This window comes from Desmodus rotundus, chromosome 5, assembly GCF_022682495.2.
Source record: "Desmodus rotundus isolate HL8 chromosome 5, HLdesRot8A.1, whole genome shotgun sequence".
Lineage (NCBI taxonomy): Eukaryota > Metazoa > Chordata > Mammalia > Chiroptera > Phyllostomidae > Desmodus > Desmodus rotundus.
Window position 1 is genome coordinate 125,912,588 of NC_071391.1, and position 126,334 is coordinate 126,038,921.

Consider the following 126,334-nt stretch of genomic DNA (forward strand, 5'->3'; position numbering starts at 1 on the left):
TAAATATTAAATACATGCTGCATGAAAGAAGCTTTACAGAAAAAGTTTACACATGGTTTCATTCTACTTATATGCAAGTTCTAGTAGGACCAGCTACGTAATTCCTAGGGCCTAGTGCAAAATGAAAATGTAGGCCCCTGGTTAAAATATTAAGAATTTCAAAATTATTATAGCAGGCCATTATACCAAGCGTGAGGCTCTTCTAAGCATTTGGTCCTGTGCGACTGCACAGGTTGTGTGACCCTGAATTTGGCCTTGAGTGTCAGAAGAGGCAAACTAATTTATGGTGGGAAAAAAAAATCAGGGCTCCGGCCAGATAGCTCAGTTGGTTAGAGCATCCGCCCAGTACACCAAGGTTGCGGGTTCCATCCCTGATCAGGGCGCATACAAGAAGCAACCAATGAGTGCATAAATAAGTTGAACAACAAATCTGTTTCTCTCTTTCTTCCTTCCTCTCTCTCTTTAAAAATTAATTAAAAAAAATTAGAATTAGGATTGCATCTGAAGGTAATAGGGATTGAATGGAAAGGGAAAAACAAAATTTTCTGAAAATGGGGGTCATATTTATCTTGGTAAGAGTCTAGGTCATAGATGTATGCATACTAATCTCATTTAGTGCTACAGATTAAAATTTTTTTCTGTTTATTGTTTTACTGCAAAAGGAAAAAAAACTCTAAAAAGCATGATCTCTAGTTAATGATATACATACTGAAGTAGTTAGAGAAAAATGTGTACCGAGATCTGCAATGGGCTTGGAAATTCATCAAAATGGGTAACAGATGAACAGTATGTAATAAAGCCAAGTATTGTAAAACATTAATGGTATAATATAGGTGGTAGGCATACAGGTAGGCGTCCACTGTAAAATTCTTTTAATTTTTCCATATGTTTGAACATTTTCACAATATAATGTTGAAAATTAAATGTGTGGACATCTAATAACAGCTTCAAAATACATGAGACAAAAACGGACAAAACTGAAAGGATGGGTTTGTTCTCGATAGATTTGTCCGTAGTATTTACAATACAATTGTGGCTGAGTATTTCAACCTACTTCTCTTGATAATTGACAGAAGAGATGAGAGGGGGTTGAGGGACTGCATAAAATAAAGAAGGGATTAAGTACAAATTGGCAGTTAGAAAATAGTCAAGGGGTGTACAGTACAGCACAGGGAATACAGGCAATAGTATTATAATAATTATGTATGGGCGCTAGACTTGTTGGGGGACCGCTTCATAAGGTGTAGAAATGTCTCACTAGTATGCTGTACACCCAAAACTAAAAGAATATTGAATGTCAACAGTAATTTTTAAAAATGTTTAAAAAAAAATTTTTTAAAGGCACAAAATCAGAAGGAATATACAGGACCTGAACAACACTATCAACTAAATAAACACTCCACCTAACAATGTACTTATCCCTCTCAAGTGCACGTGGAAGCTTCGCCAAGTTACACCTTGTGCTGGCTCATAAAACAAGTGTTAATGAAGTTAGAACTGGAGTCACCCAGTTTTTTCCCTGACCCCACTGCAATTAAAAATTAACAACAAAAAGATATCTGGAAAATCCATACGTACTTGGAAATTAAACAGCACACAGCTCAATAACCTACGAGTCAATGACAAGCACACGGGAAACTGGAAGTCATTTTTGAATGAATGATGTTTACAGCACAACAAACAAAGATTTGTGGGCTGCAGCTGAAGTTGTGCTGAGAGGGGATGTTATAGGTGTAAATGCTTATGCAGTAAGAAAAGAAAGGTTTAAAACCATTGTTTCAAGCTTTCAACTTAGGAAGTAAAAAAAAAATGGAGAGCATATTAAATCCAAAATAAATAGAAAAAAAGAAACATTAAAAATAAGAGAGAAAACCCAAGAAAATAGAAAAAAACGAGCAATAGAAGAGAATCAGAAAACCAAAAATTAGTTCTTTAAAAAAAGGACAATTTATAAATCTCTAAGTTGATAATTTAAAAAAAGAAATGAAGATACAAATTATCCATAATAAGGATAAAAGAAAAGATATCTACATATTCTACAAATACTAAAAAGGTATAAGGGGGTGGGTGGGACAGGGGAGAGCAATGGGAAGAAATCGGGACAACTGCAATAGAACAACAAAAAAAGATGTAAGGGAATATTATAAACAACTTTACACCAATAAATTGGAAAATTTCAATGAAATGGAAAAAATATTTTAAAAGACACAAATATTAAAATAGAGACAAAAAGAAACAAAAAACCTGAACTGCCTTTCATTTTTTAAAACACTGACTTAATAATTAAAAATCTTCTTACAAAGAACTTCCAGGCCCAGAGGGTTTCCTTGGTGAATGCTAATAAACATTCAAGACATATAGAAAAAGAGAACAGACTTGTTATTAGAAGTGGGGACTGGAGTGGAGTGGGATAGGGTAGAGGGATTGGAAAAAGTTGGTGCAAGCCACCAGGTATAAGTAAGCGCTGTCTAACCACTATGCTGTACACCTCGGAGTAATACAAAATAATTTTGAATGTAAACTACAATTGAAAAAATAAAAAAAACTTTTTAAAAGGATAAATCAGTACTAGGGATGTGATGTCCAGCACGATGATGAGCGTTACCCCTGGTGTGTGAAGGGTGCTAAGAGAGTGAGAGCCCTAAGAGCTCTCATTATAAAAAGAAACATTTCTTTTCCATTTCTTTTTATTGTAAATATACGCAATGATGGGTGTTACCAAACTTATTCTGGTAATAATTTCACAACATGTAAAACAAACCTGTTTTTCATATTAATGAAGTCTAAATTTATTTCCTGAGTTCTCAAGGTAATTCCAAAATGTTTCATGGTAGCCCATACCTAATGTCATTTATGAGCACTGTCTAAAGCCGACTGTTTTAAAAAAATATATTTTTATTTTTAAAAAATGTATTGGAGTGACATTGGTTAATAAAATTATATAGGTTCAGGAATATAATTCTCTAACACATTATATGTATATTTTATCATGTAACTGAAACACAGGTCCAACCGCCTGCCGCTACAAAAGCCAACACTTGAGAGGCAGGTGCTGATGTAAAGCAAAGTGGTTTATTTTCAGGTTCTGACCACCTGGAAGGTGGGGGACTCATGTCACCAAGGCAATCTCCTGGAAAGATGCGGGACTCACATCTTAAAGCCCATCTGCCCCTCTCAGTGGAGGCAGAGATTTTTATAAGGATGGAGGGGGGAACAGAACAGAAAGATCAAGGAAGGGTCTGAAAGTTCTCTGTGTGCAGACGAGCGCACTCCGTGCGGATAAGGTAAGTGATGGTCCGGTGTGCATCATGCATCATCCTGGTTTAGTCATCCTGGCTTCAGGGTTGAAGGTCAGCATATTTCTTGGAGCTGGGATGCCTGAAGGTTGAGTCTGTATTTTCTGAAGTTAGTTTGTAAGATTCTTATACAAACATGCTGTTCATCTACAAGCTACACATTAGTCAGAGTTAGCACTTACAGAAACAAAAGGATGGTGGAGTGAGTTACAATTCCCCACGATTACAATTTTCCACTGTTACAGGTTCCCCACCCCAAGTCAACTCTCCTTCCGTTACCATTTATTTCCCCTTTACCTTATTCTCCCTTCCCTATAAACCAAACCTTTTTGCTGTACATCATACAGGAATGTGTGTCAATTATATCTCAATAAAACCAGAGAAAATATTTTTTTAAAGAAAGAATGCACAATCTACAAAATCTCAAAAATTAGATGAGAGAACACTTTCCAACTCATTTTATGAGATCAGCATTACCCAGACAAAGTGATTACAGTTAAGAAACTATAAATAGCCCTGGCTGGGTGGCTCGGTTGGAGCATTGTCCCGTGCACCAAAAGATTGTGGATTCAATCCCCGGTCAGGGCACATACCTAGGCAGCCAGTTCAATCCCCCGGTCAGGGCGTGTATGAGAAGCAACGGATCATGTTTCTCTCTCACATCGATGTTTTACCCCCCCCTTTCTTTCATCAATAAACAGATCCTTGCGTGGGGGGAAAGTTTAAAAAAGAAAGTAGAAGTAAATACAGTTGCAAAACTCTTTAACAAAATATGAACAATGTAATTCACCATATAAATAGAATAAAGGAGAAAAACAATATGATTATCTCAAAAGAGGTAGAAAAAGCATTTGACAAAATTGAACACCCATTTTTGATTTAAAAAAATAAAAACCTCAGAAAACTAGAAGTAGAAAATTTTTTTTGACCTCATAAAGAGCATTCACAGTAAAGACTGCAGCTACCATAATATTTGATAGTAAACAACAGAATATTTTCTCCCTGAGACCAGAATAGGGCAAGGGTATCTTCTTCCATCACTTCTATTCAATATTATACTGGAGGTCCTAGTCAATGCAATAAGTAAGATTTAAGAGAAAGAAGGAAAACTTTCTTTGAAGACATGATTGTGAACAAATCAGATCCTAATGAATTTACTCCCCCAAAAAGCTACTAGAATATAAATTTAGCAAAGCTACAGGACATAAAACCAATATATAAAAATAAATTGTATTTATACTAGTAATGCACTATTGAAAAATAAATGTGCAATAACATTAAAAGACATAAAACATTTATGATTAAATTTAACAAAGTATGTGTAAGATATTGACACTGAAAATCACAAACCATTTTGAGAGAAATTAAAGTGAGATCTAAATAAATAGAGAAATAGACTATGAACACAAACTAGAAAACTCAGTATTACTAAAATGTCAATTCTCCCTAAGTTGATATATAGATTTAGTGTGATCCCATCCCAATTAAATCTCAGCAGGCTTTTTTTTTTTTTTTTTGGTAGAAATTAGCAAGCCTATTGTAAAATGTATATGTAAATAGCCCTGACTGGTATGGATGGCTCAGTGGGTTGGGTGTCTTCCTGCACACTGAAAGGTTGCTTGTTTGATTCCTGGTTAGGGCATGTGCCTGGGTGGCAGGCCAGGTTCCCAGTTGGGGGTGGGTAAGAGGCAACTGATTGATGTTTCTCTCCCTCCCATCCCTTCTCTAAATAAGTAAATAAATAATTTTTTTAAGTAAAAAATATATATATAAATACAAAGGGCCAACAATAACCAAAACAACTTTGAAAGAATCCACAATATTGCAGGACTACCTGATTGCAAGACTACTGGACAAAGAGAATGTCACGTGATGACAAGGAATGGTTGAGTGATGCATCTATAAGCCAAGAAACACCACGGATTGCTGGCGAACACCAGAAGCAGAACAGGAAGGACCTTCCCCTAGAGCCTTCAGAGTGAGCATGGCCCTGCTGACAGCTGGATCTTGAACTTCTAGCCTATAAAACTGTCTGCTGGGAAGGCAGATCAATAAACTGTGAGCATCGAAGAAGTACTACACTGAAACCATGAGTTGAACTTTCATTCTGTACTACAATTTCTGTGGCTTTATTGCTTTATATACTTGTAAACATAATACCTGATCATTGTAAAAACCTAAGATTGAGAAAAATCACACCCTGGCTGGTGTGGCTCAGTGGATTGAGCACTGGCCTGCAAACCAAATGTTAGTTCGATTCCCGATCAGAGCACATGCTGGGTTGCAGGCCAGGTTCCCAGTTGGGGGGTGCAAGAGGCAACTAATTGATATTTCTCTCCCTCTCTTTCTCCCTCCCTCCCCTCTCTAAAATAAATAAATAAATAAATAAATAAATAAATAAATAAAATCAATCTTTTAAAAATTAAAAAAAAGAAAAATCACAGAAAAAGTAATATAGAATGTTTATGATCATACCCCACAGGAAGCACTGTTAACATTTTGGTTATATTTTTCTGGATGTTTTCCTATACATATACATGCTGTATTTTTCATTTTGGCTTATTTTCTTCATTTTTTTTCCCCTAGACAGAACTTTACTTTTTATTTTAACAGTATTGGTTGTGGATATCTTTCTATCCCAATAGTAAAAAACACATAACATCATTTTAAATAATTGTATAATGTAACCGTATCCTATGATTATTAATTTAACCAGGGTCTTTTCCATGGACATGTAGGTCGTTAATCATTTTTCATATTATAAACAACGCTCTTATGACCTTCTTTCTCTGTCTCTGACTCTCGCTCTCTCTTTGTATCTATCTATCTATCAACACCCAATCAGAACAGCAAAAAGAAAAAAGTACTTTAAGAAATGAAGATAATTTAAGGGGCCTCTGGGACATCAAGGGTACCAATATTCGCCTCATGGGGGTGCAGGAAGAAGAGAGAGAGCAAGGAATTGAAAACCTATGTGAAAAAATAATGATAGAAAACTTCCCTAAGCTGGTGAAAGAAATAGAGGCCCACACCAAGATGTATGATAATTAAAATGGCAAAGGTTAAAGACAAAGAGAATCTTAAAAGCAGCAAGAGAAAAGCAGTTACCTGCAAGTATTTCCCATAAGATTGTTAGCTGACTTTTCTATAGAAATTTGGCAAGCCAGAAGGGATTGGCAAGAAATATTCAAAGTGATAATAAGCAAGGGCCTACAACCAAGACTACTGTACCCAGCAAAGCTATCATTTAGAATCGAGAGATAAAGAGATTTCCAGACAAGAAAAAGCTAAAGGAGTTCATTACTGCCACACCAGTATTATAAGAAATGCTAAAGGGTTTTATTTAAAAAAAAAAAAAAAGGATTTTACTTATGAATTTTTAAAGAGAGGGGAAGGGAGGAAGAAAGAAAGGGAGAGAAACATCAATGTGAGAGAGAAACATTGATTGGTTGCCTCTTGAATGCACTCTGACTGGGAACTGAACCCACAACCCAAGCATGTGCCCTGACCAGGAATCAAACCAGCAACACTTCGCTTTGTGAGACGATGCCCAACCAACTGAGCCACACTGGTCAGAGCTAAAGGGGAAGAAGAAGAAGGAGAAGGGAGAAGAAGGGAGGAGAAGGGAGAAGGAGGGAGAAGGAGGGAGAAGGCGAAGAAGAAGAAGAAGAAGAAGAAGAAGAAGAAGAAGAAGAAGAAGAAGAAGAAGAAGAAGAAGAAGAAGAAGAAGAAGAAAAAGAAAAAACCCTGGCTGGTGTAGCTTGGTGGATTGAGTGCTGGCCTGTGAACCAAAGGGATGCCGGTTCGATTCCCAGTCAGGGCACATGCCTGGGTTGTGGGGCTAGGTTCCCAGTGTGGGGCACACAAGAAGCAACTACACACTGATGTTTGTCTCCCTCTCTTTCGCCCTCCCTTCTCCTTTCTCTAAAAATAAATAAATAAGATATGAATAATAGGAAGTGGGAATGAGAAGTGGGAAGTGGGGCTGGTCACAGTAACGAAGCTGAGAGGCTGTTCGTAGAGCAAGCTGAAGTTGAATACCAGGGGACTTGGATCTTAGCTAGAACAGTATTCCAGTTACTAAACTTTCAACAAGTGGAAACTTCCACAGCAAGTGGACATTCTGAAAGTCATAATCTTCTTTGAACAACTCGACCAAGATAAAAATGAATTTTTCCACACTGAGAAACACCCAAAATCTGTTAGCACCACTAAAATTGCAAATGGAATTCAAGGCAGTGCAGCAGGTCCAGCATCTTCCATTTCTTTCAAGCTGCAGCCTTTCACTGGATATTTTGAGGACTAATGATGAGACTATTGGATTTCAAGATATTCTTAGTGAACCATAACAAAGTGGAATAATGGGAAAATCACACCTGATAGGGAAATGTAAACTTGGTTTCCTGTGATGCAGTATGCTGTTCATGGAAACGGTGGGGGTACATCTTGTTTATAGCCATCTTTTTACTAGAATTTTATGTACACAATATTAAAAGCACTGACATGCACTTATGGATGTGGCTCAGTTGATTGGGCATCGTCCTGAAGAGCAAAGGTTTGCTAGTTCAATTCCTGGTCAGGGCACAACAAGGGTTCGTTGTGGCAATTCCTGGGTTGTGGGTTTGGTGCCCAGTCAGGGTGTGTATGAGAGTCAGCTAATTAATGTTTCTCTCTCACATCAATGTTCTCTCCCTCTTTTTCCCCCTCCCTTCCCCTTTCTCTAATAATACATAAATAAAATCTTTTAAAAATAAAAAAAATGTAATGATGCATGAGAACTGTTGCCTAAAGAATATCTGATCATTTGAAATTATTTGGGTCTTTGGTTTATGGTCACTTGACAGTTGAAAGCACTAGAGATGATTTTAAAACTCCTGATTTGCATTAAAACAATAACTTTCTACATCTTTAAAAAATTGTATTAATGAATATTATAAAACTGACAACTTGGTTCCAATTCAACCTATTTCTCGGTATTCCATAAATTCAGTTTTGAATAACCATTATCAGAATTTGAGTCTGCAGTCTTCATAGTAGCCTCTTGCAGAGTAAACCATCTGTAACTGATCGCAGTGGTAAAACTTTAAATGAAGTACAAAATCAGATATTTATATTTACCTTGTTTCAATATAGTTCATTAGTGCTCATGAGAATAATATTTGCTTTATTGAAGGTGTTTTAAAATTATAGCTATTCTTTGATTCTTTCAGATTGAAGTATAAAGTTCAGTAGTTTTTATTTTAGTCTTGTCTTTGAAGTGAAAAACTAAATAAAGTAACCAGCTCATGTTAATTTTAAAATATGAATAATAAGCCCTGGCTGGCTAGCTCAGTTGGTTAGAGCATCATCCCCATATACCAAGGTTGCAGGTTTGATCCTGGTCAAGGCATATGCAAGAAACAGCCAATGAATGCATGAATAGGTGAACAACAATTCATTGTTTCTCCCTCTCTCTCTCTAAAAAATATGAATAATAAGATGGCAATAAATACATATCTATCAACAATTGCTATAAATGCAAATGGGTTAAATGCTCCTATCAAAAGACAAAATTTTTTTTTGAGGGTCTTGTTTTCATACCTATTTCTCTCTCTCCCTTCTTCTCTCTCTCCATGTCCTTTGATAAGAGCATTTAGTCCATGCACATTTGTTATGTTGAATTGTAGTTTCCATTTTTACTGAAATGTGAATTCACATTTATAAATGATGAGATAGTTTAAAGAACTTAAAATGAGGCTTAAATAGTATTGAGCACTGTCTTGCTACAGTTAACTGTATCTACATTCTAGGAAAAATAAATGATACTGGAAGTTGAAGAAAAACCAAAACAACACTCTTATAATTGCTGTCTACAAAACTTAATTCAGATTGAAAGACACACACAGACTAAAAGTAAAGGGTTGAAAAGAAGATATTTCAAAAAATAAAAACAAATAAACAAGAAGCTGGGTTAACAATACTTATATCAGACAAGATAGACTTTAAAATAAAGGCTATAACAAGAGACAAAGGACTGTTCCACCTCTGGCTATTTATCCGAAGAAATCCAAAACACTAAATTGAAGACGCACATCCGTGTGTTCACTGTAGCATTATTTACAATAGCCGTGATGGAAGCAACCTAAGTGGAAGCAACCTAAATGCCCATCGGTAGATGGATGGGTAGAGAAGAGTGGTGCATATGATACTGGTGTCCAAGGTTCTTAGAAACTCCCAAGATGGAAATCAAGAGAGTTCACTTAAAAATAGCACTCAGGTGAGAGGTTTATTAAAAAGCCCATGCGTGCGTGGGAAACAGCATCCAAAGGGAGAGAGAAATGGCTGCTTCTCCCTGAACAAAGGCAGGGGAACAGTTTTAAAGGTAGCCTTGGCCGGGTAGTTCAGTTGGTTAAAGTGTTGTCCCAATATGCCAAGGTTGCAGGTTCAAGGACCAGTTAGGAGATATACGAGAATCAACCAATGAATGCATAAATAAGTGGAACAACAAGCTGATGTTTCTCTCTCTCCCTTCTTCTCTCTCTCTAAAATCAATCAATAAAAATTAAAAAATAACAGAAGTAGAGGCAGGAAAGATGATGTCTGAGTGTGATGTCTAAGTATGTAGAGGCAGGAACTCGTTGAGGCTTGCACAGTGGAATTACATACTTCTTCATGCATCACATGGCTCATTAGCATGTTAGCTCTCCACCCTGGGGAGTGTTTTTACTATTATAATGAGGGTAAGGTTCTGAAACAGTCATTCTGGGGCTAACCCGAGCGTTCATTAGCATCCTGGAAGTCTCTTTGCCTGATAAGGTGGTGCATTGCAATTACTGGGGCCGTTCTGTCTGGCCACTGATTGGGTGCAGGGTTGGAGGGTCAACGGATGAAAATCTAATCTTATCTAGAAGAGGCTCAGCCTGTCTCATATAAACACAATAGAATATGACTCAGCCATAAAAAAGAACAAATTCTTGCCATTTGCAACAACATGGATGGACCTTGAGCAACGATTTTCAGCCATTTTGATCTTATGGCACACGAAAACTAATTATTAAAATTCTGTGGCATACCAAAAATATATTAGATTTTTTGCCGATCTGACAAAAAATAGGTATAATTCTGACTGTTTTACAAAAAAATAATAGTAATTACCTACCCTTTTTGCTCCAAAGTGACTTTTTTAAAAAATCAGGTGTCTATACTTGTATATAAGGATTTCTGGTACCAAGAATTAACTAATTAGATGCAACCTTATTATGACACGTGACCAATAAGATGCAACACTATTATATGACCTATATATTTATGGTTCAATACAGGGCATTCACACCGGACAGCTATTGTTATGTTGGCTGTTGTCATTTTTTTATTTGACAACCTAAGGGAAACGAGGTCAGTGTCCCTGAGTAAAGTCAGGTATTGCATGTTTTAAAAATTCTTGGAGCATACAGGTGTGCCATAGCACACCGGCTAAAAACTGCTTGCTGAATGGAATATGCCAGTCAGAGAAAGACAAATGCCATATGATTCCACTTATATATGGAATCTAAACAATAAATAAACAAGCAGAACAGAAACAGACTCAGATACAGAGAACATTTTGACAGTTGCCAGATTGGGGGGAAGGTGAGGGGATGGGTGAAAAGGTGAAGGGATTAAGTACCAATTGGTAGTCATGGGAATGTAAAGTACAGTATAGGAAATATAGTCGATAACATTGTAACAACTGTGTATGGTATCAGGTGGATACTAAAATTCATAATTTATATAAATTATAATTCATAAATTATATAAATGGCTGTGCTGGCTGGTGTATTGATATAGTTTTTAATCTTGCCATATTTCTTTCTTAGTTAAATATCATATCAAACCAACTATTATCAAAATTAAAAGCCAACATCTATAAAAGTTAATAGTAATTTTAGGAATATACTTGGGTATGTGTGGCTCAGTTGGTTGGGCGTTGTTCTGCAAAGTGAAGGCTCGCGGGTGGATTCCTGGTCAGGGCACATGCCTGAGTTGCAAGTTCAATTCCCGGTGTGGGATGGGGTGGGAGCCGTATGAGAGGCAACCACTCAATGTTTCTCACATTGATGTTTCTCTCTCCCTCTTTCTCTCTTCCTTACCCTCTCTCTAAAAGTCAATAAATAAAATCTTAAAAAAAAAGAAATAATCTTAAATATAGCACTGGAACTACACAAGATTCACAAGCATAGCATAAAATAAGAGTAATTTTGAGCAGTATATGATAAATTGAGGTGTTAAAGAGCTATAAAAATAAATATCTTGGATGTATATTCAGATATTATGAGTCAGAGCTTAGTGTGATATTTTGTAATTTATTTAATATCATGTTTACTCAATTCATTTTACTGCAATGAACAATTTAATAAAAAGCTGCTGACTTTATAAGATGAGGTGCTTCTTGATTAAGTAACAGATTAAGATCTTGCAATGGAACATTTTGCAAGTAAAGCCAAAATAACCGGTTAGATTATTCTTATTAAAAGTATGTGTATATTGGATATATCTCCCTAGGCAAGGGAAAGAAAAGAAAAAATAATGAAATGGTACTACATCAGACTAAAAAGTTTTTGCACAGCAAAGGAAATCATCAACAAAATAAAAAAGACAAAATAAAAAAGACAACCTACAGAACGGGTGACAATATGCACTGATACATCTGATAAGGCGTTAATATCTAAAACTTGTACTTACAAAACTCAACACCAAAAAAGCAAACAACCCAATTAAAAAATGGGCAAAAGACCTGCCTGAATAGACACTTTTTCAAGGAGGACATACAGATGGCCAATAGACATAAGAAAAAATGCTCTATGTCACTAATCATCAGAGAAATGCAAATTACAACCACAATGAGATACCACCTCACACCTGTCAGCATGGCTAGTATCAATAAATCAACAAACAAGTGCTGACAAGGATTTGGAGAAAGGGAAGCTTTTGCACTGTTGTTGGAAGTATAGATTGTTGCAAACACTGTGGAAAGCAGTATGGCATTACCTCAAAAAATTAAAAATACATCTGCCTTTTGACTGAGCGATCCCACTTCTGGGAATATATCTGAAGGAACCCATATATTCAAAAGAACATAAGCACCCCTATGTTCACTGCAGCATTATTTACAATCGCCAAGCGATGGAAGGAGCTTCAGTGTCCATCAGCAGATGAGTAGATAAAACTACTATGGGACATTTACACAATGGAATACTACTAGGCCATAAAAAAGAAAACTTTGGGACAGTATGGATGGACCTGGAGGACATTATGCTAAGTGAAATAAGCCAGTCAGAGAAAGACAAATACTGTATGATTTCACTCATATGTGGAATCTAATGAACAAACTGAACTAACAGGGGAAATGGGGACAGACTCAGAGATGGAGAGCAGGATGACAGCTAGTGGGGGAGAAGGTTAGGGGGTGGAGGGATTGAGCACAAAGGAAAAGGGACTCATGGACATGGACAACAGTATGGTGATTGCTGGGGGGATGTGGGTATAAGGGGACTGAATGATAATGGAAAAAAATACAATAAAGATTTTTTTTTAAAGGATGTGTAGTTTGGAAGCTGGCTGTGTGTAACTTCCTGAAAGCATCCAAAATGCAGAAGACAACAAAAATCTGGTTAACTTATTCCTACTTTCACATTACTTTTCACTTCAAGTTGCTGAACAGATCACAAAGTTCCAAAACTAGGTCTAGCAACTGAGGTTTACAGATTTAAAACAGTGATAGGATGTCCTTAAGACTTCAGTAACCAAGTGAATAGCTTATTTAATGTCCAAGTGAATTATACAGCTATTTACTGTAACAACGTGACTATTTACATTAATCAACTTTCAACAGGAGAGTACAACACACTTAAATGAATTATGCTCAATAAAAGCATAATTTTTTACTGACTATATATTAATATAGTTGAATGTTAAAATTGCTTTTTCACCTTTCCTCTTTTGAATTCTTACTCCAACAGTTTCTTAAGCAGAAAAAAAAGCCTTTTAAAAACAGATTAGGGAGCATTTGACATCTTGCTTCCTGGCAAATGTTGTCAGTTTGGGCTCAAATAAACTCTCATAAAGATTAAAAAAATAGCCCTGGCTGGTGTGGCTCAGTGGATTGAGCCTGGCTTGTAGACTAAAAGGTTAGCAGTTTGATTCCCCACCAGGGCACATGCCTGGGTTGTGGGCCAGGTCTCCAGTTGGGGGTGTTCAAGAGGCAGCTGATCGATGTTTCTCTCCCTTTCTTTCTCCCTCCTTTCCTCTCTAAAAATAAATAAATATTTTTTTAAAGATTCAAATAAATAAAAAAGTATAATATTACACCTAACCAAAATTTAAAGACATATAATATATTGTTATTGAATGCTTCAAGTCATTACAATTATTTTAAGAGTAATAATAGTGTTGTAATTTGAATTCATTTTCACTAAAGTAAATTATTGACTGTCATTTCTACTTCCCTATATTTAAAAAAAACTCATATTGTTCTCTAACATTTATCAAAACAGGAGTAATCTGTTTCTAGCACTTGGCTCTTGGGAACAACTTTTCTTACATCTCCAAGGGCTAAAAAGCGGGGGGAAATGATTGAGAACATAGAAATTTGTCATCTCCCAGGAGCCAAGGAGATTTTTTTTTTTTTTACTGGTTTCAAAGGAGTACAATTAAACTGCTAGGTAAAGCTCAAAGGTCTTTTTTATATTATGGTTCGACGGTTCTCCGCTTCTCTTTGTATTCCTTTTAGCTTCCACATTCTTCCTAGACGCTTCATTCTCTCTTCCAGGTCCCATTTCTTCAAGGTTTCAGAGTCGTGCTCTCTCGGATAAAAGAAGTCCCAGGATTTTTAAACCTCTGTGGCCAGCAAGGGTCCCCTACTGGCTGTCACAGCCGCAGCTTTTTACCTTTTCTACTCCCACCGGCCTCCGCGGGAGGAAGCAGCTGGTGGCTTCGTGGGGCGGGGTGCACACCTTGAGAGGGGTGGTGCCCCAACGCCCGCGCAGTGGGTGGGGGAGGGGAACCTACTCGCTTTCCCGCCTCCACCCTGGGAAGGTGACTCATCGCGGCGACGGCTCCGACGGAGGTGAGCAGCCCCCGACTGGCGCCGGGAGGCGGGGCCGCCAGGTCGGGCAGGTCCGCTGCGCTCCGCCCTGCGCCCATAGTTCGCTGTCCTTCGGGGAGCTTGCTTCTCACTTCTGGCCCCGGGGAGCATCGTGCGGCGGTCTTCTGCACGCTTGCGCGCCCCACGCCCCAGCCCTCCGGTGGGCTCCCGTCCGCGGGCTCCCACCCGCTCGCCCCGGCCGCCTAGCGCCCGCCTGCTCGGCTCGCGCGCAGCATGGCGCTGCCCCAGGTCCTCGCGTTCGGGCTCCTGCTCGCTGCGGCGACGGCGGTGGCCGCGGCGCAGAACGGTAGGGAGCGGAATTACGGGATGGCCTGGGCCTGGGAAGGGGTGTGTTAGCCCTCGGCCCCTGAGACGGAGATTGTGGGGAAGGGGAGGGCTGCAGCACTTTCCCGTCTGGAGAGCCTACCACGCGGTGCAGGCGGTGGGAAGGCGCCCACTTGGCGCGGGCCGGAGGGAGCAGCCTCCCTTGGCCGCTTTGCACTCCTCTGTAGGGAAGTGGTCCGCGGCAAGGACAGAGGGGCGGGCAGGGAACGGGGCGGCTGCGTCCGGGGGCTTCTAGGACTGTGTGTGCAACGAGGGTGCGGGAGCACTGGGGTTGTGGAGTGGCGGAAACCAGATCGGGCCGGGAGGGGAGGCTGAGCAGACGACCTGCCTGTCCGCCCCTCCCGGAGCACCTGCGGCGGGCCCCGGATGTCAGTAACCGGAGGGAGCAGGTGGTTGCCGGGAGGCCGTCGGGGCCACTCCTCACCTGCGCGCGGGAGAAAGTCCGCCTGGACCTTGACTACCAGGCGTGTAGGTGGTTTCCTTTTTCTAAGCAGCGTATGAGTAATGCTAGGTTTATTACAGAGGAACCAGAACTATCGATAACCCTGAAGGATAAAACCCCCCAAATCCCGCCGCTTTAAGAGAATCTGATAATTAACAACAGGGTTTAAAAAAAAAAAACAAAAAAAAACCGTTGCTCTAAACGTTGCCCTAAATCTAAACACATAGTTTTGAATCTTGATTTTTTTTTCCCCTCCACATTACGTCCAGAGTTTTCCATTTTCTTTGGTCTTGAGAAACACGATTTAAATGGTGACATAACAGTCTATATCGTGGAAGGTCACACCACTATGCAAATGTCGGACGTGTAGTTTGATTCCAGTGTTTTTTTTTTTTAATAAATTATTTATTTTTAAAGGGGAAGGAAGAGAGAAAGAGAGGGAGAGAAACATCAATGTGTGGTGCAATTAAACAGTTTAATCAAGTCCTGGTTTTCTAGATTACTTCTGGGGTTAAATTTAAACCTTAAATTGCTTTAAAGTGATGATAGTGGCTATAGACCTATGTTCAGAAAGTTTGTAACTATTTGTCTGTTTTAAATTTGCCATTGCTTGGACACGAAAAATGTACTTTGAGCAGGTATAGTGCTGTGTCAGATTTTAACTCCTTGAGGAGGACCACAGTACTTCATTTGTGACCCTGAAATTGTGTTTGGTGCTGGTCAGATCGGGTAGGTGGTTAATATCAATTAAAACTTAAACAGGAAAAAATGAAAGCCAACTAGGGACATGAAGGATCAATATTAAAATTCTTTGGTTTCCCCTAGCTGGTGTGGCTCAGTGGATTGAGTGTCAGCCTGCGAGTTCGATTCCCACTCTGGGGCACAGGCCTGGGTTGTGAGCCGGGTCCCCAGTAGGGGGAGCAATTGCATGAGAAGCAATTGCACATTGGTGTTTCTCTTCCTCTCTTCCCCTCTCTAAGATAAATAAATAAAATCTTTAAAAAAAATAAAAATAAAATTATTTGGTTTGTCATACTATTTTTTTGTTTTTAATGATTGTACTCTCTTAGACAAGAAATTAGGTGGGCTTGCCAATTTGAAGTTAAAATTTACTTTTGAGATAGTCAAGGATATAACTATTAAACTGACTTCAATACTCAGGATGCGCAGCAAAGTTGGGTACCAGGGTTTAATTTAGTTAGGAAGCCCACATACTGAGGTGCTACCAACTTCAATTGAAAGTATAATTTTTCTAAGGTGTAGTTATAGTCCAGGGCTGAATATGTTCCCATTAAGCCCCAAAGCAAAGAGGGAGGAAGGGTATGGAATTGTTGATTTTTGAAGAAGAGTTGGTACCTGACAGGCAAAGGTTTATCTTAGCACGATGGGAAAGAGGGGAGAGCCAACACTGGGAGTATCATAAAGGCCAAGCTGAATGTGATGTTGGAGGGCTGTATTCTTGTTTAAAAAAATATCAAAATGGGAATGCGTGCAAGTTAGGCTGAATACCTATATAACACATACAAATTATGTCAGCCACGCTAATGACAGCTGAAAAATAAAACATTCAGAATCACCCTTTAAGGCTTTGTGTCCCTGTAACTTAGGTACTATTGTCAGAATATAATTTAGCTGGGACACCAGCTAAAGAGTTGAGAGTCGATTCACATTTTAAAGTGGACTTTTTCCCCCTTAGAATGTATCTGTGAAAACTACAAACTGACCGCAAACTGCTCTCTGAACCCACAAGGTCAATGCCAGTGTACGTCAATTGGTACACAAAATTCTGTCATTTGCACAACACGTGAGTAGAATATCTTCATTGCCTTTAAACTTTATCTTGACTTATATTTCTATAATGGGTGTGTTTTGAGTTGGGAAGCCTTTTATTGGCTCAGATAGGACTTGTGTTATTTTGTCAATTATCTCATACCTGTGAAAGCTTCCTGTCTTTGGAAAGTGAGTGTGGCACCTGTAAGTCTACCAAAATCTTTGGCCCTGGGAGTGTGGAGTTAAATTAAAATTTCTTTTCCTGAAGCATAAAATTGCAGTTACTTTTCAGTACGACGTTAAGGTTTTCTTTTTTGTAGTGGCTACCAAATGTTTGGTGATGAAGGCAGAGATGTCTCATTCAAAGTCTGGGAGACGACCGAAACCTGAAGGCGCTATTCAGAATAACGATGGGCTGTACGATCCGGACTGCGACGAGAACGGGCACTTTAAGGCCAAGCAGTGCAACGGCACCACCACGTGCTGGTGTGTGAACACTGCCGGGGTCCGGAGAACAGATAAGGACACTGAAAAGACCTGCTCCGAGCGAGTGAGGACCTAGTGAGTTGGGCTGCCTGCATTACTTGTTTTCATACTTTTCAGATTTGTTTAACGAATTAAACTTATTTTTTGAATATGTCATACATTTGATGATTTAGAGTTGAAAGCTAGAAACGGTGTGCAGTGAAAAGTCTCCATCCTGCCTCAGTTACCCAGTTTATCTCCGCAGACCTGATGTCACCAGTTTATTCTGTAACCTTCCAGAGATATTTTGTGAATTTACTAGCAATATACTTTTATTTTTTGTATACTTTTTCCTTATGGTAGCATGCTATGTGGTAGCATAGCAAGCTAGCATAAACAAAAAGGAATTTATTGGCAAGAACTAGAAACTGAAAAGGTATCAAAACCAAGACAGGCATTCTCTATGCTTCTGTCTTACGGGACCTCCAGGTTACTTTTCGGTGGCTCTCTGCACCTTTCTGTGTCTTCACCTGAACATTGCCCAACGTGACCGGCTAAGCCTTGACCTCAAGTGACCTTGCATTTGTAGCCAGAGGGTCAGTGTTAGAAAAGTGTCCCTTCCTGGATGAGTTCTTCCCCCCCCTCCCAAATACAAGGTAAAGTTTATTTAGAAAGCCACAGAGGTAGAAGTGGTGGGCTCAGAAAACAAGTTATACAGAGGCAAAAGAGGGGCCCTTTGAGCTTAAGAGAAAGAGAGAGGCCTGGGGGAGGGGCGTGGGGAAAGGTGTGGTTGTGGGAAAAGGCTTGGGCGTGCTCCACAGAGAGAGCCGCTATGTGAATTCTTTATGAAAGATCTGTGAGGGCCAAGGAAGAAATTAAAGGCATACCAGTTGTGTAAATCCTTTTTCTGTTACCTCTACTAGCTTATTAAGAAAACAATATAAAAGTCTGAGTGTTACAGTTAATACTGTCTTTTTAATTTACAGCTGGATCATCATTGAACTAAAACACAAAACAAGAGAAAAACCTTACGATATTCAAAGTTTGCAGACGTAAGTGCTATGAAATGCATAATATTTAGAAAAACTAAAACGAGTCTCAATGTTTTCTCATATTTCTTTAAAAGATACTACACATAATACTTTTAACCTTATTTTGAAATTGAGTTGTAAGAATAGTAGATTTCTATAGTGCCCTTCACTTAGATTCACCAGTGAATGTTGGCTGCCTTTTTCTTTATATGTGTGTATGTGTGTGCTTTGTGTGTCTTCTGTCTAGCATGCATATTTTTTCCTAGCATCTGGTGAGAGCAAATTGCAGACATCGTGCCCCTTTACTGCTGAATACTTCAGTATATCTTTTCTTAGAAACGAAATGCATTCTCTTACATAACCATGGTACAGTTACCAAATTCGTAAAACCTACCCATATTGTGCTAGTTTTCCGAGTGTTGTCCTTCGTAACATTTTTTTGTCCTCTGACCCCACCTGCATTTAGTTCACACGTTGCATTTAGTTCAGACTGTTATCCTCTCTAATACGGGACACTGTTTTGGCCTTTTTTGTCTTTCGTGACCTGGATATTTTTTGAACAGTGTGGGCAAATTGTTTTATAGAATGTCTCTCATGTTTGGTTTGTTGTTTTCTTATAATAAAGTACAGGTTATACTTGTCTTTCCCCCTTGGTTTAGTACCAGCATTTATAAAACCAGTGCTGGGGAAAGAACTAGGTCTCTGGATATAAGCATGGTCTTAATATAGCAAATGTCAACCCATACATTTTTGACAGAAAAAAAACACTTAAGTGATAGTGTGTACTCCAAAGCATCTCACATCAGGAAGGACATGATGTCATCTGGTCCCTGTGCTGATGATGCTACCTGTGGTTAAGGTAGTGTCGCCAGGTTTCTCTACTGTCGAGTTACCATTTTCCTCTTTGTAATTAATAAGTATAATCTGTGGGCAGATACTTGATACCCTGCTTCTAATCAAAGTGGAACTCAACAGTTTAGCATCAGTGGGTGCTTGCTTGAATCTAATACTATATTGGTAAAATGATATAAAATTTTCAACAAGTTTGATTAATGACAATTCTAGACTTGGAGCTATCTATTTAGTTAATGTAGTGCTTCTTAATGTTGTGTGATACAACCATTCTTTAAAAAACACAATCTTTAATTATTTATAGTGCGTTCAAGGATGTAATCACAACTCGTTATCAACTGGATCCAAAATATATTGCAAATATTCTGGTAAGATTTTTGCCCTTTGTTTGTTTTTTAAGTAAATGAGCTCTGGAGGAAAGTTGGTGAAGTGGTGTGGTTTGGGCCTGATTTTTGGTGGTGATGAAATTGCATTTGAGCAGTAGTTTCAGCCCATGGCACATCATAGAGCAAATTCCCTGTTTTGTTTTTCTTCCAGAGCCCTTGAAAATCTGTTTACCCTTAAAGAAAATGTAGTATATCTTAGTATCCCAAACACATGCCAGTCTTCTTACCCTGCGAAACTGCTCTCTCTAATTGCGGCTGACACACACACACTTTAGAGTGCCTAGCTCCCATCTCCTCTGGTTTCAGGAGCTAGTCCTTTTAACAGTTAGTCCTTCCTTAACTCTTTCAACTCTGGTTGCAAAATGCTGAATAGTGCAATGGAACCCTTTCAGAGCTGTATGAATTTATTCTTAAATTCCTCTAGATTAAAGTTGGTATTTTTAAAAAGACTTTTTGGAAGGAATACTTTTTTGCTTCCGAAAGCAGAATGTGGTAAATGCATACTGCTTTTTGGATTGCATTTCTTTAGTGATGCGGATCCTGGCCAGCGGGATCCTGTGCTGTGGCTGCAATAGATAAATAAATACACATGGACTACAGAAATCCTGTGGAGGAAAAGGGACAGCATGGCCACTCTGAGGGAGAGAGGGCTAGAGAGAGCCCAAGAGAGTGCCGACCCCTGCCTGGAAAGGCTTTTATTGCTTTTCTGGGCACAGTACGGGATGGTCCTCATTTACTATGCACAGGTTCACTGTAGGTGATTACCTTTTACAGACAACAAAGGACAGAAAGCTGCTAATTACTTCAAAGAGAAGGATGTTACAGCTCAAGGGGGAAAGTGGTTGAACTGGTTACACTTCATACTTGGGTGGTTTAGCACAGATTTTAGGAATTTAAAGATACTCAGTAAACATTTGCTGCCTCAACTCAGGGTGAGGGAGTTTTAGCAAAAGCAAGTCTCATAGCAGCCTAGGTACAATGCAGGCCTGATTCCCCACAGGAGAACCTGTCCATGGGCGTGGGTCCTGCCCACCGAACTACTGGCTTTTCCGAGTGGGAGCTGGGCCACATTTCCCACACGTGGAACAGTTCCCCATACTTTAGCATTTTAGTTTTAAAGTGATCCTAACCAAATACGGTGCCTTAATAATCTGATTCTAGAATCTTTTCAGGAGAAGAAAATTCTCTTTTGAAAAGAAAACATGCATTGTAATTATTGTTGTTTGAATTGCTGTCTTAATTCCCTTGGATAGATTTAAAGACCTCCCAAAGATTTTTGTCCAAAGATTTAAAAGTTATTAGTGAAAAACTCAGTTATCTACTAGTGGGAAGGAACATTGACCCATGTAGATCATAGAAAATCAAATAGTGAATGTTCGGATTATTGACTGTTATTTTTGTGATTTTGGATATGTTAATATTAATTTGTATTTTTCAATTTCCCCCCAGTATAAAAATGATATTATCACTATTGATCTGGTGCAAAATTCTTCTCAGAAAACTCAGAATGATGTTGACATAGCTGACGTGGCTTATTACTTTGAAAAAGATGTGAGTAAACTCTTCCTCGTTTTATTCTAATATTTAGAAATACAGTGTTCTTTTTCGGCTGGAACCACCATCTTGCAGTAATTCGCCAAAATGACTAGCACAAAGGGAAATAGGAGAGGTACCCATTATACATTCTCTAGGTCTTTTAGAAAACATGGAGTTGTTCCTTTGGCTACGTACACGCGAATCTACAAAAAGATGATATTGTAGACATCAAGGGAATGGGCGCTGTTCAGAAAGGAATGCCCGCCCACAAATGTTCCCACGGCAAAACTGGGGGAGTCTACAGTGTCACCCAGCATGCGGTGGGCATTGTTGTAACCAAACAAGTTAGGGGCAAGGTGCTTGCCAAGAGAACTAATGTACGGATTGAGCACAGTAAGCACTCTAAGCGTCGGGTAGCCTCCTGAAACGTGCGAAGGAGAATGATTAGAAAAAGAAGGAAGCCAGAGAGAAAGGTGCCCGGGTTCAGCTGAAGCACCAGCCTGCTCCACCCAGAGAAGCGCACCGTGTGAGAACTGATGGAAAGGAGCCTGAGCGGTCAGAACCCGTTCCCTGTGAATTCATGGCGTGATAAGTGTGAAAAAAATAAGAGACTTCCATACCAATAAAAAAAAAAGTAATATTCTTTGTCAGACCTCTGTGGATTCAAGGTCTTCCATAGTCTATTTTTCCACTTACAAATCAACCGTATCTCTAACTGTTCTCCAAGTGGTTCTTGTGCTGCAGTGAATGCTGTCTTCCCTGTCACTCCCATGCACCTTCCTCACACGCCTTTCTTACTCGTTTGTATATGTATGCCTTTTTATCAAATTGTTCTGCCTAGAATATCTTCACTTAATCCTTATCGATTACCTCCTCGATAGTTACTTAGTTTGTGTGTATAACCTTACCCTGTTATTTTCATGAATAAGAGTTATATGAGAAATGCTGTGTGATAAAACTGTTTAAGCTTTAATATATTATAGCTAGCTATTTTCTGATGAAATTAGGATTTTTTTTCAAAATAATCTGGCCTGTGTCCTGACAGGTGTGGCTCAGTGGATTGAGTGCTGGCCTGTGAACCAAAGGGTCGCTGGTTTGATTCCCAGTCAGGGCACATGCCTGGATTGTGGGCCAGGTCCCCAGTTAGGGGGCGCTTGAGAAGCAACCACACATTGATATTTCTCCTTCTCTTCCACCTTTCCCCTCTCTAAAAATAAATAAAATCTTTTTTTAAAAAAAAGTCTGGCCTGGGGAAGGGCGGGGAGGATAGAAGGAAAAACAGATGAACTAACATTGGCTATGTGTTTATATTGCTGAATCTGGTGATAGATACATGGGACTTCATTATAGTATGGTTTCTACTTTTGTATATGTTTGAAAATTTCCCATGATAAAGTTTTTTTTTCCCTAAGTTTCAATATAAGATTGTTAACACCGAAACCATAAAGGTTCTTGGCAACAGTTCCTTTGGTTTATAATTGGCATGTAATTTCATAAGGCCAGGTTTTCTTAAATATAGTCATACCTCGGTACTCGTCAACTTCAGAACTCGTCAAACCTGATACTTGTCGCATTTTGATGAGAAAGAATGTTTCAGCACTCGGCATTTGCTCGCCGCTTGTCACACCTGCTAGATCTCGTATGCGTCACGATGCCACCCCACAAGAGAAAACGCCTCATCATTCGTCGCTTGCTCATCACTCCTCAGAACGAATTAACGACGAGTACTGAGGGACCACTGTATTTTAAATTGCTGTTCTCCTTCTCAATGTAGGTTAAAGATGAATCCTTGTTCCATTCCAAGAAGATGGACCTGAGAGTCGATGGGGAGCTACTGGATCTGGATCCTGGTCGAACTACAATTTACTATGTTGATGAAAAACCACCTGAATTTTCAATGCAGGGTCTAAAAGCTGGCATTATTGCTGTCATTGTGGTTGTGACAATAGCACTTATTGCTGGAATTGTTGTTCTGGTGAGTACAGGACAAGTAAAATTTTATTTAAGGGTATATTTCAAGGAAAGGTGACAATATCAAAAGGCTACATCGATGTTCCAGAATGATATCAATGAAACAAAAATCTTCATTTTTTTTCTTAATAATTCTCTATAGTGAGTGAATCTATTGCATTTCTGGTCCCTTTTTATTTAAAAAGTCACCTTGAAGCAAGGAAGGATACTAATCTGAGACAAGCTTGTCACTGGGCACCTCACCGGTCAGTTGTGTCGCCACCAAGCAGCAAATAGCCTTCGGTTCTCACTGCAAACAGTTCAACACTCCTGCCAGGATTAGGGCAAAAATACCTGAACTCTCAGGCCATTCGATGAAATGAAATAACAACACAAATTAAGGTTAACATAGAAGGGAGTTAAAAATGATTAATACAAAACAACAATTCTATTTTTTTTTTTAATTTATTGATTTGAGAGAGAGTGGGAGAACCATCGATTTGTTGTTCCATTTATTTGTGCGATCCTTGGTTGTTTCTTGTATGTCCTCTGACGGGGTCAGACCTGCAACCTTGGCATATAGGGATGACGCTCTAGCCACCTGAGCTACCCAGCCAGGGTGCCAACAGTTCGAAATAAAAGATGAGCAAATTGAGTTTAGCAGTGCTTCAGAAGAAGAATGTATCACATGGACAAGCAGGGTTTATAGAAATGTAAAGATACTTCAGCATCAGGAAATCTTACCAACATGAAGAATTCAGAAGTAGATGTGAGGGTATATGGGAATTTACATTTTCAGTTTGGTGGAATTATCACACTTGGCTATCCACCTGGAAGAAAACAAAAGTTGGGTTCCAGTTTCACCCCACCAGGACTGACCATACTGTCCAAGTGTGCGACTGGCAAAGTACACCCATGCTGAAGTACACAAATTCCAGGGGGATTATTGTTGGAAATGTTTAAAAATAAAACATCTCAAAGTTAATTCAGGAAATGTTTATATAACCTTGTGGTAAAGGAAACCAAGTAAAGCTGGAAATCTGGAATCTGTGAAGGGAAAGATATATTGTGTACTTGACTTCATTGAGATTAACAGTTTATGGCAAAGATACTGTAAAGTAGAAAATATCAGTGACAGGCTGGGGAAAAATACCTAGTGTGCATAAAACAAAAAAGAGTATTGACTCCTGGTTGGGTAGCTCATTTGGTTAGAGTGTTGTCCCACTACGCCAAGGTTGTGGGTTTGATCCCTCTGGTCTAGGGACATACAAGAATCAGCCAATGATAATGGGGAAAAGAAAGGGGAGGTTTGACAAGGAACATGTATAAAGGATCCATGGACAAAACCAGAGGGGGGTAGGGTTGAGGGTGGGGTAGGGGGAAGTGGTGGTGGGGAAATGGAGACAACTATACTTGAACAACAATTAAATAAAGTTTACAAAAAAGAATCAACCAATGAATGCACAAATAAGTGGAATGACAAACCCATGTTTCTCTTCTCTATCCCTCCTTCCTCTCTAAAAAATCAATAAATAAATTTTAAAAAGGAGGTATTATGCATAATGTATAAGGAGTTCTTACAAATTGATGAGGAAATTAAAGAATGGCAACAGGTAGGGATACACAACTTACGGAAGAGAATTCTAGGCGGCAAGAACAAGACATGAAGATGAGCTGTAGAAATCATTGGATCTGTCCTGTATAAATGAAAGCATGAGTACATAGGGAGCATGGTCAGGTTACATACTGCAGTGTTGCTGGTAACAGTGAATCTGCAGACAACCTGAGCATGGTATATCCATGCTGTGGAATAAAGTGGCTACTGAATGAGTTCCGTCTATAGCTTTTGACTTGGTACCATCCCGTGATGATACAGACTGCAAAAATATTGCATGATTATTGCATGGTCCCATGTTTATGTTTGTATTATGATGGAACAATATGTGGAAGAATGCACACTAGGCTCTTTAAGTTTCACTAAGGATGATTCATTTCATTGTTTTCTTGATTCTTTTTTTGGTTTGTTTCACTGGTTATGGTAGACTTTTTTTTTTTTTAAGATTTTATTTATTTACTTTTAGAGGGGAAGGGAGGGGAAAAGACAGGGAGAGAAACATTGGTGTGTGAAAGAAACATCAATTGGTTGCCTCTAACATGCCCACAACCAGTGGTTCAATTCCCAGTCAGAGCACATGCCTGGGTTGCCAGCCAGGTCCCCAGTAGGGGGCATGCAAGAGGCAACCACACATTGATGTTTCTCTTCCTCTCTTTCTCCCTTCCTCCCCCCTCTCTAAAAAATAAATTAAAAAATTTAAAAGAAGGTATAATGTCTCTAGTTGGATTTTAAAATTAAATTTGTTCATATAGGAATTATGTGCATTAAAAACCTATGTCACCTTTTTTTTTAATACTTTTTTTACTTAATGATTTTAGAGAGAGAGAGAAACATTGATTTGTTGTTCCATTTATGTATGCATTCATTGGTTGTGTATGTGCCCTGACTAGGGATTGAACCTGCAACCTTGGCATATCAGGATGATGCTGCAACTAACTGAGCTACCTGGCCAGGGCTCATATGTGTCAGTTTAAACCAGTGATTTTCAACTGTTTTCATCTGATGGCACACATAAAGTAACTACTAAAATTCTGCAGCACACCAAAAAATAATATTTTTTGCCAATCTGACAAAATAATAGGTATAATTTTTATTTAACACACTGGATGGATATTGTTGTGCAGGCCGTTGTAATTTTTTTATTTAACAGTCTAAGGGAAAAGAGATCAGGGTCCCTGGCCAAGTAGTCAGGTATTGCATGTCTTAAAAATTCTCACAGCACACCAGCTAAAAATTGCTCATTTAGACCAACTCTTTGTTTAGTAGCAGTTCTAAGAGAGTAATCTTTTTTTTTTTCCCCCCCATTCAGGTTATTTCCAGAAAGAAAAGAATGGCAAAGTATGAGAAGGCTGAGGTAAATGGATTACTTAATATACACTTAATAAAAATTGTATCTTTCTTAAAGATCTAGCTTACCTGCTCCTTTCCCCTGTCCCCTTGGCTACGTTTGCTCTCTAAACAGCAGTTGAGTTGTGCACCTAATGTGTGCTTCCTATAAGAGAGCTTCTTTTTTAAAAAATTTAGAGAAGTCTCATAAATGTGGAAGAGAATTATCTCACTTTCCTCTACTTTTTTTTTAACTTTTCAGAACAAAAGATTGGAAAATCGTTTTAATATGTTTTCCTCTTTTCCCCTCTTTCAGATAAAGGAGATGGGTGAGATGCACAGGGAACTCAATGGATAACTGCTGTCATTTGAGTGGTTGCTGGAAGAAGGGAAAGTAATAGACTGATTCGATTACAAATATATGAGCATGGGACAGACATCTTTGAAGACTACTTTGTTAGTTAACATATTTGTAATAGTGAAACCTGTACTCAAAATATAAGCAGCTTGAAATTGACTTCACCGATCTTAACCTTTGACAAGTGTCATGTACGCAGATCTGATATCCCAGAACCTGATTGTCCCAGAACTTGGATTGCATAGTTAAAATTATTTATACATAACATTGAAGAGTGTGCATTAAATAGGCTTCCATTTGTGACTGAAAGCTGCCTTCCTACTTATATTTGAGTCTTGTACATAAAAACCTTTTTTTTATGAACTATGAAATAAAACTTTTTAAAACTGAATTTCCTAACTTTGAATTGTATTGAATCAAATTTCATAATATACACATAATAGGTTAAGAAATACTCGGAATGCTAATTACAAATTGGTATTTTGCATGAGTACTTCTAATCACGCATATTAATATAAGTTAAATAACCTGTGATATGTAACTTCTACATAGAAAGTCAGTTTTATTCAGAATGAATCTAAAGATTCTGTTTTAGACAAATTGGCATTTTGGCAAACAGCTTGAGGCAGAATTAATAGAGAGTTTTGTGAACCGTGAATTCTATGGTTGGTCAAGTTAGAAGCACCAGTTTTTCAACATCTTATATAATGAATAATTACAGAAATATACAGGGTGGGGCAAAAGTAGGTTTACAGTTGTGAAGACACAAAACACTTCATTTTTACATTTGATTGTATTATTTCCATGTGAAAAGCTAAACCTACTTTTGTCCCACCCTATATTTTATATACAGTTAATATTTTCCTTTTGGTAGGAGAATTTTAAAAAGATGAAAAGAACATGAATTAGGAACCCTATCCCTGGCTACAGAGCTTGGTTAGAGTACTGTCCTGATATGCCAAGGTTGTGGGTTTGATCCCAGGTCGGTGCAGGTGAGAATCAACCAAGGAATGCATAAATAAGTGAAACAAAAATCGATGTTCCTCTTTCTCTGTCTCCCTAAAATCAATAACTTTTTAAAAGTTTAATTATATTTTATTGATTATGCTATTACAGTTGTCCCAACTTTTTTCCCTTTGCCCCCCTCCACCCAGCACCACCCTCTCCCGTAGGCAATCCCCCTACCATTGTTCACATCCATGGGTCATGGTTATAAGATCTTTGGCTACTCCGTTTCCTGTATTGTACTTTACATCCCCATGTCTATTCTGTAACTACCTATTTGTACTTTCTTTAAAAAAGATTTTATTTTAGAGGGGAAAGGAGGGAGAAAGAGAGGAAGAGGAACCTCAATGTGTGGTTGCCTTTCATGTGTCCCATACTGGGGACCTGGCCTGCAACCCAGGCATGTGCCCTGACTGGGAATCAAACCAGCAACCCTTTGATTTGCAGGCTGGCACTCAACCACTGAGCCACACCAGTCAGGGCGCTATTGGTACTTAATCCCCTCGCCTCTTCACCCATTCTCCTCCACCCCCCCTCCCATCTAGCAACCATCAAAATGCTCTCCGTATCCATGATTCTGTCTCTGTTCTTGTTTGATTAGTTTTTTAGATTCAATTGTCAATAGATATGTATTTGTTGCCATTTTTTTTGTTCATTGTTTTGATCTTTTTCTTAAATAAGTCTAACATTTCACATAATACTGGTTTGGTGATGATGAGCTCCTTCAATTTTTTCTTGTCTGGGAAGCTCATTATCTGTCCTTTGATTCTCGGTGATAGCTTTGCTGGGTAGAGCAATCTTGGCTGTAGGTCTCCACTTTTTATACTTCGAATTTTTCTTGCCAATCCCTTATAGCCTGCGAAGTTTCCTTTGAGAAATCAACTGACAGTCTTATGAGAAATACCCTTTAGGTAAATAAGTGCTTTTCTCTTGCTGCTTTTAAGATTCTCGTTTTATCTTTAACCTTTGGCAGTTTGATTATGATGAGTCTTGGAGTGGGCCCCTCTGCATCCATCTTGTTTGTGACTCTGCGCTTCCTGGGCTTGCATGTCCATTTCCTTCACCAAATTAGGGAAGTTTTCTTTCATTATTTTTTCAAATAGATTTCCAATTTCTTGCTCTTTCTCTTTTCCTTCTGGCACCCTTATGATGTGAATGTTGGACCTCTTGAAGTTGTCCCAAGAGGCTGTTTATACTATCCTCATTTTGGGGGGGAATTTTTTTCTTGTTCTTATTGGTTGTTTTTTGCTTCCTTATGTTTCAAATCATTGATTTGATTCTTGGCTTCATCCACTCTACTCTTGTTTCCCTGTCAATTGTTCTTTACTTCAATTAGTGTATCCTTCATTTCTGACTGGGTCTTTTTTATGCTGTTGAGGTCCTCACTAAGTTCCTTGAGCATCCTTATAACCAGTGTTTGGAACTCCGTATCTGATAGATTACTTATCTCTATTTAATTTAGTTCTTTTTCTGGAGTTTTGATCTGTTCTTTCATTTGGGCCATGTTTCTTTGTCTCCTTGTTTGGGCAGTCTGCCTGTGTTTTTTGGGGGTTTTTTTTGTTTGTTTGTTTGTTTTTGTATTAGGTACAGCTGCTATGACTCCATGTCTTGGTAGCATGGCCTAATGTAGCAGGTGTCCTGTTATGGTCCAGTGGCACAGCCTCCCCTATCACCCAAGCTGGGTACTCAAGGTGTGCCCCTTTGTGTGGGCTGAGTACACCCTTCTCTTGTAGTTGAGCCTTGGTTGCTGTTGGCAGGTCAATGGGAAGGATTTACCCAGGCCAGTCAGCTGCAAGGATTGGCTGTGACAACTTACACCAACCTCTACCCTTGGCAGAGGATCTGTGTAGGGGCAGGGTGGTGGTGCTCCAACTTGGTCGACTGGGTGCGCTGGCCCTGGGGTTTCCCAGGTTGTGCAGGCCGCGGTCAGGCCCTACCTGTGTTTTTGCCACCCTGTGTAAGCTATAAAGCAATCTGAGATGGCTGTTACTTGGGCTTGGAGATTTCCAGGCAAAGAGAAGCTGCGAATCTAGGCTGGCTGCTGCTAGTGCCTGGCCTGGGGCTCACTGAGGCCAACTGTTGCTTGTTTGAGAGGATTCAGGAAGTTGTACAGTATGAACCAAGACCAGCCATTCATAGGGAAAAGCCATTCATTGGGAAAAGCATAAATTGGGTGCAGCGGAGTCTTTGGGGATTTCCCAGGTGGGTCAAAGAGTGTTAGGTTGTTGGAGTCTCAAATATGGCATCTACCTACCAGTCTCTGGCTCTGTGGCAGGTGGGCCTAGAAAAGGGACAACGACCTCTGCTCACCTTGATGCCAGACACTTAGTTTCTCCTAGTATGCCACTGGTGCCTTTCAAGCTGCTCCCCCAGTGCTGGAGCTCAGAGGGAGTGAGCTGAGTAGGTGAGTCCATGTTTGGGTTCTTTAAGAGGCATTGCTTGGAGCTCCAGCAGTTTCTTCCACCAACTTAATCCCCACTGGTTTTTGCAGCCAGAAGTTGTGGGGACTTATCTTCCTGGTACTGGAACCCTGGGCTGGGGGGCCTGGTATGGGGTGGGACTCTTCACACCTGATGTATCTCTCCTGAGTTTTTATCCATCGCACGTGGTTGTGGGGCCAGCCCATTCTGCATCTGTGCCCGTCTTACCAGTCTAGGTGGATGTGGTTTCTTTAATTCTGTAGTTGTCAGCCTTCCATTCAACTCGATTTCTGATGGTTTTGAGTAATGGTGGTTCTATATCTTAGCTGTAATTTTGATATGGTTGTGCGAGGAGGTGAGCCATGTCTACCTACGCTGCCATCATGACTGGAAGAATCTGAAAAAAATTTTTTGAAAGTATTTAAAAAAAAAAAGAATTGATTGAATTAAAAGGCAGATTACTGCAGGTGGGCCTGACTTAATCAGATGATCCCTTTAAAACCATCTAAAGTTAAGAGGTAGCAGCAGAGGTGCTTTCCTGTTAGCCTTAAAGCAAACTGCAGTATTGTAAAGAGGGTCACTTATCAGGAAACGCCAGGCAAACTCTGGGAGCTCAGGGCCTCAGTCCCAGAGCCACAGGCACTGAAGTCTACCAAGAGGCAGTGAGCTTGGAAGAGGACCCCAGGTCCCGACGACATCGCAGCCCTGGCTGACATCTTTAACCATCTTGAGACCTTGATAAAGGCAACCAGTCATGCTATGCCTGGACTCTGGATCCATGGAAACATATTAAGATAATTTATTATACCGTGATAGAAATTAATGTAGTTAGTAGAAAGTAACAAGAACTTTAAAGACAAAAGGAACAGCAGAAATAAGGAGCAGTCACTACCCTTAGGGCTGAGATAAGATAGAGCACCCAAGGGAGACATCTCTACTGCCCCTGAGCTGTACCGCCAAAGTGTGAGGGGGAGGCACTGTGGCTCTCTGAGGAGCAGAGAGGCTGCTGCCACATGGTACTGGCAGAACTTGAAAATCTGCCTTGTGGAACTTGATGAAAAACTTTCCTCTAGGAGTCATCAAACTACAGCTTATAGGCTCACCCATCACTACCCATTTTTATATAGTCCAGGAGCTAAGATTGGGTTTTGCATTTTTAGATTTTTATTTATTTTTAGAAAGGGGAAAGGAGGGAGAGGGAGAGAAATATTGATGTGCAAGAGAAACATCGATGGATTGCCTCTCACATGCCCCCAACCCGGGCCCTGGCCTGCATACCAGGTATGTGCGCCCTGACTTTGAATTCAACCTGTGACCTTTCAGTTTGTGGTACACCGTCCATCCCACTAAGCCACACCAAGTCTAGGCAGATTTTTGCATTTTTAAATGGTTGGGGGGAAAAAGAATATTTTGTGATATGTGAAAATTGGATGGAATAAAAATTTCAGTGTCCATAAATAGTTTTAGTGTTTACATAAGGTGTGTAGCTTTTTCAAACTACAGTGGCAGAGTTGAGTAGTTGTGAGTGACCCAATCGATGGCTGGCAAAAGCCTAAAACATTTACTCTGGTCCTTCACAGAAAAAGTTTGCTGACCCATGCTCTAGGGTGCTCGGGGACTATTTATAGGGAGGTATCTCACCAGACAGCAAAGGCACTCTATAAAGCTGCCTTTCATAGTTGGGGTGTGGGGCAGGAGCTCAGGGAGGCTGCTGGCTGCTGTCCACTGCAGGAGCAGCATCATGTTGGAGAAGCCACGGATGCTCTAAGAGTCAGATGATGGGGAAGCCCTGGGACTGAGAGAGCTGAGCACTAGGGAAGCAAAGGGTGCTGCAAGGGAACAATACTTTCCCCCTGTGGTGTCTCTCCATCGCCCTCTACTGACAAAACTTCATGTTTTTTTTATTTTTCCAGAGTAGGCAAAAGGTGCACTTGGAGCTAACCTGTATAAGTGGCACACTTTTCAGCCCAATGTCCTCTAGTTCCTGTCCTACTCTTCTATCTCTTCTAAAGCTATTCTTGCTAAGGTGGACACTGACCTGCTAGTTGCCAATGGCCTTTTCTCCCCAGCGTTTCGACATTTGATCTTCCACACCTTATCACCATGTTAACTGCTCCATTCCCTGCTCCAGTATGTCGCTTACAAATTTTCTTCTTTGGCTTCATGGGCATTAATCTCTCCTGGTTGTTTTCCTGTCCTACTAACTCTGAAATACTGATGTTCTCAGGATTTGTCCTTCTATTTTTCCCGTTTTTCTTCCTGGAGGATTTTATCCATTCCCTTGCCTTAGTTCCCTTCTAAGCCTAGATGATCATGGAAATACCATCTCCATTTCTGCCCTTCATTCTTTCCTGAAACACAGGAAACTGGGTTTCACGTAACTAGCTTTGAATGATCTCACCATCTTCCTTCACAAACCTAATTTGTCTCTTGTATTCTCAGAATCAGTTGATGACATCATCATGCACCAAGTCCCCATTCTTTTCTGTCTCGTACCTTTTCTTTTCCCTTAGTCTTCAGGCCCTGTGATTCTCCCTCGGAAATAATGGTCCTCTAATCTGCCTTCTCTTACACATTTTCACTGGTCTATTTGCTACCAATCTATTCTCTCTCTAGCCTAAACCCCACATAGCTCCCAGAATTATTTGCCTAAAGTTGATCATAGCATTTTATACAAAATGAAGTCTACTACTCCCACCTGCCAAAGAAGGTGGGTACACAAGGCCTTTCACAGTCTGGCCCTATAGTGGGCACTCTTTCTCCTTTGGACTGTCCAGTATCCCATTGTCTCTTCAACTTGGCAAGACTTCTGTGTATGGTATTAGTGAGAGACAGTTGGTTCTCTGCTGCCCTCTGCTCTCAGTAGCCAGCGGACAGGGGCCCCCATGTAGGACTTGGAATCTTGTCATTAAAAAGAAGGAAGAACAGCCCTGGCTGGTGTGGCTTAGTGGTTGAGTGCCGGCCTGTGAATCAAAGGGTCCCTGGTTCTATTCCCAGTCAGGGCACATGCCTAGGATGCAGGCCAGGTCCCCGGTGGGGGACACGTGAGAAGCAACCACACATTGATGCTTCTCTTCCTCTCATTCTCCCTCCCTTCCCCTCTCTAGAAAATAAATACAATCTAAAAAAAGAAGAAGGAAGTTGAGGGAACACTCATGAGCACCAATGGGGTGAGACCAATGGCAGCTATAGGAATGGTCCCAGGGTGGCATCCCAGCCCTGGGCTCCAATGGCATCATCTAGCTCTGCATGGCCTCCCTTGGTTCCTCCTTCCTCTTCACTATCACTACCCGGTTCCAGACTTTACCACTTGCCTTAATGTAATTTCTAGTTTCCCTAATACCAAGCTCTTCCCACTCTCAAACATTTTTGTGTACCATTCCCAGAACTAATATCTGATCACAAGTGACTTAATTTTCTACCATACCCTCTTCTTAGTCAAGACCCAGCTTAAGATCCCTTTCTTCCACGAAGCCTGTCTTAACACATTAACTGCAGCTCTTTCTACTTCTTTAAACATGAAGGTGATCAGGATATGCCACATCAAAACCTGCCGCTTTGGTATAAGCATTGTTTTGAACTGAAGGCAGCTGAGAATCAGCAGGTGCAGGAAGAGTTCTCTGCCTTCCCCTTAACTGTCTAAAAGCAGGGCAGAAATTTCCCTTTGTGGAGTTTCTTTTTGTACCAGGGAATGAAGAGCAAGTTAGCACCAGAGATATAGAGTCCACACTGAGATGAGTTTGCATAAACAGATCTTAATAAAATAGCCCTTCTCTTCCATTAATTCTCCATATATTCCCAATTGCTCCCTCACAATTTATCATTCCTTGAACCAAAAATCCTTTATTTGAAAAAAAAAATTATTTATTTATTTTTAGACAAAGGGAAGGAGAAAGAGAGGGAGAGAAACAACATTGTGTTGTTGCCTCTCATACGCCCCCTACTGGGGATCTGGCCTGCAACCCAGGCATGTGCCCTGACTGGGAATCAAACCAGTGACCCTTTGGTTTGAAGGCTGGCACTCAATCCACTGAGCCAGACCAGCCAGCACTGCCAATGACATTTTTCACAGAAATAGAACAAGCAATCCTAAAATTTATGCAGAACCACAAAAGACCATGAATAGCAAAAGCTATTGAGAAAGAAGAGCAAAGCTGGAGGCATGCTCCCTGGCTTCAAACTATGTTACAAAGTTATACTAATCAAAACAGTATGGTATTAGAAAAACCAAACCAAAAAATCAGATACATAGATCAATGGAACAGAATAGAGAGCTGGAAGTAAGTAAAAAATTAGTGACTTTCTTCAGATACTTTGTCCACTTTTATTTTTTAATTTCAGCATGTTACTTAGAACTGATTTTTTAAAAAATTTTTTAGCCCTGGCTGGTGTGGCTCAGTGGATTGAGCATCAGCCTGCAAACCAAAGGGTCACTGGTTGGATTCCCAGCCAGGGCACATGCCTAGGTGGCAGGCCAGGTCCCCAGTAGGGGGCACACAAGTGCCAACCACACATTGATATTTCTCTCCTTCTCTTTCTCCATCCCTTCCCCTCTCTCTAAAAATAAATAAATAAAATCTTTTAAAATCTTTTTTTTATTGTTTATGCTATTATGTTGTCCCAATTGTTCCTCCTTTTCCCCCCTTCCCACAGTCAATCCCCACACTTGTTCACGTCCATAGTGATGCATATATGTCGTCTAATCCCTTCACCTTCTTTCAGCCAGTCCCACCCTCCACCCTCCCCTCTTACAGTTATCTGTACCTTGTTTCTGTGCCTCTTCCTTTGCCCATTTTTAAATTGGGTTGTTTATCTTTCCCTTATTGATGTGTAAGATTTCTTTATATATTTTCACACAAACCCCTTATCAGATATGTGATTCACAAATATTTTCTCAGGAGGACATACAGAGCACATGAAAAGTTGCTCAACATCATAAGTCATTAGAGCAAATCCAATCAAAATCACAATGAGATACCGTTTGTACCCAATGAGATGGCTATAATCAAAAAGACAGTAATGTCCTTTTTAAAAAACAGATTTTATTAATTTATTTTTAGGCAGAGGGGAAGGGAGGGAGAGAAATATCAATATGTGGTTGCCTCTCACCCACCCCTTACTGCAGACCTGGCCCACAGCTCAGGCATGTGCCCTGACTGGGAATCGAACCAGCGACCCTTTGGTTCACAGGCTGGCGCTCAGTCCACTGAACCACATCAGCTGGGGCCAGTAATGTTTTTTTTTGATGTGAAAAATTTAGAACCTCCATTGCTGGTAAGAATGTAAAATACTGCAGTCATTTTGGAAAACAGTTTGGCAGTTCCTCAAATTGTTAACAATAGCATGTTAAATATATGGATTATAGTTAATGTAAAGATTATAGTTAAACATATTAAAATATAACCCAGAAATTTCTCTTCAAGGTGTGTATACATCCAAGAGAAATAAAAACATACATCCATACAAAACATTTCACACAAATGTTCACAGCATTTTTCATGGTGGCCCAAAAATTGAAACAACACAAATGTCCACCAACTGATGAATGGAGAAATAAAATACATACCCACGTAATGAAATATTAGCTGGTAATAGAAAGGAATGAAGTACTGTTATATATAATCACAGGGATGAACTTTAAAAATATATGCTATGTGGAAGAAGCCAGTCACTAAAGACTCTGTATTATGATTCCATTTATATAAAATGTCCAGAAGAGGCAAATCTATAGAGACAGAAAGTTGATTAGTGGTTGTCAGGAGCTTGGGGTGGGGGTTGTGTGCAGAATGGGGAGTGACTGCTAATGCGGATGAAGCTTCTTCTGGAGTGACAAAGTGTAGTAAAACTAGATTGTGGCAGTGGCTATACAGTCCTGTTAATATACCTAAAAATATTAAATTACATTCAAATTTAAATGGGTGAATTATACAGAATGTGATTATATTTCCACAGCATTGTTTAAAAAATGTATTTCTTAATACCCTACTCAAAAGGCCTCCTTTCTCTGAAACTACAGCTCCTGAGATGGTTGACAGTGCCTTGCTTGTTGTCATTTTTGGATAAGGGAATAATACAAGCACATTACAAAAGATTTGGGAAACTAGAGTGGTAGCAAAATCAGTGCTGAATATGCATTTCCCATATAAAATTGAATTAACAATCATCATTTTAGATTTAGTTAAAGCACTTCAAAATTTACTAAATAGTATTCTAGATTTAGTTGGCTTAAAATCTTAATTATTGTTTCTTTCAAGAGTCTCTTTGCTAGGTAGATGGACTGTGTTGCCCAGTACTTATTCTGATTATAAAAAAGTAATAGTCATTATTGTGAAATTGGAAAATATAGTGGAAAATTAAAAACAACCATGCTGGGCCCTGAGCAGGTGAATCAGCTGCTTGGGCGCCATCCTGCAAAGTGAGAGGTCTCCGCTTGATTCTCAGTCAGGGCACATGGCTGGGTTGTAGGTTCGGTCCTCCGTCAAGGGGCATTCAAGAGGCAACCAGGCAACCAACTGATGTTTCTCTCTCACATCAATGTTTCTCTCCTTCTTTTTCTCCTCCCTCTTTCCCCTCTCTCTAAAAATAAATAAAATCTGAAAAAAAAAACATAAAACACATATTGGATAAATATTTTATTGCCCCCTATCAATCATGTCATGTCTGCCAGGTGTATTTTTGCAAAATTCCTCTTACCAGTTATTTTAAGAATTTCAGTTTCCCATGTAGGACTGGAAAACACAGGACATTTCTATAAGGTACGACTATTTGACATTAATTTTTGGAATTTAACAAAAGAGAAAACCCACAGGCTCCAAATGGAGTCACTTATGCTGAACCCATGACACCAAACCTACCCTTCTTCCTGTTCTAACTGCAGTTTCAACCTTTTCCAGGAATGTAATCTCATCGGTCAGCCTGGAATGTTCTGGTCAATACCAATGAGTTAATCTGTCATTTGAGCCAGTTCCATTCCCACCAAAGGAAGCAGAGGTAATTTGTCTGCTAAGACAGTGGTTGAGACAGAAGAGGGTATAAGGGGGATAATGGAGACGGAAAAAATATATAATACAAAATAAATTACTAAAAAAATTTAAAAGACTGGGCTTTTCCCTAAATTTAAGTAACCTTGCCTGAAACAATCCTTACTTTTCTTTTGCTAATACCTTTCTTGTGCCACCCTTCTCTGCATATAAAAACCTTCCATATTGTGTGGCTTCTCAAAACACCTCTTGGCTTGCTAGATGAGATGCTCCCCAATTCATGAATTTCTCAATACAGCCAATTAGATCTTCATATGTACTCTATTGAATTTTTGGTAATATCATGCACACTTATTTAATCCATGCATGTGAATTAAAAAGAAGACAGTTAAAACAACCTCTCAAATTGATTACAAGCATATGTTAAAGTTTTATTTTAAACTTGTTTCCAAGCAGGTTCATTTAAAAGTCCCTCTTTTCCAGGGCATTTTGTAGGGAGAAAGCATATTAGAATTGTTGGAAACTGCCCTGCCTTGTTTCAGAAGCTGTAACCCCCCATGGCTAAGGCTGAGTGAGAGACCTTGGGACCCGAAGCCACTAAAGAGACAAAGCTTACCTCCCTGGCAGGGGCACCACCTCTGCCCCCTTTACTTTACCCTGCTTGGATCCAAGTCTGACCAGTTAGGCAATGATGGGTAAGACTCCTCAAGGGAGGGATTACCTAAAACAGGCATGGTCAGGAGGGGGCCCTCAGGGAAGGACTTGAGGGGCTATAGAAAAAGGGTGTGGTGGACTTTTGCCCCTAGGCTTTGACATAGCCTGAGTCCTCATTCTGTCTGAAAGAGGTCTCCTAATCTCTTGGCTGCCTTACTTCCCCTGCCTGATTTAAGCCTAAAACAATGCCAGAGGGTGGTACAGCCCTGAGCTGGAACCAGGGGTTCCCTGGGGCAATCAGGCCTAAGAAAAGAATACATAAAATCCTGTGAAACCTGCTTTGCTAAGAAAGCCCTCAATTTTCTGATAAGGGTCCAAGCAGGAAATGAGTTTGTTTCCCCAAAGTTTGATAGCCCTTTAGCTAACTGACCCTGACTCAGAATAAGCCCTCAGAGTTCTTTGTATGTTATCTATTGTTTGATCCTTACTGCCTGACAATGATTGATGAGCTTTACCTGTATTCCTGTGCAAACTGAACCCGATAAAAGCCCACTGAGGAAAAAGCTCTTGGCCCTTCTCCTTTGAGAGATCAGCCACCTTTCCTGCCCAAGCAGATCATGTCTTGTTAGACTTATTCTCATCCGTGGCAGATGGCAGGGCTCTGTGGGCGGAGCCCCCCGCCCCCCATAGAATCATTTTTATTAGTTTAGATACAAAGTAAAGAATGTCTGGGATCATTAGTTATCTTCTAAGTCTAGTTAATGGTCATTGTCCTCTGCCAAGACTGATAGTCTTCTAGATGAATTTCCTGGACATTATGCCCATTAAACCCTATCATGAACGATAACTTCCCCAAATGAGCAGCTAATAACATCAGACTATAAAGCTCAGGTCTGAACCACATTTTCTTTTGCAGTACAAAAGGATAGAAAGAGCTCCCAGTCTTGCTGGAGGCTCTAGTAGTGCTGCCTAGGAGCAACCCCAGCTACCGGTTTCTTGCAATAGGCTCACACCCGGGGACCCATCTCCACCAGCACTGGGCTATGATCCTAAACTGTACAAATGTTCTAAAGCGGGGGCACAGTGTCCAGCTCATAACCTGAAGTAGATTTTTTCCTTGTTTATCTCTAAAGATCAGGGTAAAATCCATTGCCCTCACCTACCTTAACATAAATGTCCTCCCATAAAGCCCTCATTTCCCACCCTATAAACCCTTTCTTAAGTTGCTTGAGAAGGTTTTTTTTTTTTTAAGATTTTATTTATTTATTTATTTTCAAAGAGAGGGGTAGGGAGGGAGAAAGAGGAGAGAAACATTGATCGGTCACTTCTCGCTTGCCCCCAAGTGGAGAATTCGCCTGCAACCCAGGCATGTGCGCTGGCTGGAAACTGAACCAGCAGCCTTTTGGTTTGCGGGGCAACATTCAGGCCACTGAGCCACACCAGCCAGGGTGAGAAGTTTGTTTTGACATTCCCTATAGCCCTTCACTTTACTTTGAATTGTCCTCTAAGAGCAGGGCAAGTGTGGGCATCCTTTTTATTTTTAGAATAGACTCAATTGATAAATAAATGCCAAATAGATGTAGTCTGGGTGGGGGTAAATGTGATGATAAACAAGTCTGTTTACAAAAGATGAAAAAATACTCTTTTTTTAATCCTCACTTGAGGACATTTTCTTTTCTTGCCTTTAGAGAGAGAAGAAGGGAGAGAGAGAGAGAAAAACATCGATGTGAGAGAGAAACATCCACTGGTTGCCATCTGGTTCACGCCCCGACCAGCGATTGAACCTGCAACCTGGGTACGTGCCCTGACTTGGTGAGCTACACCAGTCAGGGCAAAAAATACTTTCAAAACTACATTATCTCACTGGATTCCCATAGGAACCATAGAGGTAGATATTCTTTTTATAATGCTGCCTGTCTCTGAACTCACTGTTTTAGAAAGGGGAAGAGATGGAATGACACTCAAGCTTAGGTTATCATGTAGCAGCGGTTATTGTGATGCACAGCTCATTCAGTTACATACATTTCTTGCATACCTAACGTGTGGCAGGCCTTATGGCCCACAGGTGGTTAAGCGTACAGAATCTGGAACAAGACTGAACTCTAGCTCTATCACTTACTAGCTCTGTTATTTAGGCATCTTCAAGGTTTAGTTTCCTATTGTAAAACAAGGAAAGTTCCTAACACTTAGAGTTGCAAAGATTTGTTAGGTAGGATAAATAGTAAACCAAAGCAGGGAGGAGGAGAGAGGCACGTCTCACTCACTAACTCAGCAGTCCTGAGCCTGGTCTGATAAGATCGCCAGGTGTTCCAACATCACAATAAACACGATGAGGGGAGTCCTTGAAATTCTTTGTGTATTGTTTGCACCATCTAGGAGAAAGCCTTTGAAACTGTGTATTCATCCCAAGGTCTAGAAGGGGGAAGAGGAGGGAGTTCACAGTGCCCAAAGTAAAAGCCCATAAAACAACTTTGGTTAATTGCCTGCCTCTGGTCACTGTCTATTTTACAAGGGGGTCCCTAATGCTTACAGAAAGAGCCCGTAAGTAACTTTTGGGTAACTGCATCAACTCTAATTAACTGCCTCCTGTCATGTATTCGTTTTACAAGATGACCAAATGTGGTCTGGAGCAAGATCAGAATTCTGGATTAACAACCCTCCACACATACCTACGTTTAGGTGATCAAATCATTCCCAAGGGAAGCTGGCAACATCTTAACCCACCAATCAATATGTAACTCTCTCACCCCTCCTGCCAACTATGTAAGTCCTCAGAACAAAGGACCTGGTGCTCTTGCCTTGCCCTTTACCTATGTCTTTCTCCTCCCCGACTCCCTGCCCTCAGTCTTCTTCCATGAGAACATATCACTAATAAACTTTGCTTGCGTGCTAATAGACTTGCTGATTAGTAATTCTTTACTGCCTCAGCAAGAAAAACCAACTTTTTCCAGGAACATATTAATACAGAAAACACATGAAAATAAAGAAAACATCCAGGAGTCAATAAATACTGATGAACATTAGCCATTATTATTAATTACAAATAAACATAAATACCCATCCCTGTCCTTTCCAAGACAGACGGGTGAACAGATATTTCTAAAATAATGCAGCAAGAGATATAAATAAAGTAAAACCCCAGAAGATAATGCAACTAATTCCACTGTGGGAGACTGGGAAGCTTTCTCTGAGAAGACCTTTGAGCAGAGGACTGAAGGATGACTAGGAGTTTGCTACACAAAGTGCCTGTGAGAGCAAGGAAGGGCCATTCCAGAGCAGAGAGACCAATTTGTGTTGAAGTTGTAAATGTTGAGAGGGAAGGGGAAGTTTATTGTCCTCCTAGATCATAGGGTTTGGGTGAGAGGAGGGGGCAGGGCTGGATGTAGCATTGCTGAATAGTCAACAGTCAAGTATCCAAACTATGCTTTCTGCCTCAGAAGGTATTTGAATTTTAAACTCTGTGCCAGTGGTTTCTAAACTGAGCTGATTATCAGGCATAGGGAGCTTTTTAAAACATTCCAAGACCCCACCTTCAGAAATTCCAACCCTTGAATGCAGGTGAGGGCCAGGAATCAGTTTGAAAAGCCCCTGGGGTCATTCTGCTTGTTGAATCAGGGTTTGGGGCAGCTACCTTAGGAGAAGGGTAAGCTAAACGGGAGAGTGCAATACTTGTTGAAGGCAGGTAACTGTGCAGGCCATTCTTCAGGTCTTTGATTAATATTTAAAAAAAATTTCAACCCCATCTTTATTTTATTTTTTATTTTACCTAAACGCTTAGCTTTTAACATACCATTTAGTTTACTTACTGTATCTGAACCATTCATTAGAATGTAAGGTAAACAAAGACAGTGTTCTTTTGTTTGCTTTTTTAACTAGTGATCCTTAGATCCTTGAAGAGTCTGGCATATAACAGGTTATGTAAACATTTTGTAATAAATTAATCAAGAAGTGGACTAAATGAGAATTGAGCTAGTATGAAGCAGTTCGGAGGTTGTAGAAAATAAGCCTTGATGTTGGCAGTTTGCTTAAAAAAGGAAGAGAAGCAGGAGAGAGAGAATGAAAGAGAGAGAGGTGTGTGTTCAGATTTAAAGAAACTGGGAATAAGAGTAGAAGGTTACTCTTATTAGTCCCTTGTTTTCAAGTCTCTTTCTGATTCCACTCCCACGCTTCTGGATCTGTAACAGACGCAAAACCTGCCTTAACATCCCACCTAATCGCTTCTCCTGATGGCTGCCCACCCTCCCGAAACCCAGCTCATTCAGCCCAGAAAATCCGCAGAACTAATTCATTTTCAGGACGGGCGCCAGCCAAGGTCTGAGCGCGACCTAAACTCAAGCATGCGCAGTAGACAGCCGCCAGCGTGCGCGGGAAGCTGGGCCGCGTCCGTCTATGATTGGTTACGACAGCGGACTCCCACCTACAGAAACGCAGCGCTGGATACTGATTGGGCGGGCTGCAGAGGCCGGACGCAGCGCTGAGGTCGAGGGAGGGGAGGCGGGAAATAGCTTAGTGGGTGTGGGGTCTTGCAGTTCCCTTAAGTCAATCTTTGGAGAGGTTCCGAAATGGCGGTGCAGCCGAAGGAGACGCTGCAGCTGGATAGCGTGGCCGAGTTTGGCTTCGTGCGCTTCTTCCAGAGCATGCCAGAGAAGCCGACCACCACGGTGCGCCTCTTTGACCGGGGCGACTTCTACACGGCGCACCGCGAGGATGCGCTGCTGGCCGCCAGGGAGGTGTTCAAGACTCAGGGCGTGATCAAGTACATGGGGCCGGCGGGTGAGGATCGGAATGGGGTGGGCTTCTCTCGGGAAGTGGGCAGCGAGCGGGCTTGGTTGGAGGGAAGCGGGAGTGGGGATGTGTGTGCTCTGTGGGAAATTGCGCTTTCTCCGGCCCTGCCTGGCCGGGCGGGGTTGGGTGCCACCGCCCCCTGCCCTGCCTACCGAGCTGAACTAATAACGAACGCGTAGGGAGCGTTCACTACGTGCCCTACGTCGTGCGAGGCGAGGCGTTTTAATACATTGTTCTATTTAGTAGTAGTCGCGTTGGACTCTACGGTCCCGCCTGGGCCCTGTGAATCTCATCAAAAGCCAAATCTTTTTATTACAAACGCCAGTTCAAAAGTGAGACTTAGAATAGAAGCGGTTTTAGGAAACCATTTTATGTTAACATTGTTATTTTGCTCACATTCGATTTATATCGCTGGGCCAGCACGGGGACCTGTGGACTGTTGAGAAGCAGTGTTGCCCGCCAGGTGGTCAGGACCTCGTACTCTGGAGCCAGATTGCCTGGGTGAAAGTTGCGGCTCCTCCACTTAGCACCTGTGTGTGTTCGTGCCTCAGCTCGGCATTCAAGTGTTCTCTGTAACTCGGCCCCATCTCTCTGGCATCATCACCACTCCGTGGAAAGTTACATACTTCTCACCCTTTGTGGGCTTTGCGTTTTATGTTGATCTCTGTCCTCCATGGCTGCATTGTGAGAGTAGAAAGAGCATTCTAGGGGGAGTAAGGAGTTGTGGGTTTCTCCTCCTGCCTTTGCCATATGCAACTTGGATGTCACTGACAAAAGATGTTTCATTCATTAGGTAGGAACTGATTGAGTGCTGGCGTGCCAGCCAGGGTTTTGGACACTGGGAGTAGTAGATGAAAAGGCAATATCCCTGCCTTCACAGAGCTCACTGTAGTGAAGAACAAGGCATAAATAATATTCAGGGTGAAGAACTGAAGTTACATGCTCTGTAACAAGTTATTGAAGAGGTATAAGAGTCAAGATTACCAAAGACTGGAGACATCAGGAGAGGCATTGTATGAGAGGCTAAATTCTACTTGAGTCTTGAAGAACAAGGAGTTTGCTGGGAAGAGGGCCTAAAAAGAGGTAGATTGGTATTGCTGGAGCAGAACATGATGGGTGAGGAGAGTGGCCTAGATAGGTGGGGTCAGAAGATGAAAGACTTTTTACGTTGTGCCAAGAGATCTTAGAATCTTATGCTGCAGGCAGTGAGAGGTCTGAAGGCTTAATTTAAGAAAAGATATGGTGGTGTGTTGGATCATTTCCACTGCAGTGTGGAGGATGGGGCAGAAGGGGCAAGAATAGAGGGGTATAGGGACCAGTAGGACCAGCCAGAGCTAGTGTTATGGGTGGCTTCATAGTTAATGACCGTCTAAATTGCTTTCCGAATTTAAAGTGATTATATGACTCCTGTTATTCCAGGCTAGTACTCTTGTCTTTGTATTACATGGTTTAGAATAGTTTAAGCATTGAAAAAATATGTGAAGTTCTAACTTGTACGTTATCAGATAAATTGGATGACTAATTTTCTAAATACCTGTTAGTAATCCACATAGTTTTATTTTTCTGTCTAATTTAGATTGTGAATGGAATAATGGATGGATCCTAAGCATTATATCTATTACTGGGAAGGAGGTTTAGTATGAACATCCAGAAATCTTTAATGTTGGAGTTTAGATTTAAGAAGGTTTTTTTAAAAAGAGAGTTTATTTATTTTTAGACAGAGGGGAAGGGAGGGAGAAAGAGAGGAAGGGAAACATCAATGTGTGGTTGCCTCTTGCGCGCCCCCTACTGGGGACCTGGCCCCCAACCCAGGCATGTGCCCTAATCTGGGAATCCAATGGGTGACCATTTTGTTCCTAGGCTGGTGCTCAATCCACTGAGCCACACCGGCCAGGGCTAGTTTTTTTTAAAACCCACAGAATTGTTCCTTTTGCTGCCTGTGAAAGTTAAAATGTTGGGTTTTGCCAGGGACATTTCTAAAACTAGAATAACCTAGACAGTCACCTCATCTTAATCCAGTTGAGAATGTGGTCAAAGGTGATTGGAAGTGAATGTTAGTTATTCCCAAGGTTCTGTTTCTTAATTAGAGGTTTATGCCAAAGGCACATTTTAGGTAAAGGATAGTTATATTTATTTGAGTAGGTTAATGAGAGTTTCAAAAAGATGGGTAATTTAGTAGAAATTGGCTGAAGTGGCTGAAAAAGGGAAAGGCTCAAAAATAAAAAGTATCTTGGATCCCAAAAGCTGATGTTTTACAGTTTTTACTGTCCAAAGTGAAGTGTGACAAAGGATATTTTCTATAATTATGTTGATGTAAGACTGCCAAACTTACTTGTTTGTTGGAAGGAATTTTAAATTTTATTTTAATATGCCACCTGGGTAAAGGGTTAACAATCTTTTCCTTTGCTGCTCTGGAAATCTGATGAGACTAAGAAGGTAGCTGTGTTTCTAGGCAGCGTTGCTTATTGCAAAAACAACCCCAGATAACCTGATGAGGATCCCTTGCACTCCTAGTCTTGACACGTTTTGGAGCCTGTCACTTTTCCCTACATTCTTTAGCGGTCAGTCATGCCTCTTGACTATTGAAAATAGATAACATTAGAAGAGAACTCCCTCAATGTCCTGCCCTCAAAGTTAAAACAGGATTGTTGAGCTATCATTCACACACAATATGATTTACCTACTTAAAGTATAGAATGGGGCAAAAATAGGTTTACAGTTGTGAGTATGTAAGACACCTAGTTTATTCTTGTAATCTTACTACTTTTTGTATTGTTTTCCATATTAACAACTGTAAACCCACTTTCGCTCCACCCTGTATATAGTCAGTGGTTTTTAGTATATTCACAACATGAAGCAACTCTAACACAACAGATTATAGAACATTTTCATCACCCCCCCCAAAAAAATCCTGTGTCCATCAGCAGTTACTTCCCTTTCTTTCCAATCCTTCCAACCCTCAGGCAACCACTAATCTAGTTTACACGTCTAGGTTTGGTATCTGCCATCTGCCGGGTAATGTTCCAGGACCCTGCCCCAGATCAAAATCCAGATGCTCAAGTCCTTTATGTAAAATGGTGTAGTACTATTCGTAAATAGCCTTGGTACATCCTCCCTTATACTTTAAATCATCCCTAGATTACTTATCTAATACCATGTAAATGCTATATAAATAGCTATACTCTATTGTTTAGGGAAAAAATGACAAGGAGAAAAGTCTGCATATGTTCAGTTCAGATACAACTGTCGCAGAAGTAACCACATAGTAAACGTTAGCAACAATATCATTTTTCCCCTGAATATTTTCCATCTGAGGTTGGTTAAATCTGAGGATACAGAACCATAGATACAGAGGACTGAGTATAAGTGGAATCATACAAAATTTGGTCTTTGTGACTGGCTTCTTTCTCTTAACAATATTTGCAGGGTTCATCAGGGTTATCAGTATTTCATTCCTTTTTATTGCCAAATATTCCATTGTATGGATATACCATATTTTGTTTATCCATCAGTTGATGACATGGGGGTTATTTTTGAACCTATACTTTTTTAAAAAACAGGCAGTATTTTTTTAAAAAGCTTTATTTTTAGAGAAAGGGATAGGAGAGAGAAAGAGGGGGAGAGAAACATTTATTTGAGAGAGGGAAACATCAACCTGTTGCCTTTGATCTGTTGCCTCTCGTATGTGCCCCAACAGGGGACCAAGCCTGCGACCCAGGCACATACGGGGATGGGGAATCCAACTGGCAACATTCCAATTTGTGGGAGGGTAGAGGAAGTAGAGGAGACCTTGGGAAGGAGGGGTATCACCTCATTCCTAGCCTCTTACTCCCCACCCACTGTTAAGACATCACCACAGTTGTTCTGTTAAATGCGTCAATAAAAAGGCTGAACTGCTGCTCTGTATACTTTTACTCTGTATACCAGGCCTTTAACATTGATGTGCAAAGTAGTCAGATGTACGAGTGAGGAGGGTGGGGCTTGTAGGTCTGAGAGGGCCTGTTCATCCTGTGATAAGCATTCACATTCAAATGTTTTAAAAACTTTGGGTTGGCTAGACAATTCTGCTGGCTTATCCTGCTGAACCAATTGAAGTAAGAGCTGTTTAAGAGTTGTGTCAGATCAGTGTGTTTTTTCCCTCCCCAGAATTGCTTTTGCTGGGTTGTGCTTGATATTTTGCCTTCTAAATTGAAGGATGCTATGAAAAACAGTGTTTTGAAACTCACTGCCATATATTATTGGAAGTTGCTGACTATATTTATAATGGCATTTATAAGTATTTGTGCGAGAAATTCCTCTCTGATACTGTGTTAACTCTGGCTCAGTATTTTTCTTGAGCAAGTTTTTTTTCTTTTTGATGATGATATTTCATCATAGGAATAATGTTATTTCTGTGGTATTCAGCTAGGTGGGCTGATAGGGTTTGCCAATAATTCTGGTTTGCCCGGGGGTGCGGAGACTCCTGGGGTGCTGGGCTTTCAATATTAAAACTGGCAAAGTCTTGGGCAAACCAGCATGGTAACCCTGTGTGCTAGGCAAAAAAAGAGAGGAATTTATTTACTTATTATTTTTAAAAGATATATATGCATTTTTAGAGAGAGAGGAAGGAAGGGAGAAAGAGAGGGAGAGAAACATCAATGTGTGAGAGATACATCCATCAGCTGCCTCTTCCTCTCCCCCAACTGGGGACCTAGCCTGCAGCCCACAACCCAGGTGTGTGCCCTGACTGGGAAACAATCAGCGAACTTTGGGTTCCCAGGCCAGCACGCAATCCACTGAGCCACACCAGTCAGGGCAAAAAAAAAAAAAAAAAAGGGGGGGGGGAACCATTTAAATGGGGTCTACCATTTCACATTGAGGTTCTGATCTTGAGTGGTGGGAGCTGTGAGTTCGCTGCAGCCTGGATAGGCCTTAACCCTGCATATCCTGTGAGAGTGTTAGTACATGCCTCGCGGGATGAGGCTCTTGGGTAAACATAATTTTCGTTCACCTTGCCTTTTTTCTTCCTTTTTGCTTTTTTCAACTTTTTAAATGCCAGAAAAAAAAAATAGAGCAGCTATTCAAGTCTTAAGAAAAATGTGGCTCTCTTGAATTTACTGAATTGAAAACTGATATTTTGATAAAGTTTGAATTAATTGCTTGTAACTTAAAAATTGGTAGATTTCATGGAAAAAAATTGGATTTTTGAGCTTATTTTTGAAAAATCTACATTGTTACAAACTCTGGGCAAAAATATCCCTGCACTTCAGCAGTGGGCTGGAGCTGAGTAGCTACTCCCTCTGACCTAATGAGTCTAGATTCCTTCTTTGCCTGATACTTTTGCTCATTTTGTCAGTTCCCACCATTCCATTATGGTGTCTGATGAAGCCATTTTTCATCTGTTAGTTCTGTTGTAATTCTTCCTTTGGATTCTTTTGCTTATTTGTTAACCTGCCTGATCCCTGTAGATATTTGTTGGCCAGTTCTGTGCTAGATCATAAGAAATAACCTTAAGCAAGATTTGAGCCAGTTTTTAGGGTGTCTGTGACAGTGGGGATTCCTGTCTAATATTTATAACTAATTGATATTGCAAGTATCAGCCATGTCTCAGGTGCTGTACAAAACAAATCTTAAGCCCTAGCCCTGGCCGTCCTGGCTCAGTTGGTTGGGCGTTGAGGGGTCACTGATTTGACTGCAGGTCAGAGCACACGCCTGTGTTGAGGGTTCAGTCCAGATCGGAGCACGTGACCATACAAGAGGCAACCGGTCGGTGTTTCAAGATGTTTCAGTCTCGTGTCGATGTTTTTCTCCCTTTCTCCCTCCATTCCCCTCTCTCTAGAAACAAATAAATAAATTCTTTAAAAAAAATCTAAATCAAAATTAATCTTTGTGTTTATTTGTATTTGATATGTGTACTTGGCATGGTCTACTGTTAAATTTAGGTTAAATTTTTCATAAGTTCCAGAATTGTAAGAATAATGTACAAGTATATTCTGAATTGCCAGTAAGTGAATAATCGGCATTACTTATATGAAAATTGAGTTTTGATTCAGTTTGGCAGTTTGGGTGATTTTATTTTTGAAAAAAAATTGGTACCTGCAAATCACAACTAAGCTGAGACACTATTTTTCAACTAAGGTGTGGTCTCAGCCTTGATAATATTGATATTTTGGACTGAATAATTAATTTGTTGTTGTCAGGTGCTGTCCTTTGCAGGTTTCACAGCTCGCTGCCTCTACCCAGACATTGCCAGTCTGCTAGGGGAGCAAGATCACCCCCTGTGGAGGATCAGTGATCTAAGATGAAGACTAGAAAGTTTGAAAACTGTGTTGAATGGGTGGGGTGGGAGGGAGTATATGCATTTATACATTAAGGATGGTGGTGTAATTGGCACAGCCAACCAGGGAGATAGTCTGGTGATGTTTATCAAAATCCCACATGTCCTGTGATAAAATCCAGTTTTAAGACTTTGTATCACAGATACACTCACATGTTTGGAGAGCGAAGCACAAAGCTGTTTGTGTAGCATTGTTGTAATAACAGAGACCGAAGATACAGGTGTGTCTGTCCATCAGTAAGTGACTAAGTTACAGAGCATCCTAAGAGTCGCTGGATTGTTTGCAGCTCTAAACTGAAAGAAACTGATGGAACAATCTTCAAAATATATTAAAGTTAAACATGACACCAAGATACAGAATACTGTATGTAATAACAACTGTGTAAAAGGAAGAAGGTAATGCTTTATTTATATTTGCTGTGTGTGCATAGACTATGTCCAGGAATATTTCTTCTGTACTGATAACACTGTGATGGTGAACTGGATGTGTAAGGGACAGTGTGAAAGGAAACTTTGCTGTACCTTTTGAACCTTTGAAGTTTTAGCTGTGTGAATATATTATCTAGAACATTTTGCAGTTAATAATGACTAACTCATTTTTATGGACCTTTTGAAAAAAGGCCAAAAAGTTCATTTATCGTTTTTCCCTAAGGTGGCTGTAGTAGTGCTTAGTTGTCTTTAACTTCATTTGAAACAATTTTGTTAGGTTGTATTGTGACAGCTGTCCTATCAGTGTGCATTTAAAAAAAAACATCAAAATTGGTGAATTTTTGTGTAGCCATTTTAATGCTTTATTATTTCAAGAACGGTTAAAACGCAACTGAAACACAAAGATTTGTGCATTCTGGAGAAAGTGCTATGACTGATGGAACTTGTCAGAAGTGGTTTGTGAAGTTTTGTGCTGGAGGTTTCTTGTTGGACAATGATGCTCCATGGTCTGGTAGACCAGTTTTAGTTGTTAATGATCAATTCGAGACATTAATTGAGAACAATGAAGTTATTGGTGAAAGTGAAAAATGTGTCTTTTTTTTTTTTTTAATGAAAAAAGCCACATGGACTTTTTGGCTAACCTAATACTATGTAGTTCATATACGACTTGTATTCAAAATTGTGGAAAACAAATGATAAAACAGAGCAAGAAAGGTTAGCCGTATATTTTTACTCATTCTGTTATCTTTGTATCTTCTCAATTTTTAATTTTGACTCATCGGCTCCATGGGAGCAGGGGGCTCTGTCTATTTACCATTTTATACTTATCATCTACTGAAGTCCTTAGGACATCTGATAGGTGCTTGATAAACAGTTTATCGAATGAATGAATTACTGAGAGAACCTAATAGCTTTGGGGGAAAACATTGTGTTACTCACTTGGAACACATTACTTCAAATCTTCAAATGTATAACATATTTCAAATATTTTTCTTTAGGAGCAAAGACTCTGGAGAGTGTTGTGCTTAGTAAAATGAACTTTGAGTCTTTTGTAAAAGATCTTCTTCTAGTTCAGCAGTATAGAGTTGAAGTTTATAAGAACAGAGCTGGAAATAAGGCTTCCAAGGAGAATGATTGGTATTTGGCATTTAAGGTAATCATCTTCCTTTTTGATTTATTTGTTTAAGCATAGAAAAAACCTAAAATGTAAGGGAATTCTTTGTGTTTTAATATTTTAACCAAGTGTGATACTAACATGCTTTGAGCAATTTTAATCTTTAGCATGTGATTTTAAAAAAATGACAATTTAATAGCAACTCCAATTCAGTAGATCCGCATTGTAAGTATGAACCCTCTGGTCGTTGTCGCTGCACTGGAAACAAATAATAACCGGCTGCCACATAAAGCTGAATACCGCATTAAATAAGGATCCGATTTTACTGTTTTTGAAGTAATTTTACACAAATTCACACTATTCCAAATACCTCATTTATACACATTTGTCACATGTTTATACCTTTGTATGTTCCTTTCTCTTTCATTACATTATAATTTTGTTTTTAATCCCTACCGAGGACATGCTTCCTGATTTTAGAGAAAGAAGGAGAGAAACATCAGTACATGCATACATATGTATGCTGCCTCATACATACCAATCGGGGACTGAACCCACAACTTGGGCATGTGCCCTCACTGGGAATTGAACCTATGACCTTTCTTGTTTACAGAAGGTCCAACCAACTCACACATTGGCCAGGGCTAGATTGTAATTTTTTCTAAGTCTGGAACTGTAATGGTGATTACGTTCTGTGGTGTGTCTAGAAAGGCTTGTTGACGTGCTTGCTTTTTATTTTTTTAAGATTTTATTTATTTTTTTAATTTTTAGAGAGGGGAAGGGAGGGAGAAAGAGAGGGAGAGAAACATGATGTGAGAGAAGCATCCATGGGCTGCAAGCCTGCAACTGGGGACCTGACCTGCAACCCAGGCATGTGCCCTGACCGGGAATTTAACTGGTGACCTCTCAGTTCCCGGGCCAGTGCTCAATCCACTGAACCACACCAGCCAGGGCGACAATTGCTTTCAATGCCTTCAAGGAGATAGTGCTACACTGCTTTGTTTAATAGCTGTCTTATTAGTCTGTAAAATCAGTCTTTTGTCTGTTTACACACAATACCCACACCTAGTAGGTTCTCAGTAAATGGTTAAAATGTTTTTGGAGTCCTAGCCAGTGTAACTCAGTTGGTTGGAGCATCCTATAAATGGAAAGGTCGCGGGTTTGATACCCAGCGGGGCACATACCCAGGTTATGGGTTTGGTCCCCAGTCGGGCGTGTATGAGAGGCAACCAGTTGATGTTTGTCTCCCCCTTTCTCTCCCTCCCTTCCCCTTTCTCTAAAAATCAGTAAGTATGTCCTAAGTATGTCCTCAGGTGAGAAAAAAAAATGTGTTGGGGATGTGAGATTTATTCTTAGAGTAAGTGTGTGTGGGAAAAGGGACAATGCTCTGAACTTGTAGTCAGTCATTTTCATTTTTTTTTAATGCTTCTATTTTATATACTAGCTTTACGTGTGCAGCATAATTATATGACTGTGTTTAGACAGTCGTATAGTTCACAAACTGACTCCCCCAGTATTTCAGGAACCCACTTGGCACAGCGCATAGTTATTACAAGCATTTTTTGTTTCTTCTGTCTCTCGGGGTGACCTTGGTGAATATGCTCCCCTTCTATATCTGTTTCTTCAATAGCAGTAAAATTAGAATGTTTTTAAGATGCTTTCTGATTCGAAAGTCCTGTGAGTTTTTTCTTGTGGAGTTTAATGCAATATTTAAACATTTGATATGGATACTGCTTCAAATATAATATTTTTCAATCTTCATTCCATACCCTTCTCCCCTGTCCCGTTTTTAAGAACAGACATTTATTGAAGACAGTATCTGGGAGAATTTGGCATTCTACATCATGGAGCTTTCTGGGAATTTTTATTGCTACTCTACTAAGAAAAGTGGGTCTTTTACTTAAGAGTTTTAGCCTATGTCTTGAAAAGATTTTAAGAGAAAATTGAGGGTACCACAAAGTGATGTTTTCTTTCTCATTCCTCACAGAACTCAGTAACAACAACAAAAAGAATCCTAAGTTCAGGTGATTACTATGGCTGTCAGTCTGTCATGGTTATCAGTCTGTCAGTCCTTTAGGTCATATCAGGATCCTTCAAGATGAATTCTTTTTACTTCTTTCTTAGGTGAGGGGGGGCTCATGTTAAAATGTGTATCTTTATCAGGTTAAAAGGTGGTATCTTCATTGTAAGTAGTTCAGATTATAACTGCTAAAACTAATTTATGTTTACCCTTTTATCTTATTGATTCTGTTGTGAAATGTTAGTGATATTTAAAATAGTTGATCTCTGTGATTGATTTCTTATCCACGTTCTCAGTAGTTAGTATGTTTGCGGCAGGAAAGGACCTTAGATACCATCAGCTCAGAGATTACCAGTCATACCATTTTAAAGTATTCTCAGGAGCCCCGTTTTATTAGCTCCTGGTTTACTTTGGAGGGTTTTTGAGATGTGCTTCATAATCTGTGCATGTAAATCTAAAGCATGTATGTGAAAGTATGATGTTTATATTTATGATTGAATCACTGATTTTTTTATTTGAATATCAGATAACAGTTCTTCATTTTCGATCCAGATTTTAATCAGTCCAAAACTATAGGAGATCCAGAATCACTGTGAAAAGATAAATGATTATAATTTTAATCACACTTAAAATTATAGATGGCTACTGGTTGCTTAAATTAGGCTGTCACTCTACTCATTTAGACTGTTTGCGACTGTCTCATATTTCATTACCATGGTTGTCAGTTGCCCCAGAATGCCTTAGGTTAACTTCAACCTGTCAGCTGATCAGCTTGAAGGTTTTAGTGTCATCCACAGACTTGTCCAGCCAAAAGCAAAGAAACTTGACTCTTTAGTTACTCTGTGTAATCTTAGAGAAATAGTTCTAGTATTTTTGAAATATTAAAAATAGGTCAAGGGTCCTTTATTTGGAAAATCACTGATTTAGAACAATTTTCATTTTAAATATAAGTATATTATATAGAGAGAGACTTTTCAAGGTCAGTGTCTAAGCTAATAATACCGCTCTCCTATGTGGTAAAGCTACTAGGTGAAAATACTGATATGTGCCCCCAGTGGGTAGTAGGGCAGAATGTGGAAACCTAAGCCGAGCATTGACAGGGTGATCCCTTTTGGTTCCTTCATGATTGTGTGTGTATAAACCCAGACGCCAAATTTCAAACCAAAAATCGCTTATGGTACAATTATTTTTAGATATGCCCAGGTATTCTGAAAATAATTGGAAAAGCAGAGGGAATACTTTATAGAAAATTGGGGATAATTATTCAAATATATGGCTATAAGCAACTATTTTTTTTGTAAGATTTTGTTAAATTTATCCAGGTTGGGTAATTCTTGTTTGTTAGTAAAATTTTAAAGTATATTCAACAGTTTCTTAAACTTTTTCTTTATTTTTGCTTAGGCCTCTCCTGGTAACCTTTCTCAGTTTGAGGACATTCTCTTCGGTAACAACGATGCATCAGATTCCATTGGTGTTGTGGGCGTTAAAATGTCCACGGTTGATGGCCAGAGGCAGGTCGGCATTGGGTATGTTGACTCCGTACAGAGGAAGCTAGGACTGTGCGAGTTCCCCGATAACGATCAGTTCTCCAATCTGGAGGCCCTCCTGATTCAGATTGGACCGAAGGAATGTGTTTTACCAGGCGGAGAGATTGCTGGAGACATGGGGAAACTGAGGCAGGTAAGGGCATTAGTCTAGTGATAGAGGAGAAGCCAAGCCATGGAAAGGCTCTAATTAACATGATGCTGTTTTATTTCAGGAAAAATAAAAATTTTAAAGTAAAAATGTTTTGTATGTCATTATAGTAATGTTTTATTCTGAGGACTGTCTTTATACTTACCTTTGACAGAAACTGTGTATTTAATAGGACCTTAGAATAAGCTGTTTTTTATTTAAGACTTTCCTACTTCAGATCATTTCTCCTCTCTCCTTCCCTCCCCAAAGAGTAAGAGAATGTGAGCCATAAAGGGTTCAAATCAAATCACATTTGACAGAAGGAATACTTTCACAGTTCAGGGGAAAAACAAGGTGATTTAGGGCCGTTTAAAAAAAAACCCAATTTATTACTGTATTTAGCATGGATTTATCAAATAAATAAGATGCAGTTCTTCAGGATTATTTTGCAAGTTTGACTGGAACTTGATTCTTTTAACAAAATTCCGATTGTGCCATTTTATAGGTATATTGTTTATTAGATATTTCTTAAGGGATATGGTACTCCCCGAGGGTTCTTTTGTTTTTGCGGGCCACACGTACTGTAAGAACTGCTTGCGAGAGAGCGACTCTGTGATGGCCATTTTTAGCATAGTATCTAAACAACTCTCCAAGAGTATTATTCTGTTCGGAGTTTTTAACCTTTGAGACTATTTTTTGAAAGTTTTGTGTGAACATAATTTTAAATATCCATGAAAATTCAGTTCCTAGATTTTCTAAAATACATGTTAACACATAAATGTTTTAGTAACGTCTTGCATGTTGTATGACAATTTAAGGTCGGTTAATAATTTGTTAGCTGTTGCCACTTTATATGTGTCACTGCTATAGTTTTGCTTTTCTCACTGCTTTTCTCATAGTAATTTAAAATATTTCTTGTAAAATAGATTATTCAGAGAGGAGGAATTCTGATCACAGAAAGAAAAAGAACTGACTTTTCCACAAGAGATATTTATCAGGACCTTAACCGGTTGTTAAAAGGCAAAAAGGGAGAACAGGTGAACAGCGCTGTCTTGCCAGAAATGGAGAATCAGGTAGGTAGATTCCAAATGTGAATTTGTCTTAAGTTACAATGATGACTTTATTTTTTCTTTTAAAAAAACTTTTTAATTCTCACCTGAGGACTTTTTTTTTTTACTGCTTTTTTTAGTGAGAGAGGAAGGGGGAGAGAGAAACATCAATGTGAAAGGTAAACATCGATTGGGTGCCTCCTGTACATGCCCGGACCAGGGATTGTATGCGCTTGCCTGTTCCTGGGCTCAGACTGGCAGCCGAAGCTTGTGCCCTGACTGGGAATCAAACCCTTGACCTTTTAGGTACAAGACAGTGCTCCAACCCACTGAGCGTACCAGCCAGGGCGATAGTGACTTTTTAAGAAGGCTGCTTCTGTCACATATATTTCAAATCTAAACTGTGGATCACTGATATTAAGCTTATTTTATTAATGAAAGCTTGTGAAAAACTCAAGGAAATGACTGGAAAAATTTAAACATAACCTTAAATATAATTCCATCATAATTACACAACACTTATCCCTGGAACAGGAAGAGTTTTATTGGGTCCGTATGAAAGACCCTGATTACTGTCACTTAAACCCATGAGACGGTTTTTTGACCAGAGCGGGGAAAAGATCTTTCAAAGCTTTATAACATATAAGCTCTGGAGTCTTTTATAAATTACTTCATCTTTCTGAGAGGCTGCTTCATTTTATATTAAATAAGGTTAAAAATACCTGTCTTAAGCATTGTTATGGAGATTAGTATGTAATAAGGGTGAAAGTGTATAGAGCACATAATTGCATAATAAATGTTACATCTAAACAATTTGGCTCAACAATTGGCACTATTTATGTACATTCAGTGGTAGAAATGAATATGTAAATAACTGGGATTTTCAGTGGTTAAAGTTTATCTTGTTCAACTCTTCGAGGTGTGTATGGCTTGGGAGAGGTATTTTTATGGTAAAATATTGGAGGCTCTTGTATGTTTAAATAAGACGAAACAAACTTTATAATTTTCAAAGTAGTTTTCAAACTAGAATGAACTGCGACTATTATCATCATGATTTTGCAGTGCTTGCTTATCACATAATGGTTTCCTATAAACTATGTTTTTTACTCTTTTTTTGGTGACATAATGAAGAGCCAATATGGATGAGCAATAATTCCAGTACTAGAGAAACTTACCTCTCTGTTGAGAATATGAAGAAGCGCCCTGACCAGTATGGCTCAGTTGGTCAGGCATTGTCCTACAGAGCAAAAGGTCACCAGTTCAATTCCCAGTCAAGGCACATGCCTGGGTTGCAGGCCCAGTTCCTGGTTGGAGTGCATGTGAGAGGCCGCTGACTGATCGATGTTTCTGTCACACATTGGTATTTCTCCCTGTCTTTCTCCCTCCCTTCCCCTCTCTGGAAATGAAGAAGCTTTTAGGAATATTAGGAACTGTTCTTATCTTTGTCTCCTGGTGACATAGCAGGAGATTCTTATCGCAGCCTTATACATTTGTTACAGTTTGGCAAGGGCAGATAGATTATTATGTTATCAACTAGGAAAAATATGTACATTTATATGAATCTAGTATCGAGTATGTATATATTTTTAAATTATATTTTATTGATTATGCTATTACAGTTGTCCTGATTTTTTCTCCTTTGTCCCCCCTCCACCCAGCAACCCCCCACTCCCTAAGGCAATCCCCCCCACCCTTGTTCATGTCCATGGGTCATGTGTGTAAGTTCTTTGGCTACTCCCTTTCCTATACTGTACTTTACATCCTCATGGCTATTCTGTAACTACCTATTTGTACTTCTTAATCCCCTCACCTCTCACCCATTCTCCCACACCCATCTCTTTATCTTTAAATTTTGGCATTTTCATTATGATGTGTCTTGAGGTGGTCCTCTTTGTGTCTTTCCTGTTTGGGACTTTGTGCTTCCTGGACTTGCATGTCTATTTCTTTCACCAAATTAGGGAAGTTTTCTTTCATTATTTTTTCAGATAGACTTCCAGTTTCTTGCTCTTTCTCTTCTGGCACCTCTGTGAAGTGGATGTTGGATGGCTTAAAGTTGTCCTACAAGCTGCTCACACTATCCTCGTTTTTCTGGATTCTTTTTTTTTTGTTGGTCTGCTTGGTTGTTTTTTGTTTCTGTATGTTCCAAATCATTGATTTGATTCTTGGCTTCATCCACTCTACTCTTGTTTCCCTGTAAATTGTTCTTTATTTCAACTAGTATATCCTTCATTTCTAACTGGATCTTTTTTATGTCGTCAAGGTCCTCACTGAGTTCCTTGAGGATCCTTATAACCAGTGTTTGGAACTCTGCATCTGACAGATTGCTTATCTTTATTTCATTTAGCTCTTTTTCTGGAGTATTGATCTGTTCTTTCATTTGGGCCATGTTTCTTTGTTTCCTTGTTTGGGCAGCCTGCCTGTGTTTGTTTCCATGTATTAGGTAGAGCTGCTTTGACTTGGTGCCTTGGTAGTGTGGCCTAATGTAGTAGGTATCCTGTAGGGTCCAGTGGCACAGTCTTCCCTATCACCCAAGCTGGATACTCCATCAACCTGGCTAACACTGTTTGACCTGCTTTGGAGATCCCCAGAGACTCTGCCCCACTCAACTTCCCGACCCACCCAGGCTGCCTTTGCATATGAACAAACAACTAGCAGCTGGCCTTAGTGAGCCCCAGACCTGGAACTAACAGCCCAGATTCATAGCTGGGCTTCCCCTGGAAGTCTCTAAGCCCAGCACAAGTATCAGCCATCTCAGGTTGCTTTATAATTCAGGCCGGGTGGCCCCTGGCAAAATACAGGTGGGGGCTGATCTTGGCCTGTACCACCCGGGAAACCCCAGGGCCAGCCAGCCCAGTCAACAGCTACAGACCACATTGAAGCACCACCACCCTGCCCCTGCACGGCTGATCCTCCATGGAGGGTGAAAATTGGTGGTAAGAGGTCACAGCCAATCCTTGCAGCTGACTGGCCTGAGTAAATCCCTCCCACTTATCTACCGACAGCAACCAAGGCTCAACTACAAAAGGAGGGTGTACTCAGCACACATGAAGCGTACACCTCAAGTATGTTTTAGTAAGTAAAATATTGCATTTTGCTGTGTATAATGCACACCCTTATTTTTCCTTCAAAAATTTGGGCAAAAAAGTGTGCATTATACACGGCAAAATATGGTATGTCATTGGGCTATCAGTTTGCTGTCCTGAACTTCTTATGTTATGTTCAGTACAGGTGTACCTTGGAGATATTGCAGGTCCAGTTCAGACCACCACATAAAGTGATTATCTCACTAAAGTGATTCATGAATTTTTTGGTTTCCCAGTGTATATAAAAGTTACGTTTATACTATGCTGTAGTCTATGAAGTGCAATAGCACTGTCTGTAAAACAATGTACATACCTTAACTAAAGATACGTTATTGCTAAAATGCTAACCATCGGCTGAGCCTGCAGTGAGTCATAATCTTGTTGCTAGGGAGGGTCTCCCTTCAGTGTTGATGGCTGCTAACTATGGCTATGGCAATTTCTTAAAATAACACAATGAAGTTTGCCACATTGATTGACTTTTTATTTCATGAACAATTTCTCTGTACCATGCGATACTATTTGATAGAATTTTACCCAAAGTAGAACTTCTTTCACAATTGGAGTCAGTTCTCTTAAACTCTGCTGCTTTATTAACCAAGTTTACGTGATATTCTACATCCTTGGTTGTCATTTCACCAGTCTTCACAGCATCTTTACTAGGAGTAGATTTCATTTCAAGAAACCACTTTCTTTGCTCATGCGTAAGAAGCAGTTCCTCATCCATTAAGTTTTATGGGATTGTAGCCGTTCAGTCACATCTGCAGGCTGCACATCCACTTTGAGTTCTCTAGCTATTTACACCACATCTGCAGTTACTTCCTCTGCTGAAGTCTTGAACTTTCCAAAGTCATCCATGAGGGTTGGAATCAACTTATTACAAACTCCTGTTAATGTTGGAATTTTCACTTCCCAAGAATTACTTAATGACATCTAGAAGAATGAATCCTTTCCAGAAGGCTTTCAACTTTGCCCAGATCCATCAGAGGAATCACTATGAATGGTAGCTTCAGCCTTACAAAATGTGTTACTTAAATAATAAGACTTGAGAATCGAAAATACTCTTTAGTCCATTACGCCCACCCAGAGTAACTCTGGTTGTTACCTCTGACAGTGTAGATTAGTTTGGCCTATTTTTGTAGTTTATGTAAATGGAATCATTGTGTTTATACATGCACACATACACACATATGTTCTTTGTGTCTAATTTCTTTTGTTCAGCATTACGTGTGTGAGATTTAGCTATATGGCATGTAGTTGTAGATTGTGTGTTATATGGCGTGGCATTCCTTAGGGTGAACATTAAACTTGCCAGACTTTATCCATTTTGCTCTTAGTGGGCATTTGAGTATTTCCTACTTTTGACTCTTACGAACAGAACAGTATTGCTATTAGAGTATATTTTTATTTTATGAAAATTATCTTCTAATGTTAAGAGATTTACTTATACTTTGATTTTCTTGGTTTGGATTGGGAAGAAACACCAAGGAAAATGAGGTTTTTGGAATTTATTTTTATTTTGCCATTTGCCTTTAAAAAAATCTCTAGAATTCTAGTGATAGCAATCTTCTTTTTAAATTCTTAATCTTAGGTTGCAGTTTCATCATTGTCCGCAGTTATCAAGTTCTTAGAACTCTTATCAGATGATTCAAACTTTGGACAGTTTGAACTGACTACTTTTGACTTCAGCCAGTACATGAAATTGGATATTGCAGCAGTCAGAGCCCTCAACCTTTTCCAGGTAAAAAATAACACATGGATTAAAAACACTGAATGGTAAAACTCATAGACACAGATAAAAGTGTGGGGATTACCGGAGGGAAAGGGGAGTGGGGGTTATAGAAGAAGGTGAAGGGGTGGGGATCAATGGTGATGGAAGATTTGACTTGGGGTAGTGAACACACAATACAATATACAGATGATTATTAAAAAAGAAATTGTTTCAATAAAATAAAAACATAGAATGGTTAAAAAAATGTTTCCTCTGATATATCCTGAAAAATATTACTAAGGAGCTTAAATATTTTGAAATATTATTTTACTTAGATAAGTAGTTTTGAATTACTGTATTTTCTACTTGTAAGATACATAAAGAGTATTTTTTCTGGCTTTATGAATACTTTTTTATATTATAGCAGCTTTTAAGAATTACATTCTAATAAGTTTTATGTCTTAAAACTGCAGTAATTATAAAGTAATTTTGGTTTGGGGGAATATTCAGCAAAATACAGATTAACAGGTTGAAAATTTGACTTTAGGAAGAACTTTTGTGCAAATTTCTCATTTAATATTTGAAGAATATTAAATGTTCTTGTTCTCAAAATTATTTTTCATGGCATAGTAATATTTTTCACTAATGAGCATGCCATTCTTTGTAATTTTTGTTTACTAGGGTTCTGTTGAAGATACCACTGGCGCTCAATCTCTGGCTGCATTGCTGAATAAGTGCAAAACCCCTCAAGGACAAAGACTCGTTAACCAGTGGATTAAGCAGCCTCTCATGGATAAGAACAGAATAGAAGAGAGGTATATTACTAGTGGATACTTTTGTAAGCTTTGAGTAACATGCAGTTACTCCATTTGATTATACCACTTACTCTTTTTCTTTTAAAGAATTTATTTACTTATTTTTAGACAGAGGGGAAGGGAGAGAGGGAGAGAAACGTCAATGTATGGTTGCCTCTCACACGCCTCCACACTGGTGACCTGGCCTGCAACCCAGGCATGTGCCTTGACTGGAAATCGAACTGGCCACCCTTTGGTTTGCAGGCTGGTGCTCAATCCACTGAACCACACCAGGCAGGGCACCGCTTACTCTTATGTGCAATTTTGTACCTGTATTACAGCATCTAACTTCACAGAGAGCTAAATTATAATAATAAAGTGGTGATGATTTAGATTAATTAAATAATTTATTACTTATGTTTTTTCACTATAAAAGTAAAATTTTATTGGAAAGATGGTGTGGATAGTGTTTCAGAGAATGAACTTTGGAGCCAGAGTACATTGGTTCAAAACATGGCTGTAACACTTATTAGCTGTTATCTTGGGCAAGTTACTGAACCTCTGTGTCAGTTTCTTCACTTTTAAAACGACAGTAATGTCCTGACCAGTGTGGCTCGGTTGGCTGGGCATTGTACCGCTGCAGTGAAACGGTACCGGTTCAATTCCTGGTCAGGCACATGCCCAGGCTGCAGGTTTGGTCCCTGGTCGGGGTGCGTGTGAGTAAGAGACAACCTATCGATGAATCAACTCGCCCCCACTGGGGATCTGGCCCACAACCCAGGCATGTGCCCTGACTACGATTCGTCAGACCGGCGACACTTTGGGTCGCAGCTGATTAATCTTTCTTCATCACATCGATGTTTCTTTTCCTATCTTTCTTCCTTCTTCCCCTCTCTGTAAAAATAAATAAATAAACAAACAAACAAACAAAAGAGTGGGATTTAGTGACTTAATGTAAGAAATAGGAAGGATTGGGTATTTGCAAGTAACTAAGGCAGTTTATAATTTTTAATTGTTTGAGTAGGTAACTACATTTATGTGTGTCAGAATTTAGAACATAAGTCTCCTACCCTGGTCTCCTAGCTCCCAGGACCCACCCCTTCTTCAGGGCCTCTGCATCTCCTGGAACACATTTCTTACTGTACTCTATGCGAATTGCTACCACTGCCCTGTACCCTTGCATGGAAAGTCTGTGGCTAAACAAGCAAAAATAAATGACTATTCCCTCATCTTGATACTTCTAAAATTGTGATGTAAAAATGGCATTGTCATGGAAACAGCAGAGTAGTCATTTAAAAATGTCTGTTAGCTAGAAACTAAACTGACACTGTAAACAATTTTGAAATGGCGTACTGAGTAGACTTGTGAAACTAGCAATTTATTAGGCTTTTAATGATATCCAAACCAAAGATTGAGGGGGCTGAGTACATTGTCTCATACAGTGAATTTTAGAAGCTTTTTCCTTTCTTTGATGTTTAACTTCTTAATACTTATTGGAACTCTGTGTTCTTGAACAGTGTTGATTACGTATGATTCATGTTCTGGTCCGTTTGAGAGGAAGCAGTGATAAGATAATAGGGACCAGGGAAAAAGCATAGGAAGATTCTTGATCAGAAATACCTTCTCTGTGCAGTATTACCATTTACCTGAGAGTGGCCTAAGAATTTGGGATTTTAGGGAGAGAAGAAATAAAGAAAGATGAAGGGGCAGGTCAGCCAGCATCAGTTTTCATCCTTTATTCACTCCTTATGCCTCAAGAATTGCTTGTGATCCTTAGGAGTCAGCCTTTTCTCAGACTGTTGTGTGTGTAAGAATCTCTTGAGAAGCTCATTGAAATTTCATAGAATTTCCCCACCCCCACCAGGTATTCTGTAATATTACCCATCTCCCAGTGATTTTGATGTTGGTGATCTTGGACCAAACTTGGAAGAGTTCAGGTAGAGCCCAGAGGCTTAGCTAGCTATGAAAGCCCAGTTTGCTTTTTGGATTTTGTAATTTGGCTGCATCTGTTCTGTTTTTTTAATGTAGAGTACATGCAATAGAAGTTTTTTCCAGAGCAGTAAGGGCCTGAGTTATTCTTGGTGTTTGTTTATAGCCCCAGTGACTGGTGCATCATATAAGCTTGGTAGCAGATTATTTTCCCACTTGCCCCAACAAATATATCTGCTGCCAGCTGCCTAGATATCTTGACATTCTATAGAGTTTGAGTTATTTTTGTCTTTATTTTCATTTTTTAAAGAGTGAATTTTTATTTAGGTTCCTTTAAACCAGTGGCACTTGGAGCGGTTTTTTCCTCCAGGGACGTTCGGCAGTTCCTAGAGACATTTTAGTGTGTAGAAAACAGGGATGTTGTTAAGCGCCACAGAACAGCCCCTTTCAACAAGGAACGTCAGTATTGCCGATGCTGATAAATCCTTTAAATATACGAGGTCTGTCCAGAAGGTATCCGGCCATGTAATATGAAAAATAGAGCCATTTATTGAAGAAGATACAAGGTACATTGTACACAGTACAGATGCTCATTCAACAGCAACTTCCTCCCCCCACTGCCTCCCCCACTGACTAGTACAGTGAAGTTTTTATTGTCTAGCCATGCGCATTCCAGTCCACTCACCTGGCTGCCAGATTACATCAATGTCACATAAACCTTACATTAACAATGGCTGGACTTTTTCTGGACAGACCTTGTGTACAATCATTTTGTAATTACTCTAGGGACTGCATATTTTTCCCTCATGTAATATATTGGATGAACATTTTGACGATGCAGGAATTGTAAATGCTGTTGGAGAGACCAGTAAATACTTAAAGAGATTTAGAAAGCTAATTTATTTCCTTCCCCTGATCCTGTATAACCCCAGCAGGTTAATTTACTGTTCATGGAGTTTACAAATATAAGGAAGGGGTTGCCATTCTGATAGGTAGCCTTCGGACCTTCAGTCATTTGCTGTGCTGTGGCCATTTTCTCTACCTTTGATTGTTAAAATTTACCTTTCAGCTATTAACTTAAGTAACATCTACAACATTGTTTTTTTAAACTTCAAGCTGTTACCCAATAGTGGGTTTTGAAATTAGTGTAGTGGGTGATAATCTGCATTTTTAAAAAGTCAAATATGATAGAAAAATAACACTGCATCATATATAATAAGTGTTGTTTTGTGACACTTACTTATACTTTATATTTTTCAGGGAAGGAAAAATTTCTTCATCCTACCATCATCCTAGGTTATCTGGCCAGGACCCTGTAGATTAGACTGACAAAAGAGAGATAAACAAGAGAAAAACAGTAATTTATGTTTATCTATGGAAACACTCAGAGAGGGGTAACGAAAGGGTTGGTTAGAACTTGAACTTATGTAACATTTTAGCAGAGAAACAAAATTTTAGAGAAATGACAAGACTGAGTTTGTAGGGCTAATTTGTGGGGAGGCAAATGTTTGGGAAACTAGTTAGTAGAGTTTATGTAGGTTCCCCTGGTGACGTCTTCAGGCAGGTAAGGGTCTAATGTTGTCTAGGGTGAATAACTTTGGTCGTCTTCCTGGTAAAGAAGGAAGAGGGGAGACACTTTTCTAAATTTGTGTCCTGCTTTTTATGCAGATAGGGAGAAGACAGCCTTTCTTTTTTCTGCTGCTTAGTTGTTTTTGGCTCAAAGTAGTTCTTATGCCAAAGCGTCATATTTTGAGGTGGCATGTTCTGCCTTCTACAGTATATTCATGCATGTTCTAAGTCACGATGTAAAAACAGTCCTTGCTGTGGATGCAGTGAAAAAAACCGGAAAGCCGTTGATTCCAATAAATTGCAAAAGCAATATGGGCATCATGTTTTACAAGCGAAGATTTTATTTATTGACTTTAGGAAGCAACAAACTTCAGTTTTTTAACTAGAAATTTTTGGCTTTGTACAGTCAGGTAATTTTAGAATGCATTTTGAAAATTTATAAGACCTGATTGAATAAATATTGGATTTGGCAACCTTTTTTGAATTGTAATTCTCTTTCATTAAAGATCATTGTTTTATATGTGCAGTATGTGTCAGTAACAACAATGTCGTAATAGGAAATTCTATTTAAGAAATGTCAGTCTGATGGAAGTAAACAACTAGCAAATCGGGTGTATTTTATTATCCAATACCATTCAACTAGACATTGCTTTGGTTAACAACTAATTAGAAACTGTTTACATTACAGTTAATAAACTGTTGATAATGGAGCTTTTCATCCTCCATAAAAAGCTAACATTTCAGAATAGATTGAAGATCCTCACATGGAATTTTTTAGTTAATTTAGTTGAGACTATGTGCCTAGTTGACAAATTTTAATTCTCTACGGAAATATTGAAGATTAATGCTAGTGTAATTTATTTCAGATTAAATTTAGTGGAAGCTTTTGTGGAAGATGCAGAATTGAGACAGAGTTTACAAGAAGATCTGCTTCGTCGATTCCCAGATCTTAACCGACTTGCCAGGAAATTTCAAAGGCAAGCAGCAAACTTACAAGACTGTTACCGACTCTATCAGGGCATAAATCAACTCCCTAATGTTATACAGGCTCTGGAAAAATATGAAGGTAACAGAATGATTTTGTTTTTGTTTTCTTTCCTTCACTCCTGACATACTTAGCAAATGTGCTGTCCTTACATAGCAAATGTGATTCTGGTGAGTTGCTGTGTTGTTTTAAAAACAGGTTTGTATTACCCTATAGCTTACCACAGAAGTCATGAGACTACTTAGAATTTTTGGTTTTTACTTACTTTTTTAAGGTTTTATTTATTTATTTTTAGAGAGATGGGAAGGGAGGGAGGGAAATATCAATGTGAGAGAGAAACATTGATTGGTTGCTTCTTGCGCATGCTGTAACCAGGGACTGAACTTGCAACCCAGGCAGGTGCCCCGACCAGGAATTGAACTGGCAACCTTTTGTTTTGTGGACAACGCTGAACCGACTGAGTTGTACTGGTTAGGGCACAATTTTTTCTTTTTAGAAATGAATGTTAGGGTTACTGAGTTTATTAATAGGCCTATTGCACCAGCAGTGGCAGTTGAACAGGGTTCAGTTACTAAAGGATACTCATAGGACCTAAAATGAGAGTGCTTGCAAATCTGCAGGGGATTTTTGTTGAAAGATTTTATTTATTTATTTTTAGACTGGGGGGAGGGAAGGAGAAAGAGAGGGAGAGAAACATCAATGTGTGGTGGCCTCTTGCACACCCACTGCTGGGGACCTGGCCCGCAACCAAGGCAAGTGCCCTGACTGGGAATCAACTGGTGACCCTTTGGTTCACAGGCCGACACTCAGTCCACTGAGCCACACCAGCCAGGACTCTACCCCAGTTTCTAACTTCCATGCTTTTCCACGGGAAGGATAAAGATCAGCCAAGGAATATGCAGAGCAGAATTTCTTCCTCCCTTTTTTGGGGGCTGAGGAGGTACCACTTACACAGAAGGCAAAAAATAGAATATGATCCAACAATTCCACATCCTCTGTGTGCATGTGGCCTAATGCATTTGCTGAGAGTTTTGCAGTAGTTTGGCAATTCAGCCAAACTGTTGCAAAACTCTGTTGATGTCCAGGTATTTGAAGTCACTCAGCCTAGAAAACACTAGAGGAGAAAGACTTCAGGTGTTGTAGTACTAAGAGTGTTGTTCTTTTCTTTTTATAACGCGAACATTGGAGACTTTAGGTGTACCCTGGTTATTGGGAACCTAACTGACCTGTCTTGAGTTTTGTTTTTTATTTTATTTTTTATTTCTTAAAGATTTTATTTATTTATTTTTAGAGAGAGGGGAAGGGAAAGAGAAAGAGAGGGAGAGAAACATCAATGTGTGGTTGCCTCTCGTGTGGCCCCCACTGGGGACCTGGCCTGCAACACAGGCATGTGCCCTGACTGGGAATTGAACTGGCGACCCTTTGGTTCACAGCCTGTGCTCAATCCACTGAGCTACACCAGCCAGGGCTTGAGTTTGTTTTTTTAAAAATTTTATTTATTTTTAGAGAGAGAGGAAGTGAAGGAGAAAGAGAGGGAACAAAACATCAATGTGTGGTTGCCTCTCACACACCTGTCACCAGGGACCTGGCCTGCAACCCAGGCATGTGACCTGAATCGAACCCGTGGCCTTTCAGTTTGCTGGCTGGTGCTCAATCCACTGAGCCACACCAGCCAGGGCCTGTCTTGAGTTTTTTAAAAAAACATCAGAATGACATTTTGCAGCGTTCAGCATAGCTCTCTATCCTACTGATTTAGTAGAGAAAGCCAAAAGTAGGGCTAATTTATAAAGAAAATCAACCAGATGTGCTCCCTTGAAAAGCAAAGTCATGACTTAAAAGTTTTAAAAATATGTTAGTTTATTGATAAAAATTGGGTATGTTCTCTTGATATCTTGTGGTGTTTTTGGTGTTTGGTTAACTCTAGACTTAGTGATATCTTAATGTTATTCCTGGAAAAAAAAAATAACTTCAGAGACAGCAGAGGGCAGCAACAGTGCAGAAAGTCCATTTACATTGACTGATAAAAGCTTTACTGTACATCATTTTTCTCCTGTCAGAAATAGCTATTTGAAAAATACACTTGCCCTCCATTATTCCTTATTTCTCTTAAAAATAACAAGTTGATGTAAAACCTAAGATAATGGTTTTATGCAATTAGGCGAATTTCTTTTTTTAAAAAAATATTTTATTTATTTATTTTTAGAGAGAGGGAAGGGAGGAAGAGAGGGAGAGAAACATCAATGTGTGGTTGCCTCTCACACTGCCCCCTACTGGGGACCTGGCCTACAACCCAGGCATGTGCCCTGACTGGGAATCAAGCCAGAGACATTTTGGTTCACAAGCTGGCACTAAATCTACTGAACCATACCAGCCAGGGCACAAATTCCTGATAATGCTTAAAACAACTCTTAAACATGCAGATTATTTTACTGGTGAATTTTATTGTAACAGCTATCGTATTGAGGTACCTAACTCTTCTCCTCATATCAAATTAATCATCTGTTGCCATTTAATATACTTCTTAAGTACCTCACGTTTGGTATTTTTTCTCCCCTGGTCTCTGCATCCTTCTCAATGAACTCATAGTTATCTTTATTTTTTCCTTATGTACTTTTTATTTTTTTTTTAGTGTATTTTATTGATTATGCTATTACACTTTTCGTATATTTTTTCTCCCTTTTATTCCCCTATACCCCACCCCCCAGCATTTACCCCCCTTAGTTCATGTTATGGGTTGTACATATAAGTTCTTTGGCTTCTCCATTTCATATACTACTGTTAACCTCCCCCTGTCTATTTTGTACCTACCAATTATGCTTCTTATTACTGGTACCTTTTTCTCCATTCTTCCCCCTCCCCACTGTTAACCCTCCATGTGATCTCCATTTCTGAGATTCTGTCCCTGTTCTAGTTTTTTGCTTAGTTTGTTTTTGTTGTTGTTTTTTTAGGTTCAGTTATTGATACTTGTGAGTTTATTGTCATTTTACTGTTAGTTTTGATCTTTTTCTTAGATAAGTCCCTTCAACATTTCATATAATAAGGGCTTGGTGATGATGAACTCCTTTAACTTGACCTTATCTGGGAAGCACTGTATCTGCCCTTCCATTCTAAATGATAGCTTTACTGCATAGAGTAATCTTGGATGTAGGTCCTTGCCTTTCATGACATACTTCTTTCTGGCCCCTTCTTGCCTGTAAAGCTTGTTTTGAGAAATCAGCTGATAGTCTTATGGGAACTCCTTTGTAGGTAACTGTCTCCTTTTCTCTTGCTGCTATTAAGATTCTGTCCTTCACTTTAATCTTGGGTATTGTAACGATGATGTGCCTTGGTGTGTGCTTCCTTGGGTCCAACTTTTTGGGGACTCTGAGCTTCCTTGACTTTTGGAAGTCTTATTTCCTTTGTCAGATTGGGGAAGTTCTCCTTCATTATGTTTTCAAATAAGTTTTCAATTTCTTGCTGTTGTTTTTCTCTTTCCAGCACCCCTATGGTTCAGATGCTGGAATGTTTAAAGTTGTCCTGGAGGTTCCTAAGCCTCTCCTCATTTTTTTTTGAATTCTTGTTTTTTCATTCTGTTCTGGTTGAATGTTTATTTTTTCCTTTTGCTCCAAATCATTGGTTTGAGTCCCAGTTTCCTTCCCTTCACTGATGATTCCCTGTACATTTTCCTTTATTTCACTTTTCATAGCTTTTACTTTTTCCTCTATTTTGTAACCATACTCAACCATTGCTGTGAGCATCCTGATTACCAGTGTTTCGAACTCTGCATCTGATAGGTTGGCTATCTCTTCATCACTTAGTTCTGTTTTTGGAGCTTTGATCTGTTCTTTTATTTGAGGCCTATTTTTTCGTTGGCCCACCTATTACATAATAAGCGGCAGAACCGCTTCTGTTATTAGGTATTCACCAGGGCTGGGCAACCCATGTCACTAGGTTGTGGCACTGTATGTGGGGGAGGGGTCCAAGAGGGAACAATGCAACTTGCTCTGCTCTAAGCCAACTTTCAGTCACTTCCCCATTACCCATAAGCAAATTGGGCCCTTCTGGTGCTGATTCCCAGGCGGGTGGGTTTGTGTACATTCTAGGACCCTGTGGTCTCTCCAACGAACTTTCCTGTGAGACTGGGAGTTTTTCCTGCCACCAGAACCCCCACAGGTTATTATAGCCAGAGGTTTTGAGGCTTGCTTTTCCCTGCACTGGAACCCTGGGTTGCGTAGTGTGTGTCGCTCCCCAGTTGTTCCTCCCAGTTTATCCATCCACACAAATATGGTACCACCCAGTCCACCAGCTGCCACCTTGGCTGCTGGGAACCTCCAACTGTTCCAAGTGCCGCTTCCTGTCTACGCCCCTCCAGTCAGTCTGAATGAATGTTTCTTCTTTTACTCCTTGGTTGTCAGACTTCCATACAGTTTGATTTTCTGGAAGTTCTGGTTATTTTTTGTTTTTAAAGTCTGTTGTTGTCCTTCTTTTGGTTGTGCAAGGAGGCAAAGTGTATCTACCTATGCCTCTATCTTGGCCGGAAGTTAGACCATACAATATTATTAGCTAGTCACCATGCTGTACATTGCTTCTTCCGAAAATATAATTTTGCTAGATAAGTTATATAAGTAAAAAGAACATTTCGAAGTGGTATGTAAAGAAAGTGCAACATTTTATTTTTTGGTAATGCATATGCCATAGTAATTGTCATTGGTATTTTACCATTTGCAAATTAATCTTTCTAAATTCACTAAAGACATTCTCCTTAGTATTTCTCTCAATCTATGAATAAGGCATGAACATAGATAAGATGGAGAAAATAAAAGTCCCAGAATTAGTGTTGATATGCTAATGGTACACTTAAGGTTTAGATTTATAAGCTGATCTGGGCAGCATTCCAGGAGTGTATTTTAATGGCCATTTACTGGTAATAGATTTAGGGCTTTCAGTTAATCCTGAAATTTGTTATAATTTGTATCATAGTAAATGACCACGAAATGTTTAACAGTGGGTAATTATGCTTTAGGTGGTTGTAGAAATGTACGTACTTAATGCTCACTGACTTAAACATTGCAGCGGTTGGTGAGGCACACCACCATTCCTAAAAATGACGTCTGCAAGGAGTTAGTTGTAGAGGCTGACAGTGAAGCTGGAGTTTGTACAAAAATTAATGTAATGACTAGATTATTTGGGATTTCACATTTTAATGCCTTTAAGAAGCAAATGGTTATTTCCCTGGGTGATCTTTGGTGTCTTTGCTGGATTGGTATTGTGTGTATCAAAGCTAATTAATGGCCAGTGATTGATTGCTTCATCAGTCCCTTGCTCCCTTCCTTCATGAAGTCATTCATTCAACAAATAGTTACCGATTGCCTGCTTTGTGCCATTTTTGAAATGGCTTATAAGGTCCCTATTCTTATGGAGGTTTTATAATAGTGGAAGGATAGAGGGACAAAAGCAATAAATAAATGAGCAAGAATTTCAGGTAGTAATAAGTAAGTAATAAGTGCAGTAAAGAAAGTGGAATATCCTGATGTGGTAAAGTGACTGGGCTGGAGCACAGGAAGACACTAGGTCTGGGGGTCAAGGATTTTCTCTCTAGGGAATGGTTGTCTAAGGTGGATCTTGGAGGATGAGAAGAAGCCTGCTGTTAAGATCTGTGGGGAGGCTAGTGGGACCAGTTAATGCAAGTGCCTAAGGCTGGCACACAGACCTGACTTGACACGAAGGAGTGGAGGAAAGCTAGGGCGGTCAAGCATAGAGAATAAGGGAGATGTTGGTAGAAGTTGAGGCCAAAGAGGGAAGGCCTGTATGAAGTTTTTAACCTTTTTGTGCCTTGGGCCCTTTAGGCTTCTAATGAGGCCTGTGAACCCCTTCTCAGAAATTTTTTATTTTATTTTATTTTTTCTTAAATTATTTTTTACCACACCCCTCCAGAATGGTGTTTTTAAATGCATAAAATAAAACAGAGAGTTGGAAAGGAAACCAATTATATTGAAGTACATTTTATAAAACAAATTCTTTGATAAATATGTTCTTTTTATTAATGCAGTTAATAACGTGATCTGAATGAAGTTCTACTAACTTCAGTTTTGAACTGATAATGAGTTTAAATGATACTTGTTATCTCCCAAAACTGTAACATGAGATGAAAGTATATTGGGGATTTTTATGGATGACAAAGACAGGTACTGACTGTGGTTTTTTGCCTTTGTTAGTAATGGTGGAAATGCTAGATTTCAGTTATGAACTACTCTGAATTCAAGGGTCTGTGGTCCTTGCGTTAAGACCCTGAGATAGATTGTGTAGGGTTTTCTAGACTGAAATGACTACTGGAGAATGGAGCTTTACCAAAACCCAGTTGGTGTTCATCAATTGATGAATGGATAAGTAAAATGATATGTCTATGCAGTGGAATATTATTTATAATAAAAAGAAATGAGGTGCTGATACATGGTGGTACAACATGCATGAATGAACCCTGAAAATACAAAGAGTGAAAAAGGCTGTCACAGTATCACATGATCCATTTATAGGAAATGTCTAGAACAGGCAAATCTTTAGATGTACAAAATGGATTAGTGGTTACCTAGGCTTGGAGGAGGGGCAGGAGGTTGAAGGGAAGTGGAAAGTTACTACTTACGGGTACAGGGTCCCTTGTTTCTTTTAGGAGCAATTACAGTGTTCTAATAAAACAGATGGTGGCGATGGCTGCACAGATCTGTATATATTTTGCATCACTGAATTGTACACTTTAAAATGGATAGTTGTTTTGGTATGAATTATAGCCCATAAAGCCATTTTCTTTTTTTTTTAATTTAATAAAGTTTTATTTTTCAACATGTACAGCTGGTGGGACCTGTTGTTCATGCATCTTTGCCAGGAGCTGGGGCATCTCCACCTTTGGTGTTTCTGGTGTAAATTACTTGTGCTGATGAAACTAATTTAATAACTGCTAAGGAGTTCCTGAAGGGCTCCCTGGCCAAGGAACCAGAGACCCTCAGTCTCAGAGATAATAGCTGGGGTTATGAGCTTATAGTTGGGGACATCCTTACAGTTTGTCATATGTTGTTTTGTTAAACAAGAGGAGGTTATTAAACTTGTTCCGAACTTTGCCTTTGGACCACTTTCTCTTTTTTGGCCTTGCCCCCAGATTTGTTCAGTGGGACTTCGTCTCTCTTGACCATCTTTCTGACATCTGTCTTCTTGTTGTCCTTGGGCTGTATAGTGAAGGTCAGAGCGCAGCTGCTACCTCTGCAGCCTTGCCAAGATGTGAGACAAAATGTAAAGCTGTTGTAAAAAAAAGACAAGGAAAAAACCAGTAAAGCTGTTGTTATTAATTTAAAAAAAAAAACATACTCAATTGACAAAAATCAAGTAGGTAATTGGCCGCTGGGGCTCAGTATAAATTACAAATAGGGGAAAGAATTTAAGGTGCTATGAAAGTCTGTGGTGTAAGGAGCAGGTTAATGCAGAAGGGTCTTTATGGAATATGAGAAGAGCTGTAGCAAGGTGAGCCATTGTGTCTGAGGAGCTAGAGGACACGTTGAGGATGACAAGTTCTGAAGTTTGTACAGGTAGTTTGTAATAATATCCTGTGTGTACTCTTGCAAAACCTTACCATTAAAATCATGATAGAAACGTAACAGAGCTTATGAAAATTGGGTTAGGGTAGACCTCAAAATACATGAAATTTTTAAATCAATCATTAACAAGCCTGGCTGGTGTGGTTCAGTGGTTTGGGCGTCATTCTGAGAATAGAAAGGTTGCTGGTTCAAGTCTGGTCAGGGCACATGTCTGGGTTGTAAGCCAGGTCCCTGGTTGGGGACGTGCGAGAGGCAGCTGATGGGTTTCTCTCCCTCTCCTTCTCCCTCTCTTCCCCTCTCTCTAAAAAATAAATAAAATCTTTTTAAAAAATCACTAACAAGCCCTGGCTGGTGTGGCTCAGTGGATTGGGTGCCAGCCTGCAAACCAAAGGGTCGCTGATTCTATCTATTCCCAGTCAGGGCACATGCCTGGGTTTTGGGCCAGGTCCCCAGTAGGGGGCGCACCAGAGGCAGCCACGCATTGATGTTTCTCTCCCTCTTTCTCCCTCCCTTCCCCTCTCTAAAAATAAATAAACAAAATCTTAAAAAAAAAATCACTAACAAAAGCATTAACAAACTAAGAAAATGGTAACCTGCAAAAATCGCCACTGCATTTTTACCCAGCACCAGCATCAGAAACTCTTTGCAACCCTAAGGTCTGGGACTCGTTTCATCTTTTGAGATGCCCTTTGAGGGCATTTGCCTCTAATAAAGGTCAGTTTCATCAAAGTTAAAGATCTGAACCAAGGTGTAGAATTTAGTGAAAAATAATTACACACTTGCAAATGTTCTTGCACCCTTTATCTGTACCCGGCTTCCCTGCATTTCAGCATATCGGGAAATGCAATGGTCATCAATCCAGCTACTCTGAGGTCTTCGTGTATAGCTAACCTTACTCTTCAGTTGTGTGAAAATTTGCTCTTGATCACTTCAAAACAATGGGCTGGGGGAAAAATAATTCATGAACCAATGCTACCTGTTTTGCTGCCATCACTCCCCTATTTACCAATAGTATAGGAGCTAGTTCAGAATAAAGAACCAGGCATTGTAGCACAGACCTTATGTGGGCAAAGTGTTGTTTATAGAAATGTTTCACACATATGTACTGTTTTCTAACTATATGTCAGTGCTGTTGTAATTAATAATAAAATGAATTCTTAACAGCAGTTTTGTTGACTTCATAGTAGTTTTTTATTTACTCATTCAGGAGCTACTCATACTCCTGGAAGAGGTTGGAAACTATTGTTTGGGAGTGAAATGCAGCGTGCTAGCGGTCACTTGCAGAATTCTTATAGGGGAATTTATTGCAGATCAGGAAAAGAATCCTTGTGGGATAATGATAATAATGCATGGTAACTGGTGGGCTTCTCTTACGTGTGAAGCACTTTACTAAGTGTAGTGTGTAGTTAGCTCATTTATTCATCTTCTGTGTAGCTATTGTTACTATTCCCACTGTAACAGACAAGGGAACGGGGCTCACAAATATGTTTCAGATCACAAAAGCCAGTAGGTGGCAGAGCTGGGATTCACACCTAGATCTTTTTGTTTTTTAAAAAATTTATTTATTTAGTTTTAGAGAGAGTGGAAGGGAAGGAGAAAGGAAGGGAGAGAAATATCGTTGATGGGCTGCCTCTCACATGCACCGCCAACCGGGGACCAAACCGGCAACCGACGTGCCCTGACCAGAATCAAACGGGCTGCCCTTGGCCCTGCATAGTGATGCCCAATCAATTGAACTGCACAGGTGACACACGGATCTTGATTCACGCTCTTCATGCAGTAGACTCGGTTACTTCACTTACTCCTCACATGGTTCCCCAGCATGTACTCTTAACTAGTAGGAAGCAAAGTTCCAGTGTAAATACTCGACTTGATTAATCTGTTAGTTGGAACACTGTAGTATTATTAATGGAAATTAGGGACATAGGTGTATTAGAGGTATTTAATTTTAATGACTTTTGAGTTTTTAAATCTACAAAGAGCGCTGACCAGTGTGCCTCAATTTGTTGGGCGTCGTTTGGCCCACAAGGTTCCCTGTTTGATTCTGGTCAGGGCACATGCCTGGGCTGTGGGTTTGGTCCCTGGGTCGGGGTGCAAATGAGAGGCAACCAGTCAGTGTTTCTTGCATTGATGTTTCTCTCCCTCTCGTTCTCCCTCCCTTCTATCTCTAAAAATAAATAAATCTGTTTTTTTTAAAGAATTTAATGAAAAATAAATTAAAAATCTACAAAGAAATGTAGTTTAGTTACAATGAATGCCACATTTCTGCATCTCTAGTACTCCTCATGAGGGAGACAGATGGGAGAGACAGTGTTTTGTTAGCAGGGAGCTTTGGGTGCCAGATCATCTCCCCTTTCTGTAAAAAATAAGGACTAAACACCTTTGAATACCTGGGTAAATAGTAACTTTGGAAACCTGATGTGCTATTTCTGCTTTTGGATTAAATGATATTCATTATCCAGTCTAGGTTTTATGATCTGTAGTCTGTTTTTAAATATAGGGACTTTTTTGTATGTACATATATTTTTTTTATTTCTTTTAGGAAAACACCAGTCATTGTTGTTGGCAGTTTTTGTGACTCCTTTTATTGATCTTCGTTCTGATTTCTCCAAGTTTCAGGAAATGATAGAAACAACTTTAGATATGGATCAGGTATGTAATATACTCTGTAATTCAAGCAGCAGAATATGTTTGAAAAGCAAAGGCATATCTAAACTTCTCAGATTTCTCTTGTTAGTATTTAATTTTGACCTTGTGAGGCTCCTTTGAGCCTCTTCTTTCTCTTTCCAGGCAGACTCGAGTTCTACATTGACGTGATTGAAGACCCTTCACAGGTTGCCTTCGGGGCCCTTTCTGGAATTTCAGCAGACTGATGCTGAGCATGGTCTTTATCTTCGCTACAGATGTGGCAAAGATAAATAACCCAATTTTATTTTTTCCTTTAAAAAATTTTTATTTATTGATTTAGAGAGAAACATCAATTTTTTCCACGTACTTATGCATTCATCAGTTGATTCCTAAATCCTCTTTTGTATCTTCGCTTTTTATTTCATTAATTTCAATTCTTATATATATAGATTTTTCCACTTTTCTTGGTTGTTTTTCAGCCTCTTTAATTGCATTCACTATTTTTCTAGCTTTTTTTCCCCTTTTTCTTTTTTAAGATTTTATTTCTTTTTAGAGCAAGGGGAAGGGAGGGAGAGAAACATTGATGTGAGAGAGAGACATCAATCAGTAGTGCCTCTCCTAGGCGCCCCATTCAGGGACTGAACCTGCAACCCAGGCATGCGCCCTGGCTGGGATTCAGACTGGTGACCTTTTGCTTCACAGGATGACGCCCAACCGACTGAGCCGCAATCCTCAGGGCACAGCCTTTTCTTTTTAATAAGCATTTAAGATTAAGTTTTTTTCCTTTTTCTTGCTTTAGATGAATGCATCCCAGGAGTTTTGAGAGGTACAATTTCTTACTCAGTTTTAAGTAGTTTATCCCATTATCATTGGCTTTTTGGTTTGTCATTTATTTACAAGTAAGTTTTTAAATTTCTAAGCTTTGTATGTGTCAATTTAATAGACGTTCTCCACGTACTTGAGGATCATGTGTGCTCCCTACGTTTGGTTGCAGAGTTCTCTATATGTCTACTACATAAACTTTAGTTGTTTTGTTCCCATTGTATGCTTATTAATTTTTGATCTATGAGTTATATTTCTCCATATAGTTCTGTCCAGTTTTGCTTCCTATGTTTTAAGGCACAGAGCTGTTTGTTTTTAGTGATTTGAATTTTCATTATTCTTTAGGGACATTATCTTTAGTAATGCTTTATGCCTTAGATTTATTTCATTTGATGGTAAGAGTGCTATGCCCGAGTCCTTTTTAGTGTTTTACATGGCATTATTTTTTCATCCTGTTTTAGTCTTCACTGTTTAAGTGAAAAAGCTTATAGCTAGATTTTATTTATTTTTAAACTTAATTTGTTAATCTCTTTAAAAAGTGGCAATTTGGATGTCTACCAAATCATTTTGTGACTCCAGTTCTTCCTGGCCCTCCTTATCCATTCTTTCTTTTCTTTTTTTTTCTTTAAAGATTTTATTTATTTCTTTTTAGAGAGAGGGTAAGGATGAGAGAAAGAGAAGAGAAACATCAATCAGTTGCCTCTTGTACACCCCCAACTAGGGATCCAGCCCACAACCTAGGCATGTGCCCTGACTGGGAATCAAACCAGCGACCTTTTGGTTTTCAGGCCAGTATTCAGTCTTCTGAGTCACACCAACCAGGGCCCTTACCAATTCTATTATATTGGCTGGGTTTTTAATTTTTTTAATTTTTTGATTTTTTTTTTTTTTTGAGAGAGAGAGAGACAGACAGAGACGTTTACTTGTTTTTCCACTTATTTATGCATTTATTGGTTGGTTCTTGTACGTACCCTGACTGCGGATTGAACCAGCAACCTTGGTGAGATGATACTTCAACCAACTGTGCTACCCAGCCAGGCCCTCTTGATTGGGATTTTAAGTCCCATTTTTCCTCTCTCATTCTGTAACAAACACATGCACTAGTTTGGAAATTTTTCACAAATTTTAAGAAAGTATGTGTACTTAACTCATCAAAGATTAAAGTCTATCAGTATCTTTTCATTTTGCCCCCTAAACACTAGGGTACTAGGATACCTAATACCAGATTACATTTCTTCATCATTGGCTGATACTTTTATTTATTTATTTATTTTGTCTTTTTACCCCTTAGATTTCCATTCTATACAGTGTTAATTTTAGATTTGCCTGTGTAGTTACCAGTTTCTTTGCTGTTCGTTCTTTCTTCCTGGATAGTCTTTCATTTTGGGGGGTCAGTTAGTCAGGTTTTGTTTGTTTGAAAATGTCTGTAATTCACTCTTGTTTTTGAGGGATATTTTATCTTGGTGTACAATTCCAGATTGACAGTTATCTTTTCCTCAGTACCTACGAGATTGTATTGTTCTGTTTGGCTTGCATTAGTATTGATGTTTAGAAGTCTTGGTTCCAGATATTGATTCTTTTTATTACCATGTGTCAATGGCTGGATTTCTTTTTATTTTTTCTATTTAGATCTGCTGTGTTTTCTTAATCAGACAATTCATGGCTTTTATCAGTTCTTGAAAATTATCAATCATTGTGTGTGAACATTGTGCTTATTCATTATCTTTTTCTGAAACTGCGATTGGAGCATATGTTAGACTTCCACATTCTCTGCCATGTGTCTGTTGCTCTCTTCGTGATTCCTTCAGATGTTCTAATTTGCTGAATAGCTCTTCGGCTCTTGATACACAGTGTTTAACCAGTCAATTGGGGTTTTTTTCCAATTATTACAATTTTCATTCATAAAAGATACTTGGTTCATTTCTTACTCTTCCTAGTCTTTTTAAAGTAATATGGTATTCTTTGCTCATGTTTTCCATTCACTTACATTTCTTTGAACTTTAAAAATACACTTAATATTACATATCAAAAATTTCTTGGGTTTAAATGTACTCCTTGTTTCTACTTAGTGTCTTGTTTCCTTGTCTTTTATGTATCTTTAGATTATGAATTCTTGTTTTCTGGGTTCTGTCTGCAAATTATACAAGCAAATAATATGTTTTTCCAGTGGGGGGAAGTTTGCTTTTGTTTTTGCCATACACCTACAACGTAAAATTCACTCAGGAACACTTTTAAGTTAATTGTTCAGCCTGGAGGTTTTTAGATTGGTTAGGGTGAAGATTCAGCTGCTAAAATATAAACCCCATGTATATAAAATAGTAGCTTAAATAAGAATACGGGTTAAAATTTTCTGTTACAACAGTGTGGATATGGCAGCATGGGGCTGGCCGGACAGCCCCATTCTTTCTGGGTCCGGGCTTCTCCCTTGTTGCTCCACCACCTTGAGTGTGTTGCCTTCATTTTCAAGGTCCAGGTTGGCTTTTACTACCTTATCTTCATTCCAGCCAATGGGTGAGGACGAAAGGGGAAGAGGAGGACACATTCTGGAAATGGCATACATTCTTTCTGCTCATATTCTAACGGCCAGAATTTAGTCATAGCGACACATAGCTGCAAGGGAAGCTGCAAAATGTAGTTCTTAGTAGTTACGTTTCCTGTGAAAATTTGTCAGTTTCATCGCTGTAGGAGGAGGAGAGAATGAAAATGGCCAAAAACCAGCAGACTTTTCCACTGCCAAAACAAACAGCACGTTTGAATTCCAAACCTGGGTGAAAACAGGCTTTTCGTCACACGCTGTCAGGGAGTGCATTCTACGCCCACCTCCCCTTTTCCCAGGGCCCAGGCAGGTGTCTTTTATTACTGCTGTTTATCGTGAGGTGGGTGTTTTAAATGCCTCAACCTTGTCCTGATTTACACCGTGGACCCCCTACTTTGCAGGAAATCAGATGTCTGGTTTTCTCTAACTCAACTATACATTTATTTGGGGGGGGGGGAGGAATGCTTATACTTTATCTAGTTATTTCTAGTGTAGTAGAGCTTTTTTTTTTTTTTATGTTTTTGAAATTTATTTTTAGGGAGGGAGGAAGACAGGGAGAGAAACATCACTGTGTGGTTGCTTCCTATACATCCCTCACTGGGGACCTGGCCCACAACCCAGGCATGTGCCCTGACTGAAAATCGAACCAGTGACCCTTTGGTTCGCTGCCAGCACTCAATCCACTAAGCCACAGCAGCCAGGGTGCTCTTTTAAATTTTTTAAAGATATGTAGTATTCTCCATATTTCTTTTTCCTCCTTTCCAAATACTTTAATCTCTAGCTTTCATGTGAATTCTCTCTGATTATATCAAGTCTTTTATTATGTCAGTACAGGTAATTTGACTCAATAGTGTCTCTTCTCTTCTTTGCTATGTTGTATTTATACTATAATGATACTGTTAGGACCTAACTTCCTTTTCTTTTTTATCTTGTTTCTTGATGTCATTATCCCATTTTGGAGTTCCAAGCCTGGGTTTATTTTGTTCTGTTTTCTTTGTGTAAGCCTGATGTAATAGGTGTGTTGGATGGTATGTTTTATTATCCTAGATTGTTTGGGAGTAATGAAGTATTGCTTTGCTGAAGGGTACTCAGTTTGGCGAGGGGTCCTTCGGGTGTTTATTTTAGTAAGTTAGAGCCCAGTCACTCATTTCCCTTGTTTCACTCTGGTCTCCCCAGCAGCACTTTCAAAACAGTATTCCCCCACCTGGGGGGGAAATGTGGAGATACCCATTCAACTTTCTTCTCTCAGATATGGCATTGTTAGTGAGAATTCTCAGGGTTTTATTGACTCATCATTGGGTTTCTGGAAGGTGGGGATAAGGATAGGAACTTGACCTTCCTCTGCCTCACTTTTCTTGAATTCATTGGAAGAGGCAAGTTCTGTAGCAGTGTCAACCCACTATTGTAGTGTTATTTTTCCTCCTGTAATTATCAGTCTTGGTTCTTGTTTCTAGATCATCTTCATTGTCTTTAAATAACTGTGTAATATTCTATTGGTACCATTGTGGAAATGCTTGATGTTTTATTATTTCGGATTTTGCTATAACAAATAAACCTGCAGAGATTTTATTCATCCCTGTGTTGTTTTGCTTCTGCTGCATTATTTCCTTAGTTTGAATTCCTACAAGTAGCATTGCTGTCAAAGAGTATAACAGATATCTGAGTCTGTCACATGCTTTTTTCTTTTTTTAAAGGTTATTTCAACTTAGATTTTCACCAGAAATAAATGAGTACACTAATTTCACTGTAGCCTCATTTGTATTTGGTGGTGGTTTCTTTTTTCTTTTAAAAAAATAGCTGTACAATATCTTAAGGTTGCTTAAATATTCATTTTACTATTACAGCGCTTTGGAATTTTCCTTTGGGTTTGTTGACTATGAGTTTTCTCATCTGTGAGTTGTATGTTATACTTACCCATTTAATGACCTTGCTGTTTTCCTCATACATGCAGACAAGTGCTGTTACAAAAGAAAATATTAATCTCTATATTTGTATATTTTGCAAAGCTTTTATTTCTTTTATACAAATGTTTTGCCGTTTTGTTATTTTTTTTTCCAACACATTTGCTCTTGGGGTGAAGTGTTTCGTTTTTAAAAGTTAGGTTTATTTTTTTTTTTAACTTGAATTTTAATTAAAGATGATTAAAGATACGAACAATAAAATACATATCCATCAACCATCGAATCTAAAAAACAAAATAAACTAACAAGCAGAACAGAAACAGACCCACAGAGAACATTTTGACAGTTGCCAGACGGGAGGCGTTGGGGAGGGTGGGTGAAAAAGGTGAAGGGAGCAAAGGCCCATACGGTTGCAAAGACACGGTCATGGGGGTTGGGGGCGCACAGTCAGCGGTGCTCTGCTAGCTGTGCGGTGCCGAATGGCTGCAGGATTGATCGGGATGGTCTTGGTAGGTTGTGCGGCGTCTGGTCATCGGGGGGTACACCTAAAACTAGTATTGTGTGTCAACTGTAAATGAAAAATGAATAAATGGCAAAAAAAAAATAGATTCTCAGAACAATACTTTTTTTTTTTTAAGTTAGGTTTATTTTTTAAAAACTTTAGTGTTATATAATTAAATCTAGTTTTCATTTTGTTGGATTAAGTTGAAAAAGTTCTTTGATAAATGTTTTTAATTTTTGCTAGCTTTTCTGTAATTTGGTGTTAACTCCTTATTGTTTTGGCCTTCACATTTGGTATATGAACGAGTGTGTGCTCTGATTTAGTGGAGAGAAATTGGGAATTCGTTTGTCAGTCCCACTTACTTAATTTTTAAAAATCCCCTTTTTTAGGAAACTCTTACATTATGCTTTTACATATAATTTTTAGTAGTTATTAATGTCTGGAAGGGTAGGCTTTATTTTTTTTAATATTTCATAATTTTGTCTAAATTTTAGTCATTTGTTTTCTTTCAAAAAGTGATTCCTTTTGGACATTTACTAAGAATGAGTACATCTTAGTATTTTATTTAGTTTTCTCTTCAGGGTTTGCCTCTTTACTTAACAGTTATTTTAAATCTCCCAATAGGCAGTTATCTTTATAAAAATCCTACCAAATTAAGACTTTGCTTCTAAAATTTGTGTGTATTTTTACCATTGCAAGTGAGATCTATTTTTTCGTTATGATTTCTTGCTGGTTATTATAGGTAAGAATTTAGAGAAGCAAAGTATTTAAGAGTATGTTTTTAAATCATGAGATTTTGATGAACTTTCAGTTCAAAGAAATAAAATTTCATAATTTTTATTTTTAAGGATTCTTTTTATTTTTAGAAATAGGGGAAGGGAGGGGGAAAGAGAGCAAGAGAAACACCGATGTCAGAAACATCAATTAGCTGCCTCTATAGCATGCTGTCCGCACCCCGACATGTGCCCTGATCAGGACTCAAACCAGTGACACTTCATTTTGCTGAGTGATGCCCAACCAACTGAGCCACACCTACCAGAGCAATAGATTTTTTAGAGCCGACTTTTTGAGGTACTTGGTTTGGACAAAAACTGAACATTCTGTTGTAGGTTTTGGACACTGAACATTTTTTTTTTTTTTTAAGATTTTATTTATTTTTAGAGAGGGGAAAGGGAGGGAGACAGGGAGGAAGAGAAACCTCAATATGTGGTTGCCTCTCACGTGCCCCCCACTGGGGACCTGGCCCATAGCCCAGGCATGTGCTTTGACTGGGAATAGAACCTTGACCCTTTGGTTCTCAGGCCAGCATGCTCAATCCACTGAGCTACACCAGCCAGGGCTGAACACTGAACATTCTTTAGTAATGTTTAGAAAAACTGTCTTGAACTTTGTTAAGGGGGAATGTAAATAAAAATAATGGTGACATGTGCGTCAATAGCACTGTATGTCCGTTTCATACAAATAATTTTGTACATCGAGAGCTGTGAGCTCCCAATAAAAAGAACTCTCATTAAATAGACAGTTCTTATAGCTGTGACTGAATAACTCAAAAGATTAGTGAAATATAAGTAAAAGAAAATAAATGACTTCCATCTTTATGCATTGTTAATAAAATTGTACTACTCTTTGTTCTGTCTATAGGTGGAAAACCATGAATTCCTTGTAAAACCTTCATTTGATCCTAATCTGAGTGAATTAAGAGAAATAATGGATGATTTAGAAAAAAAGATGCAATCAACATTAATAAGTACAGCTAGAGATCTAGGTAAGAATGGACTGTTGGAGGTTTTAATAATTCTCTTGTCTACATAGTATCCACACTGGTGTCGAAATTACTTTCCTAGAAGACAGTTGATTGTGTCAGCTTCCTTGTTTAAAGTGCCACCCCTTTTTGTACAGAATGAAATTACAAACACAGTTGACACACAGGATGCTTTACATTCAAAGCCTTGCCTGCTCTTCCAGACTCATTTCTTCCTAACTCCTCCAAACCCCAGGATGATTCCACATTTCAGCTGACAGATCACCCAACAGGCCCTATCCTGTCTTTTAAATAAGACCTGTTTTAAATGTCACCTTCTCTATAGTCTTACTCTACTAGAAATAGTTCATTGATTTGGCTTTGGGGTTCTGAGCACTTCATTAATACCAATTTTTTAAAATGTCTGTCTGCTCTACTGGATGAATTCCCTGACTACTCTCACACTATTCGCACTGTTTTGTTCTAAATTTGTAAACCTCTTTGTTCTGAACATCACTCACATGTGTGCCGAATGAATAAATGAATCTTAACCTTTGAACCAGAAGATTCCTCAGAGCAGTAATACTTAAACTTACGGAGAATCTGAGGAGGGTTATGGATCCTCTTCAGAGAAATACACCCATATCTTCATGTTTAAAAATGCACACGTAGTTTCTATGGAGAGTCCACATATGGACTAGATCCTAGATTCAAGAACTTTTGCCTTTGGAAGAGTATTGAAATTTACCCGCCTCACACCATGGCTGTCTCTAGTCTCTCTGCTCCCCAGTCAAGTGGAGTCTCTCCCTTTAGTTGTTTGCCACTAACAATATTTGATAGCTGTGCTTCAGTGTGTAAACTTACACTGACCATTTTCTGGTTTGTGGTCTAAAGATCACATTGGTGAATGAGATTATGAGGAGAGGACAGACTTATAAAAACTCAGTTCGTTGGATATTGACCCACAAGGGGTGGGTGGAGTCCCAGTCAGGGCACATACCTGGGCTGTGGCCTGGTCCCTGTTGGGGCGCATGTGAGAGGAGTCCAATCGAAGTTTCTGTCTCTCCTTTCCCCTCTCTCTAAAAATAAATAAATAAAATCTTCTTGTAAACTCATAAATTTTTGTTGCATCTAAGTCTAGCTGATCTATCTTTGCTTGTTTTGTGAAGTTTCCTACATTTAACAAAAAATGCCCTAGTTTTTCTCGAATTTCATTGTGAGTCTCATATTTTTGTTGGAAAAGTATATTTGTTCACTTTAATTTGCTCTATCTTCTACAGAAGTGCTTCAGTTAACTAAAGAACCCTCATGCAGTACTCCCGAAGGGCAGGCACTAGATCCTACTCACTGTCGTGCCCCCAGCATCTAGAACAGTGCGTGCTGCCCGCCGCCGGTGCCCTGCAGCCGTGGTTGGGCTTACCCGGACAGTGCTTCTACATCAGAAGCTAACGTTAATACGGGAATTAAAGGGTTTTATAGATATCCTTAACTCATGTATTTTTTGAGTGAAATGGGATTTATATCTTTCTTAGATAATGTTAATTTTCAGTATAAAAGAGTAAACTTCAGTAATAAAAGTTTAGGTTTAATTATTTTAAACATTTATATGAAACAGTGGGTATTGATATTATCTATGACACACTTTTTGTTTTTTTCCATGATCATGAAGGTTTGGAGTCTGGCAAACAGATTAAACTGGATTCCAGCTCACAGTTTGGATATTATTTTCGCGTAACATGTAAGGAGGAAAAAGTCCTTCGTAACAATAAAAACTTCAGTACCGTAGATATCCAGAAGAATGGAGTTAAATTTACCAATAGGTTTGTAAGCCTGTATTATACTGTTAAGCCTTCTGTAGTTCCGTAGAACTAAATTGCTGTCTGATGAAGTGTGAATGTTCTGTGATAAGGAACTTTTGCCATATTTATTGTTGATTGAAATAAGGCATAAGGTAAGATTGAAGCTTTATTTCTTACAAAAGGCTAGTCAGCTGTCCCAACACCACTTGTTTAGTAATTACTCTTTTCCTCATTAACTGCAGTGGCGCTTTGTGTTTATTTTTAAGGTTATTTTTTCACATTATCTGTCTTACCATTCTTTTGTCATTATGAAAAGCTTGTATTTATTTTACAGTACGTTTCCATATCAGAGTTAGTTCCCCCTCACATCTCTGCATTACTTATTTTCTCGTGTTTATTTTTTCTAAGAATGTTGCTATCCTTTATCAAGTAAAAAAAAATTCTTCTGGTACATCAAGTGGCTGAATAAATTAGTTAGGGAGATGTCTACCAACTGTAATGAGGCCACCTATTAGATTACAGCTTTTTAAAAAATCATGTTCCATGTTAAAAAAGATCTTACCAGTTTTGTTCTGCTTTTCCCTTGCTGACGTGAGGAAGTTCCTGAGGCAAGTTATTCATAGTTGAAGAAAAAATTATTTTAAAATAAATCCGTGACTTGGGTGGGGAAAGGCATTTATCCTTTCTCCTCTGTACTAGAGTTTATTTAACAAGTATTTTGAGTGTCTGTTATGTGCAGTTATTATTCTAGGTGTTCAGACACTCCAGTAATGAATACAGTCTGTTTAGCTTGTTCCTAGTAACAGTTTTCTGAAATACATAGGTTGGGTATATTTCTCTCATATTTTCGATGAAGAAGCTGAAACTCAATTCCCCAGGGTTAGACATGTAGAAATGCTAAATACTCAAGCCTAGATCTTCTAGTGTCAAATTTAGTAGCTGTTGTTTTTCCACCACACTATATCCCGATTTAAGAAATATATATATTTTGGCTTAAATAAGCTAGAACTTTTGGGGCGTTATAATCATCTTTAAATCACCCATTTGTTAATTATAACGTATAAAAAATTGAACTGAATGATAACAGTGATTCCAAAAGTTGTGAAGAATTCATTTGTTGATTTTTTTTTTTTTCTCCAACAGATTGAGTGCTTGCTTTGTATCTGGCTCTGATCGTATAATTTTCTTTCTTAAAATGCTCCAATGTCTGTCTGCCATCCAGAAAACTGAAGTGTTTATTATGACCTGCACAGTCTGGTGCTTGCCCACCTCTGCTTTTGTCTCTGGCAGCTCTCTGCTTCACACAGCAGTCTCACTGTTGTAGTGTCTTTGCCTCTTGCTTTTCTTTCTGTAATTCTTGCCATTGGCGTGTGTTGTAGCAGTCTTTTGGTGTTGCTGCTCGCCCACACACTGTTCTTAAGCCGTATATGTATATTATGTCATGGGCTAATTCCACCAAGTTCACAATTATTGTCTTGGCTTACTGATGCCCTTCTTCTGATAAGTGCTTCCGCCTCTTCTTTTCTATGCCCCCTCGTCCTTGGTTTTTAATTTCAGTCCCTTCCATTGACACCAGTGAATGAATACTTTCTCTTCACTTCATTCTCATCTTCTGCAATTTTTTCTCAACCTTTGATTTTTATTTTCTTTTTAAATTCCTCAATAAGGTTTAGTTTTCAAAACACTTTCCTTTGACAACTTTGAGTATCAAAAGACAATTACACTGCAGTATTGAGAGAAACTGTGTATGTGGACGTGTATTTTTAAAGGGGGCATGGCCTCTATCCTAAGTGAGGATGAAGACTTATTTCATTCAAATATTTTAGAAAAGGTCACAGGTCAGAATTTTACCCAATGGAATAATTGTTACAGGGGGAGTTATGCTGGTAGGCTACTGCAAACAACATAAATGTTAATGCATTGAATTCCAACCACATCTTTCCCTAACGAGTTGCTCATTTTCTCCTGATACTTCCATTTTAATTATTGTTTTGATGCTTTACAGGATGGATACTCTGGATGTGTTTTATGTAGTGTACATTGCCTTTACTAAATGTTTTTCATTTTTAAAGTAATACCATTATCTTGATTGGCAGTGCTTTGACTTCTCTCAATGAAGAATATACCAAAAATAAAACTGAATACGAGGAAGCCCAGAATGCCATTGTTAAAGAAATCATCAATATTTCTTCAGGTAAATTTAATAGAGCCAGTAAATTCGGAATATGACCTGGTTTTGTAATAGAAAAATATCGGGATGTTTGAAGAGTGGTCTTATAAAAAGCCGTTACACTGTTCCTTATGTTAGACTACCTACCAAATCATGCGCGCTGCACTGTGGTAGGAAATTACTCTGATACATAGGAAGGTGAGCTAGTGCACGCTAAGGAGTGGGAATACCCTGAAAAACAAAGATGTGCCAAAAAGCACAAAACTTACTGCAGTTGTAACAAGGGAAAGAAACACCAAGGAGTGTTATCTATGGGCTCATGCTCTAGGTTACCGAAATAAAAACCACTGAAAAGCAAATAGAAATTATGCATGAGGCAAACAAAGCCTTTTAGGTTCTATGTGCCATTTATAGATTTTCAGAGTCATTGTCTGAGGCAACTGTTTTCTGATTAAAGGGATAGCATGACCTGGCACCACGGTATTTCCGTTAGCATGGGGTGAATGTATATTTAGCACGTGCAGGGTAGATGGGCATGTGTTAAGCTGGAAGGCTTTGTATATCATCATGTTGATAGTGACTGCAGCCTTGATTGTGCCTTGCAAAAATATACCAAAGAGATACTTAAACCGAGTGATCAAAGCTGGCATCACTAGTAGTGGGACAAATGACATATGTGATGCAGAGGGAAGGACACAATATCACCCATGCAATATTCTTGATAAAATCATCTAACAGGATTATCATAAGGAGAAAAAAATGAGGTAAATTAAGATTATGGGACATTCTTTTTAAGGCCTGAACTATTTAAAAATGTCAGTGTCATGGAAGCAAAAAATGGGCAGGGTCTGTTCTAGATTAAAGGAGACTTGAAGAGACAGGACAGTCAGATGCAGCAGACAGCCCTTGACTGGATCAAGGGTTAGGGTTAGAGTTGGGGAATAGCTGTAAAGTACACTATTGGGACAAATTGGCAAAGTTCGGTATGAGATAATGTGGTACCGGTGTTGCATTCCGTGATGCGTACTGTGATTAAGCAGGAGGATGTCCTTGTTCTCAGGATGTGCATGCTGAATTATTTAGTGGTAAAGGTCATTTAAAAACCTATGTGCACTTAGAATTCTGTACATTATTTTACTACTATGAATTTTTATAGTAAATCAGAAACAAAACTTAAAGGTTTTAATACATTTTATATATTAGTTTTGAGATGAACAAGATTTGTAAAGATTATGTTTTTGCTTGCTGGTAACAGATAACTATCCCATGATAATCTTGTTTAGTTATTTTCCTCATGATTATATTTTTAAGAACCCTCTAAACACTATACATCCAAACTGTAAGTCTTCCTCACAAAAAAACTATTAATATTCATTAAGCACTTAGTAGGTTAAAGCTATTAGATTTTAACATTTTTAAATTGAAGGTCTTGTATTTGGAGTCACCTGGAATTTAAATGAAACCTCTTCTTGGTCTAACACATACATTTTAAACAATTTTTATTTAAAAATATAGTGGATCAGCCCTGGCTGGTGTGGCTCAATGGATTGAGCTCCAGTCTGCTAACTGAAAAGTCATCAGTTCAATTCCCTGTCAGGTCACTTGCCTGGGTTTCAGGTCCCCAGTTGGGGGCATGTGAGAGGCAACCGATCGGTGTATCTTTCACACATTGATGTTTCTCTCCCTCTCTTTCTTCCTCCTTTCCTCTCTCTAAAAGTAAATAAATAAAATCTTAAAAAATATATATAGTAGGTCATTTTTGTAGCTTTCAATCTTGCATTTAAAACAGATAATATTGTTAAGGGGTTTGACTGGGAGTGGAGGGTACAGGGCAGGGGTGAGCAATGGGGGAAAAGGCAGGACAATGGTAACTGAACAACAATTTTAAAAAAAGATAATATTGTTAAGAGCCAGATGAATTGAGAAACTGAATATGGACTCTTCATTAAGAGGCTTTTGGTTTTCTTTTTTATTATAGGTCTATTCTTATTGATACGTTAGAGGTTTTATGAGTTTTAAAAAGTACTTATAGTAAGTACTCCACTCATGTTTAAGTAATTCTCACAGGTTCGTATTTGCTGCATGATAGGGTACTGTGAACTCTGTTTTTCCTTTTTTTTTTTTTAAGTGGTAAAACAAAGTAAGAGAATTATTTCTATTTGACCATTTGTGTTAATTTTTATTTTCAAAACATTTTATCACTTTCATGGGGAACAAGGGAATCAGAGGTGAGTCAAACTTTCTACTGTTTAAATAGTCATAGTTTTGTGTTCTTCTAAAATTGAACATTATTCTCTTGACTGTCCATGGAAGCTTTTGACACATCGACGTCTGTGTGGCTGTTCTATAGGACACGTGGGTCTATTACACCGATCCCTTCAATCTCTTAAAATTCTGGAATCTGTTCTGGTCTTGACCATTTTTATTGCCTAAACATGTTTCAGGGACTTTTCAATGTACATAATATTCAATAGCTTTTAGGTTTGTCTTTTTTTCATTTTATATATTAAGATTTTAGTCTCTATGGAATAAAAATAATTCTAAAGAAATACTGAAAGTTTCAACCCAGACATCACTACCATAAAAACTCAGGTCATATCTACTTTGTGGCCCTCAATTCTGTTCACCCATAAGCATAAGACATGGTCTCTGATCTGCTTTTGTTTATAATGCAAAGTTCCTTGAGCTCATCAGTGTCAGGTTAATGTTCAATACCAAACAAGAACTGTTAAATAGAAGCAGAGTTTTATTTATAAGTTCCTAAAAGACAAGTCATATTTTATCCACTGAATATTTGAGTGAAGCAAGAAACATATCTATTGTCACTGTCATTATGCCCTTCAGTTAGTTAGCTTTTAGTTTTAATGCTGTGGCAAAGTAGAATCTTGTTGAAAGTATTTTTAAGTGACAGTAATGGGTCTAAATTTATGCTAAAATTAAGTATGTGATAACTGATGGGGTAAAGTTCTGAAGTAAAATTATGGTTTTACATGCACAGGCCTTGGTCACATTGTATCTTACTACTTGGTGCTGGCGTGTTTTTTATAATAACTGTGAAATGCCATTTTGGTTTTTGACTCTTAACTTTTAGAAAAAGGTGTGTCTTAAAGTTGTGGGTATGCCTCAGATATTACTGTACAGAGTCATCGCTTTTCTCTCTGCTTTTCTTTCCTTATCAATAAATTAGGATAGCTTTTCCTTACTAGGTTTTTTAAAAATCTACTTCATTTCTTTATAAGCAGCTGTGTGCTTTTCTTTAAAACAGATTTTATTTTTTTAAGAGGGAATGGCAGGGAGGGAGATACAGAGGGAGAGAGACATCGATGTGTGAAAGAAACATTGATTGGTTGCCTTTTGCACACACCCCAACCAGGGATGGGCCCCCACAACCCGGGCATGTGCCCTGACTGGGGGTCAAACCAGCGACCCTTCACATTGCAGGACTTACCTAACTGAGCCACGCCGGTTAGAGCATCAGCCGTGTGCTTCTGTATCTTACCGGATTTTAGTAAGAGGGGGCATCATACTCTTTAAGACATGGCAACACATTTTAACCTCTTGTTGAGTTTTAGGTGTTACTTTCAAGTTTAGGTGTGGCAAACTTCTATTAATTTTTAAAAATTACATAAATTAGGAAATAGAGTTTGAATTGCCAAATGGAGAAGTTAAATTTATTCTCATAGCTGCTTATATGTGTGTTTTTATCATTCAGCATTCCTTTGCACGTTTTCTTTTATACAGGCTACGTAGAACCAATGCAGACGCTCAATGATGTGTTAGCTCAGCTAGATGCTGTTGTCAGCTTTGCTCATGTGTCCAATGGAGCACCTGTTCCATATGTACGACCAGCCATTTTGGAGAAAGGACAAGGAAGAATTATTCTGAAAGCATCCAGACATGCTTGTGTTGAAGTTCAAGATGAAGTTGCATTTATTCCCAATGATGTTCACTTTGAAAAGGATAAACAGATGTTCCACATCATTACTGGTATAAAACCTAGTTTATGGGTTATTTTGAGTAATGTTTCCTTTTTTAATGTTGGAGTAGAAATATGCTTAAATTTGATGAAGAAAATTCTAGTTCTTGACATTAGAAAAAGAACGTGTTATTCATATTAATGAGTAATATATTCACATTTGGATTAGAGGGAAGATTTGGAAGAGGTAGGGAAAGGCTTAAGAGAGAATATTGTATTTATGTGCAACTTCTGTTCCAGGGAATCAGAGTATTTGAAAATGAGTAACTCTTCCTCCTCTGAGCGTACCTTTGAGACGTTTAAAAACTGAGGGCATTTAGGATCAAGCACAGTTGGTGGTTGGACGACCTCAGTTTAGGGCAGCCGTTCTTTTAAAGACATGGCACTGTATTCATGTGAAACTCGGAGAAAAGGTAGACAGGTTTATAGACTAATGTAGCGTGTCTCAAACTAGAGGGTGTTCGGGAGATCCTAACCAGATCGCAAAGGCAAAGGGGAGGAGGGAGTTAGGGTTCTTTGGGCAGATGTATTCCATTTCCCCCAATTGGATTTTCAAGTCGTTTACATAATCTAACCCAGACATGTAAATTGTACATTTTCCAAAAGTATGATCATGTCTTAGGATTTCCGTGTAGATTTAAAGTGGTTTGAAGGATTTGACCATACCGATCCATGTATTAATGAGTGACACTGTTTAGTCAGTCAGGCCCGGACTACTTTTGTGGGTGTCATAACATTATTCTGCAGGTAGCCCTGTGAGCTGTGGGAAAGTGTCTGTGTGGTCTTTTCTAGGCTGTAGTCAAGTTGTAGGTGAGGTGTATTTTTTATGGGTCCTCTCTGTGAAGGGCGCGGTGTAGGTTTGTCTGAAGAGAAAACAGCGTGACTTCAGGGAGCAGTATTGCCAGCGACTTTGGCCAAGTCTTCGGGCAGCTTATGGTTCTGCTTCTCTCGCATCACATCACATTACCAAGGTGATTAGTCGCCAATGTGTAATTTAGGACTAACAGTTCATTAGAAATAAATTAGTAATTTTGCTTTTTGATATAACTTGTTTTATAGGCCCCAATATGGGAGGTAAATCAACATACATTCGCCAAACCGGGGTGATCGTTCTCATGGCCCAGATTGGGTGTTTTGTGCCATGCGAGTCGGCAGAAGTGTCCATTGTGGACTGCATCTTGGCCCGGGTAGGGGCTGGTGACAGTCAGTTGAAAGGAGTCTCCACCTTCATGGCTGAAATGTTAGAAACTGCTTCTATTCTCAGGTGAGTGCATTTTCCAGCCCCCTGAAAAAGGAAATGAATGTCCCTGTCCTTGGAGAAGTAGTACATTTGTAGGCTCACTTACAAAACACCTGAGAACTTTCATCTAGTGTAATAGTTTGTGGACTTTGTGGACTTCATATTATCTTAAGAAGGTGATTGTGGTAGTTGAGGAAAGCTTCGATTTTTTAGGTTGTCTTAAGATTTCTGGTAGTTGTTGACCTTGTCCTTCCCCACTGCCACGCTTTTACCTGCACTGTTCCCACTGCCTCAGATGGCCCCTTCTTCCTTCTTGCCCTTTGCTCAAGTCCTTTCCAGTCTTTACAGGCCTGAATGACAGAAATTCTACTTGTCTGTGATTTCTTTTTTTGTCACGTGAGCATAAGGTTGTGGGTGTTTCCTCATTGAACTCTCTGCCATGTCTGAAATTTATTTGGTGTTTATTTTAAAGGTTACTGAAATCTCTTGTCTTCATTTCACATTTCAGGAGCTTCTCTGAAGGCACAGAGGCTATGCCTTTTGGTTTTTGGTGTCCTTAGAAAATTACAGGTTGATTCTTGTTTGATCAGTATAGTAATTAGTCAACAAGTTAATATTTATAACTTACAGATTAAAGAAATAAGAAAAAGGTATCAACGGCAGTTCACAGAAAAATAAGTGACCAATAAGTAAATGAACTGTCAAACTTTCTCATTTAAACAGATGTCCCTTCCTTACCTTCAGTTAAGTGTTGCACACGAACTCTCGTGACCACCAGCTGTGTAGCCCAGTGTCCTTATCACTATACCCGTGTCCCACCTTCACGGGGTGGTATTACTTTTCTCAGTCTTGGTTGATTTGATTTATTCACCATTTGTTTCCTCTTCCATCAGTTATTCCTTGTTCATGTCCAGGTCTACTTTTTTCTCCTGAAGTTTTAGTGCTTTATTTACTTTGTTGAAATTTTAATGTATTAAAATAATGAATCTGTTATGTCTGTGGCACATCTTTCCTATTTTCTTAATTTTGTTTTTTGTATGAATATGTTTTGGGAAATTTTCATGTAATCCTGTGTTTCAGGTCTGCAACCAAAGATTCTTTAATAATCATAGATGAATTGGGAAGAGGAACCTCTACCTACGATGGATTTGGGTTAGCGTGGGCTATATCAGAGTACATTGCAACAAAAATTGGTGCTTTCTGCATGTTTGCAACCCATTTTCATGAACTTACTGCCTTGGCCAATCAGATACCAACTGTGAATAATCTACATGTCACGGCACTAACTACTGAAGATACCTTAACTATGCTTTATCAGGTGAAGAAAGGTGAGTATACACCACTGGTACACTGTGAGTTCAGGGTGTGACTGTGGGAAACTTCCTGCCTTTGAAATCATCAGCAGTTTGCTTCAGTCTGAATTAGTATGAATTACTGATATTTTTACAGAAACATTGGTCTGTTAATTCACAGTCTGGGGGCAAGGATATGGCATTTTATTTCTGTGTCTTGTAGTAGGACCATTCATTCTAAAACAATCACAGGAAGAATAATTTATGCTCTTGAATGTATTCGCAGAGGAATTTTATACTATCTCCCATGACAGTCTCTTTTCTTGTCGGTAGATAGTAACAATAAGCTCTGATGTTCCAAGGCTCTTAAGAGCTGTTACTGTTTGATAAACTATTATAATTATTTGATTATGTCAAAAGGTGTGTTACATGAACAGGTTCATTTGAAGCTGGGGTTTGCAGAAATCCTGAAATTGTTTGTAATTATCCCATAAGGAATGATTTGTTGGCATTTTTTTTTTCATTGCACAATTCTATTTATTTTTTTAAGTATATTCTATTGATTGTGCTAGTACAGTTGTCCCATTCTTTTTTTTCTACCCTTTATCCCCCTCTGCCCTGCACCACCTCCTTCCTCCAGCATTCTCCTCCTTTCTATTTTGTACCTACCATTTATGCTTCTTATCCCTTGTACCTTTCCCCCCACCCATAACCCTCCATGTGATCTCCATTTCTGTGATTCTGTCCCTGTTTTAGTTGCTTGTTTTGTTCATTTTTGTTTTTTTAGGTTCAGTTGTTGATAGATGTGAGTTTGTTGTTATTTTACTGTTAGTTTTGATCTTTTTCTTAGATAAATCCCTTTAACATTTCATATAATAAAGGCTTGGTGATGATGAACTCCTTTAACTTGACCTTATCTGGGAAGCACTTTATCTGCCCTTCCATTCTAAATGATAGTTTTGCTGGATAGAGTAATCTTGGATGTACGTCCTTTCCTTTCATGATTTCGAATACTTCTATCTAGCCCTTTATTGCCTGTAAGGTTTCTTTGAGAAATCAGCTAATAGTCTAATGGGAACTCCCTCGTAGGTAACTCTCCTTTACTCTTCTCTTGCTGCTTTTAAGATTCTCTCCTTATCTTTAATCTTGGGTAATGTAATTATGATGTGTCTTGGCATGTTCCTCTTTGTGTCCAACTTCTTTGGAACTCTCTGAGCTTCCTGGACTTGTATGTCTATTTCCTTTGCCAGATTGGGGAAGTTTTCTTTCATTATTTTTTCAAATAACTTTTCAATTTCTTGCTCTTCCTCTTTTCCTTCTGGTACCCCTATGATTCGGATGGTAGAACATTTAAAGTTGTCCGGGAGGTTCCTAAGCCTCTCCTCATTTTTCTGAATTCTTGTTTCTTCATTCTGTTCTGGTTGAATGTTTATTTCTTCCTTCTGTGTCAAATCTTTGATTTGAGTCTCAGTTTCCTTCCCTTCACTGATGATTCCCTGAATATTTTGCTTTATTTCACTTTGTATAGCCCTCACGTCTTTCTTTATTTTGTGTCCGTCCTCAGTCATTTCTGTGAGCATCCTTATTACCAGTGTTTTGAACTCTGCATCTGATAGATTGACTGTCTCCTTGTTGCTTAGTTTTTTTTTTTCAGGAGTTTTGATCTGTTCTTTCATTTGGGCAATATTTCTTTGTCTCTGCACATCTGTTACATTGTAAGGGGTGGGGCCTTAGGTATTCACCCAGTCTGGGCAACCCATTTTGCTCAGTTGTGGTGTTGTATGTGGGGGAGGGGTCAGAGTGACAATGCCAGTTGCTTCGCTCTTGCCCTGCTTTCAAGACATCAGCAGTTTCTCCCACCACAACAACCCCCACAGGTTTTTACAGCCAGAGGTTCTGAGGCTTTATTTTGCCTGCACTGTAACCCTGGACTATGCTGTCTGTCTCACTCCCCAGTTCCTACTGGTTTATCTGAACATGAAGTGGGACCACGCAGTCTACCAGCGGCTGCAGCCACTGCCTTACCACGTGTCCTCTACATCCTGGCTGCCCGTCTCCGCCCCTCCTACTCGTTGGAATGAAAGTTTCTTCTTTAACTCCTTGGTTGTCAGACTTCTAGACAGTTTGATTTTCTGGCAGTTCTGGTTGGGTTTTGTTTTTAAATTGGTTGTTTCCTTTTGGTCGTGCAAGGAGGCAAAGTGTATCTGCCTATGCCTCCATCTTGACCAGACCTCTGCACAGGAGTTTTATCCTTTCAAAAAAATTTTGTCATTTGTGGATCTTGCAGCTAATCAGATTACTGAGTTCATAAGATTAACATACTCTTAAAGTTTTTATTAAACATTTCACCAGTCATCAGAATAACTTGTTCAGATGGCATTCTAATTTTCCCCAAACAGGTGTTTCTGTATCAGTTGGTTGCACGTAAATGAGATACTACTTTTGGTTCTTTTATCCTTTTTTTTTTTTTTTTATGCTTCTCTAGGCATTCTTTTGATACTGTGTTTGTATTATTATTATTATTGCCATAAACTATATAGACACTTTTAGTTGGACCTGGCATTTAGCATAAAATTGAGATTTTGCTTTTAAATTATTGTGTTTTGTGTGATGTAAAAGTGGATTCAGTATATTTTAAAAGACCAGATGAAGTGCAGAGAAGATAGGAATAAGTTTGTCCTTCACTGTGGGTGTTTATCAAACATAAGCTTCTGGGTTTTTTTTTTATTTGTTTCTCTTAGTTGTGCAAAGTATCCAGTCGAGAGTGCATGGGATGTAAAGCCAGGCCCCCCACAATTTACAGCTGATAAATAATTGAGGCAAAAATGGAAGCTCTGTAACTGTGAGCATCATTTGTATTAAACATTTGGAAACAATGTCTTTAAGTCAGTTTTCTGTGAATGAAGATGAAGATCATCTTCCTAGTCTATGAATTTACTAGTGATTTGGGTCAAAATATTTCATCGTCATTTGTTTGTAGTAGTTGAGAATCAAAATGAGATTAGGTAAGAATGGTAGATAACTTCTCTAAGAAGAGTATTATAAATATTTATCCAGCCAGTTTTCTGGAATCAGCATCTCTAGAAAATAATAATGTAGGCAGATCCAGAAGATAGACCACTCCCTAATAATAAGTCAATATATTTTGAATTAAATGCACTTTTTAATTAGGACAGTTTTCCATTAATTTATTTTTCTTAGTACTTTAATTTCTCCCTTATGAAATGGAGAAAACCTCAGAGAGAGAGAGAGTTGATTAATTTCAGACTCAGACATTTGTCTAGGCCTTGAGGGTTGTGCTAAGCCTTTTCTCTACTATTTTTATTTTTCTACTACATTTGTCAAGGATAAAATATAACACAGTGCCAAGTCTCATAATCACTTTTTACTGGAGGCTTAATTAAAATTCCTTTATCTCAGTTACTCTGAAATACTTAGCTAATGTGTTTGAACTAATACAAAATTGAGTTTTCTGTTGACAAGGTAAGAAGGGTAAGTTCCATTCAGATAAATTGCTGTTTCTCCCTACCCTGCCTCTCACCCTGTCGCCCCCGCCCCCAATTTCTTCTAGGTGTCTGTGATCAAAGTTTCGGGATTCATGTTGCTGAGCTTGCTAATTTCCCCAGGCATGTAATAGAGTGTGCTAAACAGAAAGCCCTGGAGCTGGAGGAGTTTCAGAATATCGGAGAATCACAAGATGATGAAATGGAACCAGCAGCAAAGAGGTGCTATCTGGAAAGAGAGGTTTGTCATATTGATTCTGTAGTTATTTGACCTCTATATTGTTAATATATACATCAGGTCACCAACATAGAGGGGTTTTTTTTCCTATGATTGTAATGTTTACTTATTGATTGTTCCTTATTGGAATTCACTTAACATTTCTTTGCATGGCAGAGAATTTGTATTATTTTGATTTCTGCACTATATACACCTGCATGATCAGAAGATAACATTTCAAGTACCAGATTTAAAAAGTAGGGGATAGGGCTGTTCATCCAGGTTTAAAATAAGTAATTCAGAGGAGTTAATAGATGTCCAAGTAAATCTTTGATTACTTCATAAGTGAATAGGTCAAGTCCAGTTAGGTTGCATGTTTACTCAGTGCTTAGTTAAGATGATAGCAAATAAATAAAAGTAGTTTCTGTCCTCCAGTTGTTCAGAACATAGTTGGAGAGATAGAAACAATGAAGATGTTACCCTGGCTGGTGTAGCTCAGTGGATTGAGCGTGGGCTGTGAACCAAAGGGTCTCCAGTTCGATTCCCAGTCAGGGCACATGCCTGGGTTGAGCCAGGTTCCCAGTGGGGGGAGCACAAGAGGCAACCACACATTGATGTTTCTCTCCCTTTCTTCCTCCTTTCCTTCTCCTCTAAATAAATAAATAAATAAAATCTTTTAAAAAAATAATGAAGATGTTATGGTCCTAGAGGATAAAGTGGCATATGACAAATGTTTGCTCAGGAAAGCTCTTTGTGGGCAGGGTGCTTCCATTCTCATGGGAGAAACGGGCCCTCTCTGAGCAGTGGGTGCAGATTAGAGGTTCACACAGAAAGGTGCAAGCCTATGCCCAGTGAACTTCTTAAAAATTAAAGGATTTGTAATAATGAAAAGAATCTTATTCGCTGCTGGGTTCTGGAAACATGTAGTGTGTGGTATGCATTGTGACAAATTTTTACTTGTCACGTTTTTAGCTTTTACCCGGTGAATTTTTTGTTCTTGAAGGATTGCTGATTGTTACCATATCGATGATGTATATGGTTTTTGACCTTGAAAGTACAATTTATCTGTTGTACTTGTATAAGCAGAAGAAATGTGTTTGTTATAACTTGTTGATGGCTTTAAATGTGGAAGATTGCCATCCCGCATATGAAGTGGTCTGGTATCATCACCACAGCTCTCAGTGATCCGGGGTTACATTGGCTCTTTCATGGAACCCCTGGTTTCCTACTGGAACAGAAGTCCTGCACTTTTGATAATATTAACTACAATATATTTTGAAAATGTACAATGTGTCCCATGCCAAGGGAGACGAAAGTGGACTTGTTTAATAGAGAAGTATTTTTTCCTTTATCTTATTTCGATATCTACCTTTCTTTCACCTTTAAGGTACTTATTAGCAACTAGTTCCCTGTGTGACACACAGACCTGCTCGTGTACAACAGTAGCCACTTCCATGGTGCTTACCCTTTGCCAGGCACTGCACTTTACACGTACTGACTCTTTACTTCCCAGAACAGCCCTGTGAGGTTGGTAGTGGTAGTAGTCTCGTTTCATGGAGGAGGAATGTGGGTGAAGAGTTTGCCCACAGGTCACAGGGCAAGTAATGAGCATTCTTTAGAATGACAATAACTGGGCATTAAAATAAAATTTTAAAAAATCCTGTGTATGAGTATTAAATTTTCAGTTAGTGTTTATGCCTTACGTATTTGTAAACCTTGAGTTCTTTTTCTCCTAGAAGACTAAGCTTATATATATATATCAATTATAAAAACTCAGGAATTTGGGACTACTAAAGTATCCAGCCCCTTTTCCATTAGCAGCTGAATGTATATTTATGAATATCCTTTTAATGTCTTGCCATAAAGAAATACGGTCAACTAAGGGCTCTGCTCTGCAGTCACCCTTGAAGAGCAGGAGTCTGAATTTGCACAGGTGCACTTTTTTTTTCAATAAATACTTTAAATAGCCTACTGGTTGACCAGAAGCCTTACTAATAACATAAAGAGTCAGTTAACATGTATTTTTATGTTATATGTATGTATTACATACTGTATTCCTAAAATAAAGTTTTGGGGGAGTCAGAAGTTATACACAGATTTGTAACTGACTGGGAAGGTCAGCACCCCAACCTGTGTTTTGTTCAAGGGTCAACTGTATATTCTAGACAGCGCACACTTAAAATGTAAAGAATGTTCTTTAAATATTGAGTGGTGTATTTAGATGGAAATTTAATTAAACAATTCATTATTTATTATGACTTTTTTTTAGAAAAGACATTTTAAAGACTAATGGAACGTTCATATCTTTTTCAGGAAGGTGAAAAAATTATTCAAGAGTTTTTATCCAAGGTGAAGCAAATACCCTTTACTGAAATGTCAGGAGAAAACATCACAAGGAAGTTAAAACAGCTGAAAGCCGAGGTGGTGGCAAAGAACAATAGGTTTGTAAATGAAATCATTTCACGAGTAAAGGTTACTACGTGAGAAAATCCCACTGAGGGATTGAAGATAATATTGATAAGCTATTGTCTGTAATGCTTTTGTATTGTTTTACATTAATCCTTTTTCCATGGTGATAGCACATGATGCCCATGGGATATCAACTTAATAAAATACGTAGTAATACCTTGCTCTACCTATTTTCAGAGATCTTTATTTTGAAAAATGGTAGCTGTAACTGAGGAATACTTAAACGGACATGGGCAGTAGTAGTAGGCAATATGTTGAATTTATAAATAAAATCATGTAGTTTGTGGAATTTGATATGCAGTGTATTTCTTGTAATAGGACTTCAACATATATTCATTCCCAAGTGGTATGGAAGAAATAAGTAATAGAGAGACTTTGTGAAGTGAAGTATCTTAAAACTAGAAGAAACCATGGAAATCATTCCCAGTGGTTTACCCTAAGTGTCCATTTGTTGGTGGGGGCCCAGGTTTGCTGCATACACATTAGCCAGGGAACTTACCGGTGCACAGTCCTAGAGTGATCCTCCCCCCGTCTGCATTCTCCCCCCCAGTCTCTAGTGAGACTTAGAAATCTGGATTTTAACAAAACCTTTCATACTGGTTTTCTTGTTTTACCAGCAAAGAGACGGAGAGGTTAAAAGTTAGTGACTGGCCTTGTGAGTATAGGGTAAAAGAGCAGTCTTTCAATAAACGGTGGTGGGGTGGTGGCTTACTCATCTAAGAATAAAATGAAATTGGACCCCTACTCCATATATATATAAAAGTCAACTCCAGTGAATTTTTGACCCAAATGTACAAGGCAGAACTACCAAGCTTTTAGTAGTTAGTTTAATTCTATTGGAAATAATACCGGGAAATATTTTTACAGCCTCAACTCTGGGGAAGATTTAAGTCACAAACACCATCCATAAACTTGGACGCACTTAGCTATATTGGAATTAAGAACTTCTCAATAAAAGACATCAGAAAGTGAAAAAGCGTAGATCCATAACGGGAGAACACATGGAAACCACATAAAAGATAAAAGGATTTGTGTCCAGACTATACAAAGAACTCCTATAAAATTGCTAAGATAACGGTCACTTAAGAATCTTTAAAAAAATTTTTTTAAAAGTCTTACTACAACTCATTAACAAAAAGACAACCCAATTAAAAGACAAAGGATCTAAACAAATACTTTTCCAAGGGAGATATGCAGGTGGCTAATAAGGACGTGAAAAGATGCTGAATGTCACCAGTGAATGCAAGTCAAAACTACAGTGAGCTATCGCTTCATACCCATTAGGATATCTACAATCAAAAGTCAGAAAACAAATGTTGAGGAGGATGTGGAGAAATTGGAACTCTCATACACTGCTTGTGGAAATGTAAGATGCTGCGGTTGCTTTGGGAAATAGTCTGGAGTTTCCTCAAACAGTTATGTGACAGAGCATTTCCATTCCTAGGTATATGTCAAGAGAAGTGGACATGTCCCCACAAACTTGGACACAAATGTTTACAGCAGTATTATAATAGCAAAAAAAAGTGGAAATAACTTAAATGTCTATGAGCCAGTGAACAGATATACAAAATGTGGGGTATCTATGCAATGGAATGCTACTCTGCCGTAATAGACATGAGGTACTGGTACATGCCATAACCTGGATGCACTTGGAAACAGTAGTGAAGGAGCCAGTCAACAAAAGTTTGTATGTGATTCCATTCATGTGAGAGTCCAGACAGGAAAAGTACAGAAACAAAGTAGATTAACAGTCGCATAGGGCTGGCAGGCTCGGTGGCAGATAGCTAAAGGGTTTGGGGTTTCTTTTTGAGATGAAAATACTCTAAAACTGACTTGATGTTTGCACTTAATACCTATATTAACAGATATTGAATCTTACACTTTTTAATGGGTGCATTGTATGGTATGCGAATTACATCTCAAAACTTGTTTTTCATAACATTGAGGAACTTTACCAAAAAGGAAATCTAAGTAGCACATACACATGAAAAGGTTTTAATCACCAGTCAGAAAAATGGAAACAATGCTGGTGACCCCTCAGCACTCTTCCCCAGATTGACAGTCACTTAAAGTAAGCTGTGCTTATGACATGAATATGCTAATGAGTCAACCAGACCTTCAGTTATGCCTTTTCTACAAGAGGCCATGCTACTAAGACAGGGAGTCAAAGTAGCTGTACCTCAACGTGGAAACAAACACAGGGAGGCTGCCGAAGTGAGGGGACAGAGATATGGCCCAATTGGAAGAACAGACCAAAAGTCAAGGAAAAGAACTAAACAAAATGGAGATAAGCAATGTCAGATGCGGAGTTCCAAACACTGGTTATAAGGATGCTCAAGGAAGTCAATGGATACTTCAACAGCGTAAGACCCAGGCAGAAATGAAGGTTACATTAAGTTAAAAATAAAAAAAATATTTTTTCAGACAACCAACAGTGAAGTGGATGAAGCTGAGAAATCAGTGATTTAGAACATAAAATTATTTACACACACACACACACACACACACACACAATCGGAATGGCAAGAAGAAAAAAGAATCCAAAAAAAAAGGCTAAGGAGCCCCTGCTATATCCGAATCAATAGGGGTGCCAGAAGGAGAAGACAAAGAGCAAGAAGTTGAGAATTTGAAAAAATAATGAAAATTCCCTAATTTGGTGAAGGAAATAGACATAAAAGTCCAGGAAGTGCAGATTCCCAAACAAGGTGGACACAAAGAGGACCACTCCAAGACATCAATAAAATGCCAGAGGTTAAAGATGAGAGAATTTGAAAAGCAGCAAGAGAAAAGTAGATAGTTACCTACAAAGGAGTTCCCATAAGACTCAGCTGATTTCTTGAGAGAAACTTTTGAGCACTAGAAGGGACTGGCAAGAAGTATTCAAAGTGATGAAAAACAAGGACCTACATCCAAGATTACTCTGTCCAGCAAAGCTATCATTTAGGATGGAAGGGCAGGTAAAGTGCTTCCCAGTAAAGGTATAGCTGAAGGAGTTTATAATCACCAAGCCCTTATTGTATGAAATGTTAAAGGAACTTATTTAAGAAAAAGGAGCAAAACAACATTAAAATGGCAATAAATTCACAACTATCAATAGTTGAGTCTAAAAAACAAACTAAGCAAACTAGCAGAACAAAAACAGAATCATAGGGAGACCATTTGTAGGGTTATCAGGTGGGAGGGGAAGAGGGAGAAATGGGCGGAAAAGGTACGGGTATTTAAAAGTCAAGTAGTGCCCTGGCTGGTGTGGCTAAGTGGATTGAGTGCTGGCCTGCGAAATAAGGGGTCTGTTCAATTCCCAGTCAGGGCATGTGCCTGGGTTGTGGGCCAGGTCCCCAGTGAGGGGTGTGCAAAAGGCAACCACACATTGATGTTTCTCTCCCTTCTCCATTCTCCTCTAAATAAAATCTTAAAAAAAAAAGTCAAATTGTAGGTACAGAGTAGACAGGGGTATTAAGAACAGCGTAGGAAATGGAGTAGCCAAAGAACTATATATGCATGACCCATGGATATGAACTAAGAAGGGTGATTGCGAGAGGGAATAGGGTGTACTGAGGGTAGGGGCAAAGGCAGAAAAATTGGGACAATTGTAATATCACAATCAATAAAATCAATATTTTTACAAAACTATGGGGCAATTAAAAGCTTTAGATAACTTGTTTAGATCTTAAAAAAAAAAAAAACAAAGAAGCACTAAGAATCCATCCAAGATGCAATTGTTTTTCTAATTGATTTTTTCCCTTAAAATACTTTTTGTAACAGAAGAAAAGAAAGATGTTTTAGGATTGATATATTTGAAAAATAACTTTTTCTCCTTAAAATCTCAATGTTCCATATACTAAGCACATCCTGTTAGACTTCTTGAGTATCAAACACATCTTCTATCCTTAGTCTTTCTGCATTTAGCTTTTTTGGGAAGTATGTTTTTACCCACAGCATATGGTATGAGCTGCTGATTCAGGACTGAGTGGCTCTTTAAGCTTGTTAGCTACATTCTGTTGATTAAAATGGTACGCAGACCAGTTAGGAGAAAAACCAGTCCCTGGTCTGAAATTAAACGTTAATCAGCTTATGGGGAAGAACAAAGAGAATTTCCACATCCAAACTCCCTTATACACTCCTTTAAATGGTTAAATTTAGAAAGAAGGAAAATTCTGTCTGGACAATTTCTTATTCTAACAAAAGAACAATGGCAATGAATTCCTTGGTGTTCAGCATCAACCAGTAAAAGAAAAGCTCTTCCTAGTGTGTTTGGGTTAAAGAGACAGGGTGTGGCTGGGGAAGATGAAAATGCCCAGAATGATACACAGGTTTTTAGATGAAGCTGGAAATGTAGCCCAACTTAATAGTTTTCTGCCTGATGTTCTCCCTTCTCTCCTCGATACCTAGAGCTGCGGCTTTGTCTGACAGTGCTGCTTCAGAATTTACCTGTTGTGCCAGTTCAGACGTCTGAGCATTCTGGTGCAGTGCTGGGTAGAACATGGCTCCTTGCCAGTAGCCGTGCCTCCTGTCCTCTGAGGAGGGGACGGGGTGCTCTCGCCTGGCTTCTGCACAGCAGCTTCTCCACCTCCCTGGAAGCATAGCGTCCATGGTGTCAGACAACATTCAGAACATGGTCCAAATTCAATGTACGTTAACATATTTTTGCTTTGGCATGTGGTTGTCCAAACAAGTGCCCACACACAGCTCTCATCCCGCTATATGGGAAACTTGGCAGTGGCGTGAACAATAGGGGGGTTGGTGGCCGTCTCTGGACCACTCTGCTCTTATTTCTAGATTGGGTGAATAGAAGACTACATTGCTGCTGTCTTTGGTTCACTCAAAGAGGTAAAGAAAACTTACAAACTGCCTTAAATGGTTAAATTTAGAAAGAAGGAAAATTCTGTCTGACAATTTCTTATTCTAACAAAAGAACAATGGCAATGAATTCCTTGGTGTTCAGAATCAACCAGTAGACACAACCATTGCAATTAACCTCTTATGCCACTTGTGTTGACACCAGTTATAATTATCAATTTTATATTATGAATAATTTTGAATGGAGTTTGCTTACAACCAAATTATAGTTAAATCTAATACAACTATTTTTAGTCCAGCCGCTGATATGAACCTTTATTATGCATCGTCCATCTGGCAGGATGTTTTTTATCATTTTTCACATAATCAGTCCTTCATATTTATGTATCAATTCTAATGTGATGTTTTATTGCTAAACATCGGCTCAGCCAAATCAATCATGAAAATGACTTTCCACATTGAATCTTTAGTATTATAATGTGGATAAACAATTTGACCACATTAAATACTTTGCTAGCATCTGAGGGTAAGGTGGTGTGCTGGGTCCTGAGAAGACAACTACTCTTAATACTAAAAGGTAGGTACGTACTTGTATTATCTGTGCTCCCCAGATGAGAACCCATGGGCTCAGGTTCAGTAACTGGCCCGGGTTGCACAGCCAGTAAGTGGCAGAACTGGGATTTGAACCCCAGCAGCATGTCTCAGAGCTGTCTTTTTCTTTTCATTCAGAGGCTTAGAATACAGTTAGGAATCTGAGATGTACACATGTGATAAATTTAATCTTTCTAAATATGTCAAAACGAGTGATGTGGGCAATGTAACAGGAGTTAAAGAAAGTAGAGGGAGGTGTGGTGCGGATGGGAAGTATTTCTGATTCTGCTGTGGAAGCTGGCACTGCTGTGGAAGGCTTGTCTCCTGCCTGTCATGGGCACTGTGAAAGGCATTCGCCTGGGCCCCTGCTGCCCACCTGGGAAACAGCCCTTCAGAAGCTGCATTGTCCCAGGAGTCCACCGGTCACCAAATGCTGCCATCTAACCAAGTGATTGCATCATACCGTTTGAACAAAGGATTACATTTAAGTGAGAAGAGAGATGGTCAGCCAGAATCCTGAAATGAGTTAGGATTAAATGTCAGCAGTATTTGGAGCAAGACGCTAAGGCTGGTGCACTGAAATCTGGTAGCTTGTCTTGGAGATTACGCCCTTTCTAGAGACAGGAATGTTTTATCCAGCCTATGGGGAATAACCCTGAATGTTCTCTCTCCATCACTCCGAGAGGGTGCTTAGTGAGCCTGCACAGGCCTGGACACATGGAGTTAAAGTGAGTGGCAATGTGGTCTATCAGGAAGGCTGTGTGAGTTGGGTTAGTCCTTGCTTTGTCACTTAGCTAATGTCTTGAAATTACCCCTCCTTGGATTTTTCCCTCCATAATTTAAGGGGGTTGGATTATTAGAATTCTCAGTTGCCACACCTTCAGGGAGAGGCAGGTGTAGGGTGCAGAGAACAGTGCAGTTAAGGTGAATGCCCCAACCTGAAAGCATTCAAAAATTTAAAAACACTGCTGGCCAAGAAAAATTATCTGCATTTCTGATTTTGTCCAAGGGCCACCCATTTGTGCTCTCTGAGGTAGAGTCTAATATTTCATGATTATAAGAAATGATTTTTCCTTACATGCTAAAAAAAAAACCTCCTCAAGCCTCTGTTGCACTCAGAGGCAGTGCTAGCAGCCAAACAGGCACGTGAGGCAGCCCAGACCTCACCCTTGCCCTCTCCATATCAGGTTAATGATGTAACTCCCGATTCTCTAAATCGGCAACAGAGCACGGTAATGTTTTACCTTTTATTACTCACTGTGACTTAAGTATACTGAGGCCTCGGAAGGATCCACTGATAATGCTTTTCCCTGAAACCGCTTTGGTAGCCCCATTCACTAGAATCAGATGTAGAAAGAAAGACCCAATGAATTCCAAGCAGAGAGAATGGGGGAGGGCCTCTGAGAGGCAGGGCAAGTGCTTGGATCAAAGCAGCACTTGGAAGCCTCTTTCGGCTCCATGAGCTTAAGCCTAGGTTTTGGGGCGAGCCCCTCTTAGTAGGCATGAGGTAAAGTATCCTTCAGAACTGCGTATGACGTAAGTAACCTTCAAGAGTGGAAAATAGTAGCTTGGAACAAATCTAGACAAAAAGCCAACCGGAGGATAGGAATCCCTGGAAGGATGGACACGGTACAAAGGGAGCAAATGGAGCTGCTGTGTTGGAGCGCAGTAAGAGGAGTTTGGGGTTGAGTTAATAATAGCTACAAAGAAACAGCAATTGGGAAAAAAGAATGGTAGGTGGGATCATTAACTCCAGGAATATCAAAACGCTATTTTTTTTTAAAGATTTTATTTATTTTTAGAGAGGGAAAGGGAGGGACAAAGAGAGGAAGAGAAACATCAATGTGTGGTTGCCTCTTGCATGCCCCCTACTGGGGACCTGCCTGGCCCACAACCCAGGCATGTGCTCTGACTGGGGATCAAACCAGCAACCCTTTGATTCGCAGACTGGCGCTCAATCCACTGAACCACACCAGCCAGGGCAAAACGTTATTTTTAAAAAGTAAATATCATGATGATAAACTATGACTTACTCATTTAGTTATAATTTAAACACCGAGTGATTTAAGAAAAATAGTAAACAACTATGTATATTGGGATGGGAGAGGGGTAAGAATAAATCTGCCACTCTTTGTGTAAGATAATGTCTAAAATTAGAAGTTAGCGAATAGCAGTATAAGCATGTGGTTTCAAAATGTGGAAACACTGCTGGAGGGTTCTCAGAGCTGACGGGGCCAGTGCCGGGACAGCACTGGAAGGGAGCTGCTGTTTGTCATTATAAACCGCACGATACTACAATTAGATTTTTAAAAATTACGTTTCTTTGGTAAAAGTCAATATTAAATTGAAAATGGACACAGGAAGAAAACTGTCTAAAAGTATATTTAAATCATGATCTTATTTTGCACGTTAACATCTAAAGAAAAATCCAGCAACCACGTGTCCATTGTGTCTGCATTACTGCATGAGGTCAGGTCGTTTTCTTGAAGACAATGTAAATAAATAGGGAAAATGTGTCTAAAATCAAGGAGTATCTAATACCACAAAATATCTTCCAACACCCTTAAAATTGTGGTTAGAGAGAACTTACTATTTTTTATTTTTAAAAAAACCCACAAGGGCCAGCTGGAGAGGAGGAAGAGAGAACTAGGGAGTGACTGACTACTAACGGGTACAAGGGTTCTCTGAGGGCTGATAAAAATGCTCTGAACTTAGATTACAGTGACAATTACAAAGCTCTGCAATTGTGCAAGGAACTACTGAATTGTACCTTTACATGGGCAAACTGTATGGTATGTAAATTATATCTCAATAAAACAAAAATAGTCGCTTAAATAGCAGCTTTTATTGTACTCAGCTTATTCTCAACCTCAGGCAGACACTATCATTCTGTTTTACAAAAGAGGAAACTGGGGTGTAGAGCAGCAGCTAAGTGACTCGCCCAAGACCATCATATATGAGTAGATTAGGAAAGTTCTTTTTCTTCCATGTCAAAGTCTGGAGGTAGGAGGCTGCGTGAGCACTAGGGAATCTGGATCCCTGGAGCTTGTTTCTGCCCTGTGCGCACTTCCTTTTCCCCGGGTCTCCTCATGGCCCAGAACAACTGCAGGGGCTCCCACCAATGCATTCACATTTTTAGGCAGCAGAAAGGAGGAAGGTGCAAGGATGCCTTTCATACCTTTGAGAAAGCATGGAATTCATACACATTGCATCCACTTGCATCTTCTTGGCTAGAATTGAGTTGCATGTCCACTCGGAGACAGCTGGAAATGAAGCCTTTAGCTGCCCTCCCTACCTTATAGGGGCAATTGACCACACCTCATTTTGAAAACTGTTTTTGGAAATGGTGAGGGATTTTTAACTTGGTGCTTAGTAAGTGATTTGGGATGATGATGTTTCCTCTTCTCAACCACTGCCTTCGCAGCCCCACCCAGTGTAATTTCCCCGCAGGGCACTATTTGGCCTCTGTTCTTTTCTTCTCTTTTCCTCATAATCAACTTCTTTGGAATCCACTCTGTTCTGTGATCACTGTTTCCACGGAATCCAACTAATCTAAAAACTCAGGACCTTGTCTGTCTTGTGCTGTGTCTGCTCCCTGCGGACCTGGATCATTCACACTTTGAGCATGGACTCTGATAGGCTTTTCCTTCTGTCAGAGGGGAGAGGGTTGCAGGGCTGGGGGGAAAAGGTGAAGGGAGCCAGCAAAAAAAAAAAAAAAAGACACCTCATAGACACAGACCACAGTACGGTGATTACCAGAGTACAAGGGGGGTGGGGGAGGTAGAAGAGGGTAAAAGGGGGATAAGAGAGTGAAAAGGTGATGGAAGGAGACTTGACTTTGGGCAGTAAATGCCCAATGCAATGTACAGATGATGTATTAGAGAGTTGTACACTTGGAAACTATATAATTGTATTAACTAATGTTACCCCAATAAATTTTTAAAAGTTTTTAAAGAAATTGGTAAATTTTTTAATATATTTGGAAATTGTTTCTCTCCTCCATTCCTCTTGGGATTGGTTAACTTAGAGGGAAATTATGAACCTGAATTGAGCTTTTGGGCACCCGATCTCTGTGGTAATTGCTGAGCCTGTACCTTGTTTATAGATTTCAGAAGACCGTCATACTTAAGATGATCCTCTTCTCTCATCATTTTCCCGGCAGTTTTTCCCTTGGTATGAAAACTGACAACCCAGAAAATAAAGGAGCTGGAAGAACGAACAGTTTCTTTTTTCTAGAAGTTGTATCGTATTTCTAAAGGGCAGTGCCCTACGTACCACACTCCCCTGGGGAAGGAGTTGAGTTTCAAGGACACCTCACTGGAGAGGAAACGGGGGGACGAATGGCAAGTTCAGGACTTGCACGGTCATTGGCCAAATTCCTTCCTTCCCAGAATCCTGCTGACCGTCTCAGGGTTACCTCATAGGGTTTTTTGAGGCCATTTCTGCTTTCTTCTGAGTTTTCTCAGTAGATATTTGTGGCTCTCTTAATAACATTATCTCTCAGACCACTTGGAATCAACCCATGTCTGTCCCTTGGTGCCTCCCTCTGTGAGATAGACTCCTGTTTGTCCTCCACGGGCTTCATGTGTTTCAAAGGCAGCCCTTCCTCCGAGTCTCTCGGGGGCGAGTGAGCAATTCCATCTACGTCACTAGGGGTGCTCGGTGAGCTTGTGGAGGCATCTCCTCAGAACTAGTCTCCCATGGTGACTCCTGCCCAGAGTCTATGGTCACCAGAGGTCCCAGGTGACAGCTCAAGAGAGGGCACCATCCCCTGGGAACCCTGGGGACTCAGCCTCTTCTGGCTTTAAGATGTTCTTTGTGCATCCCACCTGGGCCCTGGCAGCCCAATAGCCAAGTAAGGAAAGGCCCAACCTCCTTGGCTTGAAGCTGAGTTGCTTTCACTCCATATGTAGCTTCTATCCTCTCTGGTTCCTCTTCTGGGACTTCCAAATCCCTGCCCGACCCTGGCCCCATACTCCTCCCAGTAGGCCAGGTGGCCTGAGGACCAAGTTCCCAGAACACCCTGACCACTCAAATGGTTTGGCATCAGTTCTTTCTCGTTCACGAGCAGTTTGATCTTCCAGCCATGCCCAGGCCCAGCGAGTTCCTGATCTTCACCCTGTGGGGGCTGGCCTCCTCCTGTTCTGGCTTCAGCCCTTTCCCCTGGCTTCCTTTGGTTACTTTGGTTACTTCAGCACGAGCTACTGCTAGGCTGGGGCTCACGCCCAAGAAGGCTTTGTTTCTTGTACCTATGACAGTCCTTGGATAATCAGAGCTGGGAGGGACTTCAGACACCACCATCAAATTCAAATACTGGACTAGATATGAGGAAACCAAGCACCGAAGGCCACACAGGTGGCATAAGGGAATTGCCAAGAATGAAGATGTAAGCGCCTGTGTGTCTGCAGGAGGCTGGACTGGATGACCTCCACTACGCTTTCCTCCAACTCTAATCCGTGTCGACAGTGAGGTGATATCTGATATTTTGTCTGTTCACCATGCCCTTTCACATTTCTCGGTGAAGCCCCTCTATGCAGATCTGAAGGGGCTGCCAGTCACAGGGCCCATTGTCCTGGCCACAGAGATGGGCCAGTGAGCCAAGCTGTGCCACCAGCTGATAAGCTCTCCTTCCTCTAAGATTGTTAACTTGGGACGTTGCTTGCCTGGAGCTGTCTGTGGGTATGCCCCTCACCTCCCTTCACCCCACCCACCCATCACAGGGAGCCCGTCAGCAGTGGGGAACAAACTGAGTCAGCACGCAGAGAGGGGAGAGTATTAGGGGTGGGGGGTGGGGGGAAGATGCAAAAGTGAGCTGGCCACACTAACAGGAGTCCCTGTTCTTAGTCACAGGAGCAGGGGTATGGTGTGTCTGCCCCTTGCACACCATAGGGTCCAGCTGGTGGCTGAGTGGGCTGCTCTCCAGCCTTCCCTCCACCATGTGCTGTGGCGCGGGCTTTGTCTGCTAAGTGGGGTGTCTGGTTCTCATTCCCACAGAGTCCCTGTAGGAGCTAGCAATGGCCTTAGGAAGAAGAGTATCTCTCTTTGTTGAGGCCCAAAGTGTTAAAACCCCTGAACTCACAAAGCCAGTACTGGGAACATGACTGAAGTCTTGCAAAGGCGTGCTGAGGCGAAGCATGGATTTGTGCCTGCTGGTGTAGTGAACGAGCTCAGGTGTCAGTGAAGGACGTGGGCTGTAGCTTGAGGACCCAAGGAGACCCTGTACTTCCCGTCCTAGACCCAGGGAAACTCTGCTGAGTGTGGTCAGCAAAGCTCTAGGCCCGCAGGGGTGTCCAAGCTTTTGGCGTCTCTGGGCCACACTGGAAGGAGAAGAATTGCCTTGGGCCACACATTAAATACACAAACACTAATGAAAACTGATGACCAAAACAAAGGTTTTAAGTAAATTTACAATTTTGTGTTGGGCCGCATTCATAGCCATCCTGGGCCACATGTGGCCCATGGACTGTGGGTTGGACACCCCTGCTAGGGGAAGGAAATAAAAACCAAGGAGCAACCTGGTTTGTGCCATTGCCTCTGCATGCGTACTCCCATTGAATCCGCACACAAACTGGTCTATACAGATGCAGAAACGGAGGCTCAGGGGAGTCACTTGGCTGAGCTAATGAATGATGGACGTGTTACCCGCAGACCCAAGTGAGGGGGCTCCCCTGCCTTGGTTCTTGTTTCGGGCTCCCTAGAGATTAATTCAGGCGAGAGACAACACATATAGTGGAAATGAGATAGTAAGTTTATTTATGAAGTACACTTGAGCACGAATCTGCAAGTGGGCACGCAGCTAGTCTGAGTGTCCCAACTATTAGGATTTCAGGTTTTATGCTTGTAGACAGCTTCTAGGTTCTCCTCCTCCTTCCCTCTCCAGACGTTGGGGTATTAATACATAGTTGCAAAGGCTTTCTTTCCCAGATAGTGGAAATGATACATACAGAATTTCAAGGGCTCCCCTCCTCCTGTGTTATCATGCTTTTTCTTGTGATTTTTGGAACAACTGGCGATCTCATGGGACCAGGCTCAGGACTGCTGTGTGAATGGGTGAGACGTGTCCCTCCCCCTTCCTGCTTTGGTTTACTATCTATCCTGCCTAACAGAAGGACTGACTTCCCACCATGCCTCGTGCCTCCCGTGTGCCCAGAGAGCACAGTCACAATCAAATAAGCTGGCCAATGTGGACGAGGGGGGTGACCACCCACTTGCCTGCGGGTTAGTAAATGGAGACCCAGATAGCTGGAGAGCCCACCCAGACACACACGGCTGATAAGTGGCAGTCAGGTCCTCTGTCTCTACATCCACAACACCAAACAACTGGACTGGCAGCATCAGCAGCATTTCCTTGGCGACATCTTCGCGGGCACCCTGCGGGCAGCGCCCTCCTGCAGCGAGGTGAGGAGTGGCTTGTGGAGACAACGCAGTGTTTCATTCATCATGCTGACGGCTCCTAGCTTCTCTGTGGCAACAAAATTTCTCTCATCGACTGAGACACGCAGCTCCAGGCTTTTTGTCAGGCACTTTCTTAGGGAGATATTTCCCCCCCAGTTCTTCCTGGGGTTAACTTAAGTTCTAGCAGGACTCAGGTGGTGGGGAGAGGTCTTTGAGGGGCAGAGGCTGGCTGCTGACGCCCCAAAGCCTGCATTAGCCTGGCTCATCTGCCCATGGTTGTGTCCACAAGGTGGGGCCCCAGGCAGCTGTCTTTAATGTATCCATCATCTCCTCATTTAGCTCGTTTTGTTGGCTTCACAATCCCTCGTGGGCGGTCCAATTTAAATGTTGGAAGGAATCTGCAATCTGAACATGGTACCCAGTGGAGCAGCTAATTGCCAAACACTGTCAAGTGAAAGGAGAGACAAAGCCATCGCCTGGGTTAGGCTAATTAGAACCTGAGGCCTCCTCCTTGTGTGAAAGGGGAAAAACCGTCCTGGTGGTGTCCATTAGAGCAAGAGAAATGTTTCATCAAATGAAATGTAAGCCCGGCAGTTTCCTTCTATTGGAGCTTGACGAGAGGCCGGGAGTGTTTAATCTCCCACTTTCCCTGTACCTCCCTTATGATGCTTTTCGCTTTCTGCCAAATTATTTATATCCTGGTCTTAACATTTAATTTTTGCTTTTAGATTGTATGTTTCTATTATCTATGTCTGTGGACAACTTGCAGCAGCTTTTACATAGAAGGTGCTTAACGAGTGATGTCATATAAATGCAGGATGGATGGATGGAAGGATGGAGGGATGGATAGCCTCGGATAGTGGTACTGACACAGGAAAAGTAGAATTCGTGGGTTGGTAAAGGGAGGGAAGAAGGAGAACAAATTGCACTTGAATGTCTGTGCTAGACACTGTGTCTGTCACTTTATAACTATCACTGTAGTTAATTCTCACACTAATGAAGCAAGGTAGGTTTGCTCTCCCATTTTTAGATGCTGCAACTGATGCTCAGAGAGCTTAAGGAATTTGCTTAGTGGGACTCTCATCTAGGTCAGTCTGAATGGAAAAACCCACCATGCTCTAAAACAGCGGTCCCCAACCTTTTTGGCACCAGTGACCGGTTTCATGGAAGACAATTTTTCCACAGACGTGGGGGGTGATGGAGAGGGGACAGGAGGTGGAGCTCAGGCGGTGATACCAGCGAAGCATCAGTGGTGCCCTGCAGCTCACCTGCTGGTGTGCAACCTGGTTCCTAACAGGCCGGGGACCTGTACTGGTCCTCGGACCGGGGGTTGGAGACCCCTGCTGTAAAAGCCAACCTAGCACCAAGTAGACACCAAAAGTTGCTTTTTATGATGTTTACTCAGAAAGCATGTCGATGTTGAGTTAAAGTGGCTTAAACTGGAGCAGGCTTGGGCATGACTGAGGGTTGGCTGTAGGGGCTGAGGGAAGAGCTGGCCTCCCCATGACCTGGTAACTCAAATGTCAGTCTCGGAAGACTATTCCCCACCTCGGTTCAAGAGGATCTGAAGACAGGGGTGGCCACGATCTCAGCAGACCTGTTTTGGAATGCTGTGTGCTGGGGCAGGTGGAGACCTGGCAACGGCTAGCTGGCCCTGCCTCTCTTGGCCCTTCTCCACTCCCATGTCCCCCAGCCTTGCCTTCCCCAGAGGCAGCAGACTCCACTCTTTCTCATGCTTATCCCAGAGTGTAAAAGCCGAGAGCAGGAGAGCAGGCAATACTTGAATGGTCAGGCCTCAGAGGGGGAGGGAGATGAGGCCTCACTACGGGCACTGGGGGCTGCCCAGGAAAAATGTTTGCCAGTCCTGGCCTTGAGCAGACGTTACTGTCAAAGGAGGCAGACCAGGAGCCAACAGGCAGCAGGGTTTGGGAGCCCAGACGGTGGATTTGGTTGAGGAGGCTGAGTCCTTGGCCTGACGTCTATCCCCACCCTGGCAGTGAGCCTGCCCCTCACAGAAGCCCTGTCTAGGGGACGTGGGGGTCAAGGCTCCCATCAGCAGGGATTGCATGCATTCCTTTCTCTGGGACCCTGATGGGTTTGCAAAGGAATATGGTTTAACTTTCAGAGAGAACGGTCCTGACCGTTTCAATGAATGTACCTGCTGCTTCCTGGGAGCGGGGCAACAGAATTGCTGGGTGGGGTTTACTGGAGACTTCTGTGCAGGAGTCTGCCTTTCTAAGGAAAGCCAGGCCACCGAGGAGGAATTGTAGGAGGCAGACATGGGATTTAGAAAGGGGAGGGAGGTGGAGGCCCACATGGGGTTGCTGTAGGGGCATTTCCTTCTCTTTACATATAATTTGGGAGAAGTTGAAATTATCATACAAGGAAAAACTACTGAGGCCCTTATACATACTTTATCAGTTCTTTTTTTAAATTACAGTTTACATTCAATATTATTTTGTATTAATTTCAGGTGTACAGTATAGTGGTTGGACAGTCATTTACTTTATACACCGATCCCCACAATATTTCAAGTACCCAGAGAGCACATACATGGTTATTACAATATTATTAACTATATACCTTATGCTGCACTTTATATTCTTGTGACTGTTTTGTGACTACCAACTTACACTCTTTTTTTTGTTGTTTTTTAGATTATATTTATTTACTTTTAGAGAGAAGGGAAGGGAGGGAGAGAAACATCAATGCACAAGGAATACATCAATCGGTGGGTTGCCTCTCGCACGCCCCCCAACTTGGGACCCAGCCACAACCCAGGCATGTGCCCTGACTGGGTGGGAATCAAACCGGCAGCTTTTAGGTTTTCAGGCCAGCGGTCAATCCACTGAGCCACACCGGCCAGGGCCCTATTTGTACTTCTTAATCTCTTCACCTTACTCACCTAATCTCCCTTTTCCTCTGGCAACTATCACTCTCCCTCAGAGTAAGCTCATACAAATGGTGGAGATAATAGCCACTGTCTGTTTTTAAATCATAACCTGTTCCCTTCCAACTGGGAGATATTGTGGAACAACATATATTTTTACCAATCAAATCTGCTCCGATTCACCCGAGTGAGCTTTTCTTGAAACAAATAATGCCCAAACATCTTTTACCAGAAGGGAAAAATGTATTTAGAAATATATACCCAGATGGCAAAAAACACTTCAAAAATAAGTGGATGAGTTTGTCAGTCCTTTACAAACATTTGAGCGGTGACCCAACCATTGAGGCATTAAAAACGACTGTGCCTAGTTTACAAATGAAGTATTTACTGGGCCAGAGGAGCAGTTCCAGAACATGAAAACCCACCGACCCTTTTGCATTCGCCAAACCTCCCCTATTTATCTACCTTAAAAGGCTTAAAGATAAACCAGAGTCCTTCTAGAAGCTTATTTTTTTCTTTCCCTACATTCATAACCCTTTGCTGTTAGCAACTGCGTGCATCCAGGAATGATGGTTATTCTTTTTCAAATATTTTTGGTAAGATATTTCAAATACCTTTGGGAAGAAGGCACCTCAGAAATTAGAGTGGTCTTACTCTTGCCTCTTTCAATGGTTAAAACCCTCCACCGAGATTCCCAGCGACATTTCCATTCACTTTGATTCTCTCCCGAGGAAACCGCTCAAAACTGGTGGCACCCATGCCTCCATCTTCTGCAGGGTGGGTGGGCGCCGTCAAGGGAGAACTCAAGTCCTGCTTTTCTTTTTTGCCCCTCTTTGCCACAAGCTTTTTCGCGGGGGCCATGGTGGTCGCAGAGATAGAAAGGGCTGGAAATGCATTTTTGAAGGACAAGGATTGAATGCGTGACGTGCTAAACATGATTACTTCTGAATGGTTTGAGAAATTGTAGAAAGTTGTGAAGCATGTGGAAGATCTGTGATGAAGGATCTTGAGAGGAGGTCATACGGATAAGCTGGATAATAAATTTAAGTCAGTGAATGGAAGCTAAAACAGAGTTGGAATTTGGTTCTTTTTCACTCTGTGAGGAGACAAGGATTGTGCTGTATTTCGACAGCCATGTAGTTATAGGGTTTCCATCATTGGAGACAGCCACCGCCTCCAATGCATTTGCAAATATGCTTCATCTTTGGAAAAATCAGTGAAAAGAACTCTGATTTATTCTAAAATTCAAAAAATTATATCTATAACAATAAGCAACTTTTCAGGTCACACCTTTAACCTGGATGAAGATATGTAGACACTCTAAGAAGTAACTGGTGGGTGCCTCCATTGGGCTCCACCTCCTGGTTCTGGGGGTCTCATAACCCGTGTCGGCTACACTGACCAGGTAAGAAAGAGATGAAATGGCGCTGCAGAAAGCATTCCCCGAGGTCACCGCCCCCCCCCCCCCCCGGGTGTCTCCTTAATAATTGGGCCACTTTTTAAGGGTGAGGATCAAAAAAAAACTGCCTCATTTTCTTTTGTGACATCGCCTGGCCTCAATACAAACTAGGGGATGGGGAGGGCTGGCCTATAAATGGATCTCTGAAGTATAACACTATTTTCCAGCTAGATTTGTTTTGAGAAAATGAAGGCAAATGGAGGGAAATACCTTATGTTCAGATGTTCATGGCCCTTTACCAAGATCGGGATTTAAGAAAGTCCTGTGGGATGTGTGTGCCACAAAGTCAGATGGATTAGAGGACACCTTCCTCGCAGCCCCGGCAGGGCACCTCCAGACTCTGCCCGTTGCGGGTCAAACAGAACCCCCACCAGGGGCAGAGCGGCCTGCTTCCCAGCTTGTTCCCTCGCGTCTGCCAAAGTGCAGCCCCCACGGTGTAATCCTTACGCCTCTACACAGCAGCGGGCACCCGCCCCAGTTTGTAGTCCTGCCGCTAGGAGGGGCAGGACTCTGTATCACCCAAATCCTAATCCATTCCCTCCGAGGGAAGTGGCAAACCAGGAACCTGGGGGCTTAGCAATTGTCCAGGTACATGTCCCCTCCTCTGTGTCCGACCTGACACTTTGCAAAGAGAAGCTTGGTTGGTTTTTGGAAGATCCTAGCACGTTCCCTGAGGGGGTTGATCCCTTAGCACTGACTTATGACCTGACTGGGGGTGACTTACAGATTGTCCTCCCCCCACTGCTGCACCGGTGATGGGAAGCGGTGACTTGGTGGTTGCCATGCTCAGCATCGCGTCCACTGCCGGGGGAGGTGCAATCCCAGATCAGGACCCTAACCGGGTCTTTCAAACTGGGACAGATGAAGGACTAGAGGGAAGGGATCACTGGACCCCTATGGTTACTTGTCTCATAGAAGAGATGAAAAAATGTACCATTAAGCCTGTTAATTATGACAAAATAAAAGAGGTCACTCAAGAAAAGGATGAAAATCCTGCCCTTTTGGGGGCGATGCACTGGAGCTTTATGAAAGTACACCAACACCGACCCTGTGGAGGGCGCGGCACTTCTGGGGATGCGCTTTTTCCTGCAGGCAGCTCCAGACATCAGGAGAAAATCACAAAGGCTAATAACCTAGGGACCTCTAACTCCTCACTGAACGACTGGTAGAAATAGCTTTCAGTGTTTTTAACAACCCACACGGAGCAGAGGAAGAACAAAAAGCCACCCCGTGGAAACAAGGGCTTACTTGTTAGCTTAGGCTCTCAGTCTTACGCCACCTCAGGGTCTCCCGGCCCCCAGGCTACAACGAACAACAAAGGGGCGATGCTATTCCGGAACAGAAGGACACTAGGGAAGGGAGAGCCCACAACCGACTCAGCTCTGCAAGAGAGGAGGCCGTGGGAAAAGGGAACCTTAGTGCCTCAGAACCAATGATGGTCGGAACACCCAAGACCCAAGAAATGACGGTGTCCCAGTCCTCCTACTGCCGCCACTGACCTCTGACCATCACGCCAGAGGAGCCTCAGGTGAGCTTTGCTGTGACAGGTAAGCCCTTTACATTTTTATTAGACACGGGCTGCTTGCTCTGCTCTGACTCACTCACCAGGGCCTCTTTCTTCCAAGACCCATTTGATCACTGGGGTAAATGGGCATCCTCAATGACCATTTCACTCAACACCCCACCTCGCTCCCACTGGCTGCGGCCTCGGAAATCCCAGTTTTAGTCATGCCTTTCTTGTGGTTCCAGGGTGCCCCATTCCCTTATTAGGGAGGGACACCTTGTCTAGTGTAGGAACTACCGTTACCCGAGGAACATCAGCCATCAAAGATAACGAACCCTCGTTGTGATGCCTGATGGCCAATCTAATTTCGCACCCTGAACCTGAAAGCAATAATACTCCAGCATCTGACCTTGTGCAAGTAGACCCTGAGGTACGGAGAACTGGAATGCCGGGCAGGGCAGCAAACGTACCCCCGCCAGGGTATCTCTGAAACCAGGGGTGTCCTACCCTAACAAGAGACAGTGACCCCTAAAACCTAGGCCATAAGAGGGACAGAACCTCTCACTGAAAGATATTTAATGTGTGGGCTTCTCAGGCCCTGCCGGTCCCTGTGCGGTGCCCTGTTCTCCCAGTACAGAAGCCAATTGGAGAGCTCCGGTTCGCACAAGACCTGAGGGCAGAAAGTGAGGCTGTGATTCTGGTCCATCCTATAGCTCCAAACCCCTCCACTATCTTAACTCAAATCCCAGGAGAAGCCACACATTTACTCTATTAGATTTAAAGGATGCCTTTTTCTGCATCCCCCTTTATCCCGATTCTCAGTACTTGTTCATGTTGGAAAGGCCTAACCCCCAAACTAGGGCAACTTGCCAACACACGTGGACTGTGCTCCCTCAGGGCTTTAGAGGACATAAAGTCTCTCCAAAAAAGGCCCAAATAACCTCCCAGTGGGTCCAAGGCCTAGGGTACCTGCTCACTCCAACAGCCAGGGCCCTGGCACCCCAAAGAAAACAGGCCATGCTGGCTCTCAGAGTCCCACGAAGTAAACGACAGCTTCGAGGGTTTTTAGGAATCTCTAGCTTCTGCTGCCTGTGGATACCAGGGTTCGGGCTCATTGCTGAACCTCCATATGAGGCTTTGAAGGGAGATGACAAAGAACCTATAGACTGGACCCCTGAGTGCCAATCTAGAAAAGCCATTTACTCTATACATCACAGAGAGACAAGGCACAGCACTTGGAGTCCTTACCCAGAAATTAGGTCTGATTCCAAGGCCAGTAGCTTACTTTTCAAAACAACTAGACCTGTAGCAGCTGGCTGACCACATGGTTATGAGTTGCAGAAGCCACTGCTCTAATAGGAGAGGCCGAGAAACTTAGCCGAGGGCAGCCCCTCAGAGTGCAAAGCCCCTGTCAGGTACAAGCTGTGCTGGAAATAAAGGGACATCAATGGCTCACAGGGGGAAGGCTAAGTAAGTTTCAGGCTCTCCTCCTTGACTCTCCTAAATTAACCCGAAAGGTTTGCCAAACTCTCAATCCTGCCGCCCTCCTACCAATAAACAAGAAAGCCCAGGTCACACATCAATGCACAGAGACTATTGAACAAGCGTATTCAAGCAGGTCTGACCTAGAGATGACCCTTTACACAACCCTGCAGCGGAACGGTTTGCGGATGGCAGCAGTTCTGTACAGGATGGAGTTGGTCTCCAGGAAACAAGAGAGGCAAAGCCCCTGCCCCTACTACTTCAGGCCAAAAACCTGAACTCATAGCACTCGCTAGGGCCTTACAATCAGGAAGAGATCTCTGGGTTAATATCTATACTGATTCAAAATATGGGTTTGTAATGTTGCATGCCCATGCTGCTATTTGGAAGGAAAGAGGACTTTAAACAGCTAAAAACTCCCCCATGAAACACCGTGAAGATATGTTAGGACCCTGGTGGCTGTAACACTCCCCCAGCAAGGGGCGGTAATACACTGCCAGGGCCACCGAAGGGGGGACACAGAGAGAATCAGAGACAATACACTAGAGATCCGATAGGCGGGTGTTAAGGGATAACAGACTTTTATTGCCTCAAACCTTAAAATGGAAAGGAATCAAAATGCTCCACGAAGACACCCCCTTGGAGAAGAGATGCTCTTGCCACCCTTGTCTCCCAGCCTTTGTGACACAAAGCTTCGTAAAACTGTGAAGGAAATGACCCGAGGACGTGGAGTCTGCTCCAAAAGGAACCCCAGAGTTACCTTCTTCCTCCGCCCCTCTTGACGCCAACACAGGGCAGGGGCACCTACCCCGGGGAGAATTAGCAAATCGATTCACTCAGATGCCCCTAAAGCCAGATTTAATATTTGTTAGTGTTTGCAGACACTTTCCCTGGATGCACTGAAGGCTTTCCTACCAGAACAGAAAAGGCCACTGAGGTGGCCAAATACGCACTGCAAGAAACCTCACCTAGGTTTGCTCTTCCGAGAAGCCTACAGAGTGACAGCGGGCCCTCTTGCAGCCAGGATTACACAGCAGCTGGCTCAAGCTCTAGGAACCGACTGTCACTGACACTCATTGTGCAGACCCCGATCCTTGGGTAAGGTAGAAAAGGCGATCACACTCTGGAGAGGACTCCAGCCAAGCTATGCCAAGGAACCTCTGAGTCCTGGGAGTCCCTGTTACCCACAGGCCTCGTGGGGGTGACAGCTGCACCCGAAGGGAAGTTACAAGTGAGCGCCTTTGAACTCCCCTATGGCAGGCCCTTCCTCAGATCTGACCTGCTCATGGAGGAGGAAACCCTCTAGCTGTTATCTTGCACCATTATCTAGGACAGGTAATAAAAGCATTACAGGAGTATGGGAACAAAATTCTGCCTGTTCCTGATAAAGGCTGCCAACACAAATACGTTAAACCAGGAGACCTGGTCTACTTAAGAACCTGGAGGGAGAGCTGTCCTGAGTCTCAGCCACAACCCAGATGGAAGGGCCCACTTCAGTCCTACTCAGCGCCCCAACTGCAGCGAAGCTTACAGAAAGAGCCAGTTGGGTTCGCTTTTCTCAAATTAAATGAGTCCCCACAGGAACCACAGCCGGAGACTGAGGCTTGTGAACCCATCGGGGACCTCGAGCTCTTCTTCAAGAAACAAAAACCTGTCGCAGAGAAGTAATGTGGCGATTAGGGCTTTAATATAATTGTCTTCCTGATATTTCTCATATTTCTACTGGACTTCAGATAAGGTCCCAGCGCCCGCGCCCCCTCCACTAACCAACAACATTTCTTTTTCTTGATTTTATACCCCTACTGTACTTGGGACCCTTGCGAGGAGAAAGGCAGGCAAATATACTGGTAAGCTTCTCCAATATCATTGCTACCAGAAATGAACTTTCTAACTTTCTAACTGCTGGATCTGCCACAGACAGCCAATTGCAATGGCCCTCCCACCTCAGTTTCAACCTACAACCTTCCCCTCAAACTCAACTCTATTTTCAGGCCCCCCCCCCACTTGTGAAAAGGTCAGTCCTTTTTCAGTAAACCTCCCTGCAGTTCCCACTGGCTCCACTTGCACCAGTTTGACCTCGGTCGTTAATCAGACCGACAAGCGGTGGAAACCGAGGCTTTTATGCAGGGCCCTCAAAGAACCCTGCTGTCATTGCTTACCGTCCAACGCAAGTGTCAGTAAGCTCGAACTAGATGGTTCTGCACCATCTCTGATATATCTGAAGACTTTTTCTAACAGTTTCTCGTACCCCTCATCTGACACACTGGTGTTCACTAAACCAATCAGGAGTCTAGGAAATTAATTCTCAAAATGACCCCTGGAACACCTGCAGCTATTGCAGGGAGAAACTAATGTCAACTAGAAACTTGTGTACCAAGTCACCACAGCACATAGAGCCCCCACAGAGCCAAGGGACCCCTTCCTAAAAGGGGGGCCCTTCTCCCCTGACTGCAAGGGAGACCCCTCCTGGGGTCCAACCCTATAAGCCTGGTGTTCGACAGCATATTCCCAGCAGGCGTGTGTGCCTCATGGATACCTCTCCTCTAGGGACACCCCCAAACTAGCCGACCTTATGATAGCAGACCTTATACCAAGTTCCACCAACCATTACCTGCTCTAGACTACCCACGTGCTGGCAACACACTATTTCAAGGCCAGCACGCCTTAGGTTTTGTTGGCCCCTGAGGGATTTCTGTCACTATTGCCACTCACCCTCAAAATAAAAGGGCAATCAGTCTCATAGTAGCTGGCGTAGGGGTAGCCGACGGCCTAGGTTTGTCTACCATGAGGCCACCTTAAGCAATTTAACAGACAGTATAGCTGCTCTAGAAAAAAGTACCAGTGATGCCCTCAAAGACTTGCACTGGTCGCTAGATTCTCCTGCTAATGTGGTGCTAGACAGCAGGCCAGCCCTCGATGACCTGCTGGCGGCAGAGGGAGGTGGGTATGCGCAGTCATAGACAAAACCTGCTGCCCTTACCTCAACTCTTCAGGTCAAGTAGACGAACACATCGGAAAACTCTGTGGCCAGGCTGCCGGGCTTCATAACTTTGGAAAGAGGAGCCCTACTGCCAGTTCAATCTGGGATGCTGTGAGGTCTGCTCTCCCCTCCGGTGCCTGGTTTTCACTCCTCCTTGGGCCCTTAGCAGTTATAGTTCTCCTCCTCATCTTCGGACCATGTCTTTCTAATCTTCTTGTCAAATGTGTCACCTCCGAGATACAACGGTTCCAGATCACGATGACGATGCTTCAGGGCTTCTGGCCCATCCCAGCTTGGGGAGAATCACCCAGCAGCCTCCCTGTTCCAGTGTCAGACCCCAGTCCCTTGTCTCCCTCATATCAGGGAGGGACATCCACACCCTGTGCAGGCAGGGATCATGACCCTTGTTGGCAGGAAGCCATTACTGAAGATCCACTGGCCAACGTCCCAAATCACCCCTTGGAGACTTCAAGGATGGAAGTCTCTGAGGGGGAAATGCAGGTTAGTAAGAAGCTAGGAAAGTTGCTTGGCAAGTGGAATAGGTGGCCAAGTAGTTATAGCCAGAAAGAGAGGGTCGCCTGGGTGGAAGGCCTGAGGCCCCTGCAGGGGGCAAAACTGGGGAAACAGGGACCTTGCCCTTAGGGTATCCTTCCCTCCCCTGGCCTTTCCTTCCTGGAGATAACATCTAGGAGATAACGTGTAGGCAGGCCTCAGTTGTATTTCCATTCCAGACCCAGAAAAGCAGCAAAACCAGACAAGGGACACAGCAGCTGACCTCAGGACCAGCTGCATCAGATAATGCCCCCTGCCCTGGAGCCCACCAATCAGAGGAGATCGCCGCCCTGGGAGGGCTCACCTGCAAAGCTGAGGAAACTGGATTGAAATCCTCCTCTGGGACCTCCCTTCAGCTCTCTACCCTTAAAAGCTTTTAGGACGAGGATCCAGTGCATGCTTTCCCTCCCCCTCCTGGGAGCGCACTCATGCCTTTCCCCTCCCCTCTTCTCCCACAAGCATGCATCTCCCAAACTCTAGGAAGCCCTGAAAGGCTTGTAACCAGGGCAGCAATGGGCAGCAGCAGTTCATCTGGGGAAACCCCCTGAACCTGTCTCCAAGGCCCCCTTTTCTCTGACTTCTCAGGGAGCTAAAGCAGCCCTGCCTAGACTCGTTTCTTTCCTATAACATTCCCAGAAAGCCAAGGCAGCCTCACGTAGGCTCTCCAGTTGCTTCTTCTATTCTAATTCCTTCCTTATTTCATTGTCCCCAGCTTTAATAAATGTGCCGTCATAGTCACCTGGACTCACGTTGTGAAATCTTTCTGTACGTAGTCAAGAACCCACACACTACTGGTAGGTCCAAGGCAGACCCGTTCAGGGCCAGGTCCCCTTTCTGGTAACACAGGAGAGTGGCTGAGATCTGGGCTGGGATCTGGCCATGTCTGCAGGCTGCTTTTCTGTGTGGCTGTACGCAGCTTCCTGGTTGGGTGAGCCCAAGCAGGCAATGAAAGACCAGTGATGCTTGGCTTGCCCCTTCTGTGGCCAGATGGTTTATTTTACCACTGCCTCTGAGGGGGCACCGGGACATGGCTGCAACTCTCTGGAGTTTCTGCAGCAGGAGTGAAGCCCTAAATGGCATCAGTGGTAGAGCAGCCGGGTGCGAACCCAGCCTGGAGTCTGCATGCAGGGCAGTCACAAATCAGAAAGGACCCAGGGTAGGGGAGGGGGCTCACGGGAGGCTGTGGGAGGCAGGGGAGGTGTCTATGCTTCAGGGAAAGAGGTTGAGGGGGACTGCAACATTTAGAGAAGGCTGCACCCTAAGACGTGTCCAGGCCCCAAAGCTTTATTCTGCCAGAGCCTTTGCATCATTCTCATTGGATGAATAAAATTCCAGAATAATATTTCCCCCTTTTTATTATTTTGATTTTTAAACAATGGAAATGGAAATCCTTTATTAGGAAAAGTGGGGTAAGGGTAGCTGAGCTGGGAGGGGCAGCTATTCCAAGGTTGTGGAACAGAGGCGCTCTCTGGCTCTCTAGCCAGTACCCTTCTCCCTCCAGCCCTCTCGCTCTAGATGCTCCGAAGAGAACTGAGGGAAGCTGGGATACGAGAGAGGCAGACAGATTGAGAGGCTCCTGCAAATGCTGGGGTGTTTGGTTAATAGTGTTAGAAGCTGATGGGAGGGCAGAGACCCTGTCACATAAATATTACGTCAACAAATATTAAGTGTTTGTTAGAAATGTATCAGGGGGTGGCTAGAAATTTGTTTTTAAGGGAAGGAGTGTTAAAGCTTACACTCAGTTTCTGTTCTCTGAAGACAGGAGTCAGCAAGGTTGATCCATGATGCGCTCAAAGGCCTTTCCTGCGGCCTTGATCTGAGTATGTGGGAGTATGTGGTTCCCGTCTCCCTTGGCCGGGAGCCATCAGAAAGTCTCAGTCATTTTCACTTCAGTGTGAATATGCAGCTGTACTCTCTCCCAGAGAGATCTGCATTCCAAGACTGAACTTCCCCCCTAAATTGCTGTTGCTGTAAAAGGCATTTCCGCCCTCAAGGAGCAAGGAAGGGGTTTATTTGGAGTAAAGAAACAGTGTTAGGCAAATTTTTCCAGTTTTAAGTGTACCTAACTCAGCCTACAGGCAAAGGTGGAAATTACTGGCTCACACTGGCGGGAGGAAAGCTAAGGAGGCTTCCAGATGTGGAGGAAGCACGCAGGTAGGCAGGCCTGCCTTTGCTTCCCTTCACACAGTGCCTCTTGTCTTCCTGCAGGCAGACGCTCCACGTGGCAGAGGGGTGCTGTGGGAAGATGGACTTTATGAAGCTGATCTGGAGCAATTTTAGGCGGAGGAGCAGGGAGGATGGAGTGTGGATTAAAGAGGTTTAGAAGCTCTGGTGTTAACTGAACACTTGAAGTGTGCTTAGTGCAATGGAAGAGCTAGATTTTTTTAACTTTTTTTTTTTGGTTGATTTTATTTGTTTATTTTTAGAGAGAGGGAAAGGGAAGGAGAAAGACAGGGAAGGAAACACCAATGTGAGGTTGCCTCTCATGCGCCCCCCTACTGGGGACCTGGCCTGCAACACAGGCATGTGCCCTGACTGGGAATCAAACCAGCGACTCTTTGGTTCGCAGGCCAGCACTCAGTCCACTGAGCTACACCAGCCAGGGTAGAAGAGCTAAATTTTGCAGTTTAATTTAAATTCATTTAAAATTAAATAGTTGTGTGTGGCCACTGGCTACCGCAGAGCATGGACTTTATTTGTTCCCGAGGAAGCAGAGACCAATGACAGCAGAGACCTGGAGTCGCAAGGGTTTGGTATGTGTGTAGCATCTGCAGCTTTCAGCAGGGAGCGGTCCAGTCGTCAGCGGCACACGTGTCCTTCCATCCTGCATCCAGATGGCAGGCCCTGCTCAGCTCAGTCCTTGGAGAAAGCAGCTGTCCACGCTGGGTCAGGCACTTGGCAGGTGTTTTCTAAGGGAGGTTCTTCGTAGGAATCCCATGGAACTCTTACAGTCCTGCCTCCCTCCTGAGCCCGAGTGAGCATCAACAGGCCAGCCCCTCATTTTGCTGACATGGGAAGGAGCCTTAGTGAGGGGAAGAGGTCTGCTCACAGCCCAGAAGTGAGCAGAGGCAACCTCTCATTACTGAGCGTTCGTTGCCTTATGGTTAAGCCTTTCTTTAGAGATTCCACCAACATCCCTCCTGTGAACATTTCCATCAAAATGGAGTAGGAAGGGGCCAGGGATGTGGTTTCCTTTGCCCAGACTCCAGTTCTTACAGTCAAGGAAGCACTACGCAGACTCCAGTCCTGGGGATCAGCACACAGTTCCCGTCTCTGTCTCATCCTGCTCCTTCTTCCCAGACTCCTGCTCCGCCACCCCCCTCCCGCCCCCACAGTAGG

General features: G+C 40.7%; 2 protein-coding genes, 1 non-coding gene and 2 pseudogenes across 3 annotated transcripts; 4 read left to right on the forward strand and 1 right to left on the reverse strand.

Annotated features, from left to right (window-relative positions):
* The first annotated feature begins 2,708 nt into the window (after positions 1-2,708).
* On the forward strand, positions 2,709-7,823 carry LOC112298085 (proteasome maturation protein pseudogene; annotated as a pseudogene).
* A 6,592-nt stretch (positions 7,824-14,415) lies between these two features.
* EPCAM (epithelial cell adhesion molecule) lies at positions 14,416-26,864 on the forward strand. The gene is made up of 9 exons (XM_024553071.3): positions 14,416-14,704; positions 16,881-16,988; positions 17,275-17,515; positions 18,406-18,471; positions 19,607-19,670; positions 21,138-21,239; positions 22,999-23,199; positions 26,099-26,143; positions 26,432-26,864. The coding sequence occupies exons 1-9, from the start codon at positions 14,632-14,634 to the stop codon at positions 26,471-26,473; spliced, it is 942 nt and encodes a 313-aa protein (XP_024408839.1). The 5' UTR covers positions 14,416-14,631; the 3' UTR covers positions 26,474-26,864.
* Positions 19,104-19,238, reverse strand: LOC112298228 (small nucleolar RNA SNORA72). The gene has a single exon (XR_002974133.2). It is a non-coding gene; the product is annotated as a small nucleolar RNA SNORA72 (small nucleolar RNA).
* Positions 21,250-22,924, forward strand: LOC112298157 (large ribosomal subunit protein eL21-like; annotated as a pseudogene).
* Positions 26,865-41,999: 15,135 nt separating the features above from the next.
* Positions 42,000-101,858, forward strand: MSH2 (mutS homolog 2). The gene is made up of 16 exons (XM_024552839.4): positions 42,000-42,305; positions 50,061-50,215; positions 53,598-53,876; positions 54,797-54,943; positions 59,591-59,740; positions 60,392-60,525; positions 64,869-65,068; positions 75,092-75,201; positions 82,580-82,703; positions 84,349-84,499; positions 86,575-86,672; positions 90,390-90,635; positions 91,684-91,888; positions 92,945-93,192; positions 96,728-96,900; positions 99,190-101,858. The coding sequence occupies exons 1-16, from the start codon at positions 42,095-42,097 to the stop codon at positions 99,358-99,360; spliced, it is 2,802 nt and encodes a 933-aa protein (XP_024408607.2). The 5' UTR covers positions 42,000-42,094; the 3' UTR covers positions 99,361-101,858.
* The last annotated feature ends 24,476 nt before the right edge of the window (positions 101,859-126,334 follow it).

Bases quoted from the DNA above. Each gene is read 5' to 3' on its own strand.
- EPCAM (XM_024553071.3), top strand. From the start codon at position 14,632: ATGGCGCTGCCCCAGGTCCTCGCGTTCGGGCTCCTGCTCGCTGCGGCG. The intron at 17,516-18,405 runs GTGAGTTGGGCT...TTTAATTTACAG, and splicing joins TCCGAGCGAGTGAGGACCTA to CTGGATCATCATTGAACTAA. The intron at 23,200-26,098 runs GTGAGTACAGGA...CCCCCCATTCAG, and splicing joins TTGCTGGAATTGTTGTTCTG to GTTATTTCCAGAAAGAAAAG.
- MSH2 (XM_024552839.4), top strand. From the start codon at position 42,095: ATGGCGGTGCAGCCGAAGGAGACGCTGCAGCTGGATAGCGTGGCCGAG. The intron at 54,944-59,590 runs GTAGGTAGATTC...TCTTAATCTTAG, and splicing joins TGCCAGAAATGGAGAATCAG to GTTGCAGTTTCATCATTGTC. The intron at 75,202-82,579 runs GTATGTAATATA...TTCTGTCTATAG, and splicing joins CAACTTTAGATATGGATCAG to GTGGAAAACCATGAATTCCT.